Here is a 144,179-nt window from a genome sequence, read left to right as displayed (position 1 = left end):
AAGCCTGCCGACTAGGAGAGGGTGGTAAAGGCCCTGTAACCGGGTTCCGGATCCAAGGAAAAGGTTCCCCTCCTGAGTCATCATCCGTTTAGCTGAAACATCATAAGCAAGCAACCAGCCGGGACACAGAATACCACAGAGGCCGATCAGATAAAGCAAGAGGTACTCAAGATAACAGAGGAGGTACTAGATAAAGACAGCTCCAAGGGTACGCCAGCTATAGGGCATTGGACCTTGGAGGATAAGTCACGTGTTTCAGGACCAGTCAGGAATAGTGTGCAAGCCACCTGTACTGCATCTCCTGTAATTAACACTCTGTAAAGAACATTGCTAAGACCGGCCATTCTGTACTTCTAAGAACCAGCTGTATTCAAATAGAAACCAACTGTCTTCCTTGGAACTGCGCTTCCAACTGCGTCCATGTATGATTATCACTGATATTCAGTAAAGTTCCAGTTTTTGGTTGGCTATCCTGTGGTTGCTTCATTCTTCTACAATACCATACACGGCGTGTCACCGTTTAATTGACACTGGCGTCACGAACTTTTAATCACCTGCCTGTTCCAGTATCTGACCAGAATTGAAGACGACAGTGGATCCCAGGTTAGTGGGTACATCTGCACTACAAAGCCCAGCATACACTACTGACCCCCCTGGGACACTGCATCGCTCTTTTTGGGGTCACGAACAGGATCCGCATACTTCTGAAGTGCAGAGAAGTGTGAACTGTGTGCTTTAACTATTCCACCACCGTATTGCAAAGACTGTAACCTTTATTCCTAATCTGTGGATTACAATTGTGCCTGGGAGGAATCAGAGACGCTGTACTGTGTTGCGCTACCCCCCAGAGAGAAAATCGTATTTATGGACTGTGATTTATTGGACTTTTCATCAACCTGCTTGCTGTCATTGAATTGCAACATCAGGACATCTAAAATGGCCGCCGACGCCATGAGGCTTTTTACTGCGCCATCACGATGCACAGAGGCGCGAATATTTGGCGCCAAAACCCTCCAAGAGGGAGGAGGAGATTGTCCTGGAGCGCCACCCACCTGGAGGAGTGACGATGCGACTGTCTTCCCTGAAGAGTTATGCCTGGGAGGCGGGCCTCAGATGGAGGTAGACTGGCCCAGTGTGTGGGAGGAGCCAGCGTCGACTCTGCACCCAGGGAGAGAAGAGGAGAGAGAGCGGCTAGACAGCTGCCAGCGGGCGGAAGAATGCGCTGAGGCCCGACGTCTAGCAGCGGCTGCCACCGGTACCCCAGAGACCACTGTCACCGGACCTCCGGTAGCCCCGATGACCTGCACCAAGGCTGACATAGAGGCGCTACGCAAAAGAGTTTACTGGGTAGAGGACCTCGGGTACGCAGGATGCGTGCAGTGGATCCCGTTTCTCAGGACGGATGCAGAGATGGAGGCAATGAAGGACAAGCCTCCCCCTTTAAAGATCGTCAGAGGAGTTGGATTCCAGATGTGGCCGGCCTTACCAGAACAGTTGCTGCAAGATCCGTTCATCGAGTCTTCATCAGAGGAGGAGTATGACACTCGTCTGTGAGTAGGCCTTTCTTCATGTCTGTCTCCATAATGGCCGTTTCGTCCCTCCGGTTGGCAGAGCTGGTCAAGCTTGCTGCCAGTTATACACGGCCGGTGGCATTCTAACCGAATGATAGTGCCACTGCATACCACAGCTTCCAGCTGCCCATGTTGTGTTTGGGACATCCGGTCTGCTGCTAAAATCCCAGTTGTGCCTTAGTTTGCACTGTTTTTCCCTTTTTACCCCCATTTCAGGTTGAAAATACATTTTTATGTCAGCACTATTTTAAAGGGTAAGCAGGACTTGCCAGGATAACATGGCCCTGGTATTGTCAGAGTCCTGTATTGTCATTTTATATATGTGCTGCTGACAGTATTTAATAACCGGTTTTTATTCACGTATATGTGCCCAGAGATGGACTTCCTATGTGCATGCCTCTGAGATGTTGATTTTATTATGGACTTATTTATTGTCATGGACTATCCTGGTTCTTTAAACATCCGCTGTGCCAGGTCAGCGCCCCCGTTCCACTCACTATCCTGAGAAGAAGAGAACGACGCCCCTTGTCACCGCACTTCACCTTTGCCAATTGGGTCTGACATGAGTGTAATTGACATATATGTATGCATGCATGTGTCTTTCTCTATTTCAGGTAATGATTCCAGTTGGGCGGGCCCTGATGGAGTACGAGGTCGTACTCAGCTTAAAGCAGCGGGGTATGTAGTGTACGGGAGAGTAATACCCCGTCACTACAGAAGGGTCACTTGGGTACTGTCGTTCCCCCTGTATTTATGGGGAGGTTGGTATAAAATATCTTGTTAATGTAATGCTATGTACTTCCTGTTACTGTGAAAGGTGCATGTGCAGGCCGGCTAGGGTGTCATTCCAGCTCTGAGTCACTAGAGGGAGCTAGGGAACCCTAGTTTATATAAGGCCCAGTCAGGAAGTAGTAGTAGGTCAGACAGTGGGAAAAGGAGTCAGAGATGATCCTGTGTCTGAGTCAAGGCCAGGCTATGGGCCTGTGAGAGTAGCGCAGGCCTGAAGCCTGCCGACTAGGAGAGGGTGGTAAAGGCCCTGTAACCGGGTTCCGGATCCAAGGAAAAGGTTCCCCTCCTGAGTCATCATCCGTTTAGCTGAAACATCATAAGCAAGCAACCAGCCGGGACACAGAATACCACAGAGGCCGATCAGATAAAGCAAGAGGTACTCAAGATAACAGAGGAGGTACTAGATAAAGACAGCTCCAAGGGTACGCCAGCTATAGGGCATTGGACCTTGGAGGATAAGTCACGTGTTTCAGGACCAGTCAGGAATAGTGTGCAAGCCACCTGTACTGCATCTCCTGTAATTAACACTCTGTAAAGAACATTGCTAAGACCGGCCATTCTGTACTTCTAAGAACCAGCTGTATTCAAATAGAAACCAACTGTCTTCCTTGGAACTGCGCTTCCAACTGCGTCCATGTATGATTATCACTGATATTCAGTAAAGTTCCAGTTTTTGGTTGGCTATCCTGTGGTTGCTTCATTCTTCTACAATACCATACACGGCGTGTCACCGTTTAATTGACACTGGCGTCACGAACTTTTAATCACCTGCCTGTTCCAGTATCTGACCAGAATTGAAGACGACAGTGGATCCCAGGTTAGTGGGTACATCTGCACTACAAAGCCCAGCATACACTACTGACCCCCCTGGGACACTGCAAGTGATGCATCCGTGAAGCTGTCCATAAAGGATCCATGTTTGGTCTGTGTGTCCATTTTTTGCTGTCTGTGTGCCATCCGTGTTTCACTGACACTGAAAACTAATTTTTAAAGCATCTCTTCTTAATGATCCGTGAAACACGAATGCAACACGGATGGCATCTGTGTGGCATATGTGGCTTTCACGGAGCCATAGACTATAATGGGCGTGATGGATCTGTGAACATGGACCAAATAGAGCATACTTCCGTGCTAAAAACACAGACCGTGCTAAAACACTGTCTATATAAACTCATTAAAATTAATGGGTATGTGTGCTGTTCGTGAAACACTGACGTGTAAATGCGGCTTTAGTCTCCTGTTTGTTGAGAGAGGCTTTTTTATTGTTATGCCTATAATACCTTTTAGTTTCTGTGCCTCTTGGCCATGTAGCGATATCTCTGTGCAGTTATTTCCAGAACCTTAAAACCTCTTTGTCTGAGTGCATCCCGGGATTTGTGGTTCCACGGTCTTGTTGTTGTCTGCATTGTAGTTGTGTTTGTTGTGGGTTCAGCTTGCTGTTTAGGTTTTGTGATTTCCTTACTGTCTAGTTGGACTTAGCTATTCAGGATTGGCTTCTGCTAGGTACATTCCTACACTCTTTGGGGCACATTTACTAATATCTTTTCCCCCTTGCTCTACTTTAAGATTCGTATAATATATGATGAGGCGTGCGCCTTGTCATAAGTTAGGTGCATCTATGGTAGTCCTTGCACCTGGCGATAAAGCTGTTTGCAGACATAAATGTTAGCAAATTTGACAGGACTGGAGCTCCAGCCCCAGTACGGTCCTTGACATGACCTCGTCCTGCACGTATCCTGCCCAACTGGCGAACGCGGCGTAAAAACAGCTGTGTGACTAAATATTCTCGGTTAATAAGGGGACTTCCAACAATTTTTTTCCACTAAAATAGTTGCTGATCCCTTCATAAATGTGCCCCTTTGTTGTTCACCATTTCATCAATGTCTGTGTTTCATTGCTGGACCCCATCTCCCTCATCCATCTGTCATCTATCAGTGCATTCTGCTCCTTCAGCTTTCATCAGCTCTGCTTGGCTTTTACTATTACTATTGTTGTTACATATGACTGAACTCAGCTAGGAGGCATATATGTTTACACCCTACAGTTATTGTAAAAACTTGAAAGAACTTGTGGTAAGGCCTCATGCAAATGACAGTATCAATTTTTTGGTCCACCAACTGCAGATCCGCAAAATACGGATGCAGTCCATGTGCCATCTGCATTTTTTTGTGGACCAGCAAAGGACATGCTTTATCTTTTACCGAACAGACATACGGATACTGTTCGTACGGCATTACAGAATATGTTGCCATAATACAATTTTATCTCCTGTTATGGAAAATACATCTCCTTCCACTATTTCACTCAAAGTTTATGAGCATCATTTCTCAGGCTTTATACAATGCAGCTCTCATTTCATTACAATAATCAGACAAGTCTACAGGTTCCTCGAAATCATCACAATTCTGATTCTTTAAATATTCAAGTGACTTGGTACACATAAATGTAGCTTTATTTCTGCTGATATAAACTGATTGTGAATACATTAGATTACATCATATTTCGGTATCGTTGGCTTTCCTGTTATATTCTGAATTACTACTCTCTAAAGTTTGTGTAATAAAGATAGATTTAAAGGATATGTACACCTTTGGAGGCAGTTTCTGTTTATGATTGTATTTTTACAAATTTTTGGCTAAAACTCATATTTTCAATTTGCAACGGGTGGCCCTCTCTAGGGCCCTCTTTATATAAAACGCGTCCCAGGTGTAGGAATTGCCGAGTGGTATAGTGCGGCTTAAAATGTCTCTTTGTGTGTCACGGTGCTCCTACCTGGATACAGCTGGACCCCAGGCTTTGGCTCCGAAGCAATAAATAGGGGGAATAATTGAGGGATAAAAGAATAACTTGAGTCCAGACCTTGAGATGAAGTTTAATAGCAGCTTTACTTTGCATAAACGTTCTCCAAAAATATTTACAGGCTTTGTCTTGGTTCCAGCAGGCTTTAGCATAAAACTGGCAGGCAAACTACACTCTGCTACATCTTTTTCTCTCTGAATCTGCTGTACTGACAGGCTGGCTGTATAACTCAGCTTCTTCTGTATGCTGTACTTCACTTTGTAGTCTGACTCCAGGTTATGCCAGGGAACTTTCCTCCTGGCTCCTGAGGCTTTAAGCTTTGGCTTCCATGGCCAGCAGAGAGCAAGGTACTCTGGCTGGCGTGGGCACATCCAGCAGAGACATGCCCCTGCGCACCTTTCCCCTAGCAGGTACATAACGTTAGAAATGCACAGTGTGGAGGACCTGGAATAAATGCATAAGATGACTTGAGTATAGACCAATAAAGACAGTAGCAAGGTGCAGAAGTGGTAACACCACTCTGGGGTGTTACAACTTGGCCTTTATTTAAAATATTGAGCCATTTTGTCACAAAAGGTTAACTATTTTTCTAATGATGCATTCACACGACTGTATTTCTAGGTCCGCATCCCTTCTGCGACTTTGCGGAAAGGGTGCGGACCCATTCATTTCAATGGGACCGCATCTGTTGTTCCATTCCATGGCCCTGCAAAAATATAGAGCATGTCCTGTTCTTGTCTGCGGACAAGAATAGGCATTTTATATATAGCGCCGGCGATGTCCAGTACGCAAAATGCAATTGGCGGACCACAAAACACTTACGGTCGTGTGAATGCAACCTAACTGTGTGACTCGTACTTTCACTTTGTTATGGTCAAGAGGTCATAAACACTTATTTAAGCCACATTCTTAAAGGGCTCCATATTTAAAAAAAAAGACCAATTAAAAAAAAGATTTTTAGCTCAAAAGGAGTACAATGCAAAAATAAATAAAAAAATACCCCTAGGTGTACATAGCCTTTAAAGTCATTTACAGGCAAAATTAATTATGATTACAAAGATGCTGTCTTTAAAGAGGACGTGTCAGCTTTCCTGACATGTTGCAATGTATCCGTCCACTAAAAAGGCTTCTGTAGTCATACTTCACAAGGGCTACTCTAAATAGACAAGGGGAGGTTGGGTGTTCCTACACAGTGTGCCAGTGCAGCACTGACTGGACAATGTCAGATTGTGATGATTGTCAATTGATTCATAAATTACCAGAGGAATCACATAAAATAGAGCTGTAATAAAAGATGCTTAGGTTATTAATATAATTAAAAGGTTAATAACCGCATATGTGAAATAACATTGTGTGTGAAACCACAGCACCCACAAGACACCAGCTTGCTATTTTCACTTTTCTGAGCTCATTATGAAAATATATGCTCGTGAAAATAATCTTGTAATGAAACCTTTAGTCAACCTTTTGCTAGCATTTGTGATAAAATTACATATAGTCATTATTTCATCATATGCCAGATACTAGAGGCAGTGAATGGCTGCGGAAGTGTTCGCGGCATGCCAAGGCTGGAGTCAAGAAGATGACGTCATGGCTGCAGAGGCCGGGAGGGCTGGAAGTGTCAGGGAAGAAATAGGTGATTATATGTTGTTTTATGACAAATGTTGCCTCGGCTGATTCTAATAAGGCCTCATGCACACGACCGTTACGTTTTTTTGCGGTCCGCAAACCGTGGATCCACAAAAAACGGAAGCCTCCCATTGTTGCCTTCCGCAATTTGCAGAATGGAACAGGCGCCGGCAATATAAATGCCTATTCTTGTCCGTAAAGCGTGGACAAGAATAGGACATGTTATTTTTTTTAACAGGGCGGCGGAACGGAGCCACGGATGCGGCCAGCACACGGAGTGCTGTCCGCTTCTTTTGCGGCTCCATTGAAGTGAATGGGTCTGCATCCGAGGCGCCAAAACGGCAGCTCGGATGCGGACCCAAACAACGGTCGTGTGCCTAACTCGGAGAACCCCTTTTACAGACCATTCCAAATGGAAAAAAAATTAAGAATGAGTATGTCACAGATTACCATTACCAAATAACCATTGAATGACAATTTGTCGAAGGCAAATCCTGAATGTGTGAACAAACCCTTATGAAGTAATTTCCTTTGTGAAAAGTGATTGTGGGTGGCCATATTTCAGGCACTAACCCTTACTGTTACTTATCATGACGCAGGAAGTTCCAACTTTATCACACTATATTGCTGAAATAACTTCTGTTGCTGTTTTTGTAACTTCTAAGTTCAACATAAGTATTTTGCAACTATACACTTACTAGTCACTCACTAGTCACTCACTTGCTCCAGAATGTCTAAGGGTACTTTCACACTAGTGTTTTTGTTTTCCGGTATAGAGTTCTGTCACAGGAGCTCAATACCGGAAAAATACTGATCAGTTTTATCCCCATGCATTCTGAATGGAGAGAAATCCGTTCAGGATGCATCAGGAGGTCTTCAGTTCAGTCACTGCGGTATTCTGCGGCGGTATTCTCTCCGTCCAAAATTCCGGATCAGTTGCCGGAATGCCGGATCCGGCATTAATTTACATTGAAATGTATTGGTGCCGGATCCGGCATAAAAAATGTGAAGAAAAAAAATAAATAGAAACGGAGAGACTGATCCATTCTTGCAATACATTAGTGAGACGGATCCTTCTACAAATGCTGTCCTTTTGCATGCAGATTGCCTGATCCAGCGACGGAACTGCTTGCCGGATCACTCTGCCGCAAGTCTGAAAGTAGCCTAAATTTCTACATTTGTGTCAACCGTTTAGGTTTTAGTAACTTCTTTCTACCCCATATTGTACTTAATAACAGCTATTGCTGCGTGACTCAGACTGCTGAAAACTAGAACATGAAGCAAATCATGGAAGATGAACGCTCTGTATGTGGAATATAATGCTAATATTAGTCAATGGAAATACTCTGTAGCCACATTTCTAAATATTCAGCATACTTTTCATGTCTATGGAATATGAATTATATGAAAGGCTTATAGAATTATTCCCTGTTTGTCAGATACTATACATCTGTTCATACAAAAGCTAAATAAAAAAAACTAAAAAAACTATTTCTAACATTAAAGGAGCAGGTCAGGGCTGGGTCAGATCACAGATGAGTTCACTGCTCAGGGGAAAGTTCTAGAGTACTTCTCACAAATGATGGCATGGTTGGTAGATATTACTCATCTTAAACATATACAGTATCAGATATTGCTTTCTGTCAACTTTCGAGATTAAATAGAGATCTGAATGCAGATTTACATTTTTACCCTATGCAGGGATGTAACAATAGGAGGTGCAGGGTAGCAGTTGCACCCATCCATGGAGCCTGAGCAGACCCAATGACATCTCTGGCACAGAATTAGACATGGCACACGGTATGTGTTACAGACTTCTATTCAGGGCCAAGAGATTCATGTTACTGCCCTGATACTATGGCTACACACAGTGCACAATGACTGGAAATATTGATGATCACAGTACCAGGAGACTCATCAGGTAGGAAGAGAAGAAACCACACAAGCACGACGTACATATTATACGTCCTTTTCACTTGAGTGTGTCACAGACCCACCAGAGGTTTAACTGACCCCAACTTACAGCCTTAGGCCTCATCAGTGGCGGATCCAGAGCCTGGTCTCGGGAGGGGCACTTTCAGATTATTTTCTGTCCGCCGCCACAAAACAATGGTGCTTATAGAACAGACTACACAGTGTAGCGGTATACTGTATATTGTGTGGCACAGTGTAGGCCAGGCATGTTCAATCTACGGCCCTCCAGCTGTTGCAAAACTACAACTCCCAGCATGCTCGAACAGCCTACAGCTATCAGCCTACAGCAGGGCATTCTGTGAGTTGTAGTTTTACAACAGCTGGAGGGCCGCAGGTTGAGCATGCCTGGTGTAGGCTATATGTGTATAACATAAACATATTTCACAAGAAAACTTACAATTACTTGGCTTGGCCCTTGGGGATCTCGGACGCCACTTCAACACTTTGGCCGGGGGCTCGGCGGAGCTGATGTTGTGTTTTATCCTAATGAGAAAGATTTGATAATAAGGATTTGACAAAGGGGCAGAGGGATAGCAGAGCAGGGAGAGGCTGGTGCTGCTACTAGGGGGCTCATACCATAGGGGAGTAATAAAGCCCACCATAAAGCCACCCCATAGAAATAATTCTCCTTATAATGTGACAGTGCAAAAAATACCCCCTTGTAATGCCCCCAGTTGAGCTAATGTCCCCATAGTGCCCCCATAATGTGCCAGTATAAATACCCCTCTATAGTGCCCCCAGTAAATGCCCCTATAGTGCTCCACACCCTCCTTCTTTCTAGTGCCTCCCATAATGTACCAGTATAAAATGCTCCTGTAGAAGCCCTCAGTGTCCACCATAATTTGCAAGTATAAAATACCCCTTCTTAGTGCCCCCCGTAGATGACCCCATAGTACTCCTCTCCGCTATATGTGTATAACATAAACATATTTCACAAGAAAACTTACAATTATTTGGCTTGACCCTTGGGGATCTCGGACCACATAGTACTCCTCTCCCCCTTCCACATAGTACCCACCATAATGTGTCCCAGTATAAAATTGTACTGTACAGAGCGCCCATATAAAATACCCCTTCTTTGTGGCCTCAGTAGATGCCCCTATAGTGCCCCCAATCATGTGCCAGCATTAACAGCCCCCCATGTGCCAGTATTAAAAACAGCCCGCCATGTGCCAGTATTAATAAGAGCCCCCCATGTGCCAGTATTAATAACAGCCCCCATGTGCCAGTATTAATAACAGCCCCCCATGTGCCAGTATTAATAACAGCCCTCCATGTGCCAGTAATAATAACAGCCCCCCATGTGCCAGTAATAATAACAGCCCCCCCATGTGCCAGTAATAATAACAGCCACCCCATGTGCCAGTAATAATAGCAGTCCCCATGTGCCAGCAATAACAGCTCCCCCATGTGCCAGCAATAACAGCTCCCCCATGTGCCAGCAATAACAGCTCCCCCATGTGCCAGCAATAACAGCTCCCCCTTGTGCCAGCAATAACAGCTCCCCCATGTGCCAGCAATAACAGCTCCCCCATGTGCCAGCAATAACAGCTCCCCCATGTGCCAGCAATAACAGCTCCCCCTGTGCCAGCAATAACAGCCCCCCCGTGACAATAATAACAGCCCCCCTCTGTGCCAATAATAACAGCCCCCCTGTGCCAGTAATAACAGCCCCCCCAATGCCACTAATAACAACCCTCCCCCCGTGCCACTAATAACAGCCCCCCCGTGCCACTAATAACAAACCTACCCCTGTGCCAGTAATAACAGCCCCGCTGTGCCAGTACAGTATTAACAGCCCCCCGTGCCAGTATAAACAGCCCCCCTGTGCCAGTATTAACAGCCCCTCCCCGTGCCAGTATTAACAGCCCCCCCGTGCCAGTATTAGGGCCCTTTCACACCTGCGTTATAGTCTTCCGGCATAGAGTTCCGTCGTCGGGGCTCTATGCCGGAAGAATACTGATCAGGATTATCCTAATGCATTCTGAATGGACAGTCCGTCCTTCAGGATGCATCAGGATGTCTTCCATTCCGGAACGGAACGTTTTTTGGCCGCAGCAAATAGCGCAGCATGCTGCGCTTTTTGCTCCGGCCAAAAATCCGGAACACTTGCCGCAAGGCCGGATCCGGAATGAATGCCCATTGAAAGGCATTGATCCGGATCCGGCCTTAAGCTAAACGTCGTTTCGGCGCATTGCCGGATGCGACGTTTAGCTTTTTCTCAATGGTTACCATGGCTGCCGGGACGCTAAAGTCCTGGCAGCCATGGTAAACTGTAGTGGGGAGCGGGGAGCAGCATACTTACCATCCGTGCGGCTCCCGGGGCGCTCCAGAGTGACGTCAGGGCGCCCCAGGCGCATGGATGACGTGATCGCATGGATCACATGATCCATGCGCATGGGGCGCTCTGACGTCATTCTGGAGCGCCCCGGGAGCCGCACGGACTGTAAGTATGCCGCTCCCCCGCTCCCCACTACTACTATGGCAACCAGGACTTTAATAGCGTCCTGGGTGCCATAGTAACACTGAAAGCATTTTGAAGACGGATCCGTCTTCAAATGCTTTCAGTACACTTGCGTTTTTCCGGATCCGGCGTGTAATTCCGGCAAGTGGAGTACACGCCGGATCCGGACAACGCAAGTGTGAAAGAGGCCTTAACAGCCCCCCCCCGTGCCAGTATTAACAGCCCCCCCCCGTGCCAGTATTAACAGCCCCCCCCCGTGCCAGTATTAACAGCCCCCCCCCGTGCCAGTATTAACAGCCCCCCCCCCCGTGCCAGTATTAACAGCCCCCCCCGTGCCAGTATTAACAGCCCCCCCCCCCGTGCCAGTATTAACAGCCCCCCCTGTGCCAGTATTAACAGCCCCCCGTGCCAGTATTAACAGCCCCCCGTGCCAGTATTAACAGCCCCCCTGTGCCAGTATTAACAGTCCCCCCCCCCCCCCGCAAGTAAAAGTATTGTATATATTAAAAAACAAAACAAAAAAAAACCACATATACTTACCTCCATGTCAGCGATGCGATGCAGGCCTCTTCCGGCCTGTGTCCCACGCTGTATGGCTGCCGGCCTAGTGCCTGCATCCTATCAGAGGAAGGGAAAGGGACACGCCTCTCCCTTCCCTGCCGCAGCACAGCCATCTGTACAGATGACTGGAGATGAGCGCTTCCACAATGGAAGCGCTCATCTCCCTGTACCCCGCCGCCACCGCCTCCGCCGCCAGCTCGGGGGGGAGGGGGGGCAATTGCCCTATTGCCCCCCCTGGATCCTCCACTGGACCTCATGCACACGACCATATTCATTTTGAGAATGGGTCTGCATCCGAGCCAGTCGGAGTCCTTATACAGTCGTGGCCAAAAGTTTAGAGAATTACATAAATATTGGAAATTGGAAAAGTTGCTGCTTAAGTTTTTATAATAGCAATTTGCATATACTCCAGAATGTTATGAAGAGTGGTCAGATGAATTGCATAATCCTTCTTTGCCATGAAAATTAACTTAATCCCAAAAAAAACTTTCCACTGCATTTCATTGTTGTCATTAAAGGACCTGCTGAGATCATTTCAGTAATCGTCTTGTTAACTCAGGTGAGAATGTTGCAGGCAGGTGTGAGCGCATCTGCTCTCACAGTGAGGCGAAGACTTTTGGAAGATGGCCTGGTGTCAAGAAGGGCAGCAAAGAAGCCACATCTCTCCCAAAAAAAACATCAGGGACAGATTGATCTTCTGCAGAAAATATGCTGAATGGACTGCTGAGGACTGGGGCAAAGTCATATTCTCCGATGAAGCCTCTTTACGATTGTTTGGGGCATCAGGAAAAAGGCTTGTCCGGAGAAGAAAAGTTGAGCGCTACCATCAGTCCTGTGTCATGCCAACAGTAAAGCATCCTGAGACCATTCATGTGTGGGGTTGCGTCTCATCCAAGGGATTGGGCTCACTCACAATTTTGCCCTAAAACACAGCCATGAATAAAGAATGGTACCAAAACACCCTCCAACAGCAACTTCTTCCAACAATCCAACAACAGTTTGGTGAAGAACAATGCATTTTCCAGCACGATGGAGCACCGTGCCATAAGGCAAAAGTGATAACTAAGTGGCTCTGGGACCAAAACGTTGACATTTTGGGTCCATGGCATGGAAACGCCCCAGATCTTAATCCCATTGAGAACTTGTGGTCAATCCTCAAGAGGCGGGTAGACAAAAAAAAAAAAAAATGCTAATTCTGACAAACTCCAAGAAGTGATTATGAAAGAATGGGTTGCTATCAGTCAGGAATTGGCCCAGAAGTTGATTGAGAGCATGCCCGGTCGAATTGCAGAGGTCCTGAAAAAGAAGGGCCAACACTGCAAATACTAACTGTTTGCATAAATGTAATGTCAATAAAAGCCTTTGAAACGTATGAAGTGCGTGTAATTATATTTCACTACATCACAGAACCAACTGAAACAAAGATCTAAAAGCAGTTTAGCAGCAAACTTTGTGAAAACTAATATTTGTCATTCTCAAAACTTTTGGCTACGACTGTAAGGAATTTTCTCTCACTTGGGATTTATATGGGTACGACAACATGGTCAGGTTTTCTGGTGCAGTATTAGGGTCCATTCACACGTCCGCAACTGTTTTATGGTCCGCAAATTGCGGATCCGAAAAACACGGACACTGGCCATGTGCGTTTCGCATTTTGCGGACCACACATGGCCGTTCTACGGAAGTGCAGATACGGACAGTACACTGTGTGCTGTCCACATCTTTTGCGGCCCCATTGAAAATGAATGGGTACGCACCCGTTCTGCTAAATTGCGGAATAGATGCAGACCCATTTTGCGGACCTGTGAATAGATGGACCTTTAAAAGCCAAAATCAGGAGTGGATCATAAAAAACAAAACAAAAAAAAAACACATATACTTACCTCCATGTCAGCGATGCGATGCAGGCCTCTTCCGGCCTGTGTCCCACGCTGTATGGCTGCCGGCCTAGTGCCTGCATCCTATCAGAGGAAGGGAAAGGGACACGCCTCTCCCTTCCCTGCCGCAGCACAGCCATCTGTACAGATGACTGGAGATGAGCGCTTCCACAATGGAAGCGCTCATCTCCCTGTACCCCGCCGCCACCGCCTCCGCCGCCAGCTCGGGGGGGAGGGGGGGCAATTGCCCTATTGCCCCCCCCTGGATCCTCCACTGGACCTCATGCACACGACCATATTCATTTTGAGAATGGGTCTGCATCCGAGCCAGTCGGAGTCCTTATACAGTCGTGGCCAAAAGTTTAGAGAATTACATAAATATTGGAAATTGGAAAAGTTGCTGCTTAAGTTTTTATAATAGCAATTTGCATATACTCCAGAATGTTATGAAGAGTGGTCAGATGAATTGCATAATCCTTCTTTGCCATGAAAATTAACTTAATCCCAAAAAAAACTTTCCACTGCATTTCATTGTTGTCATTAAAGGACCTGCTGAGATCATTTCAGTAATCGTCTTGTTAACTCAGGTGAGAATGTTGCAGGCAGGTGTGAGCGCATCTGCTCTCACAGTGAGGCGAAGACTTTTGGAAGATGGCCTGGTGTCAAGAAGGGCAGCAAAGAAGCCACATCTCTCCCAAAAAAAACATCAGGGACAGATTGATCTTCTGCAGAAAATATGCTGAATGGACTGCTGAGGACTGGGGCAAAGTCATATTCTCCGATGAAGCCTCTTTACGATTGTTTGGGGCATCAGGAAAAAGGCTTGTCCGGAGAAGAAAAGTTGAGCGCTACCATCAGTCCTGTGTCATGCCAACAGTAAAGCATCCTGAGACCATTCATGTGTGGGGTTGCGTCTCATCCAAGGGATTGGGCTCACTCACAATTTTGCCCTAAAACACAGCCATGAATAAAGAATGGTACCAAAACACCCTCCAACAGCAACTTCTTCCAACAATCCAACAACAGTTTGGTGAAGAACAATGCATTTTCCAGCACGATGGAGCACCGTGCCATAAGGCAAAAGTGATAACTAAGTGGCTCTGGGACCAAAACGTTGACATTTTGGGTCCATGGCATGGAAACGCCCCAGATCTTAATCCCATTGAGAACTTGTGGTCAATCCTCAAGAGGCGGGTAGACAAAAAAAAAAAAATGCTAATTCTGACAAACTCCAAGAAGTGATTATGAAAGAATGGGTTGCTATCAGTCAGGAATTGGCCCAGAAGTTGATTGAGAGCATGCCCGGTCGAATTGCAGAGGTCCTGAAAAAGAAGGGCCAACACTGCAAATACTAACTGTTTGCATAAATGTAATGTCAATAAAAGCCTTTGAAACGTATGAAGTGCGTGTAATTATATTTTACTACATCACAGAACCAACTGAAACAAAGATCTAAAAGCAGTTTAGCAGCAAACTTTGTGAAAACTAATATTTGTCATTCTCAAAACTTTTGGCTACGACTGTAAGGAATTTTCTCTCACTTGGGATTTATATGGGTACGACAACATGGTCAGGTTTTCTGGTGCAGTATTAGGGTCCATTCACACGTCCGCAACTGTTTTATGGTCCGCAAATTGCGGATCCGAAAAACACTGACACTGGCCATGTGCGTTTCGCATTTTGCGGACCACACATGGCCGTTCTACGGAAGTGCAGATACGGACAGTACACTGTGTGCTGTCCACATCTTTTGCGGCCCCATTGAAAATGAATGGGTACGCACCCGTTCTGCTAAATTGCGGAATAGATGCAGACCCATTTTGCGGACCTGTGAATAGATGGACCTTTAAAAGCCAAAATCAGGAGTGGATCATAAAAGAAGGTGAAATATAAAGGATAGATAGATACGACTTAGGCCTCATGCACTGCACTTGTATGAGTCCGCAATCCAGAGCTGCGGTGCGGAACGGAGGCACAGAACCCCGCGGAAGCACTATGGAGTGCTTCCATGGTGTTTCTCTCTGTGCCTCTACACCGCAAAAAAATAGAACAAGTTGAATGGGTCTCGATCTGTCCCAGCTGCCGCACAGATGTTACCCGTGCATGAGGCTTTCTCCTGTTTTTTGAATTCACTCCTGGTTTTGGCTTCCAAACCTGCATCAAGAAACGTGATGACCGTACCTTAAAAGAGTTGCAAATACCTGTTTAAATCAGCCAATCCTTTTTTGTTTCAGGGTTTTACAGGAGTAAAAAGTTAATGGCCTATCCTTAATAAAGTTTATACATTTTTAAATTGGTGAAGTCCTACTGATCACCAGAATGAAGGCTGGAGTCCCGTTATTAAACGTGATAAGCCATCAGTGTTTTACCCTAAGTTCACACCTGAGCGTTTTACAGCGCGTTCAAACGCGCTGTAAAACGCTCAACACATGAAAACCAATGCTTCCCTATAGGAATGGTTCTCACCTGGGCGTTTTACAGCGCGTACGATCGCGCTGTAAAACGCCCGACGCATAATCAAGTACTTGAGCTTCTTTGGGGCGATTTGACGCGCGTTTGTGGCCATAGGACACTGCAGTCAATCACACAAACGCGCGTCAAACGCGCGTTTACTATTACAAAAAACGCGCATAAAAACGCGCGACAAAAACGCGCGTAAAACGCGCGTTTGAGAAACGCTCAGGTGTGAAAGCAGGGTTACTGATGGAAAATCCCTGCCATTTTCTGGAGAACATAGTGCACACAACAGCCTAAGATATACCTGAACCTGGTATTAATAAGGCTAACAAATGTTAGTGTGGTGAAAAGCGTTGAAACATAATGGGGTTGAAGGGCATCTGTCAGCAGATCTGTGCCTATGAAACTTGCTGACCTGATGCATGTGCACTTGGCAGCTGAAGGTGTCTGTGTTGGTCCCATGTTTCCGCATTGCAGAGAAAAATTATGCTATAATATATGCAAATGAGCCTCTAGGTGCAACGGGGGAGTTGCCGTTACATCTAGGAGCTCTGCTCTCTCTGCAACTGCCACACACACACTTTGATTAACAGGGACAGTAATGATGACATTATCACTGTCTGGCCTGTCAATCAAAGTGCAGAAGGTGCGGCAGTTGCAGAGAGAGGTGAGCTTTTAGGTGGAACAGCAACGGCCTCATAGTCCTAGAGACTCATTTGCATATATTAAAACATCATTTTTCTCAGCAGTGCGGGCACATATGAACATGGGGCCAACACAGATGCCTTCAGCTGCCAAGCGCACATGTAACAGGTCAGCCAGTGTCATAGGTACAAATCTACTGACAGATGCCCTTTAATTTACTAATGAAAACATGCCAGAATTTTTCCTCAAAATTATCCAAATGTGTGCCACTTCTAGAACAGTTTTCTGTAACTCACTTGGCAAGTGGACATGGGTTGACTGGAAAGTGGGCATGGCCTAAGATGGGACACTGTGCCCCAGAATTTTGCTGCAAAATGCTGCCATAAAGTAAGCCAGATAATAGGCGGTTCTATTGCAATTCTATTACAATCTGGATGTACAAATGGAAGTGACGATAATGACAACTGCTTTATTTCTATTGTGAAAAGAACATTTTGTGTTCTTCCAAATTATTTAGCAAAATTCCGTTTTTGAAAACATTCAATGTGTCATAATGACATTCATATATGTTAATTGCTGCACACACATATAATTTATCAAAGAAACTAAACACAACTTTAATCAAAAAGTTAATATTTCCAGATCAAGTTAGGCTAGATCCCACTAGCAAGAGATCCAGCATATATTTCATAGATCTTTCTTTTAAGGGCTCAATAACATGACTATGTGTGCCCCTTGCCCGTGCTGCATACCGTAAATTGACTTGAATGGGTCTGCGATTCGCAATATACGGCAAAGATAGAACACGTCCTATCTTTTGCAGTGCGGATTCACAGACCGGAAAGCTCACAGAAGCACTTCGTAGTGGTTCTGTGGACTTCCGATCTGTGCCTCTGTCCCACACCGCGCCGTACCTTGCAGATTGCAGATCCTTTCAAGTCAATGGGTGTGCATCCATAATACGGGATTCACATGGCCAGTACCCGTATATTGCGAACACGCTATTTGCCGTCCACAATACAGGCATGGACTGTGGCAGGCGCAGCACTATGAAGTGCCTTTTGCGCTGTGGCATTAGAAGAATTTTGATATCTCTGACTTTTAGTCTAACCAGACTGTTTATTACTCTGTAATTCCTCTAGCACCGTTCTATGGAAACTGTAAGTTTAAAGAGCACACCAAATGCTTCAAATAACTTCTTAACTTTTACTTTTCTTCATATATAACACTGCCGCCTCCACAGCAGATAGTCCATGTACAAAACACGTGTTGAAAAGATATCACAAAATGGTGGTATGATTAAGACGGTGGTTTAACTGTTCAATCTTGTCATAAAATGGTGGAAATAGTTCTCTCTTCAGTATCTGCACTATCACTTTAAGTTATTTAAGCACTTTATGATCTCTCTGAGAGGTATAGCTAAATCTAACTAATAGTTCTACTTGCAGCATGCAGTTAGCAGTGACTATTTGCAGATTGATTATGATCTGGTAAGGTTGTATGCAATTTGGATTGCAATATGGAATCTGAATGCTTGCAATTGTATGCTTGCAATTTGTATTTGCAATTATATAGTTGCAATTGGTGGAACTGTAAGTAAACACATATACAGTTGCAAGAAAAAGTATGTGAACCCTTTGGAATTATATAGATTTTTGCACAAATTGGTCATAAAGTCACAACAATAGACAATCACAGTCTGCTTAAACTAATAACACACAATGAATTAAATGTTAGCATGTTTTTATTGAACACACCATGTAAACATTCACAGTGCAGGTGGAAAAAGTATGTGAACCCTTGGATTTAATAACTGGTTGAACCTCCTTTGGCAGCAATAACTTCAACCAAATGTTTCCTGTAGTTGCAGATCAGACGTGCACAACGGTCAGGAGTAATTCTTGACCATTCCTCTTTACAGAACTGTTTCAGTTCATCAATATTCTTGGGATGTCTGGTGTGAATCGCTTTCTTGAGGTCATGCCACAGCATCTCAATCGGGTTGAGGTCATGACTCTGACTGGGCAACACCAGAAGGCGTATTTTCTTCTGTTTAAGCCATTCTGTTGTTGATTTACTTCTATGCTTTGGGTCTTTGTCCTGTTGCAACACCCATCTTCTGTTGAGCTTCAGCTGGTGGATAGATGGCCTTAAGTTCTCCTGCAAAATGTCTTGATAAACTTGGGAATTCACTTTTCCTTCGATGATAGCAATCCGTCCAGGCCCTGATGCAGCAAAGCAGCCCCAAACCATGATGCCCCACCACCATACTTCACAGTTGGGATGAGGTTTTGATGTTGGTGTGCTGTGCCTCTTTTTCTCCACACATAGTGTTGTGTGTTTCTTCCAAACAACTCAACTTTGGTTTTATCTGACCACAGAATATTTTGCTAATACTGCTGTGGAACATCCAGATGCTCTTGTGCAAACTGTAAACGTGCAGCAATGTTTTTTATTTTACAACAGTGGCTTCCTCTGTGGTATCCTCCAATGAAATCCATTCTTGTTTAGTGTTTTACGTATCGTAGATTTGCTAACAGGGATGTTAGCATATGCCAGAGACTTTTGTAAGTCTTTAGCTGACACTCTAGGATTCTTCTTCACCTCATTGAGCAGTCTGCGCTGTGCTCTTGCAGTCATCTTTACAGGACGGCCACTCCTTGGGAGAGTAGCTGCAGTGCAGAACTTTCTCCATTTATAGACAATTTGTCTTACCGTGGACTGATGAACAGCAAGGCTTTTGGAGATACTTTTATAACCCTTTCCAGCTTTATGCAAGTCAACAATTCTTAATCGTAGGTCTTCTGAGAGCTCTTTTGTGTGAGGCATCATTCACATCAGGCAATGATTCTTGTAAAAAGCAAACACAGAACTGGTGTGTGTGTTTTTTATAGGGCAGGGCAGCTGTAACCAACACCTCCAATCTCATTTCATTGATAGGAATCCAGTTGGCTGACACCTCACTCCAATTAGCTCTTGGAGATGTCATTAGTCTAGGGGTTCACATACTTTTTCCACCTGCACTGTGAATGTTTACGTGGTGTGTTCAATAAAAACATGGTAACATTTAATTCTTTGTGTGTTATTAGTTTAATCAGACTGTGATCGACTATTGTTGTGACTTAGATGAAGATCAGATCATATTTTATGACCAATTTGTGCAGAAATCCATATCATTCCAAAGGGTTCACATACTTTTTCTTGCAACTGTATATATATCTAGTTCAGTATACAGTTTTAAACACAATACTAACAATATGAACATTATATAACAGTTTTAAATACCTATTTTGACCTCTTGTTCCCATAAAACTCAGCTCTCAGTTGAGTGAATATCTCTTCAGCTCCTGTCTCTGGTGAATAATGATTCTAGCAGCAGGAGCTGGTGGAATTCCCAGACAGGCTGTGTGTGAGGCTGGCTGTGATTGGTAAAAACTCTTGCTGTGTGAGAAGCTGGCTGTGATGGTCTAGACTTCTGCCCAGCAACAACAGATTGACACTATACTTTCTGTTGTTTCTGCTGTGTCACTGAGCTTACCTTACAGTACAAAATGAATCTTTAGGAGGTGGAGGGTGGAGACTTGCTGCTATCAGCTGCGTAAAGAAAGTAGAGGGGAAGCTACTTCCTAATCTTCTCTTATTCAGGGTCCATTCAGACGTCCGTAGAATGGGTCCGGATCTGTTCCGCAATTATGTGGAAAAATGTGCTGTCCGCATCTGCATTTCCTGTCTGCGGCTCCGCAAAAAAATAGAGCATGTTTTTATTACTTTTTAACCCTCAATTGACATTATACTTAGCATTCTGTATTAAAGGGTTTCTACCACTTGCTTAGGACACATTTCATTTTCAGACACTAGCGATCCGCCAGTGTCTGATGTACCATACAAGCTAAGTATTATATTCCTCCGTTCCGCCGTTTTGTTTAAAGGGATTCTGTCACCTCCCCTAACCCAAAAAACGATTTTAAAGCAGCCATGAAGCACAGCTTACCTTGATTAGGCTGTGCTCTTTTATCTTGTAATCTGTCCAGCAGTTTCTGCAAAAAACAACTTTTATTGATATGCAAATGAGTCCTGAATGTGCCCAGAGGGGTGTTTTGTTCCTCTTAGAGAGCCCAGTACCGCCCATCTTACAGTGCCCAGCCCGCCTTCCTTGCACTGTCTAACCGCCCCCAGCCTGCCACAGCCTCTCCTCCCTCTCCTCCCCCTCCCTCACGCCGAACGAACTCTCGCACAGGCGCAGTACCACTTAGGGCTGCGCCTGTGCGATCAGCAGGAGACTGAGGGCAGGAGCTTCATCCTCGTCACTGGGCATGCGCCGAGCCCAGTGACGTCCGATGCTCGCTCTTCCCTGCTGACTGAGGGAAGAGCGAGCATCGGACGTCACTGGGCTCGGCGCATGCCCTGGGTTTTTTGCAGAAACTGCTGGACGGATTACAAGATAAAAGAGCACAGCCTAATCAAGGTAAGCTGTGCTTCATGGCTGCTTTAAAATCGTTTTTTGGGTTAGGGGAGGTGACAGAAATCCTTTAACCACCTCAGGACCGCCGTACGCAGGATTGCGTCCTGCCGGCGGTCCTGCTCTTCTGGGTGGACGCATATACGCGTCCTCCCGCGAGAGCCGAGATTTCCTGTGAACGCGCGCACACAGGCGCGCGCGCTCACAGGAACGGAAGGTAAGCGAGTGGATCTCCAGCCTGCCAGCGGTGATCGCTCGCTGGCAGGCTGGAGATCCGAATTTTTTAACCCCTAACAGGTATATTAGACGCTGTTTTCATAACAGCGTCTAATATACCTCCTACCTGGTCCTCTGGTGGTCCCTTTTGTTAGGATCGACCACCAGAGGACTCAGGTAGCTCAGTACAGTCGCACCAAACACCACACTACACTACACCCCCCCCCCGTCACTTATTAACCCCTTATAAACCCATGATCACCCCATATAAACTCCCTGATCACCCCCTGTCATTGATCACCGCCCTGTCATTGATTACCCCCCTGTCAGGCTCCGTTCAGACGTCCGTATGATTTTTACGGATCCACGGATACATGGATCGGATCCGCAAAAAGCATACGGACGTCTGAATGGAGCCTTACAGGGGGGTGATCAATGACAGGCGGGTGATCACCCATATACACTCCCTGATCACCCCCTGTCATTGATCACCCCCCTGTCATTGATCACCCCCCTGTAAGGCTCCATTCAGACGTCCGCATGATTTTTACGGATCCATGGATACATGGATCGGATCCGCAAAACACATGCGGACGTCTGAATGGAGCCTTACAGGGAGTGATCAATGACAGGCGGGTGATCACCCATATACACTCCCTGATCACCCCCCTGTCATTGATAACCCCCCTGTAAGGCTCCATTCAGACGTCCGCATGTGTTTTGTGGATCCGATCCATGTATCCATGGATCCGTAAAAATCATGCGGACGTCTGAATGGAGCCTTACAGGGGGGTGATCAATGACAGGCGGGTGATCACCCATATACACTCCCTGATCACCCCCTGTCATTGATAACCCCCCTGTAAGGCTCCATTCAGACGTCCGCATGTGTTTTGTGGATCCGATCCATGTATCCATGGATCCGTAAAAAATCATGCGGATGTCTGAATGGAGCCTTACAGGGGGGGTGATCAGTGACAGGGGGGTGATCACCCTGATCACCCCCTGTCATTGATAACCCCCCTGTAAGGCTCCATTCAGACGTCCGCATGTGTTTTGTGGATCCGATCCATGTATCCATGGATCCGTAAAAAATCATGCGGATGTCTGAATGGAGCCTTACGGGGGGGGGGGTGATCAGTGACAGGGGGGTGATCACCCTGATCACCCCCTGTCATTGATAACCCCCCTGTAAGGCTCCATTCAGACGTCTGCATGTGTTTTGTGGATCCGATCCATGTATCCATGTATCCGTAAAAAATCATGCGGATGTCTGAATGGAGCCTTACAGGGGGGGTGATCAGTGACAGGGGGGTGATCACCCTGATCACCCCCTGTCATTGATAACCCCCCTGTAAGGCTCCATTCAGACGTCCGCATGTGTTTTGTGGATCCGATCCATGTATCCATGGATCCGTAAAAAATCATGCGGATGTCTGAATGGAGCCTTACAGGGGGGTGATCAGTGACAGGGAGGTGATCACCCTGATCACCCCCTGTCATTGATAACCCCCCTGTAAGGCTCCATTCAGACGTCCGCATGTGTTTTGTGGATCCGATCCATGTATCCATGGATCCGTAAAAAATCATGCGGATGTCTGAATGGAGCCTTACGGGGGGGGGGGTGATCAGTGACAGGGGGGTGATCACCCTGATCACCCCCTGTCATTGATAACCCCCCTGTAAGGCTCCATTCAGACGTCTGCATGTGTTTTGTGGATCCGATCCATGTATCCATGGATCCGTAAAAAATCATGCGGATGTCTGAATGGAGCCTTACAGGGGGGGTGATCAGTGACAGGGGGGTGATCACCCTGATCACCCCCTGTCATTGATAACCCCCCTGTAAGGCTCCATTCAGACGTCCGCATGTGTTTTGTGGATCCGATCCATGTATCCATGGATCCGTAAAAAATCATGCGGATGTCTGAATGGAGCCTTACAGGGGGGTGATCAGTGACAGGGAGGTGATCACCCTGATCACCCCCTGTCATTGATAACCCCCCTGTAAGGCTCCATTCAGACGTCCGCATGTGTTTTGTGGATCCGATCCATGTATCCATGGATCCGTAAAAAATCATGCGGATGTCTGAATGGAGCCTTACAGGGGGGGTGATCAGTGACAGGGGGGTGATCACCCTGATCACCCCCTGTCATTGATAACCCCCCTGTAAGGCTCCATTCAGACGTCCGCATGTGTTTTGTGGATCCGATCCATGTATCCATGGATCCGTAAAAAATCATGCGGATGTCTGAATGGAGCCTTACAGGGGGGGTGATCAGTGACAGGGGGGTGATCACCCTGATCACCCCCTGTCATTAATAACCCCCCTGTAAGGCTCCATTCAGACGTCCGCATGTGTTTTGTGGATCCGATCCATGTATCCATGGATCCGTAAAAATCATGCGGATGTCTGAATGGAGCCTTACAGGGGGGGTGATCAGTGACAGGGGGGTGATCACCCTGATCACCCTGATCACCCCCTGTCATTGATAACCCCCCTGTAAGGCTCCATTCAGACGTCCGCATGTGTTTTGCGGATTCGATCCATGGATCCGTAAAAATTATACGGACGTCTGAATGGAGCCTTACAGGGGGGTGATCAATGACAGGGGGGTGATCAGGGAGTCTATATGGGTGATCACCCCCCTGTCATTGATCACCCCCCTGTCATTGATCACCCCCCCCTGGTAAGGCTCCATTCAGACATTTTTTTTGGCACAAGTTAGCGGAAATTTTTTGTTTGTTTTTGTTTTTTCTTACTAAGTCTCATATTCCACTAACTTGTGTCAAAAAATAAAATCTCACATGGACGCACCATACCCCTCACGGAATCCAAATGCGTAAACATTTTTAGACATTTATATTCCAGACTTCTTCTCACGCTTTAGGGCCCCTAAAAAGCCAGGGCAGTATAAATACCCCACATGTGACCCCATTTCGGAAAGAAGACACCCCAAGGTATTCCGTGAGGGGCATATTGAGTCCATGAAAGATTGAAATTTTTGTCCTAAGTTAGCGGAAAGTGAGACTTTGTGAGAAAAAAACAAAAAAAAATCAATATCCGCTAACTTATGCAAAAAAAAAAAAAATTCGAGGAACTCGCCATGCCCCTCATTGAATACCTTGGGGTGTCTTCTTTCCAAAGTGGGGTCACATGTGGGGTATTTATACTGCCATGGCTTTTTAGGGGCCCGAAAGTGTGAGAAGAAGTCTGGGATCCAAATGTCTAAAAATGCCCTCCTAAAAGGAATTTGGGCCCCTTTGCGCATCTAGGCTGCAAAAAAGTGTCACACATGTGGTATCGCCGTACTCAGGAGAAGTTGGGGGATGTGTTTTGGGGTGTCATTTTACATATACCCATGCTGGGTGAGAAAAATATCTTGGTCAAATGCCAACTTTGTATAAAAAAATGGGAAAAGTTGTCTTTTGCCAAGATATTTCTCTCACCCAGCATGGGTATATGTAAAATGACCCCCCAAAACACATTGCCCAACTTCTCCTGAGTACGGCGATACCACATGTGTGACACTTTTTTGCAGCCAAGGTGGGCAAAGGGGCACATATTCCAAAGTGCACCTTTCGGATTTCGCAGGCCATTTTTTACACATTTTGATTGCAAGGTACTTCTTACACATTTGGGCCCCTAAATTGCCAGGGCAGTATAACTACGCCACAAGTGACCCCATTTTGGAAAGAAGACACCCCAAGGTATTCCGTGAGGGGCACGGCGAGTTCCTAGAATTTTTTATTTTTTGTCACAAGTTAGCGGAAAATCATGATTTTTCTTTTTTTTTCTTTTTTCCTTACAAAGTCTCATATTCCACTAACTTGCGACAAAAAATAAAAAATTCTAGGAACTCGCCATGCCCCTCACGGAATACCTTGGGGTGTCTTCTTTCCAAAATGGGGTCACTTGTGGCGTAGTTATACTGCCCTGGCAATTTAGGGGCCCAAATGTGTGAGAAGAACTTTGCAATCAAAATGTGTAAAAAATGCCCTGCAAAATCCGAAAGGTGCACTTTGGAATATGTGCCCCTTTGCCCACCTTGGCAGCAAAAAAGTGTGACACATCTGGTATCGCCGTACTCAGGAGAAGTTGGGGGATGTGTTTTGGGGTGTCATTTTACATATACCCATGCTGGGTGAGAAAAATATCTTGGTCAAATGCCAACTTTGTATAAAAAAATGGGAAAAGTTGTCTTTTGCCAAGATATTTCTCTCACCCAGCATGGGTATATGTAAAATGACACCCCAAAACACATTCCCCAACTTCTCCTGAGTACGGCGATACCAGATGTGTGACACTTTTTTGATGCCAAGGTGGGCAAAGGGGCACATATTCCAAAGTGCACCTTTCGGATTTCACCGGTCATTTTTTACAGATTTTGATTGCAAAGTACTTCTCACACATATGGGCCCCTAAATTGCCAGGGCAGTATAACTATGCCACAAGTGACCCCATTTTGGAAAGAAGACACCCCAAGGTATTCCGTGAGGGGCATCGCGAGTTCCTAGAATTTTTTATTTTTTGTCGCAAGTTAGTGGAATATGAGACTTTGTAAGGAAAAAAGAGAAAAAAAAAAATCATCATTTTCCGCTAACTTGTGACAAAAAATAAAAAATTCTAGGAACTCGCCATGCCCCTCACGGAATACCTTGGGGTGTCTTCTTTCCAAAATGGGGTCACTTGTGGCGTAGTTATACTGCCCTGGCAATTTAGGGGCCCATATGTGTGAGAAGTACCTTGCAATCAAAATGTGTAAAAAATGGCCTGCAAAATCTGAAAGGTGCACTTTGGAATATGTGCCCCTTTGCCCACCTTGGCAGCAAAAAAGTGTGACACATCTGGTATCGCCGTACTCAGGAGAAGTTGGGAAATGTGTTTTGGGGGGTCATTTTACATATACCCATGCTGGATGAGAGAAATATCTTGGCAAAAGACAATTTTTCCCATTTTTTTATACAAAGTTGGCATTTGACCAAGATATTTTTCTCACCCAGCATGGGTATATGTAAAATGACACCCCAAAACACATTCCCCAACTTCTCCTGAGTACGGCGATACCAGATGTGTCACACTTTTTTGCTGCCAAGGTGGGCAAAGAGGCACATATTCCAAAGTGCACCTTTTGGATTTCACTGGTCATTTTTTACACATTTTGATTGCAAAGTTCTTCTCACACATTTGGGCCCCTAAATTGCCAGGGCAGTATAACTACCCCACAAGTGACCCCATTTTGGAAAGAAGACACCCCAAGGTATTCTGTGAGGGGCATGGCGAGTTCCTAGAAGTTTTTATTTTTTGTCGCAAGTTAGTGGAATATGAGACTTTGTAAGAAAAAATAAAAAAAATAAAATCATCATCATTTTCCGCTAACTTGTGACAAAAAATAAAACATTCTATGAACTCACCATGCCCATCAGCGAATACCTTAGGGTGTCTACTTTCCGAAATGGGGTCATTTGTGGGGGTTTTCTACTGTTTGGGCATTGTAGAACCTCAGGAATCATGACAGGTGCTCAGAAAGTCAGAGCTGTTTCAAAAAGCGGAAATTCACATTTTTGTACCATAGTTTGTAAATGCTATAAAAATTTATATATGGATGTCGTTTTTTTTGCAAAATTTTACAGCTGAAAGTGAAAAATGTCATTTTTTTGCAAAAAAATCGTTACATTTTGATTAATAACAAAAAAAGTAAAAATGTCAGCAGCAATAAAATACCACCAAATGAAAGCTCCATTAGTGAGAAGAAAAGGAGGTAAAATTCATTTGGGTGGTAAGTTGCATGACCGAGCGATAAACGGTGAAAGGAGTGTAGTGCCGAAGTGTAAAAAGTGCTCTGGTCATGAAGGGGGTTTCACCTAGCGGGGCTGAAGTGGTTAAAAAAGCACTTTTATATTTATGCAAATGAGCCTCTAGGTGCTATGCGGGCGTCTTTTCAGCACCTAGAGGCTCCGTCTACCTTCATAAACTGCTGCCCATCTCCTCTCTCCAGCACGCCCATCTCCTAGTGAAATCGATCCTCCCCCTGCTTCTGGTGTCCGAAATCTCGCGCCTGCGGCGTTCGTCTCTGCATTCGGTGGCATCGGCACAGGCGCAGTGGAAATGTCTGCTCAGAAGTTTATGAAGGTAGACGGAGCCTCTAGGTGCTGAAAAGACGCCCACATAGCACCTAGAGGCTCATTTGCATAAATATAAAAAAGTGCTTTTTTAAACAAAACGGCGGAACGGAGGAATATAATACTTAGCTTGTATGGTACATCAGACACTAGCGGATCGCTAGTGTCTGAAAACGAAATGTGTCCTAAGCAAGTGGTAGAAACCCTTTAAAAAATGCACTTATTTTTTATTATAACCAGAACACCGAAGTCCGGGTTCGGGTCTGGGTACCACATTCACTTTTTTCTCACGCACGTGCAAAACGCATTGCACTCGCGTGGAAAAAACTGATTGCAATTGCGTACCTACTCGCGCGGGTTTCCCGCAATGCACCCTGAACGCATCTGGCCCTCACCCGCAAAGCCAGTGTCAAGGGGGCCTAATGCCGCCTCACTTCTTTATCACTTGCTCAGTACCTCTTCTGACAATCAAGGAAGAAGCTGGACTTCACCAATAGCAATCCATTTTTCTGGGTACTAACGGTATCTCCATTGTTCCAGTATTTCATTATCCTGAGGACTTACATTAGGACCAAATTATGCAACAAAGGCAAGAAAATAGGAAGAGTGCAACTTTTGGAGGGCAGATTTTGATGAAATGGTTTTAGGCACCATGTTGCATTTGCAATGTATCAGTACAGTGGAAACCCCCAATAATTCACCCACATTTAGAAAATACACTCCAAAGCCATTCAGCAATTGTGACCCTATAGATGTTTCATACAAAATAATGCAATAATTTAGCCAAACATTTGCATGTTAAGGGGTAAAATTTGAAAAGTCACCCGTTTTGATAAGAAATTTCTCCAGAGAATGCCACCACCTCATCATATGTGATCGTAATTACTGTTTGGGACATAGCAGAACTCATGTTGCATTTGCAGAGCCCCTGAGGTACCAGAAAGGTGATCCAATTTTGGAAACCGCACCTCCCAATGAATTTACCTAGGGGAGTAGTAACTGGTATTACCCCACATGAGTCTCATAGAATTTTGGATGTGAAAATAAAGATGACATTTTCCCAATATTATTGACATGCCTTCACAAGTAGTAATATGTGTTTTAGGCTCCATTCATACGTCCCCAAATGTTGTCCACACCCGTTCCGCAATTGTGCAGAATATGTGCGGACCCATTCATTCTCTTTGGGGACTGAATGGAAGCGGAGAGCACACTATGTGCTGTACTGATACACCTGGCGGATTAGGCTCCATTCACATGTCCGGAAATGGGTGCGGACCCATTCATTCTCTATGGGGATGGCAAGGATTTCCGGAGCGCACCGCTGATCTTCCGGTCCGCGGCTCCAGAAAAAAATTCTCGGACAAGAATAGGCATTTCTATGGCGGTGCCGGCCGGGTGTATTGCGGATCCGCAATGCACTACGGACGTGTGAATGGACAATTCTCATGTTCCCTATTGCTCCTTGCTAATTGCTTTGCAAACTGTGCCATCTACTGTCACTATGCAACCTGTTTTATACCACTTCCTATATAAGTAATTAGCTCCTACTGAGCTCTCATAAGTTTGGCCTTTCCAGCCACCTTAGTTTCCCCTTCCTTTAGCAGTAGCCATCTTGTCTTCACGGAAGCCAGACATGCTGTCTGTCTCTCTATACCATTCAGCTTCATTCTGCTGTTTAATGTTAACCATAACGCAGACAGTGAGTCCTATTTCCCTTTCTCATCATCCCACACAGGTTATATCTGTATTGCTATGCCTTTAGCTGTTCCCATGTTACTACTATGTGGTCAGCTTTCCTCATGGTTAGTCAGCCATCTTGCCCTCACCTGCAGCCTATATGTTATTCTTCCCATATGTATATCAATATGTGTGTATATTACATATGCTTTTGCTATACTATATCATTTATACTGTGATATGTGTATATTTGCCTCATAGTAAGCATTGTTATTTTCTGGTTATAGTTTTACACTCATCTTGTTGTCAATAAAAGCTGTAAAGGAGCCCCAGCGTCTACCTCAATGCAATGTTAGGAAAGAGTTTAGCTGCCTGTCAACGTGTGAGGGTGGCAGAACAATTATGTTATTTTATTTTCAAAAAAATTACAGGAGAAAGAGTACTCCTTTTTTTCTTCATTACTCCTTTGAACAACGATACGCCCCTATGTGGTCATAAACCAATGTTTGTTGACACTGCAGGCCTCAGATGACCATGCATTTGAGCACAGGTTTGGTGCTTTACACACCACTGGCTGACAATTGCAGAGGTACCCAGGTGAAATAAATAAAAATCCTTGGAGAGCGAAGTCAATTTCAGAAACGAAACCCCTCAAAGCAGAAGTGGTGTGGTGAGTATTTTGACCCCACAGGTATTTTGTAAAAAGTAATGTACAGTGAATGGTGCAAAGTGATATGTATTTTACCCACAAACATGATTTTTTTAATGCCAAACAGCGTGGGATCGCGCTTCCACTGGCCACTGTAAACGTCATAGCGCAAGCCTGCGCTTTATAGGGACGGGCTAGATGCAGCCGGCACCATCGGCCACAGCTGTGCGCCGCAGATCAGTGACATTAATAGCTTTAAAAATGTGAGGAGGGGAAAGAAATGCATATAAAAGTTTTAAAGGGATGTCCATGGAGGTATAATTAAGATATGATTATGCAGATTATGATGCATACACAAACACATTATGGCTGAAGATACGCGTAGTGACTATTAAATCGCAGGTACAAGGCACCAAGTATGGACTGGCCACTGACACAGCAACAATATCCCATTATAAGAAAACCAACATGTCGTTCCTGTCATTTAAGCCTGCCGCTCCCATGGCTCCAGTGAGCATAATCCACCTTGCTTCCCTCTGCAGGAGCAGGCAATGCCGATCCCCTCCTCTAGGGATGGATCGGACATGCTTCACTCCAGCAAAGGAAAGGCAACGTGGATGGGCATCATGGGCAGTGCGGATATGCTCGATCAAACGGCCTTTGTCCTTTAGCTATGTGGGGGACTTACTAGCAGTGGTCTGAGGAGCCAGTCAATATAGCCAGACAATGGCTCAGTCACTGACCCGATCCCGGCGATGATGGGACGGCCTGGGGATCGGGTCAGTGATTTGTGAATTTTTGGTACAAAGTACCAAATAGGGACCTTGGGGTGTACAGGAATGAGTCGATCAATCATGCCTTTTGGTAGAAATCCAGCCAATGTATATTGGTCCACTAGTGCATGAAGCTTGGACGAGATCCCAGGAACAGGGTCCCCCCTGAGCTTTAAATACACGGTGTTGTCCTCTAATTGCCTACCTGCCTCCTCTAGGTAATATTCCCTGGGCATCAGGACCACATTCCCTCCCTTGTCGGCTGGCTTTATTACTATGTTGTCCTGTTTACTTAGCCACAAGAGGGCGCGGGACTCTTCCGCCGAAAGGTTCTGAGGTGCAGCTGGGTACATCAGCGCACGCATTTCTCTCAACACCCGCTTGTGGAACAGGTCTATCGCCGAGCCGGCCGGCATTGGAGGAAGGAAGGTAGACCTGACGCCCCCTGTATATTTATCAAGCTGGCCCTGCCTGCCTGATGGCTCCTCTGACTCCATACTAGACAGGAAATGGATGCATTCTATCTCCTCCTCACTAAATCTGCCCATTAAATGAAAATCAGTTTGGGTCATTGTTCCTGGGACTTCTCCCGGTAAGGGGGCGGAGCCCCGCGGAGGGGCCTCAGCAAACAATTTCTTCAAATACAATTTGCAAACTGACAGGAATAAATCAAAATCCACCAGGTTGAACTGCTCAGGTAGGCTGAATCCCAGCCCTCGATTGAGGAGTGGGATGCAGCCAGGAGGCAGTTCTAAACCCGTGAGATTCACCACCATGTCCTTGGCGTGTACATTCGGAATAGAGTCCTCATGTGTTATTGTCGCCAGGAGACCTGACGCCTTCTTCTCGTCGACTTGCGGACACTTTAAAGTATAACTGTCTGTATATTTTTTTTTGGGGGGAGTATTGGATTGTGGTGATTGATATCTCCTTGGTGGCCCTATTTCAACTTTTCACTGTGCATTCAATTACCCCTTAATTCCACTTATTCCACAGTTTTGTTCCCTGTACTGCCTACTTTTACCTCTGCTTAACCACTTAAGGACCACAGGTTTATACCCCCCTAGTGACCAGGCCCTTTTTTACAAAATCGGCACTCCACAACTTTAGCGGTTTATTGCTCGGTCAAATGCCAACTTTGTATTAAAAAAATGGGAAAAGTTGTCTTTTGACTAGATATATATCTCACCCAGCATGGGTATATGTAAAATGACACCCCAAAACACATTGCCCAACTTCTCCTGAGTACGGCGATACCACGTGTGACACTTTTTTGCAGCCTAGATGCGCAAAGGGGCCCAAATTCCTTTTAGGAGGGCATTTTTTGACATTTGGATCCAAGACTTCTTCTCACGCTTTAGGGCCCCTAAAATGCCAGGGCAGTATAAATACCCCACATGTGACCCCATTTTGGAAAGAAGACACCCCAAGGTATTCAATGAGGGGCATGGCGAGTTCATAGAATTTTTATTTATTTTTTTGTCACAAGTTAGCGGAAATTGATTTTTTTTGTTTTTTCTCACAAGGTCTCCCTTTCCGCTAACTTGGGACACATGTCAATCTTTCATGGACTCAATATGCCCCTCACGGAATACCTTGGGGTGTCTTCTTTCCGAAATGGGGTCATATGTGGGGTATTTATACTGCCCTGGCATTTTAGGGGCCCTAAAGCGTGAGAAGTCTGGAATATAAATGTCTAAAAAATGTTACGCATTTGGATTCCGTGAGGGGTATGGTGAGTTCATGTGAGATTTTATTTTTTGACACAAGTTAGTGGAATATGAGACTTTGTAAGAAAAAAAAAAAAAAAAAAAAAAAAAAACTATTTCCGCTAACTTGGGCCAAAATAATGTCTGAATGGAGCCTTACAGGGGGGTGATCAATGACAGGGGGGTGATCAGGGAGTGTATATGGGGTGATCACCCCTCTGTCATTGATCACCCCCCTGAAAGGCTCCATTCAGACGTCCATATGTTTTTTTTTTACGGATCCACGGATACATGGATCGGATCTGCAAAACACATACGGACGTCTGAATGGAGCCTTACAGGGGGGTGATCAATGACAGGGGCTGATCAGGGAGTGTATATGGGGTGATCACCCCCTGTCATTGATCACCCCCCTGTAAGGCTCCATTTAGACGTCCGTATGCGTTTTGTGGATCCGATCCATAGATGCGTGGATCCGTAAAACACATACGGGCGTCTGAATGGAGCCTTACAGGGGGTGATCAATGACAGGGAAGTGATCAGGGAGTCTATATGGGCTGATCAGTGACAGGGGGGGGTTATCAGCCCATATAGACTCCCTGATCACTTCCCTGTCACTGATCACCCCCCTGTAAGGCTCTATTCAGACGTCCGTATGTGTTTTGCGGATCCGATCCATAGATGCGTGGATCCGTAAAACACATACGGACGTCTGAATGGAGCCTTACAGGGGGGTGTTCATCCCATATAGACTCCCTGATCACCCCCCTGTAAGGCTCCATTCAGATGTCCGTATGTGTTTTGCCGATCCGATCCATGGATGCGTGGATCCATAAAACACATACGGGCGTCTGAATGGAGCCTTACAGGGGGGCGATCAATGACAGGGGGGTGATCAATGACAGGGGGGTGATCAGGGAGTGTATATGGGGTGATCAGGGGTTCATAAGGGGTTAATAAGTGACAGGGGGGGTGTAGTGTAGTGGTGGTTGGTGCTACTTTACACAGCTACCTGTGTCCTCTGGTGGTCGATCCAAACAAAAGGGACCACCAGAGGACCAGGTAGCAGGTATATTAGACGGTGTTATCAAAAATCACATCTCTAGCCTGCCAGCGAACGATCGCCGCTGGCAGGCTGGAGATCCACTCGCTTACCTTCCGTTCCTGTGAACGCGCGCGCCTGTGTGCGCGCGTTCACAGGAAATCTCGGCTCACGCGAGATGACGCCAATCGGCATTAGTGTGACCTGGGAGAGCCGCCGCAATGATGCCTTTCGGCGTTAGCGTGGCGGCAGGTGGTTAAAATAGGGTTGCTAGGACGGAGGACGCAGAAGCAGGCTGCGTGCAAGGTCAGATTACTGACAGCCAGGGACTGTAAGTAAATAATTAAAATTTGTATAATGTAGAGAGAATCTGAATTGCACCTCCTCATTCCTATACCAATGACTACTGTACGTAATTTGCAGCATTTCTATTGATAAAACATGGCTATACAGCACACGTATCAAACATTTGCTGTGCACTAAAAGAGGCATTAGTATACAGTTTGATCAAAGAGCATAGGCCCACTTACCGCGACAAGGTTGCCTCTTGTTAAGTGGGAACCTACTCTAACCATAGCGGTGTGCCGTGCGGCGACCACCGCGCCTCCACACTGCACCGGCAGGCAATGGGATCCAACAGCCACAATGCGGCCTCACCGTGAGGCAGAGCCACCTAGGCCTCGGATCCCATCACTCCACCAGCACGGCACAGAAGCAGAGACGGCCACCGTCCAGCGCCGCATGTGAACTGGTGCAAAGGGATCACCTGTTCACAGCTTCTCAGGAACTTCAACTGAGATGGGGTAGGAATTATTTGACCCTTTGCAGACTACTGCTAAATCGTATTGCTCTGGCTGAATCTAGACTGCGTCTTTTATGCCAGGGTAAACACTCCGCAGAGATATACTGTTCAGAATTTGGGAGATGGGCAGCTGATTCTGGTTGGAATGATGCTGCACTCTGAAGTCAATTTTGCCATGGTCTTTCAGAGGGATTGAAGGATACATTTGCATTTCATGAGACCTGTCTCCTTGGAGTCTGCCATGTCTCAGGCTGTTGACAGGCATCTTAGAGAGAGAGGAGAGATCACTCCTTCCTGTCATATTCAGTCGAAGGACAGTGGGTCTGTCTCATTCAGTGCACAGGGGTCTCAGTCTCTCTCAATCCCCTTTGAGGAGGAGCCCATGCAGCTGGGTTTGCTTGCCTCTAATAATAGAGGATTCAGCTCTCCAAGGAGTGTTTGTTTCTGTTGTGGAGGTATAAATCATTTGGCAAATGTTTGCCCCTCTAGAAGATTAAGGGAGAGTTTTGAGGGTAATAAAGAAACAAAAAGAAAGAAATCCTCTAAAAAATTTCCATCTGTTACCATTGGTAAGGTTGATGCGGAAATTGAAGCTTTTCCATTTGCTTGTAGTGCCCATTTTGTCCTACTTGCCAGGGTGGCGCTAGAGAGCAAGAACATTGTTTGTGAGATTTTTGTAGATAGTGGAGCAGCTGTCAATCTCATTGATAGTCAATTTGCTGTAACACATGGTTTCCAGGTATGCACTTTGGGAAAGGACATACCTGTTTTTGCTATTGATTCCGCTCTACTTTCTCAAAAATCGTTAAAGGGCATAGTTCACAATATCCATTTGACTGTGAGTGATGCTCATGTTGAGGATATGTCATGTTTCGTCCTAAGCGGATTACCTACTCCTCTAGTATTGGGGCTACCCTGGCTCACTAAACATAACCCCATCATTGATTGGCAAGCGAGGCAAATAAATGGTTGGAGTGACTTTTGCAGAGAGAATTGCCTCTCGACGTCTCTTTCAGAGGTTCTAAACTAAGACTGTACCATCTTTTCTCTCGAATTTTCGGATTAGTTTTCTGAGAGTGGTGTTCAGGAGTTACCCCCGCACCGGGAGTACGATTGCCCTATTAATCTCACCCCAGGGGCCAAGCTGCCTAAGTCTTGTTTATACAATCTCTCCCAACCTGAAAGGGTCGCTATGCGTAGTTATATCTCTGAGAGCCTGAGAAAGGGACACATACGACTCTCGAAGTCACCTGTTGCCGCTGTTTTTTTTTTAAAGAAAAAAGATGGTTCTTTAAGACAATGTCTGGATTTCAGGGAGCTGAACAGTATCACAATTCGTGACCCTTATCCGCTTCCTCTGATCCCGGACCTGTTTAACCAGATTGTTGGGGCTAAAGTTTTTTCCAAGTTGGATTTAAGAGGGGTATACAACCTGGTCAGGGTCAGAGAAGGGGACGAATGGAAGACGGCTTTCAATACCCCTGAGGGCCATTTTGAGAATTTGGTTATGCCTTTTGGTTTGATGAATGCTCCAGCCGTCTTCCAACATTTTGTGAACAGTATTTTTTTATCATTTAATGGGGAAATTTGTACTAGTGTATCTAGACGACATTTGAAAAACATTTTTTTTTCCTCCTGATTTCAAAACTCATAGTGACCACCTACGTCAGGTCTTGCTCATTCTGCGGGAGAATAAATTGTACGCTAAACTGGAAAAAAGTGTGTTTGCGGTTCCAGGAATTCTATTTCTGGGTTTTCTCCTCTCTCTGCTTCTGGTTTTCGCATGGACCCCGAGAAGGTCCGCGCTGTGCTTGATTAGGAGCTTCCTGAGAATCAGAAGGCGCTGATGCGCTTTTTGGGTTTTGCCAATTATTACAGGAAGTTCATTTTGAATTATTCCTCTGTTGTTAAGCCACTGACTGATATGACTAGAAAGGGGGTATATTTTTTACTCCTGGTCAGTAGAGGCGCGTAAGGCCTTTTCTAGTATCAAGGAGAGTTTTGCTTCCGCTCCCATCTTGGTACAACCTGATATCTCTCTGCCCTTCATTGTTGAGGTGGACGCTTCTGAGGTGGGTGTGGGTGCGGTCTTGTCTCAGGGTCCCTCTCCTGCCAAATGGCGACCGTGTGCCTTTTTCTCGAAGAAACTCTCCTCCGCAGAGAGAAATTACGATGTGGAAGATAGGGAGTTATTGGCCATAAAGTTAGCTTTTGAGGAATGGCGCCATTGGCTAGAGGGAGCCAGACATAGAATCTGGCCTACTTGAAGTCAGCCAAGCGTCTGAACCCGAGACAGGCCAGATGGTCTTTGTTCTTTTCAAGGTTTAATTTTGTTGTCACGTTCCGCCCTGGGGTTAAGAATGTGAAGGCGGATGCCCTGTCACGTTGTTTTCCGGGAGGGGGGAACTTTGAAGACCCGGGTCCCATTTTGGCTAAAGGGGTGGTTGTCTCTGCTCTTTATCCTGAATTGGAGGCAGAGGCTCCTAAACTTTGTCCTCCTGGGAGGTTGTTTGTACCTCTCGCTCTACGACACAAGGTTTTTAAGGAGCACCACGATACTGTCCTTGCTGGGCACCCGGGGGGTAGAGCTACAGTGGATCTCATTGTTCGGAGATTCTGGAGGCCGGCTCTTCGTAAGTCAGTTGAGGGTTTTATGGCAGCCTGCGAGACCTGCGCTCGTGCCAAGGTCGCCTCCTCCTGTTACCCATTCCTTCCCGTCCTTGTACACATCTGTCCATGGACTTCATTACGGACCTACCTTGTTCCTCGGGGAAGACTGTGATTCTGGTGGTGGTGGACAGTTTTAGCAAAATGGCGCATTTCATTCCTTTTCCTGGGTTGCCCAATGCTAAAACGCTGGTGCAGGCATTTATTGATCACATTGTCAAATTGCATGGTATTCCTTCAGACATAGTCTCTGATAGGGGCACGCAGTTTGTTTCCAGATTCTGCAAGGCTTTCTGTTCGCGCTTGGGGGTTCGGTTGTCATTCTCTTCTGCTTTCCACCTGAAGTCGAATGGCCAGACAGAGTGCGTCAATCAGAATCTGGAGACATATCTGCGCTGTTTTGCACTTCACCAAGGAAATGTTGTCCTGGTACAACACGGGCACCATGACCTCCTGAAGTACTCGGGCCCTCCCCTTCCTGACTTTGGAAAATTAGGGCCTTGATTACCGCCTCTTGGAACTGAAGGAAAGTTCCTGTGTGGCCTGCAGTTGGATGTAAAATGTGTGCATTGTACATTGCCATCTGTACAATGTATACGGCAAGCTTTTTGTACCACACCTTAGTTTTACGCATGGCACTGTAGGGCTTCAGAACTGGATAGGACAGATCAACCCCGCCCATGTGCCTGTTGTAATCAAGTATGCAGTCTGGCTTGTTGACAGGGGTAGTGGTACCTCGCACTTGGGCAGGAGAAGTGGTGTTTGTGTGAATGGTGGTTAGTACAAGGACATCCATCTTGTCCTTGTACTTAACCGCCAGCATGTACTCATGGCGGAAAAACTACTAGTCTCCCTCAGCCAAGATGGCTGACTGCCGATTAGTGCAGTCAGCTTACTCCGGTCACCGCGCGGTGACCGGAGTTATCCATGATGTACTATTACGTCAAGATGCGGTAAGTCACTGACTTTCATGACTTCGTAGTACGTCATGTGTCGGGAAGGGGTTAAAACGATACCAAATTTAGGGTTGTCTACTTTTACACAATAAAAGCTAAATATTTTAAAAATATAATAAAATGTTTTTGTGTTGCTACTTTCTGTGAATCTTATTTTTTATTTTATCCTCTATGAAGCTATTTGATATTTTGGAACGTATATGGCCATCATGGGAAACTCCATGTGTGGTACAAACCCCCAAGAACGCCAAATAAACTTTGCATTGCAAACTGACAGATATGCCAAAAAGTGGTGTATATCTGCTCATAAATGACCCCTTTAGAGTCTAGATGCCAAGCTAATAGACATACCCAAGAGACTTGCATATATAATTACTGTAAAAGGTGGCTCCACAAAAGTACTGACTTGTCAGGGGATGAATACTTAAAAGGCAAAGTTAAAACAAGACACTTACTAATGTATTGTGATTGTCCATATTGCTTGCTTTCCTGGCTTTTCCATCACATAATATATTGCTGGTTTCCATGGTTGTGAACACCCTGTAATCCAGCAGTGGTGGCCGTGCTTGCACACTATATGAAAAAATATTGTACTATATGTGCTCCCACAGTTCCAGCCACCAGAGGCGCCTGCGCCTTCTCCTATAGTGTGCAAGCATGTCCACCGCTGCTAGAGTTACAGGATGGTCGTAACCATGGAAAACAAGCAGTGTATACTGTGATGGAAAAGAGAAAGCCAGCAAAGGAAGCAACATGGAGAATCACAATACATTGGTAAGGGCCTTGTTTTAACTTGATGAATGCCATTGCAGAAGAGTCAAATCCTTTAAGCAGAACATTAAAAGGTCTCAGATGTTATTTATTCTTTTGGGCAAATTATAGTTTTTTTTATCACAGCAAAAATATTTTGCACACTCAAAGTTATAGGCAAGAAGAACAAATGGGTCAGACCAACCATCTTAATAATCCACAACACACAGTTACAAGTAGAATTTATTTCAAAGGAAGTCAGACTTGCACAGAAACCAATGCTAGTGATAGCAGGTAAACTGAAATGTACAGTTTGACATTGAAATGCAATGATGATGTGGAGCAAATGGTTTGATGGAAGATGAAAGAATAAGATATCTGCCCAAAACACAAGATATTAGCTCTTAGATAAGAGGTATTGCCACACCATAAAAGAGATCTGTATATTCATACACTTGTCTTGCGCTTGTCCTTTACCCCATTTTCTTAATCGTTCATATTTAAAGGCCCCTTTACATTGCTCAACTGAGCATACGATTGTCAGGAAGGAAGTGTTCTTTCTCGGCAATCGCCTTCTCGTCAGGGAAGGAGACCCCTGCAATTACTCCCCCATCACAGTATGGGAGGACTGATCATGAATGCCATCGCTCATTCCCATACAGAATCATTGATTTAGGTGTCCGCACAAATGATCTTATTACGATTACATTCGTTCATCGAGTAATTGGCAGCACCGTCACACTGGCAGATCATCGCTAATGAGTGTTCCCACAAACGCTTGTGAGCGATTATCTGCCCGATAGTCGGGCAGCGTAAAGGGACCTTTTGAGACAACGGATTGTAAAAGTACAGGCAAGACCTGGCCATAAAATGCAAGCGTTCACCACTGTAAGACGTTAATGAGGCATGTACAGGAAGACAAACTATCACTGAGTGCTACCAGATAGATTTGCTTATATTAGGCTATGAATACATAATAACTACAGTACATCAGGAAATGTGCTGATATGACATAACAGGCAAGATATCTATAGTGTAGGACCACAATGGTGGGGTGAACTCGTGCATCCAAATCCCAGCGTAGACAAGCGAGCTGTCAGTTTTGTAATACATTGTGAAATCTGATTCCCAAGTGCCATATTAGTCGCTGTGAGGTTTTTCAGGTTTACCCTTAGCCATTAACAATAGGTAACTGACACATTTTAACGATCTCCTAGAAAAATACTGGAGTTTGCAAGCCTGCTGGGTTTTCATCAGGATCTTTACCTCCTGTTGGCCGTGTCCTACCCTTAAAGGGGTTGTGCAGCTATTTTATAGTAATGACTTATCGTGCAGGATGTTTTGTATGTTTTTCTGTGATTTTTGATAAATTTATGTGCTTGAAGGAGTGGCACCTTCAGGAGTGAATGCACTCCTATTATCTGGGGACCAGCATTCTTGTGCACTTTTTGCCCCACCTATCCCACATGTGACTTTGATTAAGTGGTACATATAGGTGTACGTGCTCCTCCTATCATTGGTTGCTCTAGGAGCAGCACACTATATGTGCAGGGTCTGCTCTTCTGAATGTAGATGCCCAACGGCATAGGTAGGTTTAGCGTAGGACCTGCTTGACTGAGACTACCTTGGCGCGGGTACAGATGTGTTTTGTTCAAAATATATTGTGCGTCTCAGATTTTTTATATTAGAGTGAGGGCTTAGTTCATATATAATGTTTGCATCTATTGTGTTTTCCGTGATTTTTTTCCTTATAAATGTTGCCATGTACATCCACATATTTAGTTGTCATATCGTGCAGGATGTTTTGTATCTTTTTCTGTGATTATTTTATATTAATGACCTACCTTCAGGATAGGTGATCTATATCTGATTGGCAGGGGTTCGACTCCTGGCACCCCCACCAATCTGGTGTTTGAAGAGGAGGCAGCGCTCTATGAGAGCACTCCTTCCTCTTCATTACACTGTGCGAGTACTTGTAGTTACAATGCATTTGCGAGACGACGGGCAGTTTAATGAAGAGGAAGTGGTGCTTGTATGGAGCACTGCCTCCTCTCCAAACAGCTGATCGACTATGGTGCCGGTTGTCGAACCCCTGCCAATAATATAGATCACCTATCTTGAGGATAAATTATTAATCTAAAGCACAACCCCGTTAATGGCCTTCCCCAACCAATTAAAGTAAGTGGTTCAGTTACAGGTTAAGACTAACCATTGATCACAACTGGGCTGTGTGAGTTACAGTACATCAAGCAATAATATATCTCATAAGTGAAAGGTTAGTGGAGTTCATTATTAAACATGACCCATATACAATACCACTTTCCTTCACTTATTCTTTTTTTTTTCCAATACAAATCATCATACATTTGTTAGTCGCCTACAACCCTGTGGTTCATAATATGTTACACAATAGAAACTGTCATGTTGGCAAGCAATGACAACATTGTGAAATGTGAAGTATAAAATGAACATCTGCTCCTTTAATATATCCACAAAAATAAAATACAACAAAAAACTGTACATTAGGGCACAAAGAATCCACACAAATATACATTAAATAAACCTGTTCAGGGCTTCTGTGAGGCTCCTCAGAGCTGCCAGCATTAATTTTACCATTTACAAGATCAGAGACTCCAACACAGTAAATATGGTGGTTTTTGTTGTTGTTTTTTTACATAGCCAGCAACCATAATGCTGTCTGCTAACAGGCTTAGTTACTTTACACTAGATGAGAAGATGTATACGTAGATATTTTATGAATCTGATGTATTTAAACAGCAATGGATTGTGAAAAGCCATGTGTGCCAGAATATGTCTGGATCTCTGCCAATCCCCATTATACTGAAGGCAGGACGGAACCTTGCATACCTCCACCAATGCCAGAGTACACAGAGACACAGTAGGCTTCTTCCTGCCCGATCGCCTCCACTAGTGGGCAACTAGCCTTGGTCTTATTGCACAATCCATTCACAAATCAGATCATAGCAATTCTATCTGCCCTAAGGAAGATGAGGGGCTGCCATTGGTTTCTATACTAAAGGCCTACAATTGCATTGTGCCTATCCTAGTACAACCATGTAAGGTTAGCTTATTTCCACCTTTCTTTTTCTGAACATACTACCTGAGAGGAACTCCGTTTTTTTTCTTCTTTCAATACCCTTCTGCTGATCAGTACACTCTAACGCATAAAATATCCTGTGCTGCTGTGGGCACTAACCATGCACAATAACTAGAGAGGGGGTGCGGCACAATAACTAGAGAGGGGGTGCGGTAGAGATTAATAAAAGATATTCTTATGCTTGCTTTCATCTCATTGGGCAGAATGGCTTATAGTTTGCATGCTGCGCTAACTAAAAGGGGTGGGTATGTCTAAGCCTATTTGTCAGAAGAGCTTCTGTTAAATAGGAGCTGATAATTCCTAGAAAACTCAAGGGCAAATATTGGATATTTCTGCATAACTTTCTTAAAATGATCTGGCATGGTACATGTCCTGCTAGGACAATGGAGACATGTTCCATTGTATTCATTAGCCAGAATGAAATGTGAGCTATAATGCCATGATCCTATGATTATGAGGCATGGCACAATATGATGAGACACAGGTTTCACGTGTATTATTATACAAAGCCTACACAGGGTATCCATTACTGTCCCCTGTTTACATTGCACAAAGGTCTACAATTCCATCTTAGGCCGCCGTGCCGCCAGCACACCGTGTTCTTCACACTCCAGGAAAGGAAACTGCTACTGTAGCAATGAGTCAATCACTGCTTCTGGTTTTGCTGAACGCTTCCTGGAAAAAAGGAAAATTTAATATTAATACTGCTGATATAAGCAATATAATTGGACTTGTATTGATTACTTTGTCTACATGTTAATTTACATTAGTATACAGTATATTAATATTCACTAGTGTAAAACGATAAAAGACCATCTGGAAAACTGTGATGGAGCAGAGATCGACAGTATACATTGTGGTGCTTGGTCAATAACCATACAACCAAGGTGGTGCATCCTTTTGGGTTTTGCAGCAGGGTATGTATTGAGGCAGGGTCACATTTCTACTGGTGGCTTTTTCGCTTGCTGTGATACAAGATGTCACTCTGGCATGGTAACGGTCATAGATATGTTGGATATCCTCCTGGGGGCACACATCTTGGCATATCCACTGTGAGGGGGCACACATCTTGGCATATCCACCGTGAGGGGGCACACATCTTGGCATATCCACCGTGAGGGGGCACACATCTTGGCATATCTACCGTGAGGGGGCACACATCTTGGCATATCTACCATGAGGGGGCACACATCTTGGCATATCTACCGTGAGGGGGCACACATCTTGGCATATCTACCGTGAGGGGGCACACATCTTGGCATATCTACCGTGAGGGGGCACACATCTTGGCATATCTACCGTGAGGGGGCACATATCTGTGAGTAGACCTGAGGGACTGAAACACTGGGTAGAAAATAAAAGTAAGCACATAAGGACTGATTCACATATAGCCGCTCTGTAGAATGCTCTGTGTAAGTCATTTAATCTATAATACATTCTGTTTCATTGCTGTAAGCGCCATGCAAAATGCCACAAGGGGGCCTACTGAGACTATCGCACAAGGGCCCACATGAACCTGAATGAATATGGTTGTGTGATACTCAGCATGGAACCCAAAAAAACACTTTGATCTGTTCCCTATCCTGAGGGCTAAAGAGAGTCAACAAAAAACGCTGAGCATTAATCTTATATGCTGCTGATGTAGATACCTGGTTAAAAAATACAGAGAAGTGGCAAATGGTCTGATATGGCCCTAGTCAGGTATTTTATTCTAGTCAAGTATAGTATACTAAGAAACTGTGGTCATACGGTACCCAATCCAACCACATATGGTAGTCTATATGAGATAGGGAGCTATGTGCAAAGCTATAAAAGATGTATGCCTAGACATGCCTAGGAGTTTTATGCCTCCAGAAATGTAACCAGTTAATAGTTTTCAGAAAAGATCCAGGCTCATGGGCGACCCCACAGGCAGACAATCAGCAAAAGGATATAATTCAATGACTAGATTTGTGAACCAATAAAGAAATACTTCTGGAGTAAGTAGAACAGGAACATCCAAGACCACTGGACCCATGGTTTTCTTAGTAAATCAATTTGTCAGAAGTGAGATGAGCTGAGAAACTGACCCAGCACATACACATTAATACTGGCAAAAGCATGGACATGGTGTAATATTGCAAACAATAAGTGGCAAACATTGATAGGGGTGGTGCTGAAAAAAAGATCATCATGTAAAAGTTTAAACTCCATAGTAAGAAAAAAAGGAACATGATGGCCCAGAAATTGCAAGCCCAGGTTTCTTAGCGACTAGAGTTCACAAGTCCAGCAACAGCAGACATACTTGTGGACACAAACATAGACCTGTCACACGGAATGGCCACTCCTTTCTGTAGCCAAGAGAGCGCTCTAGTCTCAGCGCCTGAGGTAAGATGGCACCTGGAGGTCCACAGGTAAGTAGGGTACACCGTGGCGTGGCCATATTCTGTCAGGATGCCCGGATCCTAGAAAGCTTCCTTCACATGCATCTTGCCATGTCAGCTGCTGGCCATGCCCCGAAGAGATACATTTTACATTTTGGCATGGACTGCAACCAATACTAAGAACCATGCATCACCATGTTCTTCTGATTGTGAGGCCTCATTAGAGAATGATGGAGAAACCTTCATCTAAACAACCAAGTGATACCTTCAGTTTCACATCTCAAGCCTAATAAAAAGGATGACACATACCTCCGACCTGTCTTGGGTCTTGTTTTTCCTTTTGATGTTCTAGGCCTTTCTAGCTTCATTAAGGACTGACGGAGGCTCTCCTCAGTGTAAGCCAAATATACATGGGACAAATCCACTTCAAAAGGCTGAGGGGGCAAAAGGGACATATTTTTCAGTGACCGGCCAAGGTTGGATTATGTAAGATATAATAATTGAGCCAAACATAAAACAAACAAATAGAGGCAATGGGGCAGTCTGAATATACACCACTTCTAAACTGTCGTAGTTTCACTCCAAAATGTTGCTGCATTTTTTGGCACACGGAGGCAGTGTCCTTTCCTGTGAAGCAACACTCCCTGATATGCCCACACCGCAAAAAAAGTAGAACAAGTTCTACTCTTTTGCGGTGCGGAGGCATGGACAGAAACACAGCAGAAGCATTCCGTAGTGCAGGGATTAGCCACCTCCGGCACTCCAGCTGTTGTCAAACTACAACTCCCAGCATGCTCCATTCACTCCACTGGGAGTTCTGAAAACAGCCAAGGATGTGTGCATGCTGGGAGTCGTAGTTTCACCACAGCTGGAGCGCCAAAGGTTGCTGATCCCTGCCATAGTGCTTCCATGGGGTTCCGTGCCTCCCTTCCACATCAGTGATGCGGGGTGCACACGACCAGTGCCAGTGTATTGCGGACCAGCTGTATGCAGGCCGCAATACAGCCACGGCTGGGCAACAGCTGTGTGCATAAGGCCTTAAATGGTTTTGCGAGATTTTCATTCTGATGACCTTAACCTCAGTATCTAAATCGGTGGGGTTCCAACTCCCGGGACCCCCTCCAATCAGCTGTTTTGAGAAGGCACCGGCGTTCCTGTGAGTGCTGCAGGCTTCTCATACCTCAGATGATTTAGAAGAGACTGCAGTAGATTGCCAGTCCACATAAGATATGGAGATATAACACACTGTGGTATATGTCATGTGATAAAGATAAAACTTGTTTTAAAGCAATACATTATCTGAAAAAATGGATTTTTTGTACTCACCGTAAAATCCTTTTCTCGTAGTAGGCATTGGGGGACACAGCACCATGGGGTATATGCCCAGCTGCCACTAGGAGGCTGACACTAGAAACAAAAAAGTGTTGGCTCCACCCAGGTGGGCTATACCCCTCTGCTAGAGCCAGAACAACTCAGTCAGTACCCAAAGCAGTAGGAACGCCACACCTGAACCAAAAAGAAACGGAGTGCCAACAAGTCTTGAACTGGGGAACCCGACAACCACAAGCAAACGCCGGAACCACGAACAAGAACAAATGCTCCAAGGAAAGGGAGGGATCTGTGTCCCCCAATGCCTACTACGAGAAAAGGATTTTACGGTGAGTACAAAAAATCCATTTTTCTCGTGCGTGGCATTGGGGGACACAGCACCATGGGACGTCCCAAAGCAGTCCCTGAGGGAGGGAAGAAGATCGCCAGACGGCAACCTAAAGCACCGCTGCCTGCAGAACCTTACGCCCCAGGCTGGCATCAGCAGAAGCCAGGGAATGAATGTGGTAGAATTTAGAAAAAGTGTGAACTGACGCCCAGGTGGCGGCCCGGCAAAGCTGGGCAGCCGAAGCCTGATGACGCACCGCCCAGGAAAAGAAGAAGTCAGCCAGAGGCTGCCTACCACGACCAATGGTGCTGTGTCCCAGAAAACCGACAGCTGGAGGATCCGGAGCGCAGAAGAATATGGCGACGCACGCGACCGCTCAGCTCAGGCACAGAGAAAGCCGGGGCAGAAGAAACGCCCCCCTTAGCAGCCCGCGCTGGCGCTGGATTGGGCGGAAAGAAGAGGGACCTCCGGAGGAACGCCCACAAGGGGAGGGGCAAGAGAGGAAGCCCGGGAAGCCCAGGAGGCGGAGACGACGCCCGCCCATGTGACCGCGGCCTAGGCCGAGCAAAAGCCGCGGCCTCTAGTATGTCAAGGCGCAGTCGGACGAGAGAGGAGAGCGCCGCCGCCGGCAACCCCCGCCCGCCAGCGCAGGAGAAAAACTACAGTCCGCGCCGAGGACAGGCAGAGGAGGGGACACAGTCACCAGAGGTAGGGAGAGGGCGAAGGCCGAAACGGCCGTCTTAAAGGAGCCGACTCCATTAAAAAAGCTCCAGAAGGGGGACCCCCCCCGAGAAGGAGAGTAGGAGAGTGAAGGCCCAGCTATACTAGGGGGGAATGGGGGGGGGGCTGAGCTCATACTCACCCTCCGATTAGTTCAGGCGCAGCATGACCACCCCCTCGGCGGACTCAACACGGAAACCGTGGGTCTGCCGGAATCCACTGCAGAAGCAGGTCACGTTGGGGACTGGGTGGCTGCAAGGTACCCGAGTACGCGCCCGCAGGGGGGCAACTAAGGTGGAACACGATGGAGCCGCCCCTGCTACCTGTAGAGGAAAAAATTAAAAGAAATAAAAATAAAATAAAATAAAAAATTAGCAGAAAAAGGACCTGCTAGCAGGTCATGTCTGCCTCCTACGGACACTAGAACTAGACTGAGTTGTTCTGGCTCTAGCAGAGGGGTATAGCCCACCTGGGTGGAGCCAACACTTTTTTGTTTCTAGTGTCAGCCTCCTAGTGGCAGCTGGGCATATACCCCATGGTGCTGTGTCCCCCAATGCCACGCACGAGAAATCCCCATGGTCCTTCTGTGGAGTTTCCTCTCTTATATCTCTACATGACTTATTAGCTAACACAAGGTGTATGACCTTATCCCATCATATTGTGGCACTCCTGTCTTGACCAATGTTCGAGATGGAAAAACAAAGTTAAAAGTTAGTGATAATATGTAGTGGTGTATCTATCCTTACATCTGCTCCAGGTAATAGAGGGGGACCCTTCAGTTAGGACCTCATAGAAGAGGGCTCCACACTAAACACATGGAAACGACAGCAGCGCAATCGGCGTTACTAGTGAGCCAATCGCATCTTCAGGCCAAGTCTTCAGGAGTCCTCAGCACAGTAACAAGAAAATGATATAACAGTCTATAAAGATAAAAAGCATCTTACGTCCTTTTCTTTCTTTTCAGGCACTGGAGTCTGCTTTCTCATATTGTTTCCAGTGTATGCAACGCATTTCTTACAAAGAAAGATGAAAACACACACGTTAGATTTACTTGGAAGGTTAGAAGAGGAATTACTGTAAACTAAGACAACTGCTTACCAGCTGCCACTCTCCAATATCTTCATTCCAGTGGACATAGTTCTCAATCATGTCCTGAAAAAGAAAGAACAAAAAAACTTTGTTATACAACAATATCTATATGAAAGTATCCCATATTCATTAAAATACTACATAAGGATAAAGGTAGCAGAAAAAATTACTTTGGATTAACTGTGTCGCCTGTTAAATCCCCTGCCACTCCAGTATTAATTACTGGTCTCAGGACTCGTGATGTACATCAAAGTGCCACTGCTATGGCCAGGGGATGGGTGTGACGGTCACATGAATGATGTATAGGATGGTATCGCACCTGGAGCGGCAGGTGATTTAATGGGCAAGTAATGCTCATTTTACTTTATACCATTCTCTGCTCATTTTTTGTAGCTTTTTCATACTGATGAGCTATCCTCTGGACAGATCATCAGCATCTGATTGGTGGGGGTCCGACATCTAGGACCGCTGCCGATCAGCTGTTTGAGAAGGCAGCAGTGTAGGCAGTATTACCACAGCCTTTTCGCTGTTTCCCGCAGGCGCAGTGACATCAAGCCTAGTATCACTGGCCTGGGCACGGCTAAGGCCCGTTCACTTCAGTGGGGCTTAGCCGCCAGTGATACTAGTCGTGACATCACTGGGTCGTGGGAAACAGCGAGAAGGCTGTGGCGTGACTAACAGAGTCACTGCCTTCTGAAACAGCTGATCAGGGGGATCCTGGAAAAGAAAAAGCTACAGAACCCATTTAATGCTTTTCCCTTGGTTTAAAAAATGGCTTTGCTACATAAGGTCCTGGTCAGCTCACCACCACAGGATGAACTATGAATTCTTCCATGGTACCAGAGGATGACTGAGCATTAAGCCTGCCTATGAGAAGTCTGAGGCTCAGTCAAAGTGGACCATGCAACATAATCACCAGTGTTCCCTAACATGTGGCTCTCCAGCTGCTGCAATACTACAATTCTCATCATGCTCTAACAGCCTGAAGCTATCAGAGCATGATGGGTGAGAAGGATTTGCATTTGCTGGAGAGCCACAGGAGATAACTGTCCAAAACATACCAGTAAATTCCCCAAGAAAGAGCTGGCAAAAAAAAAATGGAGAATTCTTCCGTGGCAAACTTTAAAAAAAACCCTGGGAGGAGGATTTAAAAACGGATGTGCATGCGAAAAACTCGTCAAGCATCAGACATCTGAGAAGTTTCCACAGTAGAGCGGGAACACATTCCTCCATGCCGACAGGCTGGAGATTGACTATTCTGCAATACCTGGTAACATCACCTTTATATCTATACATTGTTGGAATATAAAAATTATGTTCACATGCAGTGTCTTAACTCTATTAACTTGTACACGCCAAACCATTCATATAAAAAAAATATATACATTCTCATCCCACACTTTTACTAAACAGAGGCATCGCCATCAGTATGTAAATCCAGTGGGGATTTCAATCTGAATCCTTAGAATATCTCCAACCTGCTGAAAGATATGCAGAGAAAAGAGGTATTTTTTAAAACGGTTCTCCATGAGAACAAAGCTGACCTATTCTCAGGATAGATCAATATCAGATCAGTGGAGGTCCAACCCCTGGCTGTGTCACCGATCAGCTGTTTGAAGAGGTGGTGGCCCTCCAGTGAGCGCTATGGCCTCATAGCTTATCATTGTATAGTGGCGGTGTCTGGTATCGCTGCCCAGTACCATTCACTTGAATGGGAATGACCAGCACTTAGACCAAGTGACCAATAGCTCTTACAGGAAGGCTACAGTCTGTTCAAAATCTGATCAGCAGGGGTGCCGGGAGTCTAGGCTAAGTCATCAATACTGTACCCCTTGCATATCTTCATCCAAGTCTGAGAGGATTCCCTAAAATATCAAAAAGCTTTCCCAAGCTTGAACATATAATTTACAAACCGATGCAGTGCACCAAACCACAAATGGATATAATCTGAACAATCCAATTATTGCATTACCTGATATTCCTGTGGAATAAAATTATCAATGGTGATCATCTGAAGTCGAAGTTCACGACTCAACTGTCGGATATTCTCTAATAGCCCCTCTATTTCTCTTTGGTGTTCTTGCTGCAGATCGGCCATCTATGAAAAGTGTAACACAGGTAAGTAACCGTTGACTTGCCAGTTAATGTAAAATTTCAAAACGCAATCTTTACAACCTTGCTTGGACAGATGTGTAAGCCCAAATCTCTGCTCCCAGTTTCACACAATCCTAAAACATGTACATTTGGGCGCCATAAGACAGATGCTCTCAGCCGAATGACCTGAACTGACAGGATCCTAGGGATTCAGGATGCTGAGAGTTCAGGTCAGTAAGACCCGCAGTCGGGCTGGGACACTTACTCTTGTGAAACTGGTCTGATGTTAAAGGGGTCCTGCAGTTTGTTTAAACTGGATAGATCATCAACATCTGACCGTCGGGGGTCCGACACCGGGGGCCCCCGCCGATCAGTTGTTTGAGAAGGCAGCGGCGCTCCAAGAACACATCAGCCTTCTCACTGTTTACGGCTGGCCCAGTGACGTCACGACTAGTATCAACTTGCCTGGGCGCGGCTAAGCTACATTCAAGTGAAAAAAAAAAAAAAAAAACGCTTCAGTTTTGTCTCTATTCATTGTCAAGGGGGAAAAAACTGAACTGAACAGAACAGAATGCTCCAAAATGCATTCCTTTCCGTTTAGTTGTGTTCCCAGAGCGGAGAGCAAACCGCAACATGTTGCAGTTTGCTTTCCGTCCTGGGATGCGGAGACCCAATCTGACACAAGGGATCCCTCCATCATTGACTTTCAAAGGAGTTCATGACCTCTTGACTATGTTACAGATAATACAACCAGATCTGTTCATAACGGATGCAGATGGTTGTGTTATCAGTAACCGAAGCGTTTTTGCTGAACCCTGCCGGATCCAGTAAAAATGCTAGTGTGAAAGTGGCCTTACCTACTGTAATCTAGTCTTGAAGCGTCAAGCAACACTGTTTTATAACAAACCTCAGACTTTGCCGCCATAAGCATGGTCCACACTTTCTTCAGTTTCTTAGTTTTACCCTGTGCCTCCTCCTGTAAACTTGTGTATTTCTCCTCAATATCCAGCCGTTCTTGCTGTAAAGAAAAGATAAGGACTTACAGGCTGTAGGCACACCGCACTTCTTTTTTTTATTGTTCATTTTCTTCCCAAAGGCAAAATTAAGCAACATCCTAAGTTTTCCCAGTGCTAGTGGTGCTGCAGAATCTGACATAAATCCAACAGAGACCAGCTCCTGCTTCTGATGGTTCCCTCTGCTGTTCACCTCCCGACTCTCAATGTTTGAGATGTTAACATGGAGGGTAAGGTTGTACACTCTGGGGAGAGGATCTAAGAAAGCCGTTCATACTGGCTATATATAGGGAGGAAAGCACACAAAGTGGTTTGCAGAGGGACAACCACACAGGCTATGTAGAAGTGCAGTGAGAAAGCAAAACCCCACAGCAGACTCTGCACTAGAAGGGACTCACTCCTCACGGATGGTCAGTCAGGGCTGCCATAAAGGCAGAATTACAGTCAGGGACCCAGGCCACTTCAGGTCTCTAACATTGGCAGTCTCATTAATATTCAGTTCAGTGCAGTGAATATTAAAGGGGCTATCCAGGACCTATAATGTGGACCGCAAAACAAATACGGCCGTCTAAATGAGCTGTAAGAAGGAGAACTTATACATTTTCAAAAACACAAAACACACAAAACTTAAAAAGGGGTTGCATGGTTTCAGGAGGGAATCCTGAAATAAAGAAAAGATGAGTACTTACCTGACAGATACAGCTCTACGTACCCAGCTGCAGCGGTGACATCATGTTGACAACACTGTGACAATAACTGGCCTCGGTGGTGCACCAGGAGGGCCAGTGATTGGCTGCAGCAGTTACATGTTGTCGAGATGACATCACCACAACGCTGGTAAATAGAGCTTGGCAGGAGATGGGAAGCTGTGGCATGGGATATGTCAAGTAAATACTTACCATTTTCCTTGTTTTTTATTTAGGATGATCCTAAAGGTTGTCCGGTTTACTCCTGGAGCCACAAAATGGCCGGCGCGATATTGAAAATGCCTAATCTTGTTTGCGATTTCGGACAAGAATAGGACACACACTATATTTTTGCGGGGCTGCGGAATGAAACTAAATACACTTTGTGCTGTCCGCATCTTTTGCAGCCCAATTGAAATTAATCTGCATCCGTTCAGCAACGGATGTGGACTCGTTTATATGGTCGTGTGAATGCACCCTTAGGTAAGAACTCAACCACAAACCTCCTTTTCTTCCAACTCCTTCCGAAGTTTCTCGGCTCGTCTTCTACGCTCTTCAAGCTCCTGATTTGATTCGTCCAGAAGTTTCTCCTGTTCCTCTGCCTTGGCCAGCAAATCTACTCCTCCAACAATGACCTTCTTTTCCAAAGAAGATAGCTTTTCCAGAAGTGATTGGTGTTCCTGTCTACATGAGAAAGGCAAGATTGCATTTTATTTATAGAATGAACACTTACCACCATTTTTTACACAGGTGTTAGGTTTTCACATAAAAAAATAAAATCCTCTGTGAGCATTTTAATAAATCAAAATAATCACATTTGGCTATGTAACCAAAACATGATAATTTAAGAAACATCTGGATGCCTGCAGGAAAAAAATGTGAAGACGACTCCCTTGCAGGCTATACCCCCCTCAAGCCTGGAGAGAGCATGTCAGTTTGTGCTCAAGCAGTAGGAGCAGTAGAAACATGTGCAAAGTAAGGGTACTTTCACACCTGCGTTTAGGTGCGGATCCGTCTGGTATCTGCACAGACGGATCCGCACCTATAATGCAAACGCTTAGATCCGTTTGCATTACCATGAACAAACGTTCATTTATATTTACATTGAAAGTCAATGGGGGACGGATCCGTTTGAAAATTGAGCCATATTGTGTCAACTTCAAACTGATCCGTCCCCACTGACTTACATTGTGAGTCTGGACGGATGCGTTTGCCTCCGCACAGCCAGGCGGACACCCGAACGCTGCTTGAGCGGAGCGGGGGACAAACGGTGCCAGACTGATGCATTCTGAGCGGATCCGCATCCACTCAGAATGCATTAGGGCTGGACGGATCCGTTCGGGTCCGCTTGTGAGAGCCTTCAAACGGAACTCACAAGCGGAGCCCCGAACGCTAGTGTGAAAGTAGCCTAAAAGAGAACGCAACAAAAGCCGGCGGAAGCGAACCCGCTAAACACCCGACCGGCAACCAAACATCACCATCAACAATAATAAATACTGAGTGAGAGCTGTGTCCCCAATGAACCACGCGAGAAAGAGATTTTACAGGAGAGTTCACAAAAATCTCGTTTTCTTGCTGGTATAATTGGGGGACACAGGACCGTGGGACGTCCTAAAGCAGTCCACGGGGAGGGGAAAAAATCCACGCCCATGGAAATAGCCCCCTTCGGTCACCAATTCGGACTCTGTCATGAACCCAGCGCAATCTTCTAAGATTGCATCCACGGTAGACAGCAGTGCTTGTCGTATGCAGTACCCCCTTCCTTAGGCGCAGTATTTGCGCTACTACCGGACAAGGTACTTGCCTGAGGCATTACCTCCTTTCTTAGGTAGACTAACTGCACTAGCGCTGGCTCCACAGGCGTTCCTCCTTCCGTAGGTGGTGGAATTTGCATTTCCGCGGGGTACAATACTTACCATATGCATTAGCCTCTTCCATAGCTGGCGTTATGGCATTATCACTGATTTCAGCATTTACCGTATGCATTACCCCTCTCTTAGGTGGAGTAATTGCACTCTCACTGGGTACGGGACTCGCCATATGCATTATCCCCGTCCATAAGCGGTGTAATTTCTCTGCCATTGGACTTAATTCCTGCCATATGCATCACCCCTTTCCTTAGGTGGTGTGCTTGCACTTCCTCGGGATACAGTTCCTGTCATATGCGTTTTTACACCTTTGTGGCGGAGTGGTTGCACTACCACTGAGGCACTGCTCAACGTAGGCTTTGCCAAACTCCATTAGTGGGGTACTTCCAGTACCGTTGGGTATGGTTCTGACTGCTGCGCTACCCCCTTCCTTATGTGGAGTATCGCACTACCACTGGAGGTTATTTCTTCAGTCACGTTGACATCTCCATGCTTACTGTTACATTACCTTTTCGTTAGTGATCGGTAACTAAGCTTCTTGGGATTCAACTACACGATGGCTCTAGATGCGATAGCATCTTGGGTTCCCTACACTCTTCACCTAGTGGTATATGGGTGTCGCCAGTGGATACCGTGGCTATTTCCCCGTTGTATCCTCTTTTCTTGCCGGGGCTGGTTTGCGGCATGAATGTCACCCTCTGTCCTCTCAAGGGGTTACACGGCAACACTTAAGTGTCTTAGAGAACCACATGTCCATTAGGGCTGTCGAATATAATCGATGCAGCGATGCATCGCGATTCGACCCCCGGCGATTCTGCATCGATGCGGTTGCTTTAAATAAATCGATGCATGTTGATGACGTCAGCGTCGCGTCCGCCGTGCAGCCGAGTCGGAAAAAAGTTTTTGGGCGCCTTCTTTCCCGCCTCCCGCTGACGTGTCAGAGGGGGTGGCCACAACATTGAGTGAGCCAGGTCTGACTGAGTGAGGAGGAGCTGGAGGCGTGGTTTCCGCGCATCTCCGGCTCCCAGTCAGACACTCAGAAGCAGGCGGCAGTGCGGACGTGCGGTGGCTGGCGGCGAGGTGAGTTTTGTCACCTATGTAATATCTACCTCCAAAGCGCCTGCCACCTACACAGCATATACACCTACCGCCTGCCACCTACACAGCTCATATTGCCGCTTCTCATACCTTTGCCGTCCGCGCCATGTTTCTTCTTTATTTTTTTCGGTTGTGTCTCTTCTCTTCTTATTCTTCCCCTCCGTCTACAGTGGACGGAACTTTAGGTTCCGGGTCTATGAAAGGCGGTCAAACAGCGGCCCCTAGTGGCCAGTCTGGGAATGTCTACATTTATCTCACACTATTCAGGAGATTGCTCCCAGCAGGAGGTGATCCACACTGACAACTCTCAGCTAAGGGCAGGGATCTGAAACTGCTGGGGTGTCAGATTTACTGACAGTTACTGATCCTGCACCATCAGAGCCCCTTCACACGTGTATCAGTCCCTACTGAGAGGATGGTTATTGTGGATACAATGTAGCATACACAGGATCTATCAACCTGAAACCTCCAGGACTAACATACTGATGGTCTCTCAGGTTCTTTCACACTTGCGTTTTTCTTTTCCGGCATAGAGTTCCATCCTAGGAGCTCAATACCGGAAAAGAACTGACCAGTTTTATCCTAATGCATTCTGAATGGAGAGCAATCCGTTCAGGAGGCATCAGTTCAGTCCCTCTTACGTTTTTTGACCGGAGAGAATACCGCAGCATGCTACAGTTTTCTCTCCTGCCAAAAATCCTGAACACTTGCCGGATCCAGCTTTAAACTTATATTGAAATGTATTAGTGCCAGATCCGGCATTAAAATTGCTGCATTGACGGATCCGTTCTTCCGATCTGCGCAGACCTTTAAATCTGTGAAAAAAATAAACACCGGATCCGTTTTTCCGATCTGCGCAGACCTTTAAATCTGTGAAAAAAATAAACACCGGATCCGTTTTTCCAGATGACACCGGAGAGACAGATCCGGTATTTCAATGCATTTGTCAGACGGATCCGCCTGACAATAGATACAAATAAATATTTTTGTGCAATTTCTGACTGATTGAATTAATTTTTTGATGTAAAATTGAAAAACAAGGGGACTTGGGTAATAATCGTGATGCATCGCCGAATCGAATCGTGGACTTGATAATCGTAATCGCATCGAATCGTGAGACGAGTGAAGATGCGCAGCCCTAATGTCCATGGGCCTCCACTGTTACAGCCGGTCATGGTATTTGTCCTCAACAATATGGAGGGCGTACGCAATTGCACATAATATTGTGATTCCGTGCTAGGGGTCGTAGTGATTGGTGCTAGGGGTCGTAGTTGTTGCAGTGGGGCGTTCCCCCTCAGGTAAGGGTTCTTCCCTGGTGCTGGCTTCGGCGGTTGCTCTTGTTCGGCGCCCTTGCCTGGTGGAGTGTTTTAGGTTAGTTCTATTTAACTGGGGTCGTATGGTCCCATGACTTCTACGGCAGGTCCTCAGGCCTCCCCCTCAGTTTTGCGCTGATGGGACATGCTGTGGCTACTATGGTACGAGGGGTCTTTGCCTTGTCACGACATGCTATGGTTCCCCCTCCACAGCTCTTTCGTTGGTGGCGGATGCTTCTAGTGCCGCATTCGGTGACCTCTGCCATGTGGACCCCTCTAAACTGGAATATGGTGCTAGCCATAGCCTTGTGGCTCCCCTTGCATGGCTTCCTCCTTAGGCAGAGTTTGGCGCCTCACTATCATCCTGTGGGTTCTTCTGTATAGTACCAGTCTCCGATAGAGAATGGGCTTTAGCCCTGGCCTATTTTCTCCTTCCATCCTTTTCTGGCTCAAGGTTCAAGGCCACACCGCAAGCCTTGGTGGCTCCTACATTGCCATTTTCCCCTCATCTGCATTGGCACAGGGTGTCGGTTCCGGTCCTGGTTAATGGGCTGCGATGCCTACAACATCCCTCTTTCTAAAGGTGAAGCCTTCCCATTGGTTCTGGGGGTGCTACCTGTATCTGAGATTACCTCTCTTACGACATGAGTAATGATGGTCATGTCAATCCGATGGTGGTCATACATTTTCAGTGCCCATTCTGTGGGTAGACTACGAGACTCACCACGCCAGGCAGATCGGTGGGGCTGTCACGCCTTACCACCGCTGATAGACATTTCGCGGTTGCATAAATCAGCATCTTTGTCTTCCTGGCGCACATGCACCAAGTTTTTTGCCAGGTGCTTCCTAGGCATCGCCAGTGCTGCTCCGGGCCGCAGTGTCTCGCAGGCAGCAGTGCATTAAGCATTCTTGAGGGTGCAATTTCCAGGGGCGTGGATTTTTTTCCCTCCCCGTGGACTGCTTTAGGACGTCCCACGGTCATGTGCCCCCCAATTATACCAGCAAGAAAACGAGATTTTTGTGAACTCACCTGTAAAATCTCTTTCTCGCGTGGGGACACAGCGCTCACTCAGTATTTATTATTGTTGATGGTGATGTTTGGTTGCCGGTCGGGTGTTTAGCGGGTTTGCTTCCGCCGGCTTTTGTTGCGTTCTCTTTTAATTTGCACATGTTTCTACTGCTCCTACTGCTTGAGCACAAGCTGACATGCTCTCTCCAGGCTGGAGGGGGTATAGCCTGCAAGGGAGGAGCTAAGTCTTTTCAGCCTAGTGTCGCCTCCTAGTGGCAGCAGCAAGCTATACCCACGGTCCTGTGTCCCCCAATGATACCAGCGAGAAAATATATTACAGAAAGCACAAGAATAATCTTACTGATAGGCTGTGAATGACAAGAGATCATTAACAGGGTTGTCTCACTTCAGCAAATGGCATTTATCATGTAGAGAAAGTTAATACCAGGCACTTACTAATGTATTGTTATTATCCATATTGTTTCCTTTGCTGGCTTAATGTTTCCATCGCATTATACACTGCTCATATACAGGTGGTACGACCACCCTACAATCCAGCAGTGGTGGCCTTACTAGCACACTATATCAAAAAGCTCCAGCTTCCCTGGTGGCCGGGACCACGGGAGCAGACGTAGGCACACATGCGCAGCAGCTCCTGTCCTGGCCACCTAGTGTCTGCGCTGCAGCGGTGGTCGTCTTACATTGTGTGCCAGGACAGATACATTTGGCTCAGTTGTGTAAAATGGACAGTAAAACGCTGCAAGAAATGTTTTGGCGTCGGCCTCCAAAGCGGAATGGAGATAGAATGGAGGCAAACTGATGCATTCTGAGCGGATCCTTTTCCATTCAGAATGCATTAGGGCTAAACTGATCCGTTTTGGACCGCTTGTGAGAGCCCTGAACGGATCTCAGAAACGGAAAGCCAAAGCACCAGTGTGAAAGTAGCCTCAGCACGCTTTCTGGTGCTCCAATACCTCATTTGTTTATTTATAAAGTTGAAATTTCTCCACAATGCTATTAACTACAGAGAAAAGATAGGTATTGTAAGGAAATTATGTCTGTATCCACACACGTTCACATATATGTATTAATTCAGCCTTATATGCTTGTATTAAAGTATACAGAGTTCTTCTTTAAAGGAAGTAACAACAAGGTCTAGTAACACAAGCTAACAGGAAATGGCTGTCTGAAGCTCAAAACCGCATGGCTAGAAAGAGATATGCATGCTTTGCAAAAGAATGCCACATTTATGATGAAGGTATCTGGAGAGAGAATTGCTGAATGCATGACATCATAGCTGCAGAAACATATATATGCATATATACATATATACCTTTTTACACTTATATCTAATATGTGCATTAGACATATATTTTACATTTGCTATAATACTGGTTATATAAGCATCTTGTATATTGACGTTCATCTTTGGTTTAGATAAGTGAAGGATGTTTTATCAGATAAATGTTGGTACAAAATAAACAAGGATGATTCCGCGAAATATTTGAACAGAGCGAAGGTTGACAAACATGGTGGTTAGATATCTAAATTCTAAGAATTATAAATGCGTCACATATGTACCTTGTTTCTAGGAAATTATCATGACTTTTTTTACTTTGGCTGTATAAAGATGAAATTGATCAATTCGTTACCTGATTGGATTAAACTTAGGGGAGGTATATGCTAATTTTGTGGTTTGAAGCTATAAATTTTCTACGATGTCAAAATAAAGCAGCAACCATTTTATACCTATCAACGTGTATTGGTCTTCAGTGGTTGTCCGGCCGGTGATTCACCCACAGACAAACCAGGGGCTCCTTTCAATTGGTAGCAGAGGATGGTTCACTGACTATCCAGGTGAGTAATAATTTCTGCCACTATTTATGTTGGTTGGAATGTTTCTCTCCTGGATACGGTGGATATCTAATGTATACTGGATGGCAGGTTAGTTGATGGCAGGTTAGTTTAGTGTTCATATGACTGTGGGACAGACACGAGGCAGCACTCAGTGTTCTGCGTATCCTGATAGAAGCGGCGTCTCCTATAGGCACAGTGGTTGGCAGGGGATGTTGTTCCAGGAACATACATCATATTGATGGCAGGGAATTTTCCGAATGTAGAATTAGTCTCTTCGGACGTTGGCAGGGATTTTACAAGTGGGAATTAGTCTCACTTGACGGTTTATTGAGTTACAGGATAACTCCGGATATATGTGAATGAGTTAAAGGATAACTCTGGATTTATGTGAAACAAGGAAACAAGGTACCAGGAATATATGTAAAGGAATACATATGATACAAAAGAAACAGTGAGGGAAACGCATACATCTCAATGCAGATGTTGGTTTCTAACTCACTAGGATTGTCTGTGGAGTGAATTGTTTAAAGAACATAACTGTACGGTTATAACTTGGAAGGTGACATTGATTACTGCAGTCTATTAAGTCCATAAATGGTGTTGCCCATATTAGATATTTTACACGTGTGATAAGAATATTGTACTGGTGGAAAATCTGATTGTGCTGGCTTAATTGATCAGTACTAACACAATTACTTGCTGCTATTCAATTGCTGCTATTTCTACGCTGCTATTTCCACCTCACTGTTTGCTGCTCAAATATATATATATATAGAGTTCATTGTCAATCGCAATAAACATTATGGGTAACGGCGTGGGAAAGGATCTGGATGGTGAGCCAGAGACCAGACCCACACCGTTACATTTTGTATCAGGCACCTGTGGGATTAGTGTAACTGATCCATTTTGGGTAAATATCTGTGACCGCAGTCAGCAACTGTGTATTACGCAGATCAGCGATGTAGGTCCTCGCAATGAAGGGGACTGGGAGGAGGTTAGAAAAATGGTGGGGCTTCACCCGAAATATAACTATCCAGCCGGTGCCTGGGATGAAAATTATATGAAAACATGTTTTAAGAAATGGGAGAAAGCATTAAAAGAGTATAGAAAGAGATTTCCACCAACCCATCACATATACTTAAAACAGGATAGGGGGACAGTGAGTAAAGAGGAAGAAGTTCCATGGTCAGAAATTCTGCCCTCCTTACCAGATAAACCACCGGCATATGATGTGACGGTATTAGAACCAGAAAAGGCAACACTCCCAGCTGTCTCTACGGAGGACATGCTACAAGACCCTTATGATAAGGTCCCCTGTCCAAAACAAGCAACCGCACCAGAATTATTATTATTTTCTGGTGAGAACCAAAAGAGAACCGGACTGTACCCGGATTTGGGGGATAGAGATTCCCTTGTGAATACTGCAGTTATAGTGGCAGCAGCACTTAGGGAACAAAAAAATGTGACTCCACATGTCAAACAGGCTCAGGAAAGGAGAAAGGAATATAGAAAAAGTATGGACATTTATGTACAGGAGTTGACCCAACTGAGGGATAAACTAAGGATAGACATAGTCTACATTAAACAACTTCCCCTTCAGAATGTCTTTCCCGTTATATATGATCACGAGAACCCCGATAATACTGACCTCCCTAGTGAGGAACAGATGGATGAATTGAAGGGTATTCTGGGAGGAGAATGTGGGAAAACCAGAGCTGTAACTAACAAAAAGGACCAGCTGCTGACCGAGATAGAAAAACTAAGACAAGAGTACAGGAGGGTGAGGAAGGACTGGGAAACCAGAGCTCAGGAAGAATACAGTAGGAGAACTGAAACACAGATAGGGGCAGACAGTTTAGAACATGGTAGGCCCCTGGCAACCTCCACCCCTAGAGTACCTGGAATAATGCAACCCCTGACAGACATATTTTCCAAACTCGCTATAACACCTGAGGAAGGGGATAATAAAAGGCACACAACTACAGCTCCCCATGATCACTGTAGGTGACACTGAAGTCCATATCCCTCTTCCTTTAGGATTAATGAAAGAACTGAAGGATATGTGTCCCAATCCAAAAAAGGACCCTAGAGCAGCAGCAATGTTTCTGCAGAAGTATACTGCAGGGAGCCAATTAACAATGGAGGATATTCAGATAATACTCTCAGCCATAGACCCAGACACTGGCTCCCAAATCAATACAGAGGTGGTCTGAGCATGAACACCCGTCCCCACGGGGGAACAATCACTATTAGGGGTGCCCAGAACGAGTCCCGTCCTTCATTATGCATTTTGTTCCAACTGATTGGCAAGTTTTACCACAAGTAATACTGCAGATTGATGGTATTACAGTTAATTTATTGCTTGACACCGGAGCAACGACTTCAAGCGTAAACAAAATAGACTTCATTAACGACAAATGCACCGAAGGAAGTTCTATGGGTATCAATGGGACGACAGTGATACATAAGGTGACAGCACCGCTCCCGGTTTGTACTCTTACGGGGGAACTAGTGACGCACATGTCTTTTGCAGTCCTGCTAGAAAGCCCCGTTTGCCTATTAGGAAGGGATCTAATGGCAGCATTACAGATTTCATTAGTTTTTGACAAAAAGGGAAGACTGACAGCGACCTCAATGAAATGTGACCTGACAAACCCAAAGAGACGTGACATGAATGGGTTCTTTTTAAGCATACCAATGTCCCTGGAAAATCATCCAATCTGGGCTAAATGTAAAGACTCAGTAGGAACGATTAACTGTGAGCCCTACCGGCCCTGTTTGAAGGAGGGGGTTATGCCAACCTTTCAGAAACAATACCCATTGAGTGAGGAAAAGTTAGAGGGTATAAGGCCGCAAATTGAGAAATACTTACAGATGGGAATTCTTAGGAAGATTGTCAGTCCCTGGAATACACCGATAAATCCCGTAAAAAAAAATAATGGCACATGGAGATTGGTACAGGATCTAAGGAAGGTAAACAAGGCAATTATCCCACTTCCCCCCCTTGGTGGCAGACCTTACAGCTGTGTTTGGGGCCATTCCTGCTGGATCCAAATACTACACTGTAGTTGACCTCAGTAATGCGTTCTTTTCCATACCAGTGGCTTGGGATGCACAAAGTCTTTTTGCTTTTCAGTGGGCTGATGATGGTCAGGTGACTTGGACCCGTCTCCCACAAGGTTTTGGGGATAGTCCAGCAGCCTTTTCTATTGTATTAAAGGCTACATTGGAAGATTGGGAACCAAAGAGGGGATCCACCTTAATACAGTACACAGATGACCTTTTACTCTCCAATTCGGAGTTAGAAGCCTGCGAAATAGATTCACAGAGTTTATTAGACCACTTGGCAAGCAAAGGACACCTGGCCTCGAAGAAGAAAATCCAATATGCAAGTACCCAGGTAGAGTATCTGGGGTGCATAATAGAGGCAGGAGAGAGAAAGATCTCACCCGCTAGAGTCAAGGCAGTGACCTCCCTAAGCAGGCCAGGGGACAAAGCTACAATGCTGTCCTTTCTAGGGTCAATAGTGTATTGCAGGCAGTGGATCCCTGATTGCTCCCATTGGGATTCAATCCTAAGGAAAACTACACTCACAGAAGCACCAAAGGTAGTGGAGTGGACAGAGGACAGAGTAGAAGCCTTTGAGAGATTGATTCGGTCCCTGACCCAAGCCCCAGCCTTGGCCCTGGCAGATTATGGAAAGCCATTCCAATTATACTGTGTGGTATCAGGAGAAACCTATGCAGCGGTTTTGACACAGACACACGGGGGAAGAAACAGGCCAGTTTCATACCTATCGAGAAAATTACCTCCTGTAGTTCTTGGAATGCCACACTGTCTCCAAGCATTAGCAGCCGCGGCCATGTCAGTAAAAGATGCTACTAAGATAGTCCATGGGAATGTAATGGAACTTTTCACCACTCATACAGTTTTGTCCCTCCTTCAAAACATGACCACACAACACATGACAGCTCAGAGACTGTCCGGATATGAGACCATATTACTCAGTACGGCAAACCTGGTGATAAAGACATGTCCAGACACCTCACCAGTGATAAGATTTTTGCATACACTTTTGAGACTTAAGTGTGAAGGTTCTGACGAACAAGTAGACCCAATACCTGAACACAGATGTGATGAAGTGATCTTGTCATGCACAACACCTAGGAAAGATTTAAAGGACACGCCACAGACTGACAGTATAGATGTTTTTGTGGATGGATCATGCACAAGACCAGATGACAGGACATATCAAACAGGTTACGCTGTGGTCATGCTCCCAAATCAAGTGATAGAAGCTGAGCCAATTGTCACAACTTCGGCACAACAAGCTGAGCTGGTAGCGCTCACAAGAGCCTGTGAAATATTCGCAGGACACAAAGTGAATATCTATACTGACAGTAGCTATGCATTTGGAACAGTGCATGATTATGCATTAATATGGAAAAATAGGGGATATATCTCAGCAGATGGGAAGCAGATAGCGAATCAGAAATACATAGATCACCTGCTACGTGCAATTCAACTACCAGAAGCTATAAGTGTGATAAAAGTGAAAGGACACTCTGCAAAAGGAGATTATCAAGCTATGGGAAACAATTTAGCAGACAGAGCAGCGAAAATGGCAGCCAAGAGAGACACGAGAAGGGAAAGTAAGTTATTTTTCATGATAGATTTTGAAAGTGAAAACTGGGTGTCAGTAGTATATCAACTACAGAAGCAGTCTACCAGTGAGGATATCAAGTACTGGAAATCTCAGGGACTGCAGATGACAGGTACAGGTATGTGGACAAAAGATCGGATATTGGGGGTTCCCACCGCATCAGCACCGCTCCTAATATCCTATCTTCATGGTCCTGGACATTTGGGAAAACAATACATATCAGAACATTACAAGTCACTGTTCTGTACACACCAATTGCAGAGATTGATAGACGATCTGGTCGACTCATGCATGACTTGTGCACAGAATAATGTTCAAGGAAAAGCACACGGAAGACATGGGAATCTACCACCCCCTACAGGCCCTCTGCAAGATTTGCAGATAGATTACACACATATGCCAAAGCAACCCGGGAATATAAGATATCTCCTTGTAATAGTCTGTAGGTTCTCAGGATGGTGTGTAGTCGTACCTACTTCAGGAGAAACAGCTGGTGTGACAGCTAGGGCATTGATAAATCAATGGATTTCAGTATATGGACTCCCTCGGGTAATTCATTCAGATCAGGGACCTGCTTTCCAGTCCAAACTAATACAAGAACTGACGAAGATTCTGGGTTTCCAGTGGAAGCTCAATATAGTCTATCACCCACAAAGTGCAGGAGTCGTGGAAAGAATGAACCGAACCATTAAGGATAGGTTAAAAAAGGCTACTTCAGGAACATTGAAGGATTGGCTGAAATTTCTACCCGCCATTCTCTACCAAATAAGAACGACACCAAATAAACAGACAGGGTTGTCACCTTATGATGTGTTATTCGGTAGACCCCCTAATACCCGTGAGGAACCAGATATTGACAGTAACGTTTTTGCCTTGCAGGAGCAGTACGTGAAACATTTGGTAGGTATACTCTCGGAAAATCATGATAAGGTTGCTGTCACCTTTCCTCCTCTTTCCACAGACCCAACTCATCCATTCTTGCCCGGAGACAAGGTTCTGGTGAAACAACTGGCTGTCCGCCACAAGACTGGTCCAATATATCAAGGTCCATTTGAGGTTCTAAGAGTTGCTCGAACGGCTGTCCTTACTGACCAGAGTCCGCAGTGGATACACGCCAGCCGGCTCAAGAAGACACCGGAAGGAGTCCAGAAGGAATTCCCCGAACAAGCATGAGTCTTTTGGACAAGATGCCTTCAAAGGAAATGACTTTGATCATACCCCCAAGCCTGCAAAGTAGATATGAGCAATGGCTAAGAGGCTATCCTAAACCACTTTGTCCAGAGGATCCAAAGACTATGCAGGACTTGTATGAGGAAGAATTCATGTTCAGGGAATATACCAATGAACTAGAGACTGAGAACTTGAAAGATCAAAACTTTCCTGAACCATTTAGTAAGCAGATGATTCAGAGAATGAAAATGGTGTGTGGTATAAGGAGTGATCATATGGAATGGGAATTCCATATGATCAAAGAGGGGATTGTAAGGAAATTATGTCTGTATCCACACACGTTCACATATATGTATTAATTCAGCCTTATATGCTTGTATTAAAGTATACAGAGTTCTTCTTTAAAGGAAGTAACAACAAGGTCTAGTAACACAAGCTAACAGGAAATGGCTGTCTGAAGCTCAAAACCGCATGGCTAGAAAGAGATATGCATGCTTTGCAAAAGAATGCCACATTTATGATGAAGGTATCTGGAGAGAGAATTGCTGAATGCATGACATCATAGCTGCAGAAACATATATATGCATATATACATATATACCTTTTTACACTTATATCTAATATGTGCATTAGACATATATTTTACATTTGCTATAATACTGGTTATATAAGCATCTTGTATATTGACGTTCATCTTTGGTTTAGATAAGTGAAGGATGTTTTATCAGATAAATGTTGGTACAAAATAAACAAGGATGATTCCGCGAAATATTTGAACAGAGCGAAGGTTGACAAACATGGTGGTTAGATATCTAAATTCTAAGAATTATAAATGCGTCACATATGTACCTTGTTTCTAGGAAATTATCATGACTTTTTTTACTTTGGCTGTATAAAGATGAAATTGATCAATTCGTTACCTGATTGGATTAAACTTAGGGGAGGTATATGCTAATTTTGTGGTTTGAAGCTATAAATTTTCTACGATGTCAAAATAAAGCAGCAACCATTTTATACCTATCAACGTGTATTGGTCTTCAGTGGTTGTCCGGCCGGTGATTCACCCACAGACAAACCAGGGGCTCCTTTCAGGTATCATTTTAATAATCTTCATCAACCCTACTGGGAAGGGATGCAAATGAGCTCTTAACAAGCACCGCCTCTAATGCCGCCAGATGCAAGGCAGCCAAGGGCGTAGCTATGGGCTCATGGGCCCTGGTGCTAGAGTTCAGCTTGGGCCCACCCTTCCCTCAGTGCTTTGTGGTCAGGGGCAGGGAAGTACATAGCCTTCGTGCTGCCTGAGGCAAACATTGAAACGTCACTCTCCCATGCCTAATTCTTGACCTAACCCCTTCCCTCCAGCCAGAGGTGTAAATTGACCAGCATGCACTTTCTACAATGCCAGTGTCTTATGTGGCACAAGGGTCTTTGGGCCCCTCAGACTCCTGGGCCCGGTAGCGACTGCTACCCCTGCACCCCCTATAGCTACACCCCTGAAGGCAGCTGTCCTCTGCTCTGCACTGATGAGGGGCAATCACCCTGAAGCAGCTGACTGCAGATGAGATGCTGGCTTATTTAATATTGGAGTCATGTCTCAAGGCCTATTTGAAGGGTAGAACATTGACTTATAGGATAGTTGCCTTTCATGTGGTAGCATTAGAGGCAGAGCTTGTTAAGAGCTCATTTGCATCCTTTTCTTCCCAGAATTCCAGAGGAGCATGTATGGCCTATAAGTGTCCTCACGCTGATTAAGGCGCTCTCTCCCCAAAGAGAGATAGTACCCCCCAAATGTTTTCACCTGAAACATGTCAATATATACTGTGGGCTTTACCTTCGGCAATACAAGGTTACAAGCCACAGTGCAGTGTAAATGTTGAAATTAGCAGAATAACCGCTGTGAACCTGCCAACAATGCAGTCGGAAAAAAAATAACTGCCGATTTTGGGCAGTTTTGGCAGCTGCATTTTTTTGGCCAAATCTGCTGATGGCAAAATTCGAAGCATAAACTGATATGTCATGGATTAATAACCAACAGCACAAGATTCTCTCTAGTGTGGATGAAATTTCTGGTATATCATCCACTTTGCCGCTACTGGAAATGCTGCAGATTTTCCACAATTCCACTGCAGAGAATCCTCAGAACTTACACCATGCATGGCCGCACCCTAACTGGAATTATTTCCAGCTTCAGTTTCTTATCGCTTATAAGTAGTGATGAGTTAACTGATTTGTACAAATCAAATTCATAAAAAATATAAAAATCTTCCTTCCTGAGCAGCGAGCTTGCCCCGCTACTAAAGCGATTTCTCCCTCCTCTTGATAGGACCAGATACCTTTCTTCACCCAGTCAATGTTGCGCTTGCATCGTTGCTCGAGTAGCGGCACAAGCGCAGAGGCTCTGCTGCTACCTAACCAGTGCAGATGCCGATGTGCGTGCAATGGTCACACCTGGAGGTGCAGTCGCATGTACAGTTGACAAGTCGTGTGGTGTCCGAGAAAACTATTATAATCCTGACCATTCTGTTTTCTTTATTAGAGCTCTGTTATTACTGGGCTAAATTGAATGGTAAAAATAAATTAACATAAGGATTCTGATTTATTTTTTTACTGGGCATAATACCATAGCAGGCTAAGATATTCTACCCACCAAAGGGGAGATTTCTTAAAACTGTAGTAAAGGAAGACACGACCAGTTGCAGATAGCATCATACCAGTTCCCCGATTTGATCTTTTAAAGGCCCTATACAAATGGGATTTGATTGGATGCTATGAGCAACGCAAACATTGTGAGGTTGGAAAAAATAAAAAAATAAAAAAGACATATGTCCATGCAGTTTATTACATTTGGATAAAAACCTAAAAAGTCTGGAAATGATGGATTGACCACTGAAAATCAGAACTGCATTGTCTATAATACTCACTGGGCCTTAAGCAGATCTTTCTCCCTCTTCTCCAGCTCTGCCCTAGCTCTATTCCGCTCCTCTTCCTCCATGTCAAGCTTTGCTTCAAGTACTTTCCTTTCTTCATCAATCCGTGCTTGCATCTCTGCCATTTTATCTGGAGACACCTTCTTCTTGCCTATGGGACAAATGTTAACATGACACATGGACCTAGGAACATACGCTGCTACTTATCAAGTGGAAAACCCATCATCACATGGATTAAAACGTATCCAAAAAAACCAAAGCTTGTACTGAAATGTGCACTCATTCAATACAAAAGCTACACAACACACAAGCCATCACCTAAATTGGCGCAGTTAGTAGAAAACTCTGCACCGCAGCCGTGCATCGCAAGATACAGGTTAGGAATTGTAACACTGTAACCATGATGAAAAGGGGCCAGAATCACCTGCTTCAAGAAAACAACGTAGATTTAGCTCGTCTTGGAATTCACAGCAAAACCAGTAATGGTCTTCTAAGACTATGAAGATAAAATCATAGCGGCTCAATGCCAGACTGAGGTTATAAAGCTTTCTTCCTCACACTAGGATTCACAGGGCTGCTTAGAAAAAAGGAGCACAAACCATTACACCAACCTGCTTGTTCTTGCATTAAGTAGTGGTTGCAATAATATCGCAGGTAGGCAGCATTGGCGTGAAGAGGAGAAAAAAACAGAAAGTTACATTACTCAGGATGATTTGTAGCTTGCACAAGGAGCCTATAAAGTTTTCCTTTGGCAAGAACTTAACAGATCATTTGCGACAACTACTTTCTGCGCAGGAAAGCAAATGAGAAGTTAAATAACAGTCCAAAAAATGCAACACAAGCAGGAGCACCTCGTGTATCCAGAGTTAAATGGATGCTCATAGTGTTAAGCTGCATTACTTGGGTTAACCAGAAATTGCACTTTTGCTCTGGATGCCATTACTGGCCAAGCCAAATTCTAAAGCTGTATGTATGCAGTCACTTGACTGTAGACAGGCAGGGAAAATGAAGATTGGGCATTTTGGATTTTAACAAGATTAATGCTTGCCAGTAGAGATATTGAAGGAAAAATGGCTTAGTTGCCCCTAGCAACCAATCAGATCGATCATTTCAGTTTCCAAAAGAGCTCTGAAAAATTAAGGGTGGAATCTGACTGGTTGTTATGGACAACCACATCTGTTTTCCTTTGCACCAATCTTGATAAGTCTCCAACACTGTGTCTCACTCACTCCCCCCCAAAGAATATGAAAACTCTAAACAAGTATGTATGATTGAGGAAGTCATGGGAGATGGCTCCACAGCTATGACCAGATGTTCTCGCATATGTGCATCTTGGGACTTCTAACCCTTGAGAACAAAAGGTGTGTGTGCCCCAGCACATCTGCTATTGGGGGAGTGTCAAGAAGACACCCTCATACACCTAATATCAGTGTTTCTGCTCAACTCCAGTTCTCAAGGCCTACCTGCCAGTCTAAATATGAGAATATCCCACACAATGAGCACCCTGGTAAGTCCTGATGCACTGGCATAATTATATCACCAGCTCAATACTGAGGAAATCCTGAAAACATGACCGGCAGGTGGGCTCTGAGGACTGAGCCTTATATGACTGGATGACTTTCTGAAATCTAAGGGTTTGATAAAAGTTTCATGTATTGTAGCTGGGATCAGCTGAAATGTATTAAGATTGGCATTTCATACGCCAGTCTTAAAGAGGACCTTTCATGGGTCCATACTTTATAAACTACCGTAAGTATCAGGGCATATACGGCATACAGAGGGGGATCTAATAGCGCTTACAATTTTTTCTGGGCACCGCTTTGGCCCCCGTTAAATTCTCCCGCCCTGTATGCTAATTTTCGCATATGAACAGGGAGGAAAAGACTGGCCTGTTTCTCAATGGGAATCTCCTTCTTCCTGGCTGTAGCGCTGTCCAATCGCAGTGGAGAGGGCCACACCCAGGGAGAGAAAAAATAAATAAATCACCTTCTCCCACGCTGTGATGCTCTCCACTGCGATTGCACAGCTCACAGCCAGGAAGAAGGAGATTCCCATTGAGAAACAGGCCAGTCTTCTCCTCCCTATTCATATGCGAAAATTAGCATACAGAGCGGGAGAATTTAATGGGGGGGCCACAGCGGGCGAACGGAGCAGCGCCCAGAAAAAATTGTAAGTACCATTAGATCCCCTCTGTATGCCCTACATATCCTAAAACTTAGTTTACACAGTCTGGACCCATGAAAGGTCCTCTTTAAATTTAAGTGTGCTGCAGTAAAATGGGCCAAATTAACAGGCGCAAACCTCTTTGACCCATCAGCAACTGTCTTAAAGGTAGAAAAGGACATCTACTCCAGCTAGAGTAGGTGAAGATTTGTGCCACATCTTGTAGCGTGTTCTGGCTTAGAACTTAGTAAATTAATTGCTAAGCACCAGCCCCTTTCCAAAATTGGCAATGGGGCTGGAAAAAAATAATCACAATTTATTACACAAATGTGACATATGCAATTTTACATTACTCATCATTAAGGAATCATTAAAAGAAAACTGGACAATGATGTTGGAGGGTAACTGTTATAGTAAATGATGCCAAATCTTTAGAGCATATCATCACTTACAAGTCTTGGGGGTCCAACTGCCAGGCCTCAACTAAGTGGCTCTTTTTCCGTACAGCCTCGTGGCCGCCTCACTAATGCACAACACTTTTTAAATCTACTATTTCACAATTTTTTGCAACGTGCCATGAGGCACAAACTGATATTTCCATCATCTTATCAGCAAACCATCACCATAACGGGAAGTCTGCAGCAATCTAGTAGGCTGAAAAGGAAAAAATAGCTAAAAAAAAAATAAAAACACGCGCAAAAGGTAATATGACATTTATTAATCATTTCCTCCTGAGTGACACGACTGCAAACAAAAAACCTTTGGTTGAACTACTACCTTAAAAAGGCAATATAAATGTGATGAAATGAAACTGAACGGAAGACACTGTACATAACGTTCCGTAATAATGATGAAGCAGAAAAAACAGAAACCAATGTAGATAGATGCACATTGGATGAGTGTCAGCTGATCCCGTTGATGGAGGTATTCTGACCATAAAGCAGAAGTCAGGGGGAAGAATTGGGCAAGTTGGATTTCAACTTGCCCAATCCTTTGTTCCCAAGGGAGATAGGTATCTGGAGGAAAGCTGTTTCTTCTCCCTGGCTGTGACACACTCCGCAGCAACTGGACCACGGCACAGTCAGGGAGAAGGAGACTCCCACGGAGAAACCCTGGAGTCTCCTCCTTCCTGTACCGATGCTTATTATGAATATACTGGGCGCGAAAACTGCAGGGGGTGGGGGGCATGCGGAAAAAACAACAAGGATGGCAGCATCAGAAGAGGGTACCCCTCAAGTAAGGGTACTTAAACAAAAATTCGATGAAAGGTCATCTTTAAGTATTTATTTATTTTAATGTTGAGGATTATGGCTTCCAGCTAATGAAAACCTAAATTCAGCAACTCAGAAAATTTATATATAAATATATTAGAATAAAAAAATGTTCTTAAAACAGAAATCTTAGCCTACTGAAATGTATGTACAGTATCTGCACGCAATACTTGGTTGGGGCTCCTTTTGCATGAATTACTGTATCAATGCTCCGTGGCATGGAGGCGATCAGCCTGTGGCACTGCAGAGGTGTTATGGAAGCCCAGGATGCTTTGATAGCGGCCATAAGCTTGTCTGCATTGTTGGGTCTTGTGTCTCATCTTCCTCTTGACAATACCTCATAAAATCTTTATGGGGTTTGGGTCAGGGAGTTTACGGCCCAATCAAACACAAGCCGCTATCAAGGCAACCGAGGAGTCTATAACACCTCAGAAGTACCTACATGCCACGCCACATTGATACAGTAATTCTTGCAAAAAGGAGCCCCGACCAAGTATTAGGTGCATATACTGTACATGGGATACCCAATTATTTGACGAACTGGTAGGGAACACTCCAGGGAGAGGCATTCGTCTTGCTTTTTTCTTTTAACAAGTAACTTTGTATTCCAGTGTAGAAGAGTGATAAGAATGTATACCTTATATGTAGTTATCTTTCTCTTGAACATCATGATGTTCTGAAATGGTGACTGAAAGCAGCTGAGACTTCAGCTATTTTAACCCCTTAAGGCCCTATTTTACCTTAAGGACTTGGCCATTTTTTGCAAATCTGACCAGGGTCACTTTAAGTGCTGATAACTTTAAAACGCTTGGACTACACCCCTCAAAGTATTCAAAACTGATTTGCCAAACTTTGTTAATCCTTTAGGTGTTCCATAAGAATTAATGGAAAATAGAGATACAATTTCAGAATTTCACTTTTTTGGCAGATTTTCCATTTTAATAATTTTTTCCAGTTACAAAGCAAGGGGTTAACAGCCAAACCAAACTCAATATTTATGGCCCCGATTCTGTAGTTTACAGAAACACCCCATATGTGGTCGTAAACAGCTGTACGGGCACACGGAAGGGCGCAGAAGGAAAGGAATGCCATACGGTTTTTGGAAGGCAGATTTTGCTGGACTGTTTTTTTTTTTTTTTTTTTTTTTTTTACACCATGTCCCATTTGAAGCCCCCCAGATGCACCCCTAGAGTAGAAACTCCAAAAAAGTGGCCCCATTTTAGAAACTACGGGATAGGGTGGCAGGTTAACTCATGCGATATTTTTATAGACCAGGTTGTCACGGATGCGGCAATACCTAATATGTATACTTTTTTTTATTATTTATGTTTTAAACAATGCTTTCTTTTTTTAAGCAAAAAATAATAATATCATGTTTTAGTGTTTCCATAGTCTGAGAGACAATTTTTTGTGACAGTTTTTGTGCGATTACCTTGCGTAGGGTATGATTTTTGTGGGATGAGATGACGGTTTTATTGGCACTATTTTCGGGTGCGTGTGAGACTTTTTGATCGCTTGCCTTTACACTTTTTGTGATGTAAGGTGACAAAAAATGGTTTATTTAGCACAGTTATTAATTTTACATTTTTTACGGTGTTCATCTGAGGGGTTAGGTCATGTGATATGTTTATAGAGCCGGTCGATACGGATGCGGCGAAAAAAAGGTATACATATTAGGTAAGTTTTACACAATAGTTTTAGTGTCTCCATATTCTGAGAGCCATTGTTTTTTCTGTTTTTGGGCGATTACCTTGGGTAGGGTCTCATTTTTTGCGGGATGAGATGACGGTTTTATTGGCACTATTTTGGGGTGCATATGACTTTTTGATCGCTTGCTATTACACTTTTTGTGATGTTAGGTGACAAAAAATTTTTTATTTAGCAGTTTTTATTTTTTATGGTGTTCATCTGAGGGGTTAGGTCATGTGATAATTTTTATAGAGCCAGTCGATACGAACGCGGCGATTATGCAAGTTTTACACAATAACATTTTTTATTTCAAAACAAACAAAAAAAAAATTGTTTTAGTGTCTCCATATTCTGAGCCATAGTTTATTTTTATGGCGATTGTCTCAGGTAGGGGCTCATTTTCTGCAGGATGAGGCGACGGTTAGATTGGTACTATTTTGGTGGGCAAACGCCTTTTTGATCGCTTGCTGTTGTACTTTTTGTGATGTAAGGGGACAAAAAAAAATGGTTTATTTAGCACAGTTTTTATTTTTTACGGTGTTCATTTGAGGGGTTAGGTCATGTGATATGTTTATAGAGCCGGTCGATACGGATAGTGATACCTCATATAATAGTTAGTTATTCATTTACATTGCCCATATGGTCTACTTCATGTTTGGATCATTTTGTGAATGCCATTTTATTTTTGGGAGACGTTAGAAGGCTTATAAGTTTAGATGCAAATCTTGAAATTTTTCAGAAAATTTCCAAAACCCACTTTTTAAAGGGCCAGTTCAGGTCTGAAGTCACTGTGAGGCTTACATAATAGAAACCACCTAAAAATGACCCCATTTTAGAAACTACACCCACAAGGTATTCAAAACTGATTTTACAAACTTTGTTAACCCATTAGGTGTTCCACAAGAATTAATTGAAAATGGAGATTAAATTTCAGAATTTCACTTTTTGGGCAGATTTTCCATTTTGATCCTTTTTTTCCGCTAATAAAGCAAGGATTAACAGCCAAACAAAACTCAATATATATTGCCCTGATTCTGTAGTTTACAGAAACACCCCATATGTGGTCAACAACTGCTGTATGGCCATACGGCAGGGCGCAGAAGGAAAGGAACGCCATATGGTTTTTGGCGGGCAGATTTTGATGGACTGGTTTGACACCATGTCCCATTTGAAGCCCCCCTAGAGTAGAAACTACAAAAAAAGTGACCCCATTTTGGAAACTATGGGATAAGGTGGCAATTTTGTTGGTACTATTTTAGGGTACATATGATTTTTGGTTGCTCTGCATTACACTTTTTGTGAGGCAAGGTAGCAAAAAATAGCTGTTTTGGCACTGTATTTTTATTTTATTTTTACAACGTTCATCTGACAAGTTAGATCATGAGCTATTTTTATAGAGCAGGTTGTTATGGATGCGACAATACCTAATCCAATTTATTTTTTATTTCTCCATATTCTAAAAGCCATAGTTTTATTTTTTGGGTGGCTGTCTTCTGTAGGGGCTAATTTTTTTTCAGTATGAGATGACGGTTTGATTGGTACTATTTTGGGTGCGTTTGATCGCTTGCTATTACACTTTTTGTGATGTAAAGTGACAAAATGGCTTTTTGACACCATTTTTATTTTTTACGGTGTTCACTTGAGGGGTTAAGTCATGTGATAATTTTATAGAGAAGGTTGTTACGGATGCGGCGATACCTAATATGTATACTTTTTTTATTCATTTATTTGTTTTCTACACTAAAAATAAATATTTTATAAAAAAAAATAAGGCAATACCTAATATACTTGCATCCCTGGATCCGATGAAAGCTGTAATGGCACCGGACGGGGTTAAAAGCAGAGTGTGCTTGGCGTGCATGCTGTACCTGCGCTCCCTGGACTTTGTGTGGCTGTCATGGCCCATAACAGGTCGGAACTAGTGTTAGGGACCACTCATTGAGGCGACCTTGACGTGGTGAGTGGCTTATTACGCTTTGGACAAAATGTACACTAATGCCTCATTCAACATCCAGCATAGAGGCAGGGCAGAGTGCTGGTTGCAGAGTGCGATTGCATTTGTGTTTTTGCGTTATTATCCGAGATTTGTCATAGTTTGTGCAGAGCAAGGATTCCTATCTTTTAGTAATGTTATTGAATTTTTATATCTCAAAAGTGTGGTCGGGACGTTATATAGTTTGGTCGTGGGTACTTGCACACTTGCAGCAGAGGATTTCGGCAAGCAATTTCGGCAATCCGGACGCAAACAGATGCATTTGTGAGACGGATCCGGATGCAGAGCCGTCTCACAAATGCATTGCAATTCCGGATCAGTCTTTCCGGTTGTCATCTGGAAAAATGGATCCGGTATTTATTTGTTTCTCATTTTTAAAAGGTCTGCGCATGCGCAGACCGCAAAACCAGATCCGTTTAGCCGGAACACTTGGGGCCAGATCTGGCATTAATGCATGCTGCGGTATTGTCTCCGGCTAAAAAACGTAAGAGGGACTGAACTGATGGATCCTGAACGGAATGCTCTCTATTCAGAATGCATTAGGATAAAACTGATTTTTTTTTTTCCGGTATTGAGCCCCTAGGACGGAACTCAATACCGGAAAACAAAAACGCTAGTGTGAAAATACCCTTATGTCTGTGAGTTACTGTGTATACGCTTGTATTTGTGTTGTTTTTTTTGGGTACTGCAAATCACTGTGGATCATTACAGATTATTGAGTTTCACATTGCTTAATCTTTTAAATTATTTATATTTTTGCATAGATGCTTGTACCTTGTTTTACTGATTTGCACAATATAATTAAATAACCGATCAAACGCTTTTTTGAGGTGTTATATATGTCCACCTTAAGGATCAATAATAATTTGAAATTTTTTCTTTGATCCTTTCTTTTATAGCAAAAAGTATTTTGCTTTATATCCCCGACAACGCGCGTGAAGAAAAGCTGAATAACAATCTACATCTCATAGCAATCATCAGTGAAAATTGCCTTGTATCTGGATACCTTCAGTTTTTCACGTAAGCCCCATTCACTTCTATGGGACCAGAGCTGCATGAAAAACACACAATATAGAACATACTGTGACTTTTCCTCAACGCAGAGATGATGGGTGAAAAATGTGCACAGACCCTTTGAAATGAATGGGTTAGGATTCAGGCCGGATGCCAAGCACTCGCTACACGCATCACATCTGGACGGAAAGCTTGCTTGTGTGAAAGAGGCCTTTAAGGTGCAACTTAATCCACTACGATAATGGATTTCAGTTAAAAAAACAAAAAACAAAACTATGCAACACATAAAAATGTCATGTAGTGAGAGAAGACCAAGCCAACCCACTACAGTCATTTCAACGTTAGTGCTAGTAGTAAATGGTCTGATGAAGGTGGCTGGCCATTACTGTGAAACAGTTCCCAAATAAAAGTAAGCTGCAAGGCTGACTAACGTTGTATTGTGTATTCCATTCCCACCATATAAAGCCATATCAGCATGGCTTCATGAGGGATAAGTCATGTGAAACTAATTTAATCAGATTCTATGAGGAGGTAAGTTCTAGACTTGACAGCGGCGAATCAATGGATGTTGTATATCTGGACTTCTCCAAAGCATTTGACACTGTACCGCATGAAAGGCTAGTATATAAAATGAGAATGCTTGGACTGGGAGAAAATGTCTGTATGTGGGTAAGTACCTGGCTCAGATTGGGTCACTGTCACTAGTGGGGTACCACAGGGGTCAGTATTGGGCCCTATTCTCTTCTATATATTTATTAGTGATCTTGTAGAAGGCTTGCACAGTAAAAAATACATTTTTGCAGATGACACTAGTAACATAGTAACATAGTACATAAGGCCGAAAAAAGGCTTACATCGGCCTGTTATCCCGCAAGTTGATCCAGAGGAAGACCCCTCTCTATTAGCTATAGCCTGTAATATTATTACACTCCAGAAATACATCCAGGCCCCTCTTGAATTCCTTTATTGTACTCACCATCACCACCTCCTCAGGCAGAGAGTTCCATAGTCTCACTACTCTTACCGTAAAGAATCCTTTTCTATGTTTGTGTACAAACCTTCTTTCCTCCAGACGCAGAGGGTGTCCCCTCGTCACAGTCACAGTCCTGGGGATAAATAGCTGATGGGATAGATCTCTGTACTGACCCTTGATATATTTATACATATTAATTAGATCTCCCCTCAGTCGTCTTTTTTCTAAAGTGAATAACTCTAATTTTGATAATCTTTCAGGGTACTGTAGTTGCCCCATTCCAGTTATTACTTTAGTTGCCCTCCTCTGGACCTTCTCCAGCTCTGCTATGTCTGCCTTGTTTACAGGAGCCCAGAACTGTACACAGTACTACATGTGTGGTCTGACTAGCGATTTGTAAAGTGGTAGGACTATGTTCTTATCACGGGAATCTATGCCCCTTCTGATGCAACCCATTATCTTGTTGGCCTTGGCAGCAGCTGCCTGACACTGGTTTTTGCAGCTTAGTTTGCTGTTTATTAAAATTCCTAGATCCTTTTCCATGTCAGTGTTACCGAGTGTTTTACCATTTAGTATGTACGGTTGACTTGCATTTTTCCTTCCCATGTGCATAACTTTACATTTATCAGTGTTAAACCCCATCTGCCACTTATCTGCCCAAGCCTCCAGTCTATCCAGATCCCTCTGTAGTAGTATACTGTCCTCATCAGTGTAAATTACTTTACACAGTTTAGTGTCATCTGCGAAAATTGATACTTTACTATGCAAGCCTTCTACAAGATCATTAATAAATATATTGAAGAGAATAGGGCCCAATACTGACCCCTGAGGTACCCCACTAGTGACAGTGACCCAATCTGAGTATGTACTGTTAATAACCACCCTCTGTTTTCTATCACTGAGCCAGTTACTTACCCACTTACAGATGTTTTCTCCCAGTCCTAGCATTCTCATTTTATATACTAACCTTTTATGTGGTACAGTGTCAAATGCTTTGGAGAAGTCCAGATACACGACATCCATTGATTCGCCGCTGTCAAGTCTAGAACTTACCTCCTCATAGAAACTGATTAAATTAGTCTGACATGACCGATCCCTCACGAAGCCATGCTGATATGGCGTTATTTGCTTATTTCTGTTGAGATGCTCTAATATAGCATCTCTCAGAAAACCTTCAAACAGTTTACCCACAACAGATGTTAAACTTACCGGCCTATAGTTTCCAGGGTCTGTTTTTGGCCCCTTTTTGAATATTGGCACCACATATGCCATGCGCCAATCCTGTGGGACATTCCCTGTCAGTATAGAGTCTGCAAATATCAGAAATAAGGGTCTGGCTATGACATTACTTAATTCCTTTAGGATACGGGGGTGTATGTCATCCGGTCCTGGCGATTTGTCTATTTTAATCTTTTTAAGTCGCTGATGTACTTCTTCCTGGGTCAGACAGGACACTTTTAATGGGGAATTTATTTTTGCATTCTGCATGTCACCTGACAATTTATTTTCCTCAGTGAATACATTGGAGAAAAAAATATTTAACAGCTTTGCTTTCTCCTCGTCGCTCTCTGCGACTCCCCACTCATTACTCTTTAAAGGGCCGACACCTTCAGATTTATACTTTTTAACATTTATATAATTGAAGAACATTTTAGGGTTAGTTTTACTCTCTTTGGCAATTAATCTCTCGGTCTCTAGTTTGGCCGCTTTTATTTGTTTTTTACATGTTCTATTTTTTTCCTTATAGTTTTTCAGTGCTTCAGTGCTCCCCTCCTGTTTCAGTGAATGATATGCTTTCTTTTTGTCATTTATTGCTTTCGTTACAGTTCTATTTATCCACATTGGTTTCTTTTTATTCCTTAACCTTTTATTACCATACGGTATGCACCTCTCACAATGAGATTTTAGGATGTTTTTAAAGATATCCCATTTTGTGGCTGTATTTTTATTTTTGAGGACTTTGTCCCAGTTAGTTTGGCCTATGGCCTCTCTTAGTTGGCTAAATTTAGCTTTTTTGAAGTTTGGTATTTTTGTTCCTCCCTGTAGAAACGCTCTTTTGAATGATAATTGGAAGGTTATTACTTTGTGGTCACTATTTCCCAGGTGTCCCCCAACCTGCACGTCTGTTGTTCTGTCCGGCCTATTGGTTAATACTAAGTCCAGTATGGCCGTCCCTCTAGTCGGGTCCTGAACCAGTTGGGAGAGGTAATTGTCTTTGGTTATTGCCAAGAACCGGTTTCCTTTATGAGATATACAAGTTTCAGTTTCCCAGTCTATATCTGGGTAGTTGAAGTCCCCCATAATAACCACCTCATTATGATTTGCCGCCTCGTCTATCTCGTTTAGTAATAGATTTTCTGTGGACTCTGGTATATTAGGTGGTTTATAGTAAACTCCTATTAGTAATTTATTGTTGTTTTTAGCTCCATGTATCTCTACCCACAGTGACTCCACATGTTCATGTCCCTCATTTATATCTTCGCGGAGTGTGGGCTTTAGACCGGACTTTACATAGAGGCAGACCCCTCCTCCTCCTCTCCGGTTTTGACGATCCTTTCTAAACAGACTGTAACCCTGTACATTAACCGCCCAGTCATAGCTATCATCCAGCCATGTCTCAGTTATTCCCACTATGTCATAGTTCTCCTCACACATCACTAATTCCAGTTCACCAGTTTTATTAGTCAGGCTTCTGGCATTAGTATACATACATTTGAGAGGTTTATGTATATTTTTTACCCTACACCTTTCCTTCTGAACTGTTCTAGTCCCTCCTTCCATTCTTCCCCCAGTCCCATTACTTTGCCCCCGGTCTCTATCTGCACTATCTTCCCGTCCTATAACGTAATTACCCTCCCCCCCAGTCCCTAGTTTAAACACTCCTCCAACCTTCTAGCCATCTTTCTCCCCAGCACAGCTGCCCCTTCCCCATTGAGGTGCAGCCCGTCCCTACGATAGAGCCTGTAGCCGATAGAAAAGTGTGTAAAGTAATTAACATGGAATGGGATAGTATACTGCTACAGAGGGATATAGATAGATTGGAGGCTTGGGCAGAGAAGTGGCAGATCAGGGTTAACACTGACAAATGTAAGGTTATGCACATGGGAAGGAATAATGAAAGTCACCCGTACATACTAAATGGTAAAACACTCGGTAACACTGACATGGAAAAGGACCTAGGAATTTTAGTGAACAGCAAACTAAGCTGTAAAAACAGTGTCAGGCAGCTACTGCCAAGGCCAATAAGATAATGCGTTGCATCAAAAGAGGCATAGATGCCCATGATGAGAACATAGTCCTACCACTTTACAAATAACTGGTCAGATCACACATGGAGTACTGTGTACAGTTCTGGGCTCCAGTGAACAAAGCAGACATAGCAGAGCTGGAGAGGGTTCAGAGGAGAGCTACTAAAGTAATAACTGGAATGAGTGGACTACAGTACCCTGAAAGATTATCAAAATTAGGGTTATTCACTTTAGAAAAAAGACGACTGAGAGGAGATCTAATTACTATGTATAAATATATCAGGGGTCAGTACAGAGATCTCTCCAATCAACTATTTATCCCCAGGAATGTGACAAGGGGACATCCTCTGCACCTGGCCATTTTTTCCACAGAATCATAGTGACATAAAGCTGTCAGTACGATTCTGTAGAAATAAGGTCAAGCAGAGGCAAATAGCATTATAAATCATGATAAATACTAGAGAGGGGTCGTTGATCCAGGGAGTTATTCTTATTGTCTGTTTGGAGTTGGGAAGGAATTTTTTTTCCCCCTTAAGAGGGGCAAATTGGCTTCAACCTCACAGTTTTTTTTTTTTTGCTGTCCTTTAGATCAACTTGCAGGATGACAGCCCGAACTGGATGGACAAATGTCTTTTTCGGCCTTATAAACAGTTACTAGGTTACCACTAAAACCAGTTAAAATTATAGTAAAATTTGTGCTAAAAAGACATTTGCACCAAACTTCCCCCTGACATTACAAATATTAGCTCTAGGCTTGAGAAATAAATTCCATATGGATGAAAGGCGCCTCTTTATGGAGTTGACAACACTAAAAAGCTCAGTTCACATTTTTTGCATCTTTTTGACACAGCTGTTTTTCCTTTTCGGTCAAATTTATCGTTAAAATAGGATGTAAGTTGTCTGGGGGCTAAGCTGCAGTAAACCAGCTTGGCCATGGTACACAGCTGTCAGCTGTGAGTTAGTTCCAGTCCCACAGCCCCTGCTATCAGCCGATTTGTGGGGGTGTCGGAACGTCACTGATCTGATACTGATGACCAGCCTTAAAATAGGTTAGCAATACTGAAGTCCTAGAAAACCCCTTTAAAGGAAATGTGTCACCGATTTTTTTTTTACTTAAAAACAAAAAACATCTCTCTTTTTAATCATTTATAATTTCTGATTGCAGATTAAATTTTTTATTCTGTTTTCTGAACATGATTATGGGGGTGGCTATCTTTCTTGAGCTAACAGCATTTCGAAAGCATTAAGAAAATTGCTTTACAGCAGCCCCGTGGTCCATAGACACAATGGTCTGGAGGGGACCTCCCTGACTTCTATGGGAGAGTTTTCTGGGCATGCATTCTGGTGCATTCCGTTTCGTTCAGTTTTGTCCCCATTGACAATGAATGGGGACAAAACTGAAGCGTTTTCCCCTGCTATTGAGATCCTATGATGGATCTCAATAGCGGAAATGGAAAGCACAAGTGTGAAAGTAGCCTTAGCTGTGACTATCACCTATTATGAATGGTGGATACTGTGTTATCTATACACAGAGGTGATATTACAGGCAGGAGTAGAATAATATATAACTGCAGTAAAGTGATCTGTACAAACCAACAAGTGGCGCCAATTATTAGACATAGTGGCCAGTGCAAAAACTGCAAGATTTTATCTTTCTGTTCAAATATAAATATAGTGACATGGATATTTAAAAATAACAAATTTTTTTTTAAAATATATGTTAAACATAAAAATTTCTGATGACACTTTCCCTTTAAGGGCTCCAAACGGATGCTGTTTTTGCGGATCCGACATCTTGTGCCACAGTGATCAGATGTTATAAGAGGCCACTGTGCTCCAGTGAGAGACGCAGCCTCTTCCTAGGCCAGTGACCTCACGTTCATCGGCCACATGTCCTTGAGGCAGCCAAGTTCTATTCAATACCAAGCACAGCTGATGTACAGTGCCCGGTGCTGTACTTAATTCTGCTGATCTGCAGGGTGCTGGGAGTCAGCCCCCACCAATCAGATATTGATGACCTATCCCAAGGTTAAGTCCTCAACATTTCACTCCTGGGAAACCTCTTACTTGATTATGTCTGAGGAACAACCACATACAACATTTTGAAGAAAAATGCATTGCGTTTTTCCCCTTTACAGAGTAGGTTCCCCTTTGAGGATCATTATGTAAATAAATTACATTATATTTTACTGATCCAGAGTTAGGCCATGGGAACGTTTCTGAGGGCAGACAGCAAACTTCTGTGATCGACCCGGTTGTAAGACATGCTCAGCCGATCATTTGACATTAGGCTCAACTCCTTGGTCTGCCAGTTCAGTCTGGCAAGTTGCTGGTGGGCTCATTTGTACGGGATCTTTAACTTACACAGTTTAAAAAGCGACCAATATCTAGGGCTATAACTTTGATGGATTATCCTATCAGGTCATCAATGTTATCAAACCAGACACCCCCTTTACTTATGCCCCATTCACACGTCAGTGTTTGGTCAGTGATTTCCATCAGTGATTTTGAGCCAAAACCAGGTGCAGCTCTAAACACAGAAGACGTGCAGATCTTTCCCTTATTCCTCTATCTCTGTGAGGCTCCAATCCTGGTTTTGGCATGGAAATCGCTGATGTGTCAATGAGGCTTTATCGGTGTGTCAGTCAACGAGTGCCGACTGTCCAGAAGCAGTCAAGCTCTGGACTACTATATAGGTCGTAACTCCGGATCAGTAAATATAAAAATGTTAAATAATGGCTAGGCTTTATACATACACATTATTATAACATGTGAACTATAAAATTACATTAAAGTGTAAACAGATGCTTAAAAAAAGAAAAGGGAAAAAGCCAAAGAAAGGAAAGGCGACTGCTGGGAAAAAAGGGAGGAGTTTATTTAAAGCTGCACTCCCACAAAAAGGTTTATTCTCTAAACCATTATAAAAAGGTACATAGTGAAGGTAATCTTACTGGCGGCTGCAGTTGTGAGTATTCCATTTCCTTCTGATCCTCAGCTGTGTCATGTGACCAACATGCCGACTCCAGCTGACCCAGCATCTTATGTGTGGGCAGGAAGTCAGTTACCCTTTTCATTCCAATGAGAACCCCAATGTCCGTTTTAAAGGAATGAACAGAAACTGACTTCCTGTCCACACATAAGGCGCTGTGTCTGTTGACGAGTCACCTGTAAGAATATTACCTTTACTAAAATTTACATAATGCACCATTCTAACAGGCCAGAGAATAGAATATTTTTCGGGGGGTGCTTCTTTAATAGCATTCAAAGGTTTTGGCTGTGAAACAAAGTGCTTGCGGTATGAAAGCATGCATTAGGGTTTCATCTGTATTGCTTTGAATGCAGGCAGCAGTGCAGCAACTCAATGGGATGCATAGGGCATGGAAAAGCAAGAGCTCAGAGGCTGCCACTCACTAGGTAGGAGCTTCTCCACTGGTCTCTCTATCACTGTGGAGTCTGAGCTGCTACTGCTGCTACTGCCTGGAAAAAAAGAGACGGCCCCAGAAGAATACATGGATAACACACAACATGAAAAGACAAGAACCGATACAGAAAGATCAAGAACATACATACACATATACATATGTCCATACAATCTGCCATTGTGATGGTCGCTTCACTGAACCACAAATCACAGTTGATTTCAGTCAGACATCTTCATGGATCTATATCAAATTCCACCAATAACACACTTTTTTTTTTACTGTAATATCACTTTGCCCTTTAGGATAGGGCTTCTGAAACTTTAGATTCTGGCGCCTCACCAACCAAATCATAGTGAAGCTTGAGCCTCATGAAGAGGTCAACACTGAAGCCAAAAATGGCGGTGTAGGAGCAATGGTCCTACAATGCACCATAAAAGTGCCAGCCACAGAGCTCTCATTGCAAGTCATAGGGTCTCACTGTCAGCCACTGTCCCCCACCACCAACCACAGTGTTTGCCGTGCCCCTAGCCAGCAGATCGTTTACCATTTTACATTACTAGCCCTTCTGACACAAGGAGGAAAGGTACTTCTGTAAAGAATGCCGGCCTGGATGAAGTGATCTCAGGTGGAGCATCTATGCTAGGACAGAAGCTTTAGGTCCTAAGAAAAGAGGACTGTCTTATCAAGAACTGTGGGGAGCCTCATCAGTGAGATCACCTCACACTTTAAGAAGCACTGCTTTAGACGTATACTGTACACTGCTGATGTTGTGGCTGCAAACATGCAATACTCCAGTTAAGGGCTCATGCATATTACCGTATGTATTTTGCGATCCGCAAAAAATACGGATGGCATCCGTGTGTATTCTGTATTTTGTGGAACGGAATAGCTGGCCCCTAATACAACAGTGCTATCCTTGTCTGTGATGCGGACAATAATATGGCATGTTCTATTTGTTTGAAGAACGGACATGTGGAAATAAGGAATGCATTGGGGCAGTACGGATGCGGTCGGGGCAGCTTGTGAGAGCCTTCAAACGGAACTCACAAGCGGAGCTCCAAACGCTAGTGTGAAAGTAGCCTAACTTGGCAAAAAATAACGGAATGGACACAGAAAGAAAATACGTTTGTGTGCATGAGCCCTTACTGTGATGATGTAATGTCACATAGCATCACCATATAACTATCCAGGGAAGACACAATTTCTCAGGTTTTACAATTATCCGTCTTCTGTAGTGCTCTTTAAGCCCCCCACATCACCGCCACCACCAGTCTGGGCAGGGTTCATTTACATAGGAAAGGACAACACTCCTTCTTTGGTCAACTAGTGCTTGGGTTGTACGGCGACATGGGGGGCACGTCTGAGGGCTCTTATACTGGGCTAGAATTGAGAAAAGAATCTTGAATTTAAACAAGACCTAGTCTGAATCCGAGTAAGGCCTCTTTCACACCAGACAGTTTTGAGCAAACGCATAGCATCCGAACTGAATCCTGACCCATTCATTTCAATGGATCTGTGTACACGTATTTCACGCATTTCTGCTTTCAGGAAAAAACGCAGCACGTTCTATATTCTGCATTTTTTCACGCAGCTCAGGCTTCATAGAAGTGAATGGGGCGTTTTTTGAGGGAAACAAATATATTTATATTGCACATACAGGCGTTTGTCTTTTATTTATTTTTTCGTTAACTTTATTAACATGACAATATCACCCAGACAGACAGACAGCCAGCCATTTTATATATCCCCTGGAAACACACAGTAGTTGTTGTAATAGCCACAATGGATTCCACCATCAGTGTCCTGTATGCTGCCCGAGCACATGTACATCATGTAACATAGTTGTTTCCTTAATGTCAGTGGAGTGTCACATAACTGATGCCATGTTTCAGTTAGGCCATAGATGCATTGGACGGAACTGACGGATACATGGGCTATACCAGTGGTGATGAACTTATGGCACGGGTGCCAGAGGCAGCACTCAGAGCCCTCTCTGTGGGCACCCGCACCCTGGAAAAAGTCTATGGTGTACCAGTATGCCTTAGACTTTCCCTGTCATTCATAAGCGCAGGGTGCGCTCTGAATGGCACAGGCAGGCATTGAATGTGGGCAGGCTAAATGATAAAGTACATGGAAGATATACTATATTGGACTGTAGTATTCAGGTAGCTTGCCGTGTTGGCACTTTGTGACAAATAAGTGGGTTTTGGGTAGCAGTCTGGGCACTTGGCCTCTAAAAAGGTTCACCATCACTGGGCTATACCATTCTGCTGTGCAGATAAGGGTTAACAACCTGACAAAGATATGGAAGCAAAATTTGAAATGCATGTATATTTGAAAATTGTATACATTTTCCATTACATAAATAAACAAAAAAAATAAAAACCATAATACCTTTAAAGTAAACCTTTCCCGACCACCCAACGTAAATTTACATTAGTGGCCAGGAATTTAAAAATGGTACCCGCTCGCGAGCAGAGTGGGCACCATAGCCGTCGGGACATTTAACCCTCCGTAATGAACAGAAGCTGCTGTACATTAGTTCCTAAGCCCCTGCCTGTGGCAGGGCTCCATAGGAACATATGGGGTCATTTATCAAACTGGCGTAAAGTAGAACTGGCTTGGTTTCCCATAGCAACCAATCAGATTCGACCTTTCATTTTCCAAAGGGGCTGTGAAAAATTAAAGGTGGAATCTGATCGGTTGCTATGGGCAACCAAGCCAGTTCTACTTTACACCAGTTTGATAAATGACCCCATATGTTCCTATGGAGCCCTGCCACAGGCAGCTTCTGATTATACCCTATAGGAAAAAAAAATAATCTAAAAATTCAAATCACCCCTCTTTCCAAATGTAAATAAAAATATGTCAATATAAAAAACATACATCATGGGCATCGCTGTGTGTGAAAACACACATACTATTGAAATATAAAAATATTTTTCCCAACCTGCAAATGGCAAAATGGAAAAGTCAAAATGGACGACTTGAAGTTCTTTGGTCGCTTCAGCTCCCCAAAAAAATTTAATTTAATAAAAAGTGATCAAAAAGGGTATACGCATCCCAAAATGGTATCATTGAAAAGTACAGATCGCCCTGCAAAAAATTAGCCCCCACACAAGTCTATAAACATAGCTACAAAAAAGTTATAGGGGTCAGAATATGGCGATATAAAAAAAAAAAAAAAATTTAAAATTATTATTAAGTATAAAAACACAAGCAAAAACGATATATATGTGGTATTGCCGTAAACCTCCTGACCTGGAGACTGGTCAGTTTTACCGCATAGGAAATGGTGTTAAAAAAATAAAATAAATAATAATAACAATAATAATAATATGCGGCGGAATGTTATTTTTTATCATTCTACCCCATTTGTGGGAAAAAAAAAAAAAGTTATGGCTTTGGGAGGGCTGGGAGTAACAAACGGAGACAAAATGGAAAATTGTCCAGTCATATTAAGGGGTTAAATGGGATTTGCTGATGATCCAAACTTAACACCTACATAAATATCCACACGGTATCATGGTATAACAAAATCTCTAATTTTATTTGTTAAAAAATGGCGGATCACATATGACAAGCGGGCCACGGAGCCAAAGGTCTTATATGCAGAAGTGACAATGTATTATTATAGCACACGTGTTACACATAAGGAGGTCTAGGCACCTAAGAGCATTACCAATATGATGTAGTCCGGCTAGTTAATAGAACAAACAAAAGCTAAAACATAAGTACTTGTGTAGGAGAGCATATGCAAACAACTAGCTACAACATACAATTCATACCATTAATGGCCATTCCCATTAGAAGAAGCCTGTTACACTGGTCTGCATGGCGAACCAACTGTAAGTTGTTTGTTTGCATTTGCTCTCCGTCATGAGTACAACGAATCCTGGAAAACCCCTTTAAGATATGAGCTAACTGTTGGCTAAAACCTAATGTCTCAGGTTCCGTGGGTCATCTATTGCTGGTTTCTCTCTCAGGTCTTAGGTGACCTTATAAAGGACCAAGCCACATCTCCCACTGAAATGTCCATCTGTTGGCTGAAGAGGCAGAATCAGATAGCGTGTATGTTTGTTGAGCCCCCAGCGATCAGATAGTGACACAATCTGATGCTTCTTTCTAATTCTGGAAAACCCTTTTAAGGCTTTCTTAAAATTTTAGAGGAGCCACATATTTTAGATGTTCGAAAGGTTTCTTTTCATCTGGATTTAAAGGTTTTCAGAGATTTTGATACTGATGACCTATCCTCAGGATAGGTCATCAGGATCTGAACGGTGGGGGTCAGACACACAGGACCCCGCCAATCAGCTGTATGAAAAGGCACTGGTGCTCCTGTGAGCGTCGCTGCCTTCTTGCAGCTTACCAACCACAGCGCTGTACATTTTATAGCGCCTGTGCTTGGTATCACATTCAGCCCTATAGAAGTGAACAGCTGTTTTTGTTTTAAAAAAGGTTTACCACAAAGCTTGTCCACCTCACTCCACAACTGGAGGAGGGAGGAGATTGACTAGAGTGTGTGTGATGCCACTCCATTCAAAGTCTATGGGACTGATGGACACAAAATACAGCACTCAGCTGTTTCCATTGGCTACATAGACACTAAGCGGAGTGGCATCATGCATGCTTGATTGGTGCTCTAGTCCAGAGTTCCCAACTCCAGTCCTCAGGGCCCACCTACCAGTCAGGATTTGAGAATATCCCACAGAATGAACATCTGTGGTAAGTCCTAAGGCATTGACACTAATTATATCACCTGCTCAATACTACGGAAATCCTAAAAACATGACTGGTAAATGGGCCCTGAGGACTGGAGTTGAGGAACACTGCTCTAGTCAAACACCTCCTCATTGCTGGGGGAGCTCAGAACCCCTGTTCTAGTAACCAACGATCATACATGTATTCCATTGTGGGGAAATCCTTTGATAAAGAACTTTCCTTTACACAAACTTAAGCAGATGTATCATAAGGTAATGCAACTATGTACATAGATCTGACATCTACCCCGCACAGTAGGAACTGTCCACATGAGTAGGTAGAGAGCAGTTTACGGCTGCGGTATAAGGCCCCTTTCACACGTGCGAGTATTACGCACGGATGCGCGAGTTGAACGCATTGCACCCGCACTGAATCCCGACCGATTCATTTCTATGGGGCTGTTCACATGAGCAGTGATTTTCACGCATCACTTGTGCGTTGCGTGAAAAATCACAGCATGCTCTATATACTGCGTTTTTCACGTAACGCAGGCCCGATAGAAATGAATGAGGTTGCGTGAAAATCGCAAGCATCCGCAAGCAAGTGCGGATGCGGTGCGATTTTCACGCACGGTTGCTAGGAGACGATCGGGATGGAGACCCGATCACTATTATTTTCCCTTATAACATGGTTATACGGGAAAATAATAGCATTCTGAATACAGAATGCATAGTAAAATAGCGCTGGAGGGGTTAAAATAAATAAATACATTTAACTCACCTTAATCCACTTGATCGCGCAGCCGGCATCTCCTCCTGTCTTCATCTTAGCTGTGTGCAGTAACAGGACCTGTGGTGATGTCACTCCGGTCATCACATGGTCCATCACCATGGTAAAAGATCATGTGATGGATCATGTGATGGATCATGTGATGGATCATGTGATGACCGGAGTGACGTCACCACAGGTCCTGTTACTGCACACAGCTAAGATGAAGACAGGAGGAGATGCCGGCTGCGCAATCAAGTAGATTAAGGCGAGTTAATTTTTTATTTTTATTTTTTAACTCCTCCAGCGCCATTTTACTATGCATTCTGTATTCAGAATGGTTATAAAGGGAAAATAATACAATCTACAGAACACCGATCCCAAGCCTGAAATTCTGTAAAGAAGTTCGGGTACCAAACATGCGCGATTTTTCTCACGCGAATGCAAAACGCATTACAATGTTTTGCACTTGCGCGGAAAAAATTGCGCGTGTTCCCGCAACGCACCCGCACATTTTCCGCAACGCCCGTGTGAAAGAGGCCTAAAACTACTGAGCCACTGGAAATATGGCTATTACTTATAACTCCCCAACACACCGACTCTGCTAATCAAGCACTAATGCCTTGACTGCATTTGTGTGTAGCAGTGAGAGAGTTAAAGGGGTTGTCTCATGCGAGACAATGAGGGCATATCGCTAGTCTATGCCCCCATTGTCCTATAGGTGCGGGTCCCACCGCTAGGACCCGCATCTATATCGGGAACAGAGCCCGGCAAGTTGGTGGCTGGAGGACTCTGGTCCGCCCACCACCAAGCACTCTCCTCATAGCACTCTCCTCATCGCACATGACCGGCCACCACTCCCATTCACTTCTATGGGCCTGACAGAAATAGCCAAGCCACCCTATTTTTGGCAGCCCCATAGAAATTAATGGAGGCCGGCTGCACATGCGCAGTTCGCCGTCCACCCCTTCTGGGCTCCGTTTAGGCACCCACACTTATAAGACAATGGGAACATATCTTAGCGATATGCCCCCATTGTCCCAGATGAGGACACCCCTTTAATTGGCTTATAAACCCATAATGAAATATAGCATTGGATCTCTCATGAATGTCACACATTGCATTGCAGATAGGCCACACAAATGATTTGCTGTAGATATCGTTTACACCAGGGTTCCCCAACTCCAGTCCTCAGGGCCCACTTGCCGGTCAGGATTTAGGAGTATCCCACAGAATGAACACCTGTGGTAAGTCCTGATGCATGGACACTAATTATATCAGCTGCTCAATACTAAGGAAATCCTGAAAATATGACCGGCAGCTGGGCCCTGAGGACTGGAGTTGAGGACCACTGGTTTACACAGTTTCTGACTGGGGTTTGTTAAAATTCGCTTGCACTGTATTATAATTTGTAGTAGAAGTTCGGTGAGAATGCAGATAGTGTGAACATGGCCGAAATACAATTCTCACTGCTGTTTAGTCTTGGAGCGTTACACAGCAGACAGGGATGAGGAAGAGCGGACCTTACTTAATAAGTCAACATGTTCTGAATGGGCGTTCGAAACAGGTTGACCCTTCTGGAGACCTACCAGAAGTAGCAGAAAGGTCCTGTTCATATATGTAACAATCAAAATGTGCCAGCAATTAGTAATATCTAGCAATGCTTAAAGGGGTTTTCGCCGAGATATTTTTATTGATGACCTATCCTAAACTTACTGGCACCCATTAACCCTGCATATGCTAAAGTGCCCATTTGACCTACGCTGGGCTGGTATGAATCGGCATACCTTTTTTTTTGTTCACAGTATATAAGAGTTGTAGACTGAGGTATATCTGCATTTTCTACAATGGAAGCTTAAAAGGGTATTCCCATCACATACAATGGGGGCATATCACTAGGATATGCCCCCATTGTCTGATAGGTGCGGGTCCCACCTCTGGGACCCGCACCTACAACAAGAACGGAGAGAGCTGTGGCTGGAGGACCGCGGATTTCCCGGGGTCCGTCCACCACCAAGCGCTTCTCCCATACAAGCGAATGGGAGTGCACCGCGTGCGGCTCCTCCTAATTTCTATGGGGCAAACGGAAATAGCCGAGACAGCCCTCGGCTATTTTCGGCGGCACCATAGAAACGGAGGGCGGATGCGCGTGCGCAGTGCGCCCTCTGTCCATTTCCCCGCTCAGTTCTCATTGTAGGTGCGGGTCCCAGCGGTGGAACCCGCACCTATCAGACAATGGGGGCATATCCTAGCAATATTCCCCCATTGTCTGAGAAGGCAAAACCCCTTTAAGGGTAACAAGTCCCATTATATGCCTACACATTAGGAAAGGTCACAGTAGCTCCTCCTGACATATGCCTCCAATGGAGGCCTCTTAACAGATGTGACTTGTGTTGCAGCTAATCCATATAATGAAGACGAATGGGAATATCCAATTCAGTAGCACTGAAGAAAAAAAAATTTATAAAAAAAAAAATATATATATATAAAAATAAAGGATTATGGCTGTCAAAGGGAGCCTCAGGATGGAAAATGCTCCCGTCAGATGGTGATTTTTTTTCCCAGCAATGTAAATAGTAACTCTATATACTGTCAATTAAGTCAAGGCAAGTTTAATAGTAATACCAAGAGATCGGTATGAGCATTTAATATTTAGGCTCTTACCTTTTCGTCTTTTCTTCTTTTCCCCATCTTCCCCAATCTCCCCATCCTCATCGTCATCGTCATCTGTCCCACTTTCATCAGAGCCGGATATTTCTTCTCCTGAACAAGCAGATTCAATGATATTCAAATCAAAACTCATGCCTACATTCTGGCCGCTACATGTGGGTAGGGTTCTCACAGACCCCCAATTCTGTTTCTTAATTCTTACCTTCTTCAAGTTTCTTTTTAAGTTCTTCAATTTCTTTCTGAAATTGACGCAAAAGTGCATCTTTGGGATCTTCGTTAATTCTGGCTTTATTCTTGATATTTTTCGCTCTATTTGCGTAACGGAGAGTGCTTATGGTTTCATCATAATTGTAGTCTGCAGGGCCGATGTTCGCACACTGAAAGGTAGAAAAGGTGTAAGTGTAAAATGAAGGAAATATATTAAAATATACACATTTAATAGAATAGTTATTTAGTAATATGACTTCAAAGCTACAAATCGCAACCTATCAAAATATTATAAAATGTCATTCATTGCTTCTGGGAAGAAGGGATGCGAATGAGCTCTTAGCAAGCTCTGCCTCTAATACCACCAGATATAAGGCAGCTATCCTAAAAGTCAATGTGTTCGCCCCTTGAAATAGGCCTTGAGACATGACTTGGATATTAAATAAGCCAGCACCTCATCTGCAGACAGCTGTTTCAGGGTGATTGCCCCTCATCAGTGCACAGCAGAGAGTACTGGCTTAACTGGGTGAGAGGCCAAGTTAGGATTTGGGAGGGGGGGGGGGGGGGGGGAAGAGAGACTCTCTCCTTGGATAGAGAGCGCCTTAAATCAGTGTGAGGAGACTTATAGGCCACACATGCTTCTCTGGAATTCTGGGAAGAAAGGAATTCAAATGAGCTGTTAACAAGCTCTGCCTCTTATGCCACCAGATGTAAGGCAGCCATCCTATAAGTCAATTTTCCACCCTTTAAATAGGCCTTGAGACATGACTCTGTACAGTATTAGAATGTATTGGCTCCGATAAACCGAAGTTATTACTTCGAAGTCTCACAAGACTGTGTAATAACTTTGTGAATTATTACTGTAAAAAAAACATTACAGTAATAATTAATTCACAAAGTTATTACACAAAGTCTCGTGGGATTTCGCGAAGTAATAACTTTGGTTTATCGGAGCCAATACATTCTCATACTGAAGCATCCGAAGTAGATTTGCTCATCCCTCAAGTACATTGCTTCTGTCATTCGAAATAAAAATCAATCTGGCAACTAGCACCATCTAGTGGCCAGTTGTATGGTTACATATATTCTAGAGAACGAGCCTTCTCTCACATGACAGACATTTCATTACTGAAACACAGTTAAAGCATTACATCCTACAGGTTACGTATCTGATCACCGGGGGTAAAACTACTAAGGATGCAATCATGGGAGCCCCAGGAACCACGAGACTGGTGGTCGTGAATGCTCGTTGACAATAGAGTTACGGTGCACATGGGTGGCTACGGTTCTATCCAGTTTATGGGACTCCCAAATACAGTGCATTATCTCTGGCAGTCCTAAAGAAGCGAATGACGTGGTGGGCACGCATAAACACTATTGCTCCAAGGGAATTTAGAACCTTTATTCCCACGATTGCTGTGGATTACAGTGGCTGGATCCCCAGCTATCAGATACTTATCCCCTTTCCTGTGGATGGAGATAAACAATAATAATGGGAAAACCCCTTTAAGCAAATTTTCTAGCAGAAATGATGATAAATCTTAGTGGCTCAGGAGACCTCTCCCGTTAAGCCTCACCTACAGCAGTGAGTGGCGGAAAATCTAAAACAGAGTTGCAAATTGTAGTGGAAAAAGGTCTCCAATATTTGTGATATTTGTTTTTTTTACAACACCCACATGCAATGATAAATTGCATAATAACCAAAGTTTTAATTTGAATCCTGGGATTTGTCCACTTTCTTTAAAGGGATTTTCCATGCTGACTTAAGGTCAGACTCTGAGGCCTTCACTGGTAAGCTATTTAAAGGGGCAGTGACACTCAAACAAGTAGTGTGGCCTCTTCCGCACATTGTGTAGTGGCTTTGCTTGGTATTGCAGCTCAATCCCATTCACTGGATTGAGACTGAGCTGCAGAAAGGTCATGTGACCAAAGGACGTAACATCGCTGGCCAAAGAAGAGGACAAATCTCTTGCTGGAGTGCCGACACCTTTCTAAGAGCTGGCCAGTGAAAGTTGGTCCCCCAATCACGTATCCTGAGGATAGGCCAACAATATTTAATGCTTGGAAAACCCCTTTCAAGTATGTAACCAAGAGGAAGACTCTTACCATCATGGTCTTGGAGTTTCCACCCAAGGAATCCTGCAGCAATCTGGTCAGCTTGGAGTTCCTGTATGGCACGTGAGTGCTTTTCCCATCAACCAAGGCAGAGATAACATTACCCAGAGTGGAAAGGGACAGGTTGATTTTTGTGGCTTCTTTCAGTCTCTGCCCAGTTGCTCCAGTCTTCCCTTGCCTTTCTGAACCCTGAGAAGGCAATATATACATGGATTAGTGAGATCTGAATCTTCTTTAAAGGAAGTTTCTCCAAGCATAGGGCCTAGAAAGTGTAAAAACAATATATTTTTTCATCTGCTGCATTTCTGAGAAAATGTCTTGATTTAGTATGTAAATGAGCTCTAAGGCCACACGAGCGAGAAGCCAGTTTTGCATCCAGGTACAATCCGTGTAGCAAACGTTTTTCACCCATCATTTCCAAGTTCAGGAAAAATTCCAGCATGTTCAAACACTTGTGTGTTTTTCACGCAGCTTTGACTCCATAGAAGTGAATGGGGCTTCTGTGAAAAACGGATTGCATCTGGATACAATGCGTTTTTTCACAGATGGTTGCTAGGAAATGTAGACTGTTAATCTTCAGGGTTTTTTCCCTACATGCGTGAAAAATGCATCAAAAACTGATTGCACCCGCACAGAAAAATCTAAACACACTGAGCGCAATCGCAGACAAGACTGGCTGAACTTGCAAAACCATCAGTTTTTCCTGAACAGATACTGACACAATCCGTATCACTAGTGTGAAAGAGGCCTAAGTGTGTACCGCCACTGATATTCTGACACCCCTCCTTTTCGTTGATTGACAGGGCCAGGAATCTGAATCCACTGATCACCTGGCCCTGCAATCTCATGTCTGCACAGTGCTGTACATTGCCAGCGCAGTACTGCACATTACTCAAAAGAACTGGACTGTGCCTATAACGTACAGTATGTCACACGTCTGGTATAAAGTGGGCTGAAAGTGGAGGAGAAGGGAGCTTGGTTCTGGAGACGGAGCTCTTGGTAGTTGAAGACATCTGCGTTGGTCCCATGTTCATATGTGCTCGCATTGCTGAGAAAAATTAGGTTTTATTATACGCAAATGAGCCTCTAGGAGCAACGGGGGCGTTACCATTACACCTAGAGGCTCTGCAACTGCCGAACCCTCCGCACTTTGAAAGACAGGACCAAGCAGTGAAACGTGATCGCACCTGGCTCTAACTTCTCCCAACGTCAATCAAAGTGCAGAGGGTGCGGCATTTGCAGAGAGAGAAGAGCCTCTAGGTGCAATGGCAACTGCCCCATTGCTCCTAGAGGCTCATTTGCATATAATAAAACCTCATTTTTCTCAGCAATGTGGGCACATATGAACATAGGACCAACACAGATGTGTTCAGCTGCCAAGAGCACATGCAACAGGTCAGCCAGTGTCATAGGGAAAAAACGGATGCCCTTTAATGCATGATTTGGGACGGTTGCGCAACTCCAAAAGATAAAAGTTGAGTATTGCCCTTTAAAGGAAAGCTATCATGTTGAAGGTATCTGAGATGCAGGCATGAGGTTACAAAGCAGGATGAGCTGAGCAGACTGATGTATAAAAGTATTTTTTGGACTGTAAGACTCACTTTTTAGCAGGAAAAAAAAAAAAAAAAAAAAAAAAAAAAAAAAGTGTCTTAGTTTGTAGCGAGTGTGCTCCAGCAGTGCCAGACCTCCCTGACTACTTTCTTAGTGATCCCGCATAGCGCTCATACAGAGCTTTGCTGGACCAATGACGGAGCTGTGCATCTGCATACTCCTCACTAATCAGTGTAATCAAGGCAGGCAGGCAGGCAGAAGAAACGACAAGATCTTTTAGCTCATAGACTGTGAGGCAACAGGGAAATACATGAAAGCCCTGACCGATGTGTCTAACGGACACTTGACGACACCAGTGGGAGGAGTCAGCAGTAAGAAGCAGAGGACCACATAGCACTGTACTGTGTACGGTAACTTGTGATGTTGATACTCATGTGACCACATGCGCCATTGTTGTTTCAGTGGTTAACACACTAGAATTAACAGGAGCTGACTGTAAACTATTAACACCCTCTACCCAAGATTAAAGTTGGTGACACTGGCCCACTTCATTAAACTACCATGGAAGCTATAATTAGTAGAAAATATTTATTTTCTCATTTCCTGCTGTTGAAACCTGGGGGACGTCCCATGGTCAAGTGTGTCTTATAGTCCCAAAAATATGGGTAGTTTTATTGAAAAAAACAAATTAGAAACTTTATGTAATTCATTTAAATTCCTGCTCAACTTGGGCTTTGGAGTCAGTTGTCCTATTAGTAATAGCATATAGACATAGCTGTCAATCACTGATGGGACCGCCTCCAAACCCAAGGATAAGTAGGAATTGAAATGAATGACATTTAGTTTATAATTACTCTTTTTCCCACAAAACTATATATCAATCTGTTCTATAACATGCTGCCTGCAGATTGCACTGTTATTCCCATCTGGGACATTTAAGGTATACTGCTAGGAAATGCCATATGTCATATAGGTGCAGGTGCCATTCTTATCCCCAGAATGGGGCCCAAAATGAGTAAAGAGTAAGCCATACATGCCCGGCCACCCTCCACTATAAGACTTCTGAAAATAGCTGAGCCCACAATGGTCGAGTTTTCTTAGCTTGCTCTGCATTTACTCTAGAATAGCTGCGCAAGCTCACTCGTCTATTTTTAGAAGTCCCACTGCAGGAGAGGGTGCCATGTGTATGTAGATGGAGGTGCAGGTGCCACCCCTGGGAACAGCTCCTATCTCCCGAATGGGGATCAAAAGTGAAAGGATAGCAAAAAGCGCATAATCAGACACACTTCATTCATCGCTACGAGATCTCCAAAACTACCCAAGCCCATAGTGGTGAATGAAGCTTCTGAAAAAAAAGCTGACTGCGCTTGCTCAGCTATTTTGAGAAATCCTACAGCAGTGAAAATAAAGGATGCCATGTGTGTGTGGTCAGCTCTCCTTTCACTTCTGGAGACATGAATGCGTCCCAGCGATGGAACGCTCACTTATCTAACATTTATGACATATCCTTATGATCTGCCATAAATGTCCCACATGGGACAATCATTATAACTTGGCATCAAAGTACGACTTTCCCTGGAGTCTTTCTTACTATGGTCATTTTTATAAGAGGGATAATTTCGGACCTTAAACTTCTGAATATTTTTTTATTATCCATACAAAACTGCTCTAGGAACAATGTACTGCTTGCAGTAAAATGAAGGATTATTCAAATAAAATAATATATATATTCATACCGCCAGGTCTACAAGATGCAACTTTCCCATTCGCACATGGATATTGCCGTCTGCACCTTTCTCACTGCACTCTATAGTGATGGTGAATATGGCGTGTGAGCGGGAGCTATGCTCATTCATGTTTGTGGCTCCCACTGAACCTGTGGAAAGAGAAGAACAACCTTTACAATCCATAAACTAGTAAATGTGAGAAAAATCCCAAAAGGTCAACCAATATCCTGCAGTACTCATCCAAAATAAGACAAAATGGACTCCTATGAGGAAGCCGTCAATTGTCTTCAATCTGAAGGATATTTAAAACTTCTGAAATGTACATAAGTTAGTACAAAAAAAAAAAAAAAGGAAGAAGCAGCAATGCGCATGCTCAACAACTGTTGAGAGTCCAAATATTGGAACCCCCAACAACCTAGCAGTTATCCCTTATACAGTGCCGTTACTGGAGTACCCCTTTAAAGCCCTGTGATAGATATGCCTATTCTTGTCCCCGCCAAGAATAGAACATGCTCTATCTTTTTTGTGAGGCCGCAGACCGCAACTACGGATGCGCACAACACACAGTGCGCTGTCTGCACCTTTTGTGGCCCCACACCCATTCTGTAAAATTGCAGAATGGATGCGAACCCTGAACTAAGGACATCTGAAATGGACCCTAAATAGGTTTTCAGGTTTTATGTAAAGAAAACAAACGCGTAAATGAAAAGTCCTACAACTTTCTTATATTCTATGGGGGAATTTACCAACTGACTTTGTCACTTTTCTGGCGTAAAATAAAAGTCACAAAGATTTGCAGCTTTTGTTGCTTTGTGCTTTCCTCGCCACTTTTCAAGACTAACAGATTTACCACTGAGGTCAATGGCTGCTCTATTTTGTCCTAGCCTTTTGACAGGGTCCACATCAGGGCTAATGATTCTCAGTTGCTCTGTTGGAGGTTCTCCGGGAATTAAGAAAATTTAAATACTGAAAATATTATATTTGTTAATGTAAGCAGATTCCATATATGCCCCTCTTACCACGGGCAGTGCAGTAATTACAGTAAAAAACGTACTTTTATTATATGTAAATTTCTTCACTACCAGCAAGTTGGGCGGACTTGATGGTAGCCGCCGGATCCTCAGTTTGAAAAAACGCCCCCTCCTCCTCTCGCTGGCCCTGCCTGCAGCCTCAAATCCCGCGCCGTACCGGTCGTCATTCGGCGCAGGCGCTCTAAGAGAAGGACGGCCGCTTGGCCGCTCCTTCCTCACTGCGCCTGCGCCGATTACGTCAGCCCTACACCCGGAAGAGAGGTCTTATCTTCCGGGTGTAGGGCTGACGTCATCGGGGCAGGCGCACTGAGGAAGGAGTGGCCGTCCTTCTCTCAGAGCGCCTGCGCCAAATGACGACCGGTACGGCGCAGGCGCAGGATTTGAGGCTGCAGGCAGGGCCAGCGAGAGGAGGAGAGGGCGTTTTTTCAAAGAGAGGATGCGGCGGCTACCAGCAAGTCCGCCCAACTTGCTGGTAGTGAAGAAATGTACATGTAATAAAAGTACGTTTTTTACTGTCATTACTGCACTGCCCGAGGTAAGAGGGGCATATATGGGATCTGCTTACATTAACAAATAAGTCAAAAACTGAAAACTGGGGGTTGGGGGGTGACAGAAGGCTTTTAATTCATTATAAATATATTCCCAAATACCTTTCATTAGTTATAATGGCTCTGTTTGTCTTGGGAGCAATCATTGGGAGAAATAAAATGGCCGCCGTCCTATTAGTACACATAAAACCTGTCCGAATCGCACAGCAGGTTACTTCACAACACTGAGCTAATGCGGTCTCATCCTCCTCTCTGCCCTACCTGTCCGGGATTATGATCCTGAATACAGATGATAAAATCTTCACGTGAATCTCTGTGGGAATTGAGTTCATGAGCAGATGTACAGAGAGGATGATGAGGATGTGCATAATGAGCAGCACTTGTATGCAGTCTCCATTACCACAGCCCCACATTACCACAGTCTGTCCTGTCCATCCTCTCTGAACTTCATGTCTCCTCATGAACTCCATTTCTACAGAGGTTCAGCTAAAGATCTTATCTGTATTCAGATCATAGTCTCTGACATATGGGAGGAGGATGAGGCAGCTCTATCTCAGTGTTGTGAAGTAACTTGTCCTCCTGTGTGATTAGGACAGGTTTTGTGTGGACTAATAGGACAGCGGCCATTTTGTTTCTCCTAATCATTGCTCCCTAGACAAAACGAGCCATTATAAGTAATAAAAGGTTTGGGAACATATTTATTATAAAGTAATATTTACATATTTTCATTTTCTTAATTCCCGGAGAACCCCTTTAAAGAACAGAAAAAAATAAAAAAGCTTTCTGTTATTATTACCATAGATTTTTCTGCTGTAATATTAGCATCAGTTGTGCTCAGGTTGACACGCTCCATTGTGTTTTCATTATTTTTAACGGAAGGAAATGTACTGTCCCGCAGGAAATAACGGGAACAGGACGGAAAGAAGTGTTCCATTATTTTTTTTCACATTGAAGCATCAAATCACAATGTCTGATTAGTTGCACAGACAGAAAGACATCAAGGGGGTCATTAATCAAACTGGCGTAAAGTAGAACTGGCTTAGCTGCTCATAGCAACCAATCAGATTCCTCCTTTCATTTCCCAAAAGTCTCTGTTACATCGTCCTCCTGCCCATACAGATCTGTAGCGTAAAACCTGCTGAGAGCTTCTCTAGCGATACTAGCTACAAGTTACAGTATTGACTATCATTACAGAGGAATATCTAATATACTTCTTACAGATGGAGAAGATTTCTGTCAGTCACTGACTATCAATATAAAGAAAAATGGAGGGCCACAGCAGCATATCACCGAAATTCTTCTTTATTTAGAACAACACCTCACAGCAAGGCATAAAAAAATCTTTGCAGCAACGTTTCGGCTAGAGATATCATTTGTGATTTATAGGCTGTGATTTTAATTGTTAAACATGCTTGACAAAGGCTAAGTAGGGGTGCACCGAAATTTCGGCGGCCGAAAATATCGGCCGAGAATGCACCTAATCTGTTTCTGCCGATATTTTTACATATCGGCCGGAAATAGCGGGGAGGGACTGGGGGGAGGAGCTGGGGGCCGGTGCGTTCACTGTGCTCCGGCCCCCAGCTCCAGTAGTTATAAAATGTGTGCAATTAATAAGCATTCTATTCATTTGGCCCCCTCTGCAGTATTACATTCAATACAGCCACATCCTACTCACAGGGCTGTGCTGGCCGGCCGGGCAGAGGAGCGGCAGCGTCACGACTGACGTCACATGCCTGCACCGCCTCCTTCATTCAGAAAGTAGGCCGGGCACATGACGTCAGTTGTGACGCTGCCGCTCGTCTGCCCGGCCGGCCAGCATTAAGATGACAGCCCTGTGAGTAGGATGTGGCTGTATTGAATGTAATACTGCAGAGGGGGGCCTCATGAATAGAATGCTTATTAATTGTACAACATTTTATAACTACTGGAGCTGGGGGCCGGAGCACAGTGAACGCACCGGCCCCCAGCACCTCCTCCCAGTCCCTCCCCGCTATTTTCTATTAATCTATTAATTGTACAATGGGGGCTGTGGATGGCACTGTTATGGGGTGGGTGGGGGTCTGTGGATGGCACTGTTATGGGGTGGGTGGGGGTCTGTGGATGGCACTGTTATGGGGTGGGTGGGGGTCTGTGGATGGCACTGTTATGAGGTGGGGGGGGGGGTCTGTGGATGGCACTGTTATGGGGTGGGGGGGGGTCTTTTAAAAGTATTTGGGCAAAAAGGCAGTTTCGGTTTCGGTCAAGGGGTATCCTGAATTTTCGGTTTCGGACCAGAATTTTCATTTCGGTGCACCCCTAAGACCGCCCATGGATAAGACCGCCCATGATAAGACCACCATGGAAGTTAGGGAACGTATTAACAAACATAAGAGTACCATACGCAAGATGAACATGGATAAGCCCGTTGCGAAACATTTCGTAGAGGCGGGGCATTCTGTGAACCAGCTTCGCTTTAGAGTCATTGACAGCGTGGGCCCGTTACGGAGAGGGGGTGACAAGGACGCAATACTAAGGAAGAAGGAGCTCAAATGGATCTATACATTGAAATCTTTACAGCCATTTGGATAAAATCTAGAATTTAATGTGGCTGGCATCAGCTAAATCTGGATTTAATCGAATATTTATTGTGGCTGGTTTCTGATATTTCTCTTCTGTTATAATACTTTGCTATGTTTTTATATTTCATGTCTTAATCACACCGCTGTGTAGCACTGCACAATAGACAATAGAGCTTTTTGTTTAGATATTTTGACATGGTGAATTGTTTGTGAATGAGACCCTGAGTCTAATGCGGATGGTACTTGTTGCCAACAAATAATGACTTTATTGTATTATACCTGCAGAACCTGTGTGGCGCTTACATCTTTTCACGGATGCCTTGGTCTTCCTTTGCGCTAATAATGTGCAAATTTGCGCAACACGCCCATAATACCCAGATATGGCTTTAATCCATAAAGCGCTCTGCACACTGTTTATGTTTGACAGTTGTGCGAGCGCCCTCTATTGGTAACCCTATTGAGTCCCCATGCACACGTCAGCCTGGAGCGTCTTGTGGGAGTGGCCTTGTGACGTCGGCCGGCCGCCCCTTGATGACGCATTTGGACCAGTGCAGACTGTGTATCTGGATTCACATGGTGATGCCTTGCGCATGTCGCTTTGTGGTGACGTATGCGGACATGCGCATTACCGAGCATGAGACGCTGGATTGACTGTAGGTGTCTGTGCGATGTGGCCCCACACAGGTATGATTGCTATCTATTACAGCTGGTTAACATGCCTCAATATGGTGGTGCTCTCATGTCGATTGTGCAGGTGTGTCACATACACACTAATCTTTATTGGTTGCTCAGCGGTGTGGGCGGTCTTATCATTTGTGATTTATAGGCTGTGATTTTAATTGTTAAACATGCTTGACAAAGGCTATCTCTAGCCGAAACGTTGCTGCAAAGATTTTTTATGCCTTGCTGTGAGGTGTTGTTCTAAATAAAGAAGAATTTCGGTGATATGCTGCTGTGGCCCTCCATTTTTCTATATATGCCTTTGGATCGCATAGGATCTGTGATCCCCTGCCCAGCTGCTGCATGACCACCATTCTCGCTCTTTACAAGCCGCCCGTGTTGCTGCTCCTGAACAAACCTATTTCTCCATGACTATCAATATAAGAGATCATGCACACGACCGTTGTTGTTTTGTGGTCCGTTTTTAACGGATCCGTTGTTTCGCATCAGAGTTTTTTTTTATTTCCTGTTAAATACTAATCCGTTCCGCGATTCCACAAAACATATCCGCATTGTTTCCGTATGCTATCCGTTTTCAGCAGATCGGAAACTGAAACGGTAACTTATCACCAAACACATGAGCAAAATGGGCTGGGCATAGCATTTCTACAGCATGGATCCGCAAAATACGGATGTGTTCCGTGTGCGTTCCGTATTTTTTGCAGACCCATTGACTCGAATGGGGTCACGGACCGCGATTTGCGGACAATAATAGGACATGCACTACTTTTTTATGGAACGGAAATATGGAAACGGAATACACACAGAGTAACTTCCGTTGTTTTTGCAGACCCATTAAAGTAAATAATTCCGCATACAGTCCGCAAAAAAAACGGAACGGAAACAGAAAGAAAATACGTTTGTGTACATGAGGCGTAAGTCAGTATAACAAAGCAAGGCAAAGTGGACTCCTGCACAGTTCAGGGGCAGGAAAGGGAGTAGCACTCCACCTGTGGCAAAACTGCGAATCTCATCATGCACAATTGCTTTGCTGTTCTCAACAGTCATACATAAGACTAGGGAGCATGCTGGGAGTTGTAGTTTCACAACAGCTCGAGTGATGGAGGTTGCTGACCCCTGGAGCAGGAGATTGCTTTTTCCTGGCTTTGTGGTAATACATTTCTCTATACGAGCTCATTCATTTACACCTGTTCACACACGGCTGCATTTTATACCAAAAATGACAGGAAAAATCTGTTTTTTTTTTTATTCTTCAAATAACACTGATATGCCAAGTCCCCAAACCACAACCTCTTAAATTTGGGCACTGTTTTTTGTTGAGAAAGGTGTCAAACCTAATTTCAACACATTTGTGCGAACAAGATCTTAGAGGTGAAAAGTTGGAACCACTTCTGATCAACATGAGTTTTTAATAAAGTGAAAAGAGATTCTCCAGCAACACTTCTGTTAAGGAAAAAAATGGTATAAATGTGCCCATTAGGCTAGGGCTACACAACGACAATAAGTTGCGCGCCAATTTTTATAACGATAGTCTATGGTGTCGAACTGCGACATGCTACGACTGTCACAGAAAAATCCATTTCAAATGGATTTTATGCGACTGCCGCGTCGCAGTTGCAGCATGTTGCATGTTTCAGTGCGACACCAAAGACTATCATTATAAAAATTGTCGCACAACAAATGTCGTTGTGTAGCCCTTAGCCTTACTGATACAATCATGTACAATAGACTGGGTGCTGCGTATACAATGTCTGACAACAGACCCCACCCTTTACTAACTCATACAGATCACAGAATAAATCAGGTCTCAGTGGTCACATCTTGAAACTGGCTATCATCTGTAATGTGGTTGCCATGGACAATATTCAGTGGCATGACTTACGATTTTTGTGTCCCAGAGTCATGATCCGATCCATGTCATCAGCATTGTTCACAACATACCCCGACAGGTCCTTAATGTAAACTCCAACATCGGGTCGCTCTTTAACCTAAGACAAAGTGGTTCCTATTTAAAAAGCCATATATAACCAATGTTCTCAGGCCTGGAAAATGGATACTGCTATGCTTACATTATAGGACAGCTCGAACCGTGCTCCTAGAACAAGCCGTCTCCTTAAAAGGGGCTGTGTCACTTCAGCAAATGGCATTTATTATGTACAGGAAGTTAATACAAGGCACTTATTACTGTATTGTTATTATCCATATATTTTTTTTGCTGGCTGGTGACGGCCATCCTAGAACTATATAGGAAAATGTGACAGCCTTTCTGGTGGCCGGGACTGTGGGAGTTCACATAGGCTGGTGCTTTTCCGATAGCGTGCAAGCACGACCACAGCTGATGGATTGCAGGGTGGTCGTACCCATGGAAACAAGCAGTGTATAATGTGATGGAAAAATGAATCAAGCCAGCAAAGGAAGCAGTATAGATAATAACAATACATTAGTAAGTGACTTATAATTTATTTACAGAAAGTTAATACATTTGCTGAAGTGACACAACCCCTTTAAGGAGTGCTGCATGTTTAGGGTATGACCATACTGAGCGGCCATTAACAATGCAGACCAGCTAAACAGCGCAGTCCCGATTAGTTAACTGGAGCCGGCTGCAGCTCGTGGCACTTACAGTTCACTAATCAGGACTCTGTGGCCACATTGCAGCTGCACGATAACTGTGGCATGTACTCATACCCTCAGGGACAACAAGCAGAACAAAATCTAACTCCCCCCAAGTTTAGCTCCAGACTAATGACCAGATGCTTTTTAGTGTTTTTGCACGCATGGCGATTTATCTCAGGGGGGGGGGGGGGGGGGAAACACACCTTTTGAAAGGGGCTTTTTTCCTTTTTTTAGTTCAATTCTAGATGAACTATATCTAGATATTTCTACTTACCGTAAAATCTGTTTCTCAACCGTATCATTGGGGAACACAGGCTCGACCATGGGTATGGCTATTGCCACTAGGAGACGGACACCAAGCACAAAAGTGTGAGCTGCTCCCTTCAGCTATACCCTTCCTACAGGGACCAAGCTAAATCAGTTTGTGCAAAAGCAGTAGGAGAAGGAAAAACAGGAAAACCAGACAATATACAAACCCAGAATCACGCACGCCACAACAAGGCCCACAACCAGAGAAAATGGGTGGGAGCTGTGTCCCCCAATCATTGGGGGACACAGGCTTGACCTTGGGACGTTACCAAGACGTACTGGGGGGGGGGGCTCATAAACAAATAAGCCAACCAGCTAATCGGAGAACCGCCGTCTGCAAAACTCTATGCCCCCGAAAAGTGTCAGAAGATGCAAAGGTGTGCACTCTTGTAAAATTTGGAAGGGCCGAAGCACCATGATGTACTGCCTAAGAGGCCCCCACTGCCCGAGCGGGATGAGCAGTAATCCGGAAGTGCGGAGCCTGGCCATTGCTCAGGTACGCTTCTACAATGAATCCATCGGGGAAATGGAAACTTTGGGCGCAGCCAGCCCTTGTCTCGGTCCCTCTGGAATGACGAATAGAGAATGTGTCAGATGGAAAGAGAACGTGTGAGACAGAAAGATGCGAATAGCCCTAACCAAAACCAGAATGTGGAGCAACTGCTCACAAGGATGAGACTGGGCAGGACAAGAGGAAGGGAGAATGATCTCTGCATTGAGGTGGAAGCAGACACGAAAGAGCCGCTATCTCGGAAACCCTACAGATGGAAGTGATGGCCACAAAAAAGGACAGAAAAGGACAAAAAGCGAAGGGACACCTGCTGCAAAGGCTCAAACGGAGAGGCTGGAGAGCTCTAAGAACCAGATTAAGGTCCCACGGATTTAACGGTGGATGGTAAGGGGGCGCAACGTGCACCACCCCCTGCAGAAGGGTCCGAACCGCAAAAAACGAAGACAAGTTTAGTGAAAAAATAATTGAAAGGGACGAAAATTGCCCTTTGAAGGAACTGAGAACCAGTCCCAAGTCGATGCCCGACTGCAGGAAAGGTAGTTTATGACTATATAATATGTTTTCTACGAAATGTGCTATCACCATGACTAGGGGGGATGTTAAACAATCCAGGAGAGAATACTCTGAACATCAAGTTCATCTATCTTGGTAACCTAATTATCTAAGAGGGGAGGGACTAATTGGGGGTGGACACTTTATAAGGCGCTGTTTTTGAACAGGACCTGGGGACACCGGTCATTTTTTGCCTACATCTGGGCTTCTATTCCTGGAGGGTCTTGATTGAGAGACGCCAAATCTGAAAATCTCTATCATGAGATATTGCTGATGGAGTATTGGTCTCCACTTCCCCTGACGAACCAGTCGGAAAATATTTGGACTGGGGAAACGTAGCGTTGGGATTTGTATTTGTTTTTCTAGTGTGTCTAATATGCCTAGCTTTTTGGCAATTAGGATAGGGTGATAAAGGGAGAGCCAGTATAGGCACGAGGACAGGGAACCTCTACCATTAAGGGGTGTCCCTGGGCTGAGTCTATGTAGGGTCATGAAGGGACATTCATAGGATAGGATTATTTCTCCTACTATTGGACATCACAGTTGTGAGCTGTATTATTGCTATCACGACCTACAGACTACCACAAACATCATTAGTGCTTAATAATCATCGTAACGCTTCCTTTACCAGCACCAGATCTCCATCTAGTTATGGAGCACTACACCCCTTGACGACTGAGCTAACCATCTGACTCCATCTGCCCTGGTATTTCAGCAATCGTGATTAACCTTCTGATTCCATCTGTTCTGGTATTTCAGCAAATCGTAAGTTACCAAGTAACCTTGGTTGTGGTTCAACAATATGTGAATATTCACGATATACAGATTCAGTATTTCAGCTAACCGTGAACAATCACGGAATGTGTATTATATTTCAGCTAACCGTGAACAATCACGGAATGTGTAACATGTGAACCTCTGTAATAATATCAATAGTGAACTACAATATATTGGTTTCCTTAACGATTTCTCCTGGTCCTCAGCTGTGCCCTACACTCAGAGTACCCTGTGTGGGGGTAATCAAAATCCCCAGGATTGCTTACCAGTCGTGTATTTTTACCTATATATAGGTGTAACTGTAGCCATTTTTTTTGCCATTATAGGACATTGTTTGTCGACCTTCCTTGTATGTGTAGTCCGGCTGTAGGCCAGATTTTAATAGAATATCATTAAAAGGTATATTTTAATTGGGAAGGTGTTCCAGTATATATCCGACTGCAGGAAAGACAAGAGTCGACAGCAACGAGAACCGATAGGGGGAAGAGAAGCCGTCTGATACTCCATGGAAGGCTGCCTGAACTAGCAGAGCTAAATCGGAAACTGCAGAAAGGAACCAGAGATGGGAAAAAATACTGCACCAGGAAGGGAGTGTAGACCCGAACGCCACAAAGCCCCAGAATACAAATGGTTACAGAACCAACACCACCCGCGCAGGCACCCCACAGGAGAAAGGGTGCATACGAGAACCCAATGGCTATGAACACTGGCCGAGCAGGCAATGACAGTATGTCGGGGAGCACAACTTCTCGCCCTGTGGAAGGAGAGAAGTAGAATCAGTCAATGCGGCTTAGTAACAAATCAGCACTTAGGGGTGACAACAATCAAGGGCAGTACGACCGCTCACTCATTAAGGAAAGCCATGTATACAACTCGCATATGCAAACTGAATAAGTGCATACCCAAACTCCACACAGAGGGAACACTGATGTTGTCACCGTAGTAGTTGTAGAGGCAATGCGTTACATGTAAAGGGAACAAGGCGCTAAGGCAGTGCAATAGAAATCGATTGTTTTCTGTACATGGTATAACCTTACTAATGCCCAGCAGAAGTGAGCAAACCCCTCAGCCGCAGCGTGTCATATCAGAACATAAGCAAAGTGCCCCCAGTGGGAGAAAGAAATGTAGACACAATCACAACTACAACTAGAGATAATGCATCATGCCTAGAAGGAGGAATGCTGTGTAGATACCACCGAATGCCAGGGCCAATACTCTACATCAGGGATGTCAAACTCGTGGCCCTCCAGCTGTTGCAAAACTACAACTCCCATCATGCCTGGGCATACTACAGCTATCAGGGAATGATGGGAGTTGTAGTTTTGCAACATCTGGAGGGCCATGAGTTTGACATCCATGCTCTACATGAAGGAAGGGGATGTGGGGATAACCACAAATGTAGTGTCCCCCACCAGTGCGTCATATAAGCCGCAGTTTAAGGATGAAGGCAAAACATTTTCCCCCGGGAAAGGTTCACGCAGTAGTAGCCGTGGAACCGGAGTAGCCAAAAGGTCTATGGGCAGCGCGAAGACTGCCTCATAGGGGGGAGGAGGTAGCAACAACTATGGCCTCTAGGGTCAGAGGAGAGACTCGACCTGAATATTAGGACAACAGCAATAGCCACCAAGAATTTGTGCTAGCACAACACCACCTGAGAAGGAAGAAAACTAGCAATCAGAGCAGGGGTTCCACCCACGGAAGGAGTGTGGACGCTGGACGTGTCAATGACAATCAACCAAATGGGATTGCCCCTCACAGGGACTCAAGGCACGAGGAAAGGTATTAGGTATACCAACGGTATGTTAGAGCTACAGTCCAACCTGAAAGACAGAGGCTGCCACGTAGGCGCCAGACCCAATTCAAACTAAGACTACTTTAGGAGGAGGATAGTATGAAGCAGTCACAGTATCCAGCAGTAGTGCCAAACTTCCACCTATGACGGGAGATAAGGAGATTGTAGGTACCCCGTGTAGCTAATAGGCCACCCATGGAACGGGATGCCATGCGACAAGGAACAAAGGAGAGTTGTCATGGTAGACAATGTTGAAGCAATTACTCCACCCAGCGAAGATATGGGTGCGAAAGTTTTGCGATCTGAGCAAACACTGTGGAAGAATGCGGTCTAGGAGGCTGCAGAGCCGGGGACCTCGCATACAGGCGGGCCTACCGGCAGCGCTTTCAGCTGGGAGAGCAGGAGTGTCGAGGGGAACTTTCCCCCCCAAACAGAGGAGGCCGAAACGGGCGTACCAATGCCCAGAGGAGAAGCAGAGGCTGCCCCGGAGGCATGCGACCACTGTGAATTCACCACAGGGCCTGGAGGAAACTGGGGATGGGCCTGTGAATCACTGGCAACAAGAACAGGGCTAAGATTCTGAAGAAAAACCCTATTTTTCCAAGTTCAAGAGAGAATACAGGAGAAGGGGACTCAGCAGGGAAGATTAACTCCTAGAACCCAGTAAAAGGAGGAGAAGGGGGGCTCAGGCAAAGGGGGGGCCAGCAGGGAAGGTTACGTAATATACTTATACAGCAGTGTCAACTTCCTCAGTGTGCTGCAACTTGGGAAGGGCATCTACACTGGTAACTGGAGGGGGACTTCTAGAAGTAGTAGACAAGGCGACACTGTTGCTGGATGGTAACAGCGGACTTCGGATCCACTGTTCCCCCTCGTCTTCCAGGTGGGGGAATGAGCAGCGGGCTTGAGGACCCACTGGTCTCCCCTCCTCATGTGTGGGGAAAACAGGCGATTAGAGCCCACCTGTAGTCCGGACCTGAAAAATCTAAATGAAAAAAATCTTTGGCAGACCAGCAGGAAAACATGTCAGCCTCCTACAGACACTAAGCTAAAACGGATTTAGCTTAGTCCATGTAGGAAGGCGCTCACACTTTTGTGCTTAGTGTCGCCTCCTAGTGGCAATAGCTATACCCAAGGTCAAGCCTGTGTCCCCCCAATGATATGGATGAGAAACAATATTTTTTTTAACTTACAAACTGAAATCAAAATAATGTTCTAAAATGGGTACCCTATTGTCTTCTGGTTGTTTTGATATGTATAAAGTACAGAGAGGATGACGGGGATGTGGACAACGAGCAGCAGCTCTAGTATGCAGTCTCCATTACCATAGTCTGAAGATCTTATCTGTATTCAGGATCATGATCCCTGACAAGTAGGAAAAGTGGATGAGGCAGCTCTTTACCTCAGTGTTCTGAAGTAACTTGTCCTAAACTTGTGCGATTAGGACAGGTTATGCGTGTACTAATAGGACGGCAGCCATTTTATTTCTCCTAATGATTGCTCCCAAGACAAAACGAGCTATTATAACTAATAAAAAGTATTTGGAATATACTTATAATAAAGGAATATTTAAAAGGGTTTTCCAGGGCTTTTACACTGATGACCTATCCTCTGGATATCATCTGTTCAGTAGGGGTCCGACACCCGGGACCCCTGCCAATCAGCTCCGAGTGCCGCTGCCTTTTCGTATAGCATTAAAATGTATTGCCTCCATGGAGGAAAAATCAATTTACCCAAAGTCACGCAAGACTTCAGTGAATGAATTCGATATTCATTTCGACATCTTTAAAAAAAAAAAAAAAGTTCGGGAACCGAAGTCAGGTTTGGTATCGGCTGGTACCCAGGTACCAAACCCGACTTTGGTTTGCTATTTTAAAAAGTTTTTAAAGAGGCAGAAATGAATACCGAATTAATTCACAAAGTCTCGGGCGAATTCGGGTGAAACTAATTTTGCCTCCTTGGAAGCAATACATTTTATTGCTGTCTGAGATAATTCTCTGTACAGTATTAAAATAAGGTGTTTCGACTAATCGACTTCGGATCTATGATCCGAAGCACAATTCACTCAAAACTTTTTCCGAGGATAGGTCATCAGAATTAAAATTATAATCCAAATAGATACCTTTTAAAACATAACTTAATAGTATACAGTTAAATCCCTAAATGTAAATTATATACACCATTTGCTGCGCCAGTGGTAACCAGGAACTAGGGATAGGGGAGACTAGTACTGGGTCTCTGACAACTAGTCTCTCCCTACAACGGATATAGGGTGTCTGTGGCACCATCCACATCAATTCCCACAGTTGTCCATGGAAACCTGTTAGGCCCTCCCTGTCCCTGCGCAGCAATGGAGACTGCCCAGCTTTGTCACACTGTGGTGGAGAGCCCTGTTTACAGTAGGTCAATCTTCTGGTCATAAAACGTGTACTTTGTTTGGTCCTTCTAAACCTCCCAACGCGTTTCGTTGGACATCAGTCCAATTCATCAGGGAACCTTTTAGCAATAAGCTAATTTTCAGAGTTGGTGATCCCTGTGTTGGGCTGTGTCTGTGGCCGCACACCCAAACCCAAGCCCACCTCTTATCACTGGCCTACAATACAAACATCCAATGCAAGAGGGAAGGTGAATCCCAATAAGGTAATGTATTAAGTTACACAAGTCTCAATACTTATCTTTGCCCCCCATGTCTCGGTCCACACGGATGCGGCTATAATATGGCTGTCAGCTGTCTGTTAACGTGCAGAGACAGCCGCCGCCTTCCCTATTGAATCACATGACCGCCATGCCTCCTGATCATGTGTGAGGCTCTATGATGCGCATGCCATGTGACCCTCTGGGAGTGACGTCAGGGAGAGAGTGTCCCTCTCCTCTCGTCCCACTGACGGAGGCAGGTATAGAATGGAGGCGGTGGGGACCATCACTGCGGGATAACAGTGCCCCCTCTCTCCACTAATTATCATTGTGCATAATTCAATAATGATAAAATGAATGCGCTTGGTTGTAAACTACCAATCGTGCGCTGTGGAGCATTTTAAAACGGCATAAGGAAGATTGACAACTTCCCTAAATGACCACAACCATAGCTAACCAGTAGAAGGATGAAACGGACCTCTGAGAAATACATATTGCGGGGGAGGGGGAAGGGGAATTTTTAAGAAATCACAGTTTACAGCAACATGGGGATAATACAGAAGGAAGGGCAATCGACTAAGGGCTCTTTCACACTTGCGTTCTTTTCTTCCGACATAGAGTTCCGTCGTCGGGGAACTGCCGGAAGAATCCTGATCAGTTTTATCCTAATGCATTCTGAATGGAGAGAAATCCGTTCAGGATGCATCAGGATGTCTTCAGTTCCGGAACGGAACGTTTTTTGGCCGGAGAAAATACCGCAGCATGCTGCGCTTTTTGCTCCGGCCAAAAATCCTGAAGACTTGCCGCAAGGCCGGATCCGGAATGAATGCCCATTGAAAGGCATTGATCCGGATCCGGCCTTAAGCTAAACGTCGTTTCGGCGCATTGCCGGATCCGACGTTTAGCTTTTTTTTTAGAGTGGGTACCATGGCTGCCAGGACGCTAAAGTCCTGGCAGCCATGGTAAAGTGTAGTGGGGAGCGGGGGAGCAGCATACTTACCGTCCGTGCGGCTCCTGGAGGCGCTCTAGAGTGACGTCAGGGCGCCCCAGGCGCATGGATGACGAGATCCATGCGCATGGGGCGCTCTGACATCATTCTGGAGCGCCCCAGGAGCCGCGCGGACTGTAAGTATACCGCTCCCCCGCTCCCCACTCCTACTATGGCAACCAGGACTTTAATAGCGTCCTGGCTGCCATAGTAACACTGAAAGCATTTTGAAGACGGATCAGTCTTCAAATGCTTTCAGTACACTTGCGTTTTTCCGGATCCGGCGTGTAATTCCGGCAAGTGTAGTACACGCCGGATCCGGACAACGCAAGTGTGAAAGAGGCCTAAGCTGGATACATGTGGACTAATCTCCAACCTAGGAGATCAGAGTCAAAAAACAGTCAAAAAAGCCAGAAAAGCGTTTGATGGACTAAGGTTAGATAAAGCAGCCATATGATAGCTGCTCATTGAGCCCCCCAGGGTGCATAGTTCTCCGTTCGAAAATCCACCATGTCTCACGCTGTAGAACTCTTCTGTCCCAATCTCCCCCTCTTTTCAGATACGGCACTACTTCTATGCCCATGAATTTAATACTCGAGAGGGTGCCCCAGTGGTTACTCGTGACATGCTTTGCCAAGGGGGTATCTCTACCATGTCGTATGTCTCCCACATACTATACACATGACTCGGTCACATGACCGACAGCAGACCACTGAAGGGAGGGGGCGGGCCGGCGCTCACGGCGTCCTTTAAAAAGCGCCACTCTACATGTGGCAATGTTGCTGCCACAAGCCATATTATAGCCGCATCCGTGTGGACCGAGACATGGGGGGCAAAGATAAGTATTGAGACTTATGTAACTTAATGCATTACCTTATTGGGATTCACCTTCCCTCTTGCATTGGATGTTTGTATTGTAGGCCAGTGATAAGAGGTGGGCTTGGGTTTGGGGCCACAGACACAGCCCAACACAGGGATCACCACCTCTGTAACTGAGCTTATTGCCAAAAGGTCCCCTGATGAGTTGGACTGATGTCCAACGAAACGCATTGGGACGTTTAGAAGGACCAAACAAAGTACGTGTTTTATGACCAGAAGATTGACCTACTGGTAACAGGACTCTCCACCACAGCGTGACGAAGCTGGGCAGTCTCCATTGCTGCGCAGGGACAGGGAGGGCCTAACCGGTTTCCATGGACAACCGTGGGAATTGATGTGGATGGTGCCACAGACACCCTATATCCGTTGTAGGGAGAGACTAGTTGTCAGAGACCCAGTACTAGTCTCCCCTATCCCTAGTTCCTGGTTACCACTGGCGCAGCAAATGATGTATATCATTTACATTTAGGGATTTAACTGTATACTAATAAAAGTTATGTTTTAAAAGGCATCTATTTGGATTATAATTGTGAAATTTATGGTACCAGACTCTTCATCAAGCAGTGACCAATGTGCAATTTGGTCGTGTTATAGGCTCATCAGAATTAAAACAAGGAAAACTCCTTTAAGGGTTTTCTTAATTCCTGGAGAACACATTGAAGGGATATCCCATTTGGACAACATACCCTAGAGCCGAACACTACACATGTATTACTACAGTTATAAAGCATGCCACCTTTACAGGTGAGTTGTTAAAGAAACTGCACAACCAATAACCATAAAACCAGAGGTACACTGAGCAGCGCACCACCACTATGTGCCCACCCAACCTAAGGCTACTCGTTTGGTGAATGGGATCATTTAGAGAAGTTAATTTGCTAGGCAAAGATAATTTGATTCATAATTTAAAGGGATATTTACAAGAGACATTTTAAGCATTTTGGTTGCAACTAGGGCTGCACGATAAATCGAAAAAATAATTGAATCGCGATAATCGGCAAATGCGATATGGCCGACCCGAAAATGCAGCGATTATATATAAAGGGGCCCCGCGCACATAACTGTCTTTGTGTGTAAAGTATGTTACTCCTGTGTGAAACAATCTCTCTCCTATTGATAACAGGTCCGGCCTCTGTACTCACTGTCACTAAGAATGCACTGCAGCGAACCGCAGCGAGCTAGCCGGCCGGCGCGTGACTGACGTCACTTAGTAACGCTCCTGCTTCCTGAAGTGGGAGGAGTGTTACTAAGTGACGTCAGTCACACGCAGGCCGGCTAGCTCGCTGCGGTTCGCTGCAGTGCATTCTTAGTGACAGTGAGTACAGAGGCCGGACCTGTTATCAATAGGAGAGAGATGGTTTCACACAGGAGTAACATAATTTACACACAAAGACAGTTAAGTGCGCAGTTTAGGACACATGAGGGGACACATAGGGCCATGAGGGGGACCAGCATAAGATGCTATATGTCTTATACTGCCCCCCCCTCATGGCCCTATGTGTCATAGCACACATCCCCCACAACACGGCGCCCTCCACAGATCCCCCACAACACGGCGCCCTCCACAGATCCCCCACAACACGGCGCCCTCCACAGATCCCCCATAACTATGTCATACCCATCCGCGTCAGCGGCTCATATGGGAAAATCCAAGCAAATAGACCTCTAGCACAATTCCCTTAAAATATCGCATCGCATATCGTTATCGCAATTTTTAGGGCCCTAATCGCAATCGCACAAAATTCCCATATCGTGCAGCGCTAGTTGCAACATAGGTAATGTAAATATACCGTTAATCAGTATGGTGCTGTCTACAGCAAGCTTTTCCAAGCCTACACTGATACCATTTTATGAGCACAGGCCCAACATCAAATAGGAACAGACACGTTCACCAAAGTTTCTCGGCACTGTTATACTATCTTTACCTCCAGCCTTTGTGTTTGGTCCTTCCCGAGTAAATCACGTACTTCCTCATTATAAATTTCCAAGTAAGAGACTCTTACGAGAAACCTAGAAAATAAATCACCCAGTTAAAGAAAATGCAACACCAGTATCAAGGGAGAGTATAAATGTGAAGCATGTCCCGCAATCGCTGGGATGCAGCAGAAGCCGGAAGTTACATTTCAATGTGAATGTAGAAGAAAACATCATGTACTTTATTTTTCAGACTATAAAACGCATTTTAACACGGAATAATCCGGCAAAAGTGTCCCTGCGTGATATAGTCCGCAAACAAGAGGCCTAGACCCTCTCAGTGCTTCATTTAACAATGGGACTCTGAGCTTTGCTCGATCACAGACAGAACAGTGTGTTTACATAGCCGCAGAGTCCTCTCTCTCCCCCTGCCCAGCATTGATCCGTATAGGGGTGAAGAGGAAGCTAAATTTGAGGTGCACATCACATTCAGTGTCTTATCATGGAGAGATCTGGGAGGCACAGTCCACGCTGCTTCTGCCCAGCACTGATCCGTATGATCGGTGCCAGACAGGGGAGGAGGCTAAACCAAACCATGCTCAGCTTTCTGACAGAATCCATCTCTGGAGCCTAGGGAAGTGTGTAGACCACCAGGTATCAACCCCCATTTACACTAGGCCACCAGGGAACATTAGGTTAATCCCTCTTCTACCATAGACAACCACAAACATACTGACATTAGGCCCTCCACCTCCTAAGACCCTTAGGGAAGTTTTAATGAAATTTTCTATGCTTATATTCTCTTATCTAAACCGGAGTGGGTAAAATCCACACTGCATGTTAATTTCCGCTCAGATTTTTCATGCACGTAGAGGAGATCTGTTTGACTTTCATCCACTTTACTGTCCAATGATGTGATGGAAAATCCACAAGATATATGTATGGCCCATGGGGATGTACCCTTAGGCCTCATGCACACGACCGTTTTTTTTAACGTCCCACAAAACGTGGTTCCGTTGTACCGTGATCCTTGCCCGTTTTTTCTTCCGTGGGTCTGCCGTGATTTTTGGAGGATCCACGGACATGAAAAATGAAATAAAATTCTAAGTCAAGTTTGCCATTGAAATGATAGGAAAAAACGGACACGGATCACGGACACGGATGACAATCTTGGGTGCATCCGTGATTTTCACGGACCCATTGACTTGAATGGGCCCGTGAACCGTTGGCCGTGAAAAAAATAGGACAGGTCCTATTTTTTTCACGGCCTAGAAACACGGGTCACGGGCGCGGTGTAAAAACGGTGCACAAGCCGAGTTTTCAACGGCCCCATTGAAAGTCAATGGAGCCGCAGAAAAAAACGTCTAACGGCACAACGGCCACGGGTGCACACAACGGTCGTGTGCATGAGGCCTTACACTGTTCTTCCTGCCTAAGATTGTGTGCACAGTACAGAAGCAGGGTAGTTAGAAATATTTGGGGTGCAGCGTTACAATTATGCTGACAGTCTGAGGTGAATCTCACCGTGTATCACCTTCCGCTTTTGCAATATGTCCAAATATGTGTGCAAATGAATTAGGAATGATCCCTCTGAGCTCGGGAACAGCTCGTACACCCTCCATTGTAAAGGTTTTGCCTGTACCAGTCTGCCCATAGGCAAATATAGTACCTAGAAAAGAAAGAAGAGTTACAAGTCAGATGGCAGCATACCCAATATAGTGACATCCCATAATCTAACAGCTTTTGATGAACTAATTAGGAGGCATACTATAGTCATTTCCTACACAGACCATGTACTACTTTCCTACAGACTGCTGGTAATTTACCAGGAAAACTGTTGAAAATAAGTGATAGAGAAGAAAAGAGGGTAAATGAATTTTCTGTCCAGAATCGTACTTCAGCCAAGAGGACGGAAACAAAGAAAGTGATTGTGTCTCGCCTGAGCATGACCACAGAAGTGTCACATCCACATAATGAAGCGCAGCAGCTACAATGGCCACATTGATGTCCAGCTACTGTAGAAGAGACAGCAGCGGGGAGAAGACTCTGGACTCCAGAGCTATGGTCTACATTACGATATCTCCAGAACATAGCTTATAAGGGCAGTAGTCTGGAAATGGACAAAGCCACTACAGTGACGGAGGCCAAGAACATTCATTAGCTGTTGGCTATTCTTCCTGACTCCCCTATACACATACATGCTGGGTTCGGCTGAGCATGCAGGTGTTCGGAATGGGGAGACAGGACAAAGCCGCCAGCAGACACTTCTCTCCTGAGAACAAAAGAATTGGGCAATGAAAATCAACTTGACCAAACCTTCCCAGACATACATGTACCGGGCATTTCCACACAAATCAGCAGGTATGGCTGACTTTACTCTTATGGGTATGGGCACCTAAAGAACTGACAACACACGGCCAGCTATCAGAGCCCAGACTCTCCAAGGTTCCCCATTATCAGCATATCTGGCAGAGCGGCCATGGGAGGCCAAATAGATTTGATGTCAGGTACATGGTTAAGGCTTTAGTAACGGACGATCGTGGTTTGAAAAGGTGCTGCAGTAGAACAGTCGCACTGGTCGCCATTCTCTGGTGCATGTGTACTGGAAATCCTAGGAGAACATTTACCTATACATGCCTCAACATGGCCTGACAGACTATGTCAGTCACATGGTGACTCATGTAGTCAACTGACTACAACTGCATCCATGAATGCCACCCTGAACTGTACCTTCAGCTGAACCAAGTCACCTCAGATTATAACCAAAATGTGTTGCTGAACTTTTTCATATAAGCAAGTACAGACCACCGCTATAAGACGGAGGGGTCCAACTCCTGTCACCTCAGCTGTATGAAGGCCCCATCATTGCTTTGAAGCACAGCGCCATACATTTGGTAGTGGTTGTGCCTGGTAGTGCAGCTCAGTCTCCGTCCAGTGAATGCGAGGGAACTGCAAAAGCAGGGACAACCAGGTGTAAAACAATGGCACTGTGCCTGGTAAATGATGAAGGGGACACAGTGCTCAAAGATGGGGCCATCGGGTTTTGGCACAATAATTATATTCTGTCTCCTATCGTTTTCCTGAAACTTATTTCAATTACTCCCAGCTAATGAAATCCACCATGAGGGCTCGCATGAGGGCACTAATCTTCCTAGAACAGACTCACTATGGTTGGACTTAAAGGGGTTAGTCCACAAAAAGTATCACCTTTCCTACCTTGAAAATGTCAGATTGTGGTGGGGTCTAACCGCTGGGAACCCTATCAATCAGGAAAATGAGGGGTCCCCATTTTCAGGGAATGGTGGTGCAAATGGCAGTCTAGCGCTCCATTCATTTCTATGGGACTAAGAGAGCACGCTGTACATCAGCCTCATAGAAGTGAATGGGTAGGGAGACCACATGTGCACTACCACTCCATCCAGAGAGGAGGCCCCTCATTCTCAGGATTACTGGGGGTCTCAGGTGTTGGAGATATGAATAGGTGATACTTTTTCTGGGATAAACCATTTTAGAAAACGAGAGCAGCAATAGCAGGACTGCTGCCCAGTTGGCTATGAGACTGCATCTTGCAGATGAGATGTAAGAACCATACAGTAGAAGGGAGACGCAGCCCACCATCACAGGAGCTAACGACCAAGGCAAGGAAGCACTCGCAAAGAGCGGCCGTGTACAAAGAGTAAAAACCAACCCTCCAGTGCTACGTACCATTGTAGCCCTCCAGCACAGAATCTACTATAGGCCGGGCCGTGAGATTGTAGACATCCAGCTGATTACTGTCCGTCCCAAACACTGTGTCAAACGTGAACGTCTTTGGGGGTTCGTTCATAGAGTCCACCTTGTGGACTGCAATAGTCCCTCGGATTTCATCCACCCTGACGGCCATCTTGCTACCCATCACCTTTTCTCGCTCGTTTAGAGGGCGACATCGCACCACAACCTTCACGTTGTCGCTAGACTCTGGTTTATCTGCTTTGTTGATCTGTGGATAAAAGAGAATTACTTTCAGGAAAAAAGCATCAGAAAATGTATAAACCAATCATATAGCAGAAGAGCGGAGAGGGTAGAGATGGCGGGGTGACTGGATCCATGCAGTGTGGTGCTCCACCGTGCTGTCACATTGTACCCATTACATCGCCTGGCAGGGTCAGGTATGGGCAGCACATCCTCCTGTACACATGTGTCATCATTAGGGATCAGCAAATCAACTTCGGAGGAAACATCCCGAAGTCGATTCGTATAAAACTTCGTTCTAAGGCTACATTCACACGTCCGCAAGTGTTTTGCAGTCTGCAAATTGCAAAACACGGACACCGGCAATGTGCGTTCCGAATTTTGCGGACCGCACATAGCCGGCACTTTCATAGAAAATGCCTATTCTTGTCCGCTATTGTAGACAATAATAGGACATTTTCTATATTTTGGGGGGGGGGGGGGGGGGCGGAAGTGCGGATGCAGACAGCACATTGAAAATTAATGGATCCGCACCCGTTCCGCAAAATTGATCCATTCATGCAGACGTGTAAATGGACCCTTATTAGGCTACATGCACACGAACATGCACAGGTCCGCAAAACATGGACACCGGCCCATGTGCGTTCCGCAATTTGCAGACAGCACATGTCGAGGCTGTCATAGAGAATGTCTATTGTTGCTCTGATGACAAGAATAGGACATGTTCTGTTTTTTTTGCGGGGCCGAAGCACCGAGCAACGGATGCTGACAGCACACGGTGTGCCGTCCGCATCTTTCGCAGCCCCATAGAAATGAATGGGTCCGCACCCGTTCCGCAAAATTGCAGAATGGATGCGGACCCATTCATATGGTCGTGTGCATGTAGCCTTAGGCCTCCTGCACACAAACTGAAAAACGGAACGCATACGGAATCCATCCGTATCAGTTGTTGCTGAAACATCTACTGAAAATGTTATGCGCAGCCCAATTTTTCAATGTACTTAGGGCACTTTCACACTAGCGTTTTTCTTTTCCGGCGCTGAGTTCAGTCCTAGGAACTCAAATCCGGAAAAGAACTGATCAGTTTTATCCCCATGCATTCCGAATGGAGAGCATTCCGTTCAGGATGCATCAGGATGTCTTCATTTCAGTCTTTTTGACTGATCAGGCTTTTCAGAAAACCGTAGCATGTTGTATTTTTACCTCCGGCCAAAAATCCTGAACACTTTGACTGAACGCCGAATCAGGCCTTTTTCCCATTGACTTGCATTAACGCCGGATCCGGCTTTTGCATGTTAAACCCGAAAAATGTGAAAACAATAGTTAAAAGTCCATAAATGGCGGATCCGCTTTTTCCAATGCATTTTTACATTGTGATCTAAATCCTGAAGGATTCAAATGTAATACGTTTTTCCGGATCCGGCGGGCAGTTCCGGTGTCGGAATTGAACGCTGGGTTTAAACAACGCTAGTGTGACAGTAGCCTGTTTAAACATTATTGTATGCTTCCGTTTCTATTTGCGATCCGAATAAAAAAGGAAAACAAACGGAAACACAAAAAAACTGATCCGTTTAAAACGTACCGCAAAACCATAAGGTAGTGTGCAGGACTGCGTTCTTTTCTTCCGGCATAGAGTTCCGTCGTCGGGGCTCTATGCCAGAAGAATCCTGATCAGTTTTATCCTAATGCATTCTGAATGGAGTGAAATCCGTTCAGGATGCATCAGGATGTCTTCAGTTCCGGAACGGAACGTTTTTTGGCCGGAGAAAATACTGTAGCATGCTGCGCTTTTTGCTCCGGCCAAAAATCCTGAACACTTGCCGCAAGGCCGGATCCGGAATGAATGCCCATTGAAAGGCATTGATCCGGATCCGGCCTAAAGCTAAACGTCGTTTCTGCGCATTGCCGGATCCGACGTTTAGCTTTTTTAGAGTGGTTACCATGGCTGCGGGACGCTAAAGTAATCACGTGATCGCATGGCACGTCATCCATGCGCATGGAGCGCTCTGACGTCACTCTGGAGCGCCCCGGGAGCCGTGCGGACTGCAAGTATGCCGCTCCCCCACTCCCCGCTCCTACTATGGCAACCAGGACTTTAATAGCGTCCTGGCTGCCATAGTAAAAACACTGAACGCATTTTGAAGACGGATCCGTCTTCAAATGCTTTCAGTACACTTGCGTTTTTCCGGATCCGGCGTGTAATTCCGGCAAGTGGAGTACACGCCGGATCCGGACGGACAACGCAAGTGTGAAAGAGCCCTTTTAGATTTGTATTGGCTCCGATGAGCCGAAAATATTGCTTCGCGAAGTCTCGCGAGACTTCGAATAACTTCGGCTCATCGGAGCCAATACATTCTAATACAGTACGGAGCTCCAGCTCCGTAAAGTATTAGAACGAAGTTTTATGCGAATCGACTTCGGATGTTTGATCCGAAGTCGATTCGCTCATCCCTAGTCATCATCACTCCCCTAGAAAGGGGAGGCCTTCTATATGAATGGACGATCTGTCTCTGGCTTTGTGTACACGAAGCAAGACCTGCCATTCACACCCCCATCCCCTCATTACCGGCATCCTTGCGACAATCCCGGGACACTCCCCGTGCAGCACGGCTAACCCAGACACCTTGCCCGGGAGCTGCCAATTCCTAGGACCAGCGCTTTAGCCTCTCACTATGCGCATGCGCCAGGCTCACGGAGCTACTTTGAGTGAAAGCAATATTGACCAATGGCCGATGAGGATGATTATCGGCTGCGGATATGGGCGTCCAATCACTGAGCTTTATTTCCCTACTGCAAACACACAGGATGGAATACGTCCAAAGACGTGACTGACGGAAGGAATCCGACCAATGGGAAGACGTTTTGCTCCGTTTGTTCTTAGGATAGCTGTGTTGTGCTGCTTGTAGCTGCTGGGTGTAGCAGTTGTCATGGTAACGGCCGTGAAGGCCCTGTGTGGTACAAGTGTATGAAATATCGATAAATAAGGAAGAAGAGGGGGGGGGGGGCACTCTAATATCTGCCTGTCACAAGGATGACCAACACATTACATGTTTAAAATTGTACATTTATTGAAAAATCCAAAAACGTAAAGGATTAAAACGAAAAAAAGCAAAAAAACTGTTCAATAGGATCTCATAATAAAACCTTGTTATAACTAGTGATCACTGTGCATTAATAGTAATATGAAATAGTTAATGTGCCAAGTCTATGCAATATCAGTTATGCCTGACTGATATGGAACAGTATATGTCCTTTTTAATCAGTCACACATTTGACCGCAACTATATCCCCATTAAATGTCTAGAGTAACTCAGATGGTGTAACTATTATGCGCATTAACAGTATAGTAACGTTACCCATCATCTGTATCGAACATCATGCGGCGGGCACTTGTATGTATCGCAGCAGTCTCTATGGATCTCGCTGTATCGGTGTCCCACGTGGTGCTGAGTTCGCCGGTTATACTTGTGCTTGGGTGTCGATGCGCTGATTAGAATAGTGGAGCTCTCCTAGTTTCAATGTAGATGGTAAGCTGTATTCAATCCAGTGTATAAACTATTGTGGGTGCAGTACATCTCGGTATACTGTCTCTTTATTACCAAACGCGTTTCGGAGCTAGCCGCTCCTTCATCAGTGGTGGACAGTATGCCATTTTTTAGCTCCTTTTATAGGTGGATATTAATTGGAGGTGGTGCGTATCACCTTGGTGAATAATAACACGTGGGGTGGATTTATAGCATCCCATAATGGATATCGCAATCCTCATCTCCTTGTATCCAGAACACAATTCACACAATGCATTTTGAGTTTTCTGCTTCATTTGTATCATTATGACAAAAGTCCATATGTAATTATATAAAACATACAAAATGAAAGCTCATAAAATGTATATATCCTCATTGGAATAGTTTGGAGGATCCATACATAGCAGCAGTGGCGTAGCATGGGGGGGGGGGGGGGGGGGGCTGTAACCCCGGGCACCAGACTGCATGGGTGCGCTGGCCACTGGCGCAAAAAAATTAACCTCAGTTTTTCACTCTGCTCTGCTGAACTGCGCAGCGCCTCAGAGCGAGGAGCAGTTTCAGCAGAAGGAGCGCACGCCCTGATATATCACCAGGGAGTGCATGGCAGTACGGCACTTCACTGATAGGCTCTGCCCACCTGGGAAATACACTGCAGAGCTGGAGCAAGAAGAAGAAGAAGATGGCTGCCGCAGTGCCCCTTCAGGACAGACTCCACAGGCAGCCTGAATGAGCGACACTGACAGTAAGTGACAGTTAGTGTCACAGTGTGACCAGGGGAGCAGGCGGTATATCAAGGGGTAATACTGGTAGGCCTGGCCTGGTATATGGACAGCAGAGATGGGCAGATGGCATCCTCTAGGCACTACTGTCTCTCTGGTCATCCTTCACCAGCACCCTGACTGCCACCTGCTTGGCCTGGCTCTCATGGCACCTCACTGCCTGGTGCTTGGCTATCAGCACTGAGTCACTAAGTCACACTGACTGTCACTCAGTGCTGATAGCCAAGCACCAGGCAGTGAAGTGCCATGAGAGCCAGGCCAAGCAGGTGGCAGTCAGGGTCCTGGTGAAGGATGACCAGAGAGACAGTAGTGCCTAGAGGACGCCATCTGCCCATCTCTGCTGTCCATATACCAGGCCTACCAGTATTACCTCTTGATATTCCACCTGCCAGGCTGGTCACCCCACCCCTAACACTTAGGGAGACAAGTGACTCAGTCTGAGTCACTTATCTCCCTGAGTGTTAGGTGTGGGATGACCAGGCGGTATATAAAGGGGTAATACTGGTAGGCCTGGTATATTGACAGCAAAGATGGGCAGATGGCGTCCTCTGGGGGGTGTATTTTACATGGGACTATATGCTGGAGGAGCGGAAGACAGGGGGAGTGATGTATTTTACATGGGACTGTATGCTGGAGGGGCTGAAGGCAGGGGGAGTGATTTATCTTACACGGGACTGTATGCTGGAGGACTGAAGGCAGGGGCAGGGTTGTATGCTGGAGGCAGTGCAGTTTCTAGGTAATATTTCTCTCAGGGCGAGTGTCAAACAAAATCCCCCCCCCCCCCCCCCCCGATGGGCCGATGAGAAAGCCTCCCTGGGCCAGCAGCACAGTGATGAGGAAGACAACACGAAACATTCCGGGGCACACTCTGTGGTAGGGGAGCACCAGCCGGTGTTTAGGGTACTTGTGGCGGCTGGGTTCCTTGGTGGTATTTGTCGTGACGCCAGTACCGTTTATGGTGGTACAACCAGTTGTAGTGATATTGAAGAATGAAGTAGACAGTGGTAGGATACAACTCACAACTTTTACTGTAGCTGGTTTTAGTTGCAGCATAAACATCCAGACAGAATACAGTGTCTGGGTATATAGAAGAATACCGCTGATCCACTGTTAATAGGTTTTGGCTAGGTCCTGACTCAGGCTGTGGTTCTGTATAATTCTTACTGGTAGGTGACTTTGCTTCCGGTCCCTTTTAAATCCAGTGAAGTTTGGTGAGGTTGTCCGTGGCTAGAGAATCCTTCACCTAGACTCCCCAAAGGTCTTTGATGCCTGGGTAGTGGCTATTATCCCACTAAACTCTTTTTTTTGGGGGGGGTGGGGGTACTTATAATCCCTATACTGCGATTGGCCCTGTCAATCAACAGGAGGAGGGGGCGTTTTTTTGCGGCTGCTACTAGCGAGTAGCCGCCCTACTTGCTGGTAGACAGGTAATTTACATATTATAAAAGTATGTTTTTTGCATTATCTACTGAACGAAAATGATTAATAACATAATGTATAGATATATCGCAGTATAGGGATTATAAGTACCCATAAGAATAAAAAAAAAAAAATAAAGGAGTTTAGTTGGGTGACAGAAGCCCTTTAAGTCCTTTTTCTACTTTGTCCCTTCTTGGACTAGACTTCACTCCTGAGCAGACTTGTGCTTGATCTGCACACTCACTAACTGGCAAAAACTGAACCCAGATTAGACCTGAGCTGGGCTAGATATCCCAGGGTAGTGCTATCCCCATCTAGTGGTGGGATGTAGAAAGCACACTTGACCAGCCTATGAACTGGGATACAACAGATGTAACAATGCAAAATGACATGCAATACAGCAATGACAATTAAGCAATACATTTGCATAAAAAACATATTTCACATGAAAACTTACAATTACTTGGCTTGGCCCTTGGGGATGTCAGACATCACTTCAACACTTTGGCTGGAGGGCTCGGTGGAGCTGATGTTTTGCTTTATCCTAATGAGAAAGATTTCATAATAAGGATTTGGAGAAAGGGCAGAGGGATAGCAGAGCAGGGAGAGGCTGGTGCTGCTACTAGGGGGCTCATACCATGGAGGAGTAATAAAGCCCACCATAATGCCCCCCAGTAGAAATAATTCTCCTTATAATGTGTAAAACATACCCCCTTGTAATGCCCCCAGTTGAGCTAATGTTCCCATAATGTGCCAATATAAAATACCCCTTCTCAGTGCTCCCGTAGATGACCCCATAGTGCTCCTCTCCCCCCTTCCCCATAGTACCCACCATAATGTGTCCCAGTATAAAATGCCGCTATATAGAGCCCCCCATATAAAATACCCCTTCTTTTTAGCCTCAATGGATACCACTATAGTGCCACCCAATAATGTGCCAGTAAGACGTGCCCCGATAGATGCCCCCAATCATGTATCAGTAATAAGAGCACCCCTACCATCATGTGCCAGTAGCCAGAGTGCCCCCATCATGTGCCAGTAGCCCCCTTATGTGCCAGTAGCCCCCCTTTTGTGCCAGTAGCCCCCCTTCTGTGCCAGTAGACCCCCTTATGTGCCAGCAGCTCCACTTATGTGCCAGTAGCTCCCATTATGTGCCAGTAGCCCCCCTTATTTGCCAGTAGCCCCCCTTATGTACCAGCAGTCCCCCATTATGTGCCAGTAGCCCCCCTATGTGCCAGTAGCCCCCTCTATGTGCCAATAGCCCCCCCTATGTGCCAGAAGTCCCACTTATGTTCCAGCAGCCCCCCTTATGTGCCAGTAGCCCCCCTTATGTACCAGTAGGCCCCCCTTATGTACCAGTAGGCCCCCCTTATGTACCAGTAGTCCCCCTTATGTACCAGTAGTCCCCCTTATGTGCCAGTAGCCCCCCTTATGTGCCAGTAGCCCCCCTTATGTGCCAGTAACCCCCCTTATTTGCCAGCAGCTCTTAGGTGCGAGTAGTCTCCCTTATGTGCCAGTAGCCCCCCTTATTTGCCAGCAGCCCCCCTTATGTGCCAGAAGTCCCCCTTAAGTGCCAGTAGCCCCCCCTATCATGTGCCAGTAGCCCCTATCATGTACCATTAGTCCCCCTTATGTCTGTGCCAGTAGCCCCTCTTATGTGCCAGCAGCCCCCCTTATGTGCCAGTATTGTAATTTGTACATATATACTGTATATATAAAAAAAAACAAAAAAATTATACTTACCTCCTCCAGGATGCGATGCAGGCCTCATCCGGCCTGTGTCCCTCGCTGGCTCAGGCGGCGGGATTACGTCATTGCGCTGCCTGCACCGGCCTCTGATAGGCTGCCAACCAAGTGCTGGCAGCTTATAAGAGGAACAGGGAGGGGACACACCTCTCCCTCCCCTGCCGCAGCACAGACATTTGTATCGCCGTCCTGAGGACGGCGATACAGATGACTATAGAGATGAGTGAGCGCTTCCATAATGGAAGCGTAGCGCTCATCTTCTGCTGTGCCCTGCCAGCACCCCCCTTCTGACAGCACCCCGGGAAGAAACGGCCCTGGCTGGAGGGGCTGAAGGGGGCCATAATTATTAGTATAATACAGAGGGGCCATAAATATTACAATAATACTACAGGGGTGGCCATTATAATATTAATAATAATAATGCAGAGGGGGCAATAATATTAATACATTTTATATATTATAATTATACAGATTGCATTATACTTATGGACACTATGGGGGGAGGGGAGGTCTGTTATCTGAGGATGATAAAACCTATAAGACGGCCTATTACGGTCACATAAGAAATATACAAAACCTACAAATAAATTGTGTATACCCAGGTCATTAAACTACAAACAACCATATTTTTTACTAGAAAAATCTTTTATTAATACATTCCCATAAAAAAATTACAATGCAGTCCACACTACTCAGTGGGATAAAAAGTACATAAAAGAGGGACTGATGGGGCTAGTAATCAGTTATATACATGGGAGAAACAAAGAATAGTAAACATCCTTTCCGACTAGTTACATCCAAAGTAATCCATTAGAGTGCTAGTTCACAATGAAAAAGGAAAGGAAAATTGGTTCTGCAACGTGCCAGTCCGCCGGGGTAGAACATGTGAGGTGCACGGTGGGCTGGAATGTACATACAGTTCATCGGTTACTCACTGTTTAGCAGTCGCCTCGCTGGGCCAGCAGTGCAGTGAAGGGGAGAACAGCACTGGATTCTCCGGGGCACTCTCGCTTACAGGGGACACCGGCCACCTTGATGGTGGATGGATGCTTGGTGCTTGTGCGGCTGGGCCCCTGGTTCAAGTAATGTCGTGACGCCACCACCTTGGTGGTGCAAAATGTTGGGAGTGGTAGTGGTATGGAGTTAGAGTAATGAGGCAGATTAAAATCCAACAGTAAATTTTACTATAACCAGGTTCTTGATAACAGTTTACATCCAGCAATAAGACCATCTCTGATAAACATTTAAGTTGGATGTGATGAATCCTAGTAACAGGCTGTGCTGATGATACTGTGTCAGGCAAGGGTGATAAGTTATGCACTCACTGGGAAAACAGCTCTTGGCCTTGCTTAGTTGAGGTAGTCCCAATCTTCTACACAAGTGACATGACAGAATCCTTATCTGTCCTAAGAAATACGATGAGGCTGTCTGAAGCTATTAAGTCCTTCACCAAATTACAAAGGCGCCTAAAGCCTATAACAATGGCTTTATCCTTACTTTGCCTCAATCCACTAAATACAAGAAATTCACTTGTTGCTCCTGAAGAATAAAGGTAGACTTCTCTCCCCCTGTCTTCCTGGCTTAGATCCTGAGGTGTATGATGGCTTTGCTGGGCCGTGAAGCTCCAGAGAGCGGGGAGGAGAGGAGACCTCTCCTTCCACCTGTAGCTCCTCACTCCATCTCCTTAGAGAGAACCCACAATCTCCCCTAACTAGGCCTGAACTGCACTATTTATACTGTGGTGCTACCCCCATCTAGTGGTGGATGTATGAAGTGCACCTGACAGCCTGGAATATCACAGGATGACACCATACAGCATGATATTGCAGATGATAACAAAAAGCTTTTGCAGTTCCCACATAAGCTAGTGCAAGCTGCACATATAGTGAAATCCAGCCTAATATTGTAAAGTGCTGAACAATAGTGCAGAGGAGAGCCAAACATGTCACAAGGGCTGCTCACCTATTCACGTAGTTTTCAATACAGCCAAATTTCCCATCCCAGTGTCCCTCACTTACCCAACCCGGCTTCGTCAGTGGAAGTGAGGGACCGTGGAATGGTTGCCATATACAGTACAGACCAAAAGTTTGGACACACCTTCTCATTCAAAGAGTTTTCTTTATTTTCATGACTATGAAAATTGTAGATTCACACTGAAGGCATCAAAACTATGAATTAACACATGTGGAATTATATACATAACAAACAACTGAAAATATGTCATATTCTAGATTCTTCAAAGTAGCCACCTTTTGCTTTGATTACTGCTTTGCACACTCTTGGCATTATGAAAATTGTAGATTCACACTGAAGGCATCAAAACTATGAATTAACACATGTGGAATTATATACATAACAAACTGTATTTTGTAGAGAGAATCTAAATCGCACATCCTCATTCCTATACTTATGACTACTGTACATCAACAGGTGATCCCTTTGCACCAGTTCAGATGCGGCGCTGGACGGTGGCTGTCGCTGCTTCTGTGCCGTGCTGGTGGAGTGATGGGGTCCGAGGCCTGGGTGGCTCTGCTGCACAGTGGAGCCGCGTTGTGGCTGTTGGATCCCGTCACCTGCTGGAGCGGTGTGGAGGCGCGGTGGTCGCCGCACGGCACTGCGCTATGGTTAGAATAGGTCCCCACTTAACAAGAGGCAACCTTGTCGCGGTAAGTGGGCCTATGCTCTTTGATCAAACTGTATACTAATGCCTCTTAATAGTGCACAGCAAATGATTGATACTTGTGCTGTATAGCCATGTTTTATCAAATGAAATGCTGCAAATTACGTACAGTAGTCATAAGTATAGGAATGAGGATGTGCGATTTAGATTCTCTCTACAAAATACAATTTATATGCTTTAACTTCTTTTCCCCCCTCTGAGTCAGCACTCCTCCCCATGTGACACAGGTGCTTTTAATTAGCAGAAGTCTGCAAAGGGTCTTATAATTCCTACCACATCTCAGTTGGAGTTCCTGAGAAGCTGTGAACAGGTGATTCCTTTGCACCAGTTCACATGTGGCGCTGGACGGTGGCCGTCGCTGCTTCTGTGCCGTGCTGGTGGAGTGATGGGGTCCGAGGCCTGGGTGGCTCTGCCGCACAGTGGAGCCGCGTTGTGGCTGTTGGATCCCGTCGCCTGCTGGAGCGGTGTGGAGGTGCGGTGGTCGCCGCACGGCACTGCGCTATGGTTAGATTAGGTCCCCACTTAACAAGAGGCAACCTTGTCGCGGTAAGTGGGCCTATGCTCTTTGATCAAACTGTATACTAATGCCTCTTAATAGTGCACAGCAAATGATTGATACTTGTGCTGTGTAGCCATGTTTTATCAAATGAAATGCTGCAAATTACGTACAGTAGTCATAAGTATAGGAATGAGGATGTGCGATTTAGATTCTCTCTACAAAATACAATTTATATACATAACAAACAACTGAAAATATGTCATATTCTAGATTCTTCAAAGTAGCCACCTTTTGCTTTGATTACTGCTTTGCACACTCTTGGCATTCTCTTGATGAGCTTCAACAGGTAGTCACCTGAAATGGTTTTCACTTCACAGGTGTGCCCTTTCAGGTTTAATAAGTGGGATTTCTTGCCTTATAAATAGGGTTGGAACCATCAGTTGCGTTGTGGAGAAGTCAGGTGGATACACAGCTGATAGTCCTACTGAATAGACTGTTAGAATTTGTATTATGGCAAGAAAAAAGCAGCTAAGTAAAGAAAAACGAGTGGCCATCATTACTTTAAGAAATGAAGGTCAGTCAGTCCGAAAAATTGGGAAAACTTTAAAGGTGTCCCCAAGTGCATTCACAAAAACCATCAAGCACTACAAAGAAACTGGCTCACATGCGGACCGCCCCAGGAAAGGAAGACCAAGAGTTACCTCTGCTGCGGAGGATAAGTTCATCCGAGTCACCAGCCTCAGAAATCGCAGGTTAACAGCAGCTCAGATTAGAGACCAGGTCAATGCCACAGAGTTCTAGCCAGGGCCGTCTTTACCAAGGGGCAAAAGGGGCAGCTGCCCTGGGCCCAGTTGCTCCTGGGGGGCCCCTAGGCAGCTGCCTCTTGAGCCCTGCTAGCTACTGCCCCGGGTGTCAGGCTGTCAGCTACACAGGCATCATGATCGTACTGTGTTAATGATCTTAATTCTAGGACCTTAATGAGTTTTGCTCTAGGACCTTAATGACATCATTACCATGTGACCAGTAACCTAGCAATTACTGGTCACATGACTTTGAGGTCATCACAGGTCCTACTGAGTGTTGCAGAAGTTAACTGTGGAGCTTTTTTGTGTAAAGATTACATCAGAAAAAGGTGACAGGGGCTGTTATGTTAATATACTGTAAACTACTGTATAGTGGGGTGCTGTATACTGTGTGGTGGGCTGTATACTGTGTGGTGGGCTGTATATTGTGTGGTGGGCTATATATTGTGTAATGGGCTGTATATTGTGTGGTGGGCTGTATACTGGGGGGGGGTGGCCTGTATACTGTGTGGGGGCCTGTATACTGTGTGGTGGGCTGTATACTGTGTGGTGGTCTGTATACTGTGGGGGGCCTGTATAGTGTGGGGGGGCCTGTATAGTGGGGGGGGAGTGCTATACTGCTGTACTGTATAGTGTGGGGGGCTGTATCGTGTATAGTTTGGGGTGCTGTATACAGTGAGGGGTTGTATACCGTGAGGTGCTGTATACTGTGGGCTGCTATACTGCTCTACTATATACTGTGGGGTACTGTATACTGTGGGGTGCTAAACTGCATACTGTGTGGTGCTGTATACTATAGGGTGCTATACTGCATACTGTGGGGTGCTGGGGTGCACTGGAACACTAGGGTGAGCCGAGCCCTGGTCTCCTTCCTGCAGAGCGGTGCCCACTTCCAGCCCAGAACACTGATCCTGAGCCGCTGGAGTCTTCAGAACTGGAAGTATTTACAGTCATTCACTGGACTCTACCAGATGTGTGGATTTTTTGTGTGTGTGTTGTGGTGGAGGGCGTGATTGCATGCTAAGGTGTGGGAAGGCGGGATCCAGGGGGCCCAAGTAAATTTTTGCCCAGGGTCCAATCAATATTAAAGACGGCCCTGGTTCTAGCAGCAGACACATCTCTAGAACAACTGTTAAGAGGAGACTCTGTGAATCAGACCTTCATGGTAGAATATCTGCTAGGAAACCACTGCTAAGGACAGGCAACAAGCAGAAGAGACTTGTTTGGGCTAAAGAACACAAGGAATGGACATACGACCAGTGGAAATCTGTGCTTTGGTCTGATGAGTCCTCTGATGAGTCCAAATTTGAGATCTTTCGTTCCAACCACCGTGTCTTTGTGCGACGCAGAAAAGGTGAACGGATGTACTCTACATGCCTGGTTCCCACCGTGAAGCACGGAGGAGGAGGAGGTGTGATGGTGTGGGGGTGCTTTGCTGGTGACACTGTTGGGGATTTATTCAACATTGAAGGCATACTAAACCAGCATGGCTACCACAGTATCTTGCAGCGGCATGCTATTCCATCCGGTTTGCGTTTAGTTGGACCATCATTTATTTTTCAACAGGACAATGACCCCAAACACACCTCCAGGCTGTGTAAGGGCTATTTGACCATGAAGGAGAGTGATGGGGTGCTGCGCCAGGTGACCTGGCCTCCACAGTCACCGGACCTGAACCCAATCAAGATGGTTTGGGGTGAGCTGGACCGCAGAGTGAAGGCAAAAGGGCCAACAAGTGCTAAGCATCTCTGGGAACTCCTTCAAGACTGTTGGAAGACCATTTCAGGTGACTACCTCTTGAAGCTCATCAAGAGAAGGCCAAGAGAGTGCAAAGCAGTAATCAAAGCAAAAGGTGGCTACTTTTAAGAACCTAGAATACTACATATTTTCAGTTGTTTCACACTTTTTTGTTATGTACCGTATTTTTCGCCCTATAAGACGCACCGGCTCATAAGACGCACCTAGGTTTTTGGGGAGGAAAATAAGAAAAAAAAATTTTTTAACCAAAAGGTGTGCTGTGTGTTTGGTGGGTTTGGAACTAATGGTGGTCTGTGGATGGCACTATTACTGGGGATCTGTGGATGACTCACACTGTTATGGGGGGGATCTGTGGATGACGGACACCGTTATGGGGGGATCTGTGGATGACGGACACCGTTATGGGAGATCTGTGGATGACGGACACTGTTATGGGGGGATCTGTGGATGCCGGACACTGTTATGGGGGGATCTGTGGATGACGGACACTGTTATGGGGGGATCTGTGGATGACTGACACTGTTATGGGGGGGATCTGTGGATGACTGACACTGTTATGGGGGGATCTGTGGATGACGGACACGGTTATGGGGGATCTGTGGATGACGTACACTGTTATCGGGGGATCTGTGGATGACGGACACTGTTATGGGGGGATCTGTGGATGACGGACACTGTTATGGGGGGATCTGTGGATGACGGACACTGTTATGGGGGGATCTGTGGATGACTGACACTGTTATGGGGGGATCTGTGGATGACTGACACTGTTATGGGGGGGATCTGTGGCTTGCACTGTTACAGGGGGGGGGGTCTGTGGCTGACACTGTTACAGGGGGGATTTGTGGATGGCACTGTTACAGGGGGGATCTGTGGATGGCACTGTTACAGGGGGATCTGTGGATGACTGACACTGTTATGGGGGGATCTGTGGATGACGGACACTGTTATGGGGGATCTGTGGATGACGGACACTGTTATGGGGGATCTGTGGATGACGGACACTGTTATGGGGGGATCTGTGGATGACGGACACTGTTATGGGGGGATCTGTGGATGACTGACACTGTTATGGGGGGATCTGTGGATGACGGACACTGTTATGGGGGGATCTGTGGATGACGGACACTGTTATGGGGGGATCTGTGGATGACTGACACTGTTATGGGGGGATCTGTGGATGACTGACACTGTTATGGGGGGATCTGTGACTTGCACTGTTACAGGGGGGGGTCTGTGGCTGACACTGTTACAGGGGGGATCTGTGGATGACTGACACTGTTATGGGGGGGATCTGTGGATGACGGACACTGTTATGGGGGGATCTGTGGATGACGGACACTGTTATGGGGGGATCTGTGGATGACGGACACTGTTATGGGGGATCTGTGGATGACGTACACTGTTATAGGGGGATCTGTGGATGACGGACACTGTTATGGGGGGATCTGTGGATGACGGACACTGTTATGGGGGGATCTGTGGATGACGGACACTGTTATGGGGGGATCTGTGGATGACTGACACTGTTATGGGGGGATCTGTGGATGACTGACACTGTTATGGGGGGGGTCTGTGGCTTGCACTGTTACAGGGGGGGGGGGGTCTGTGGCTGACACTGTTACAGGGGGATCTGTGGATGGCACTGTTCTGTTACAGGGGGGATCTGTGGATGACTGACACTGTTATGGGGGGGATCTGTGGATGACGGACACTGTTATGGGGGGATCTGTGGATGACGGACACTGTTATGGGGATCTGTGGATGACGGACACTGTTATGGGGGGATCTGTGGATGACGGACACTGTTATGGGGGGATCTGTGGATGACGGACACTGTTATGGGGGGATCTGTGGATGACTGACACTGTTATGGGGGGGATCTGTGGATGACTGACACTGTTATGGGGGGATCTGTGGCTTGCACTGTTACAGGGGGGGGGGGTCTGTGGCTGACACTGTTACAGGGGGATCTGTGGATGGCACTGTTACAGGGGGGATCTGTGGATGGCACTGTTATGGGCTGGGGGGGATCTGTGGGTGGCCCATAACAGTGCCATGCACAGACCCCCCCAGCCCATAACAGTGCCATTCACAGATCCCCCCCCCTGTAACAGTGCCATCCACAGATCGCAATCCGAACCGCCCCCCCCCCGCCGCCGCCGCCGCTGCCATACAAATATAAGTTGTCATATTGAATTAATAGTTATTAAACATGCCCCCCAACTCCTATTACTACCTTACATCCTAATCGCTGCTGTAGAATTCAGGCAGCGTCTAATTGACATCACTTGCCTGCGGCGCCTACTTCATTCATAAAGTAGGCGGCACAGGCACGTGACACGAGTTACGCTGCCGCCCGCCCGGCCTGCCTGAATTCTACAGCAGCGATTAGGATGTAAGGTAGTAATAGCAGTTGGGGGGCATGTTTAATAACTATTACTTGAATATGAGATCTTATATTAGTATAACGGAGCGGCGGGGCGGTGCTATACTACACTGACTGCACCGCCTCGCCGCTATTGCCGGCCCCCAGCTCCTCCCAGTCCCTCTCCGAGTCCCCGCTCTGCTCATACATCGCAGCTTGCGATGTAAAAGTGGCAGCATTCGCCCCATAAGACGCAGGGGCATTTCTCCCCCATTTTGGGGGAAGAAAAAGTGCGTCTTATGGGGCGAAAAATACGGTATATAATGTGTTAATTCATAGTTTTGATGCCTTCAGTGTGAATCTACAATTTGCTTGTCATGAAAATAGAGAAAACTCTTTGAATGAGAAGGTGTGTCCAAACTTTTGGTCTGTACTGTATATACCCAGTTCATTACAAACAATTAAAATCACCTGCATGGCGTCTGCATTATATCACTTTCATTAGTCTCATAAAAAACGTCTCCGAATGCGCTCCCCGCCTCCCCTCACATGATCGCATTCTAAGGCGCTCATTGATGCAATCAATGTCCCGCCTGATATCCCACTACTTGCTGTCCGGTAGATGCCAAAAGTCAAATATGGCCGCCGTATCTTCCACACGCATGCGCTATTCATAATGCGGTCACCTGGCTAAGTCACATGAACGAACGCAATAGATGTCAAACATATTCTGCGATCGTAAAGAAGAAAATTATGTATTCAAAGATACAGTTTTTTATTGGGAAGACATTAAAGGTCAGCTACACATCTTGCACATAAATTCAGGGTGCATAGACCCTGGTATATACCAGTGCTTGATATTACATACACGTAACTCCATGAGACCATCATAAAATATTAAAGTGAATATACAAAACCACGCAGACGTCATACTTTACTACACCAGATATAAAATATAGAGCATTAGTGATGGCCGAACATCGCCCAGGACTATTTGCGAACGTGCATTCGTGATTAAATGTTCGCGAACCGTGCGTTCGCGGCAGGCCCCATTCACTTTAATGGCAGGCGAACCTGAAAGACCTTCAGGTCATATTTGCAGCCAGCAAATACTTACTAGAAGTACACAAATGGTCCCACAACATGGACAGTATACCAGAGGGGGATCATTGGCAAAAATTCCCACAAAAATATGTATTTTAATCAGGGGCCATTTTTATGTGTCTTAAAGTGAAACTCTCAAAAATGTGCCCTGCTGGAGCCTAGAAAAATACTATTTCCTATCGGTTCGATGTATACAAATGTGCAGCACTCCACGTTTTTGTATCCTGCAGAGTCTATTAAAAAAATGCATACGTTAAAGTAAATTACCATGAAACTGTATGGTGAACGGACGCCACCGTACTGCATCAGTCTGAGGTATCTGTTAACACATACATTTTTGGTATACATTAAATGGATGGAAAAAATAGGATGTGAGCCCAGCCCTAGTGTCAGAATAAGCACCAGTACACAGTGGAGCAGCGTGGTGGAGAGGGGAGGCTGCCATGTACTGACAGAGCGCTAACTGGTCCTGGTGGTCAGGGATGAGGACTGTGCTTCCCAAGGATTATTTTCTACTGGGAAATACAGGGCACAGTATAATACACTAGAATCTATATAATATAAAGATATTAGCCCTACCCCCGAATAATAATACAATTAGGTGGTCATTTATTATATAGAAATAAGTCTATGTTAGGCGTGGGCAGGGAAAGGGATACAGTTATAGCTATCCAGTTATTGGATACCACCGCCATACATTGACATTGGGGTGAGGGGCACAGTCACATGACCCTGTGACATTAGAAGGTCCCTATGGTGAATGCGGTTCATACGCAATACACTTCTCAATACGCCACCATATTGAGAGGCAGAGAAGTGAGACAGAGGTGTGATTATGTGGCTAGAGATAAAAATTTAACTGTAGGCCAGTACAGGCCCCAAAAATGAGGCAATAGGCATTCACCTGACATCAAAGAACTTTGGATTCTTTGGCTGGAGATACATTAGGCGGTCACAGGATAAATATGTAACTGTCGGCCAGTACAGGCCCCAAAAATGAGGCAATAGGCATTCACCTGGCAGCAAAAAACTTTGGATTCTGTGGCTGGAGGTACATAAGGCGGTCAGATCCGCAGAACACGGACATCGGCAATGTGCGCTCCGCATTTTGCAGACCACACATCACCTGCACTATAATAGAAAATGCCTAATCTTGTCTGTAATTGCGGACAAGAATAGAACATGTTCTATTTTTTTCAGGAACAGAATTGTGGACCCGGAAGTGCGGATCCGCATTTCCGGATCCGGGCAGCACATCTTATAGCCCCATAGAAATGAATGGGTCAGCAATTCCGTTCCACAAAATGTGGAACAGAATTGCAGACGTGTGAATGGAGCCTAAATATGTAACTGACATAAAAGGTCTTTTATTCCACTGTATATGCATAAGGCAAGGGCCATTCTTTGTTCTGGGTGGTGGCGGATATGTGTGGGCTGGTATGAAGAAATTCAATTACACGTGGTCATCACAGGTGTTGAATTCCTCCGAGATCCATGCCTCATTCATTTTTAAAAATTTAAGGTAGTCCACACTGTCGTGAGCTAGGCAAGTGCGCTTATCGGTCACGATCCCCCTGCTGCGCTGAACGTCCTTTCGGACAGGACACTTGACAACGGGGAAAGCCAAAAGTTCCATGGCAAATTGTGCCAGCTCTGGCCACAGGTCAAGCCTGCACACCCAGTAGTCCAGGGGTTCCTCGCTTCTCAGAGCATCCACATCGGCCGTTAACACGATGTAGTCGGACACCTGTCGGTCTAGGCGTTCCCAGAGGCTGGATCCGGAGGGTGGCTGTCAATGGGTTGGCTATAAGAATGATCTCATATATGAAGTGACCAACACATCTTTAAACCGCCCTTTTTTTTGCAGGCGCGGTAGGATTGGTATTTTGCAGGCGTGGTAGGATTGGTATTTCCCTGTGGGTGGAAATCCTAATGCCAGTGCCCACAACAGTAGAATGCAGCATCTCTCGCAGCAAGGCTTGGAAATGCTGCATTCTGACAGCCCTCTGTGATGCTGGTAACATGTCCGCCATTTTGTGCTTGTACCTGGGGTCTAAGTACGTTGCCACCCAGTACAGGTCCTTGATCTTTATGCTTTTTATACTGGGGTCCCTCTTCAAACACTGGCGCGTGAAGGCCCCAATTTGCACTAAATTGGAAGTGGTGAAGCACCTTGGCTCCTGCTCATCGCCCAAGAGAATGTCGTTCTCAGTCCCCTCCCCCCAGCCACGGACAACACCAGCGATCCCCGAAAAGTGTAAAGCCTGCTCTTCTTGCTCCTCCTCCTTCCCCCAGCCACCATCCTCCTCTGACTCCTCTTTAGACTCCTACTGACTTGTCTCTGATGCAGTAGCCCCCCCTGGGAATTCATTTAGCATTGCGACTTCCTCATCTTCCAGCTCCTGCTCCTCGAAGGCTGGATAAATCACACGACGCAATGAACACTTCGGAAAGAAAGCGTAAGGTGCGATGTTGTCACTGATGGCGCACTGGCTGCGACTGACCAGTTTGGTAATCTCATCAAATGGCCGCAGAAGTCTGCATGCGTCGCACATAAGCAGCCACTGGTGCGGTGAAAAGAGACCAAGCTCCCCAGAACCTGTCCTGCCGCAGAGTTCGTACAGGTAGTCGTTAACGGCACGTTTCTGCTGGAGCAGCCTATCAAGCATATACTAGGTGGAGTTCCAGTGCATCGGGCAGTCACAAATCAGACGTATGACGGACAAGTGGTGTCGCAGCTGAACATCATCAAGGCGAGCCATGGCCATGTAAGACCTTCTAAAATGGCGAGAGATTTTCCAGGCCTGCCGCAAGACGTCCTGGACCCCGGGGTATTTGGCAATAAATCGCTGCACAACAAAGTTCATGACGTGTGTAATGCACGGCACGTGTGTCATTTTGCCCTGTTTTAGCACGCTCAGCAGATTGGCACTGTTGTCCCACACCGTTTTGCCAACTGTTAAATTGAGCGGGGTTAGCCACTGATCGGCCTGTGACCGCAGAGCTGAAAGTAGTGCAGGAGCGGTATGACTCTTGGCTTCCAGGCACAACAGCCGCAGCACAGCATGGCAACGTCTCACCTGGCACATCGAATAGGTTCTGGAGAGATCGGGGGGTGGAGCGGAAGAGGCGGTAGCAGTGGAAAAGGAGGAGTCAGCCGAGGAGGAGATGGAGGAGGAAGAGAAGAAGAGGCAGGCCTGCATGCAATCCGTGGCGGCAACACAAAATCTTCACGGGTGCCACGGGTTACATGCTTGACGGCCGTCAGAAGGTTCAACCAGTGGGCAGTAAAAGTTATGTACCTTCCCTGCCCGTGTTTGCTAGACCACGTGTCTGTGGTCAAATGTATCTTGGCACTGACACTGCGTGCCAGAGATATATTAACTTGCCGCTGAACATGGCCATATAGTTCAGGAATGCCCTTCTGGGAGAAATATTTCCTTCCTGGGATCTTCCATTGCGGTGTGCCAATGGCCACACATTTTCTAAAGGCCTCCAAGTCCACCAATTTATATGGCAGTAGTTGGCGGGCTAGCAGCTCTGACAAGCCAGCGGTCAGCCATTGGGCAAGAGGATTATCCGGCGTCATCATTTTTTATGCTCGAACATTTGGGCCACGGAAACCTGCCTTGTGCCAGATGAACGCGATGACGGCACGGTGGAAGGTGGAGGACAAATCGGAGGAGAGAGGAGAAGGAGAGGAGGCAGGATGGGGAGTGCGGGGAGTGTGGCTTTGTGGGTTCTGACAGCGTTGCTCCCACTGGGCTCGGTGATGGGAGGCCAGGTGCCTTCTTAAGGTGGTTGTCCCTAGTTGAGTGTTGGGTTTACAGCGACTTATGCGTTGACAGCACAGGCTGCAGATGGCAACACTATTATCAGCAGCTGACACGTTAAAAATAGCCCACACTGCGGAGCCATGTGCCGGCGTCCTGGGAGTGCATGGTGGATGGCTCGCTCCAGATACATTTGCAGTCTGCTTTTTGCCTTGTGTGCACTGCGAGTTCTGCCTGCTTCTCCTCCCTATCTGCTGCTCCGTCTCTCCCTCTGAACTCACTTTCCCTTTCTCTCTTGTGGGCACCCACGTGCAGTGGCGGATTACAATAGGGACGTTCGGGTCGGCAGCCCCGGGCCCAGCACCGCTGGGGGGCCCCAATGCCAACCCGAACGCCCACATACTGCGGCAAGGCATGGGAGCGCATAGCTCCCTGTCCCGTCGCCTATCACCGCCATAGGCTTCAGGCCAAGTAGGCCTGAGGCCTATGCGGTAGTGAAATCCCAGCCTTGAACCTTCGTCTGCGAGCAAGTGCCTGGCCCTGGACGGTGAGTATTTAGCTTTTCATTTATTTTTTATTTTTTTCATGTGCCTACTGGGGGACATGTGGGGGACGACACACAGAGGAGGACATATTAGGGAAGAGTCGAGACCTCGAGTACACGGGAGGGGGAATGTGGGGGCTGTGTGGGGTTAAATTTTTATGGCATTGGGAGGGACTACTATGTGGGGGCAAATTACTATGTGGGGCAAATTATTATGAAAGGGACTTTTATGTGGGGGCAAATTACTATATGGGACAGTGTGGGGGCAAATTACTATATGGGGGCTGTGTGGGGGCAAATTATTATGGGAGGGACCCGGACTACTATGTGGGGGCAAATTACTATGTTGGGGCAGTGTGGGGGCAAATTATTATGGGAGGGACTACTATGTGGGGGCAAATTACTATATGGGGCTGTGTAGGGCCAAATTATTATGGGAGGGACTACTATGTGGGGGCAAATTACTATATGGGGCAGTGTGGCGGAAACTGTTACTTTGGGACAGTGTGGGGTTATTTCTATGTAGAGACAGTGTGGGGAAATTGCTATGTGGGGACAAATGACTATGTGGGGGAAACTATTGTGTGGGGGCAGTGTGGGGTAATTTCTATGTGGGGAAATTGCTATGTGGGGACAGTGTGGTGGAAATTACTATGTGGGGCAGTGTGGGGGAAACTATTGTGTGTGGGAAATTGCTATGTGGGGACAAATTACTATGTGGGGGAAACTATTGTGTGGGGGCAGTGTGGGGTAATTGCTATATGGGGCAGTGTGGGGTAATTTCCATGTGGGGACAGTGTGGTGGAAATTACTAGGTGGGGGCAGTGTGGGGGCAAATTACTATGTGGGGGAAATTGCTATGTGGCGGCAGTGTGGGGTAATTTCTATGTGGGGACAGTGTGGGGTAATTTCTATGTGGGGACAGTGTGGGGTAATTGCTATGTGGGGGAAATTACTATGTGGGGGCAGTGTGGTGGAAATTACTATGTGGGGGCAGTGTGGTGGAAATTACTATGTAGGGGAAATTACTGTGTGGGGGCAGTTTGGGGGAAATTACTGTGTGGGGCAAATTACTATGGGGGATTACTATGTGGGGGCAGTTTGGTGGAAATTACTATATGGGGGTGTTGCTATTGGGGAGGCACTGTAGGGGCAATTCTATTATTTTTGGGGACACTATACAGGGATTATTGCCTGGAGCACAATAGAGGGTGGTATTATTACTCGGGGCATCTTAGGGGACATTATAACTGCTGTGGACACTATAGGAACATTTGGGGTAATTTATCAAACTGGTGTAAAGTAGAACTGGCTTAGTTGCCCATAGCAACCAATCTGATTCCACCATTCATATTTGACAGCTCTTTTGGAAATCCAGTTCTACTTTACACCAGTTTGATAAATGACTCCAATTATGTCTATTAGGGTCACTATTTTTTAAGCAGCATAGTACCTTGGACATTGGGTAGCAAAACGGCACAGTATTGGGAGTGGCAGCAGGATGACACTGTGGGGAGGATGAGGAGATTGATGGAAAAATTTAGAAATCTAACGAGTCTGTGTTACAAACTGTAGAGACGAGATGCGGCTGAAAGAATTTGCCATGGTGGTCTGGGTCAAACGGAGGAGAAGAGGAAAGAGAAGGTCTACATGACAGGAGATGTCACTGGATGTAAGAGGTATGTGGTGCTGTATTCTCCTCCATGTCTTTTTTATTATAATTATATGTATTTTAAATTTGGCAACCACATTTTTCAGTTTAGGACCCAATTTGGGGTATTTTTTTTTGTCTGAAGATGTCATATGGCCTAAGAAAAGACTGTGGCGCTCATGAAGCACCGCAGCCTCTTCATACAAAAAAATAAAAATAAACTAAAATGGGGGGGGGGGCCAAGTTGGTTAGACAGCCTCGGGCCTATCATGCACTTAATCCGCCCCTGCCCACGTGACGTCCATTGACACGTCATCATCGTCACCTTCACCACCACTGACATTAGAGATCTCGGAGTAGGCAGAAACAGCGGGGACCACCCTCTTTGGGCTAATCTAGGTACTGCCATCAGACTGCTGGTTGGTGGCTGTTGATACCTCCTCTTCCTGATCCGATGCCAAGAATGGCTGAGCATCGGTAAGGTCTGGGAATAGATGGGAAAATAATTCCTCTGACTCGAGTGGAGGGGCTATGGTGGTGGTGTCTTTGGGGGTGCACACATTAGAGAGTGAGGAGGGTGCAGATACAGAGGATGAGGAGGGTTCAGAAGCGGAAGGCTGAGTGAGCCACTCAACCAGCTCTGGTGCGCCTTTTGAAGTTATCGCACATGTCTTCTCCAACTTCCCACTTAGGCTTTGGCCTAGTGCACCTGCCCGACCCCTACCATCTCTGCGGAACATTCTGCCTCTTCCCCTGCCTGTCATTTTCTAAATGACCCTCTGCCTAAGTCCGTAGAGAAGAGCAGTATTTGTGGAAGAAGGTATATCGCAGGCCTCAATCAGTATTTGGTGGAAAAAGGTAAATAGCACCCCTCAATGAGTATTTGGGGAAAACAGGTATATAGCACCCCTCAATCAGTATTTTGTGGAAGCAGGTGTATCGCAGCCCTCAATCAGTATTTGGTGGAAGCAGGTATATAGCAATAGCACCCCTCAATCAGTATTTTGTTGAAGGAGGAAGATAGCACCCCTCAATTAGTATTTGGCAGAAACAGGTATATAGCACCCCTCAATCAGGATTATGTGGAAAAAGGTATATCTCAGCCCTCAAGCTGTTTTTTGGGGGGCAACAGGTATACCACACCCTTTGCAATTAGTTACTCCAATAGCGTTTGTCGCTCTATCTAGCTGCAGTATCGCAGCAGAACCGCACACAACTGCTGCACAATACAAATGCACTATAATATAATTTCTATGTTAGAATGTATATTATAATGTCACGATAGGTAGGGAAGGGAACAGCAAACTGAAAGACAAACTAAACAACGGACTAGGCACCACAAGCTAGGGAAAAACAAGGTCACCACCTAGCAATCCCTGACACACTTTCCCTAGGCTGCTAAGCCCATGTGCATACAGTACCTCAATGGTAGATATACACATGTCCCCGTGCCTAAGGCTATGTAACGGCATACAAGGGAATGCCCCAAAATCTGAATGGAACCTCACGAATAGCTGCTAGCAGACGAATAGGAAACGCACCCAAGGGGCCCACTGCTTTACCCTCAACACGGAGCTTGGTCTCGTTCTTGGGGGGATTCACTGTATGTGTCATGCCCTGCTCAGGTTATGTGCGGAGGTCTGCCAGGTTAGCAGCACGTGTGTAGCCTCTTGTTTTTGTTTTGGAGTTGAGCTGTATCCGCCTCTCTTCAGGTGCACTGGGTGGGGTCGTTGGTATGAGTTTAAATTACGCCCACTCCCAGTGTCCTGTGCGGGTTATAGCTTCTGTCTTGCAGTGGAAGGAAGGAAGGATGGATCTGTTGTTCCTGCTCAAGTAACAAAATAAGTTGGTTTGGTTTTTCATGTGGTTGTCTGTCTAGGCTGTTAGAGAGACACCTGCCTCCTCCAGGTCCTGAGGGAGCAGGCTGTCTCTTTCCCCCTTTCACCATCTTAGGGATTTTAGGGAATCATCAGCCCAGGCACGGGGACACGTTAATTCCCACCTTCAGGGTCTGAACGTGAGCATAGTAGTCTAGGGAGAGCTGGTAGGGATTTGTCAGGAGGTGACCTTTATCCCCAGCTTCTTGCCTATACACTTGTTTGGTGGTATTCTGTGTATCTTGTATCCTGTCCAGCGTGACAGTATGCTGTTAGAGACTGATTGCTAGGATTGCTATACGCTGAAGATTTGCTATACTCCCCAGGCTATATTACTAGCTCTTGTAAGAGCTGTTCCTTGCTCATGTGGCGGTTATGGTGTCGAGTGGAGTGCTTGGAGTCCTCGGGAAGCACTAGGAGCATCCATCAACGCAGGTACCCGGTCGGAGTGCCAGGAGAACCGTTACAGGCTATAACACACTAAACAGACCCTCAGCAATAGGGAAAAAGAGTAAGAGACACCCAGCGCCTTTTACCACCGAAAGCGCTAGCGTCCACACTAGCGGCTGTGAGATAGTGACAGGTCTCACGCAGGTTGGAGGCAAGGAAGGGTTGGATAATGCGGCCCACACCCCTGTTCCACCACAGGTGAGACAAGCTGGATGTAATCAGCCTGCCATAAAGCACCTCCCAGGGTGTCAGAGGGGGGGAGTGTGTCACCTGTGGATAGAGGACTGGAGGCTCTGTCAGTGTGCTATCAGCTGGGCAAGGCTGAGGGACCACAAGGCTGGGAGATAGCCTGGAGGTGGGGGACAAAGCGACACCTGGGAGAGTCGCAAGGCTATAGTCAGGCGGACTACTAAGCCCCAATTCCCCACAAGAGACGCTGGTCTGGTGGACAGAGGCCTGAAGGCTCTGTCTGTGTGGCCTCAGTTGGGCTAGGCTGAGGGACCACGAGGCTAAGTGACAGCCTGGAATTTGGGGGGCGCAGTGACTCCTGCAGTACAAGGGCCACAAGGTCAGAGTCGGGAGGACTGCTGTACCACAATCCCCCAAAGGAATTTGCAGCCTGGAGGCTGCTGGGCTAGCTAAGAAAGCTGCATGTTATGACCGTGTCTGAACAGCACTATGATTCTGCACTATGTTTAGTTAGAGGCATTAAC

At 45.2% G+C, this 144,179-nt stretch overlaps 2 protein-coding genes across 9 annotated transcripts; one reads left to right on the top strand and one right to left on the bottom strand.

Moving 5' to 3' along the window:
• Nucleotides 1-40,444: 40,444 nt before the first annotated feature.
• KIF3A (kinesin family member 3A) lies at nucleotides 40,445-121,178 on the bottom strand. Of its 7 annotated transcripts, XM_044280823.1 has the most exons (20): nucleotides 121,058-121,178; nucleotides 118,246-118,519; nucleotides 116,065-116,209; nucleotides 114,552-114,636; nucleotides 103,451-103,556; nucleotides 96,760-96,899; nucleotides 93,464-93,661; nucleotides 91,353-91,527; nucleotides 91,145-91,243; nucleotides 83,001-83,066; nucleotides 67,850-67,858; nucleotides 67,663-67,734; nucleotides 67,233-67,389; nucleotides 51,837-52,017; nucleotides 50,542-50,652; nucleotides 49,513-49,638; nucleotides 47,550-47,603; nucleotides 47,396-47,464; nucleotides 44,384-44,508; nucleotides 40,445-42,386 (listed from the first exon to the last, which is right to left on the bottom strand). In XM_044280823.1, the coding sequence occupies exons 1-20, from the start codon at nucleotides 121,061-121,063 to the stop codon at nucleotides 42,338-42,340; spliced, it is 2,247 nt and encodes a 748-aa protein (XP_044136758.1). In that variant the 5' UTR covers nucleotides 121,064-121,178; the 3' UTR covers nucleotides 40,445-42,337. The 7 variants fall into 7 exon arrangements, with proteins under 7 accessions (XP_044136758.1, XP_044136760.1, XP_044136759.1 ...); XM_044280825.1 differs by lacking the exon at nucleotides 67,663-67,734; XM_044280824.1 differs by lacking the exon at nucleotides 83,001-83,066.
• Nucleotides 57,831-64,746, top strand: LOC122928220. Of its 2 annotated transcripts, none has more exons than XR_006387865.1 (2): nucleotides 57,831-58,478; nucleotides 64,103-64,746. XR_006387865.1 is itself a non-coding variant. In XM_044280830.1 (2 exons), exons 1-2 carry the CDS (start codon nucleotides 61,981-61,983, stop codon nucleotides 64,312-64,314), a joined length of 1,491 nt encoding a protein of 496 aa, XP_044136765.1. In that variant the 5' UTR covers nucleotides 61,520-61,980; the 3' UTR covers nucleotides 64,315-64,739. The 2 variants fall into 2 exon arrangements, 1 of the variants encoding a protein (XP_044136765.1); XM_044280830.1 differs by lacking the exon at nucleotides 57,831-58,478 and adding an exon at nucleotides 61,520-63,259 and having other exon boundaries at nucleotides 64,103-64,739.
• Nucleotides 121,179-144,179: the final 23,001 nt, after the last annotated feature.

This window comes from Bufo gargarizans, chromosome 2, assembly GCF_014858855.1.
Source record: "Bufo gargarizans isolate SCDJY-AF-19 chromosome 2, ASM1485885v1, whole genome shotgun sequence".
Taxonomy (NCBI): Eukaryota; Metazoa; Chordata; class Amphibia; order Anura; family Bufonidae; genus Bufo; species Bufo gargarizans.
Note: the sequence above shows the minus strand (reverse complement) of the source record. Positions and strands in the feature narration are given on the sequence as shown.

Excerpts from the sequence above, each read along its gene's own strand:
- LOC122928220 (XM_044280830.1), top strand. The coding sequence starts at position 61,981 with ATGCTGTCCTTTCTAGGGTCAATAGTGTATTGCAGGCAGTGGATCCCT. Across the intron at positions 63,260-64,102 it reads ACTGCAGATGACAGGTACAG|ACCCAACTCATCCATTCTTG; the intron begins GTATGTGGACAA and ends CTCTTTCCACAG.
- KIF3A (XM_044280823.1), bottom strand. Across the intron at positions 91,244-91,352 it reads TAAAAAGAAACTTGAAGAAG|GAGAAGAAATATCCGGCTCT; the intron begins GTAAGAATTAAG and ends CTGCTTGTTCAG. Across the intron at positions 67,390-67,662 it reads ACGTTGTTTTCTTGAAGCAG|GCAAGAAGAAGGTGTCTCCA; the intron begins GTGATTCTGGCC and ends TTTGTCCCATAG.